The sequence below is a fragment of the Schistocerca serialis genome, chromosome 2 (genome assembly GCF_023864345.2).
Source record: "Schistocerca serialis cubense isolate TAMUIC-IGC-003099 chromosome 2, iqSchSeri2.2, whole genome shotgun sequence".
Classification (NCBI taxonomy): Eukaryota; Metazoa; Arthropoda; class Insecta; order Orthoptera; family Acrididae; genus Schistocerca; species Schistocerca serialis.
The window spans coordinates 802,169,103-802,313,281 of record NC_064639.1 but is presented as its reverse complement, the minus strand read 5'-3'; the positions used below and the strand labels follow the sequence as shown (position 1 = coordinate 802,313,281).

General features: G+C 40.5%; 1 protein-coding gene across 1 annotated transcript; it reads left to right on the top strand.

The window, feature by feature from the left end:
• Positions 1-29,821: 29,821 nt before the first annotated feature.
• On the top strand, positions 29,822-125,983 carry LOC126458045 (dynein axonemal assembly factor 5). The gene is made up of 12 exons (XM_050094839.1): positions 29,822-30,480; positions 32,541-32,724; positions 38,319-38,464; positions 46,355-46,587; positions 49,270-49,479; positions 57,091-57,241; positions 60,529-60,687; positions 89,735-89,917; positions 107,519-107,703; positions 110,249-110,354; positions 112,177-112,368; positions 125,594-125,983. The coding sequence occupies exons 1-12, from the start codon at positions 29,868-29,870 to the stop codon at positions 125,737-125,739; spliced, it is 2,508 nt and encodes an 835-aa protein (XP_049950796.1). The 5' UTR covers positions 29,822-29,867; the 3' UTR covers positions 125,740-125,983.
• Positions 125,984-144,179: the final 18,196 nt, after the last annotated feature.

Below are 144,179 nucleotides of genomic sequence, written 5' to 3'. Positions count from 1 at the left end.
CCGTTATTACGGCCAGAGGTGGTTGTTCTGGGTACTGATTTCTCAGGATTTATGGACCCAAATTGCGTGAAAATTTAATCACATGTCTGTTCTAGTATAATATATTTGTACAATTAATACCCGTTTATCATCTGCATTTCTTCTTGGTGTAGCAATTTTAATGGCCAGTAATGTATATGTTCTGTTAATGGAAGGCCATAACATTTTCTATTTTATATTGTTTGTTTAAGTCCATGACACATTTCGGCCTTCACATCCAGGCCATTTTAAATGGATTTGAGACTGACATTGTTAATGCATAATGTGATGGATATACAAATATTATTATTAAACCATATTATGTATTATATTATAATGCATTATGCATGTACACTGGCAATGGTAAGAACAGCGTTTCTTAAGAAAAGAAATCTGTTAAGATTGAATATAGATTTAAGTGTTAGCAACTATTTTCCGAAAGTATTTGCCTGGAGCACAGCTGTGTATGGAAATTAAATATGAAAGATAAACAGTTTCTACAAGAATGGAGGCTTTTGGAGTGTGGTGCTACAGAATAATGCTGTAGATTATATGTGTAAATTGCATAACTAATGAGGTACTGTGGCACTGAATAGGATTGAGAGGACAAGAAATTTGTGGTACAAATTGACAAAAAGAAGGTACTGGTTGATAGGACACATTCTGAGACATCAAGGGATCACCACTTTAATATTGGAGGGAAATGTTGGCTGTGAAAATCGTGGAGGGAGACCAAGAGATGGCTACAGTAAGTAGATTCAGGAGGACGTAGGCTGCAGCAGTTATTCGGATATGAAGAGGCTTCCATAGGATAGAGTAGATGGAGAGTTTCATCAAATCAGTCTTCAGACTGAAGACCACTACAACAACAACAACAATTTGCATTAACAGTGCCAGTTTCAGATTCACTTGAAAATGACCCAGGAGTGAAGGTCAAAATCGATGGTAAATAAAATAAAATACAGGCTATACAGTCGACTCTCGATGATTTGGCACTCGATAATTTGAAACTCGCAGTAATTTTAATTTTTTGTACCCTCTTGAAGAATATTTGATCAATTGAAAAAAAATCAATGTTTTCGTCCCCTGTGTGATCTGAATGAGTAGTGATGAGGGCATCTCGCCAACAGTTTATAATTTGAATTCAGGACTACCACACACTGTATAATTTGATGTCCCCTACTTCTGTGATTCCTAGTACAGCCTCAGGCCATCTGTCGTTTGTTTCTCCGATCTATATCCCTTTCAGTCTGCATTCTTCTTTCACAATGCATTGTAGTCAATCCATGTTTCTTAAAACTATGAAGGAACAAGCGTCTTTCAATTAATGAAAAAAAGCTTTGTTACTGAAGCAGGAGAGAGTCGAATTTCGAAAAGCATGTTGCAAAACAGGTCGCTATTTTATCATCTACATTCTAGATGATTTAAAAAAAAAAGAAAAAGATGGTATCACTGGAACTGTCTTAGGAACAGGAAAAAAATGGTCACATCAGGGCGAATTTTCTCATCTTGAGGAGTGCTTGCTCAAGTGGGTAGAATCAGTGTAGAAGACAAAACGTTCTTGTCTGTGTTTTCTTGTTGAATGAAAAAGTCAAGTTTTTGGCTCCCTCTTTCGGGATCGAACTATTTATGGCAAGTTAGGAGTGGTTCTCAAATATTAAAAAAACGTCACTCCATCTTGTTAAAGAAAAAAATATATGGAGAGAGTACCTGTATGGACAATTCCCTTTGTATTGAATGGATTGATGAACTGAAACAACTTTTGAAGGCTATGGCATATTCAACACAGATGAAACTGTTATATATATATATATATATATATATATATATATATATATATATATATATATATATATATATATATATATATATATGTGTGTGTGTGTGTGTGTGTGTGTGTATATATACAGGGTGTTTCAAAAATGACCGGTATATTTGAAACGGCAATAAAAACTAAACAAGCAGCGACAGAATTACACCGTTTGTTGCAATATGCTTGGGACAACAGTACATTTTCAGGCGGACAAACTTTCGAAATTACAGTAGTTACAATTGTCAACAACAGATGGCGCTGCAAGTGATGTGAAAGATATAGAAGACAACGCAGTCTGTGGGTGCGCCATTCTGTACGTCGTCTTTCTGCTGTAAGCGTGTGCTGTTCACAACGTGCAAGTGTGCTGTAGACAACATAGTTTATTCCTTAGAACAGAGGATTTTTCTGGTGTTGGAATTCCACCGCCTAGAACACAGTGTTGTTGCAACAAGACGAAGTTTTCAACGGAGGTTTAATGTAACCAAAGGACCGAAAAGCGATACAATAAAGGATCTGTTTGAAAAATTTCAACGGACTGGGAATGTGACGGATGAACGTGCTGGAAAGGTAGGGCGACCGCGTAAGGCAACCACAGAGGGCAACGCGCAGCTAGTGCAGCAGGTGATCCAACAGCGGCCTCGGGTTTCCGTTCGCCGTGTTGCAGCTGCGGTCCAAATGACGCCAACGTCCACGTATCGTCTCATGCGCCACAGTTTACACCTCTATCCATACAAAATTCAAACGCGGCAACCCCTCAGCGCCGCTACCATTGCTGCACGAGAGACATTTGCTAACGATATAGTGCACAGGATTGATGACGGCGATATGCATGCGGGCAGCATTTGGTTTACTGACGAAGCTTATTTTTACCTGGACGGCTTCGTCAATAAACAGAACTGGCGCATATGGGGAACCGAAAAGCCCCATGTTGCAGTCCCATCGTCCCTGTATCCTCAAAAAGTACTGGTCTGGGCCGCCATTTCTTCCAAAGGAATCATTGGCCCATTTTTCAGATCCGAAACGATTACTGCATCACGCTATCTGGACATTCTTCGTGAATTTGTGGCGGTACAAACTGCCTTAGACGACACTGCGAACACCTCGTGGTTTATGCAAGATGGTGCCCGGTCACATCGCACGGCCGACGTCTTTAATTTCCTGAATGAATATTTCGATGATTGTGTGATTGCTTTGGGCTATCCGAAACACACAGGAGGCGGCATGGATTGGCCTCCCTATTCGCCAGACATGAACCCCTGTGACCTCTTTCTGTGGAGACACTTGAAAGACCAGGTGTACCGCCAGAATCCAGAAACAATTGAACAGCTGAAGCAGTACATCTCACCTGCATGTGAAGCCATTCCACCAGACACGTTGTCAAAGGTTTCGGGTAATTTCATTCAGAGACTACGCCATATTATTGCTACGCATGGTGGATATGTGGAAAATATCGTACTATAGAGTTTCCCAGACTGCAGCGCCATCTGTTGTTGAAAATTGTAACTACTGTAATTTCGAAAGTTTGTCTGCCTGAAAATGTACTGTTGTCCCAAGCATATTGCAACAAACGGTGTATTTCTATCGCTGCTTGTTTAGTTTTTATTGCCGTTTCAAATATACCGGTCATTTTTGAAACACCCTGTATATATAGATAGATAGATATTAATGTCTTCCTGGTCACAACCTAGCATTCAAATATGAAAAGTATCATGGACGAAACCTGAGCTTTCTTCTAGGCTGATGGGCGGATCTGAAAAGTTGAAACCACTCATAGCAAGAAAATTTGTGAAACAACGCTGTTTTACAGGAATAACATCGATTCCCACACCTCATCTCTCAAACTGTCATGGATGACAACAGAATTTCTTAATGGATGGATGACTTCGGTTGATATGAAAACGGTAAACACAAAATTGTACTGTTTTTGGACGGTTGCACCCTATGTAACAACCACTACTGCTAGATCACATAAAATTGATTTTAACTGATTTTTTCACCACCCAACTTGACATCAAGATTGCGGGCCCCAGATGAGAGCATAATACAAAATTTTAAAATGGAGAATTTATTTCATTTGTGCCAGATAGCATTGTAAAAGGTAAGAAGCCGATTATAACAGTTTTGGCCGCTATAATCATGATAGATAAGTCCTGGAAAAATGTCAGCTCTACCACTCTTGATCAGTCTTTCAGAAAATTTGGGTTTGTAATGAAAATAGAAAATGCGAAACAGCCATCCATTCGCTAGAATTAACTAATTCGGCGCCGTCAGACTCAGGGTGGGAACTTCTATCCAGCTTTAATGAGTCAATCTTTCGGGATTTCGTTCATGTTGACGATGAAATCGGGGTCGATAGTGTTCTAACTGATGTTGGACTGTTAGTCAATCCATATGAAGATGAGGAATGTAACGAAGAACAGCTGTCAACTCCAGTCACACTGAATGAGGCAAGGTCCTCTATACATTCCGTAATCTCCTACACTTTCAGAATTGAAATGAGTGAAGATTTCTTGTAAGCCCTCATGACCATCGAAAATTCGCTTGACAGAGTGCTAGATAGAAGTTGCTCTCTCAAAAGAAAATAAAGGACTATTTCAAAATGATATCGTTGGTGTGTCCTTCATAACTGTATGTACAAGCCATATGTGTTTATGTATATATTAATTTGTGCATTATTAAAATAAAGATGAATGTACAGTCTTAGACATAAAAACTGGCCGCCGGCCGGCCGCCACAGAGACTAAGTCTGAGTCGTTCACTTAAGGTGGCCAATAAAACTGACCGCCCCTGTCAACTCTTAAGTCCGGCCATCTGCACAATCTGGCAACACTGTAAGATGCGGAAGTGTTAGGGGGAAGTGTTGTCTACTTCCTAGCTGCTATGGCTGGAGTGAGCCCGTGGTCTTGCGGTAATCGTTGTGTATTCCACACTTAGAATCGTATGTTCGCGTCCAACTGGTTTTTTTTTTTTTTTTTTTACCACATTTCGGTCTAAAATTATGAGTCTGATAGAACATCGAACACAATTCGCTTAACATTCTACCCACCCACAATAATAAGTATTCCAGAAACAATTCCGCAGGACAGTTCGTGGCTGCGTCGCGATCAAAACAGCTTACGCTCGGGCGTTTCCTCGCGCTGCAGCGGCTACCGGCCACCGGCCAGACGCCACCCGCCGCCTGAAATCCGGCGCCGCCCATGTGAAGGCGGCGCCACGCTGTCATTATATGTATCAATGCCATTTTCGAATTTGAAGGTCTAGTTATCATCTTGCAGTTAAGCATTGGATTTTGCATACTTGAAAATCATGAACTACAGTTAAGCATTGTAAAATTGAGTCGCAAGTGGAAAAAGGTGTAACATCTGCAACACAACATTTACTTTGGTATAACAGAGGGGTGAATGTAGAGGAGGCAGCTAGAAAGATTTGAACTGTGTTTGGAGCGAGTGCTTTTGGGAAAAATACGCCAGAAAAAGATATTCTTGTTTCAACAAAGATCGTTCTGGCATTAATGATTTTCCACATTAAGGAAGTCTCGACTGCTGATATATGTGACAGATTACCATTTTTCCATCATGCGACATTTGCATTCAACAGGCAAGATTCAGAAGTCTTGTGTAGGGGTACTGCATGCTCTAATTCGAAACAACAAAAATCAACGGAGTGACTATTATTGAACGTCATCAGGACGCTCATTGAGCATTCCTATGCAGTACTGTTACTGGTGACGTGTTATGATGCCTTTATCGATAACTTCCTAAGAAGAAATGAAAGGCTGAGCCCCACCAAAAGACGTAGACTAGAGCAAAGAGTAGTGTGAACATAATATTTTACATCTGATAGCTCCAAAAGTGTGTTTTGGGCTACGAATTCTGCCCCAAGGGGTGTGTGCAACACAGCTGGTATTTGTTGTCAACAACTGAGACACCTTTCGGTCGCAGTGTAAGAAAATCGAGTAACAAAACTACATCACCTTTGCTGCTGCATGATAACTCACTCTGTTGAATTGAGAAACAAAACTATCCAGGAGATTGATAGGAAAGTCGTCTCTCAGGCACTTGTATTGATAGGGAACTCCTCTCTCAAGCACTTGTCCCTCTCGTCATATATTTGTAAAATTTTACCTTTCCCGCTCTTGATCGATCAACCGTCAAGGCAATTCATTTCTAGACGAAAATACTCTTAAAACTACACTGGTTTCATGACATCGTTAGAACCAGTGGGTTTCTACAGGCGTAGAATTTGCAAACAACTTTAGCATTGTCAGATTGTTTTAGATATCGTGAAAGAAAATTGAGCTGCTGATTAATTTCTCTTTGATGATTACTGTTACGATTAGTAAACTAATGGAAAATGCAATTAAAATATTCACTATACTAATACAAATTAAATTCAGCTTACTACAGAAACATCACGACGGCACTCTATCTTAATAAAGCATTAAGTGTCTGTAAGACGATTGAGCCTATTTTAACACGAATTAGTAGCATATTACCGACGTTTGACTTCGAAAAGATCTGTATTTACTTCATTTCCTGTATCATTCGCAAGTATTATGAAAATGTGGCATTTCATAGATAAAATTATGTATTCACAACAACAAAAAATATGTCGGCAGAAAACAAAAGTGGCATTATGAAATTGGCAGTACCGTAAGGTTTTCGCTCTGACACTAAGGGTTACTGTAAGAAGCAAGACGAATTTTGCTCGAGCGTTATCTTACGATTCCCTTATTGAGTTTGTATCTGCCTGCTTGTAGCTCAGCTACGAAAGAATTAAAAATCTGGCTTTCAGTGAGTCTCGAAAGGCGAACGAAAGCAGCTTGCACCTGGTAGCCAATCATGTTACCTGGGAACTGGTTTTTTCCTAACGTGGGAAGACATCCTTTTGTGGTTGAATTGTTGGCAAAAGTCAGTCAGACGTGTGCCGTTGGTCTAAGCGTTTCGGTATGTTTTTCTACAGGTTTTGTCTGTTCCAAATAGAGAGTTGAAGTCTCCCATTAGTAATTTTGCTCATAGTATTTTCGAGTGTGTTCCAGAATTTTTAGACATTTTTGGGTTTTTTCTTATTTTCGATGTTGGTGGGAGCATGTGCATTGATGAGTGTATATTTTTTACTGGGGCTCTGAATGAGCGTAGTCATAAGTCGATTGTTGATGGGTGTGATTTCTTTGACAGAGTTGATGATAGATCTGTGTTCGAGAAAAGCAATGCCGAAGGTTGGTACGCCTTTGGCTACCTTTTGTTGTATTTTGTTCTTGAAGATGCAATGGTTTTCGTAATGCACGGTTTCACTGTCAGTTAGTGGTGGTTCGTGAAGACCAAGGATGAGAATTTTTTGTTGGTCGATTTCTTTTGTGAGATTATTTAGTTTTTGTGCTTGGATCAATGTATCGATGTTTAGTTATAAAAAAAAAGTTCTTGTGTGTGTGAAATCTTATGGGACTTAACTGCTAAGGTCATCAGTCCCTAAGCTTACACACTACTTAACCTAAATTATCCTAAGGACAAACATACACACACCCATGCCCGAGGGAGGACACGAACCTCCGCCGGGACCAGCCGAACAGTCCATGATTGCTGCGCCTAAGACCGGTCGGCTAATCCCGCGCGGCGTGTAGTTTACAAATGCATGTTTTCTGCTTGTAGGGAAATTTACAAGAGTTCTTCAATATTCTCTGCCGTGCTAACCTGGACTCCCCAGAATCCGAAATTCCAACTGCCGCCTGTCGACAGCCGGGTTGTGTGCCACCTGGGGTAAAGTTGACTTTGCTTACACAGTTCACGTTTGCTTGTGTTTCATTGGTTTGGCTGGGTGATTCCAGGACCGGACAGGACCAGAGGGTGTTGAAGCCTTTGGAAGCAAATATTTTCAGCCGAGCTCATTGAGCTAACAGACGGTGACCAGAGTAGCGGTAGTTTTCTCTCAGACGTGTCTGGATTTTGAGTTCAACGGATTGAGTAGCCGTTCAGGATTGTGTTATCAGCAAATCCGATATGGTGCATCTTCCCACCACTGAAATAGATGTGCATTGTTCGATTCAGTATTTCCATCATATAAATAGGGGTTATGATTACATTACATTGCTGCTAGTAGACAGATTTCTTACTTTTTCTTAGGCAGTTGCTACCTGTTACTCCATCATAGGAATTTATGTACGCAGCATTGTTGCAATACAGACGTTCAAATTATCCGATTTCTGTAATTTCATTTTGATACCAGACCGTTCTAATCGGATTCAGCAAGTCAGGCTTAATGTGGATATACAAATACGACTCTCATCATTTGATAGACTGGGTAAACCACATTCTTAACCGGACGGTTGAATCTAGATCACTTATTTATGACAGGGCCTGAATTCTTAAACACCGTGGAAAATAATAATACAATGTGCTTATTACTAATATGTTATTTAAATATAATTATATGAACGAACGAGATAGTTTATTTACAGGAGCAGAGCCCCATCCATCATAGCAGAGCAGTGCGAGATTGGTTTCAGGGCCAAGAGAGGATAAAGCTGTTACCGTTTGTTCCACGATCACCGAGCATCAACCAGATAGAGAATATGTGGGCAGAGGTAACAAGGCCATTGCCATGTGGACCTACAAATGCAAGCGACCTTTGGACGAATATAGAAAACGTATGGTGGGAACTAAACCATCACGCTACACTGTCGACGACTTAATGAAATCAATGCCCCTACGCCTTCGAGAAATCTTACGGAATGATCGTGGGTGGGTTGGTTACTAAAAGTATACTCGTCCACAAAACCCATGTGGACAATTATCTGACAGTCGGTCAAGCTTTGCTTAGTTGCAGCTCTTTAGATACAAGGCCATTTACTTTCAGTCTCCTCCTTACAATTCTTGCAATGCAAGGTAATTGAAAAATCTCATCCACTCGACGCCAACTCAGGAATTGACTGGTGCATGTGTTGTTCAACACACAGTAGTTGTCACCCTCACTGGAATCAATGACTGTTTGTGTGTGTGTGTGTGTGTGTGTGTGTGTGTTTTCGTGTTCACGCACAATGTGAATCAATACTATTAACATTAGAGAGACAACCAACAATAAATATTGCATCAAATATGACTGTAAAGTATTTTAATGCGATGGGAAGTTACAAACTGAATTTTTACCCAACCCACGACCTGCATATTAAGTTAAGTAAGATGTATTAATTCCATAGTATCGTTAGCAGAGACAGTGCGCTCTTGTCGAGGCTCGCGACAAGTGCAGCGATTAGCAGTGCCCAATGCCGCCGCGATTTGTTTATGTTGGCTGAGCGCGGACACTGCAGCAGACGCTTCGCCATAAACAGAAAGAATCACCTGGCTCAGACTGCAGTGAGCGGATATCACAGCCTGCGTGTTCTTACAGTAACCAACGTGAGACTCTACTCACAGGTGCCATGGAGCAATTGCAACGGGTATCATGTCATTAGTCATCAGATTATTCACCGGTGATGAAATGTCCACTCTATTTGAATCCCAAGAAAACAGGAACCTTCTCACAAAGGAATGTGAGGTGATATCAAAGTTTATCCAACATACAAAAATTAACTGCAGGGCTTTCATGTATGCAGTAGTAGCACACAAGGACATATTATGTCTTGGAAGCGTATACTTCATTTCCTCTTCTCATATTAACGCCCTTGTTTTAGTATGAAGTGAGAAAATTAACACGAAAAACTAAAGTTGTTGAGAAGCATATCAGTCATTACCTCTTCTCATATCATAACTTTTGTTTTAGTATGAAGTAAAAAAATAAACAGTTTAAGGTTGTGAAGCATAAGATAACACCAGATTCTTATCGTAGGCGCTATCGGAAACGCAAAAAGCATGGTTGGATGCCGTTGAAGTCCCCTTTACACTGATGGCAAGACAAATGTTCGCAAATCACCTCTATTGCCTCAAAAAACAATTGCATCTTAAATATCGGAGGACCTACGTCCACACTGTCACAGCGCGTTGAAATACAGTTAAGACGGCAGATTAATATTTGTGACCGACTGGGCTTCGAACCTGGACCTCCTGTTTACTAGACAGAACAGACATGCTGATCACTGCACTATTCTTTTTTTTAAAAAGTTTGAGAAGACTTTCAGCACCAGGTAGGCGGAGGCAAAGAGGGCAGAGGTCGAAGATACGAGGCCTGGCCTCGATGCCTCCCCCATACCTGTCACTGAGCAGCTGCATTATTCCCATGTATTCCATGTTTGCACCCATATATGCCTTTAAATTGTGGAACAAAACTGTAGTAGTAATGAAGGTAAAATAAATTACAGATTGCCGCCTCCAATGGCGTACGTTCCTTGTAGAACATAACTTATAACAGTGAAAAGGGTGACGGAAAAAATACATAACGAACATTCATTCAGAAATATATTCACAATTTAAGGTATTTTGCACTGGATGCATATGAGGTCTGTCAGGAAGCCCTATATTTTTCAACAAATGGAAAAAAATTCGGAGCCGGAGGGGTTTTGCCAAATCGGAACAGTTCTGATTTTAGAACCAACGTAAAAGAATATTCCAGGAATAAAAAGAAGTGAAATAATAGTGTTCTGCTTCTAATCAAGAAAACCGAGCGAGGTGGCGCAGTGGTTACACACTGGACTCGCATTCGGAAGGACGACGGTTCAATCCCGCGTCCGGCCATCCTGATTTAGGTTTTCCGTGATTTCCCTAAATCACTCCAGGCAAATGCCGGGATGGTTCCTCTGAAAGGGCACGGCCGACTTCCTTCCCCATCCTTCCCTAATCCGATGAGACCGATGACCACGCTGTCTGGTCTCCTTCCCCAAACCAACCAACCAACCAACCAACCTAATCAAGAAAACTGTCCACCTCTTCATATCCCACATAAAGCAATAGATAAAAAAAATTGAAATCATTCCTTATATTTGTTATTCTTTCTCAAAGAAAATGTTATTCTGCAATTTTAAACATGTACTCTTCTAGGTTCTGTTTGTTATGACGTAAAACACCAACTGTCCCAATAGCCACGAATAACTGCTATTTTTTGCGGACGGATAACATTTGCAGTCGGATTGTAAAGTTTCAGTTATCGGTGTATGACTTTCTGCGGTTCTGTTGATAGTGTGCCGGCCGAAGTGGCCGTGCGGTTAAAGGCGCTGCAGTCTTTAACCGCAAGACCGCTACGGTCGCAGGTTCGAATCCTGCCTCGGGCATGGATGTTTGTGATGTCCTTAGGTTAGTTAGGTTTAACTAGTTCTATGTTCTAGGGAACTAATAACCTCAGCAGTTGAGTCCCATAGTGCTCAGTGCCATTTTTTTTTTTATTTTTTATTTTTTTTTTTGATAGTGCTAATTTCTTCCTACTCCAGTTCCAAATTCTGATTCTATTTTCACATAAGAAGATGTGCGCTACAGTTTCTACAACCCGACATTTGTCGCAGTATGGAGATGGTCTCAATTTGATTTTCCATAGTCGTTCCGCTGAGGGTATGGTTTCGTTTACAACGTTATACCATACCGCACTGACTCTAGTTGGTAAAATTTTATTGTTGGAATTTTTCCAGACGTTCCTCCTGTTTTTTGTTGGTTAATTTACCGGAATTGGTTTGTGAAGACGATGTTCAAAAATGGTTCAAATGGCTCTGAGCACTATGGGCATCAGTCCCCTAGAACTTAGAACTACTTAAACCTAACTAACCTAAGGACAGCACACAACACCCAGTCATCACGAGGCAGAGAAAGTTCCTGATCCCGCCGGGAAGAAGACGATGTCTGGTAATATAATCATAGACGGTTCTAGTGTTGGTTTGCGCTGGTGGAACTCTTATACAGCTCCAATCGCCATAGTACTTTCGGACGTAATCTATGCTGGCACGCTACATTAACAGGAGCGTTCCTATCCCCAGGATCTAACGAGAGGAACAGAAATTTCGTGATGCCTGTCTTAGTGGCACGTATTAGTTTAAAAGCACGTCTTTAATTAACAGTCTTCCGTTTTGCCTCTGCAAAGTCGCCGTGTGGAGGGATACTTGAAGATATTTTGTTTCCACACATACCAAGAGGCTACAGCTAATATTTTATGTGCAGTGACATGCAGTATCGGTAAGACTGCTGCGACATGATATATTTTGCTAAGTATGTTTGTATTTATAAAGTGAACTTTCTGCAGTCGGTCTAACACTCGCATGTCATGGTCCTTCAACAAGGTTCCGATGACATTAAGTTTCCGCTCCCAATTGTTCGTGGCCATACTCTTGGGATTCGCCCTTAACCTCAAGCCGACTTGGAGTCTCTCTTCAGTTACATCTAACCAGTGCTCACCTGTTGCACTATTGTAAGAACCGAGATGCAGGTTCATTTGGCTACATGAATGCGTGTGTTCCTCCAGCATGACGAGGCTCCTGCACATTCTAGTGGTCAGGTGACACATTATCCAAACCTAACATTTCCCGGAAGGTGGATCATTAGATATGGGCACTTTTCTTGGCCTTCAAGGCCCTCGGACCTTATCTCTTTGGATTTTTGCCTGCGGGGATGGTTAAAGGCGAAGTCTACAAATAGAAAGTAAACCCAAGAGCCTATCTGATCGTTCGGGTTATGAACAGTGCAGCCCTCATAAAAGAACGCAAAGACGACCTCAGTAGAGCTACTCGTGGTGTTATCAAGAGAATTCAAATGTGCATTGAAGTTGGTTGGTGAATTTTTGAAAATCAACTTTGAATGTCCTCATTTGCCTTTGCTTTGAGTTTGTTAGCGTTACGTACTGACAGTTGTATCTCTGTACTCAATAGAAAGTGGACGCATTTATATGGAATTTTTTTCGTCTGTGCTACCACCTGCTAAAATATCTACTATTCCTCCTGAAACACCCTGTATATGGATATATGTGTGGTGTCTGTTCTTTCGGACATGTCCGAAAGAAAATGCTTCATGGCATTCTGCAACGACATTCGATCTAGTTGCAAGGCCTGTTACAGATTTCAGAGCTGCTTGGCTGTCTGAATAAAAGTAGATGCTACGATTTTTGTAGGGTCTACTCTAATTTTCCTCCGTGCACATGCTGACAGAAAAAAAAGTCTAATACTGTGGCCATCTTCCCTAAAGAGATTCTAGGCAGTACACCAGACCTGGTACTTTCATCTGTTTTCGACCTGTCAGTAAACCACTATATTATGTCTCCTGCACGGTGTTGTGGTTCGTTTTTCCACTGTTCCCTGCTTCCAACTGTTACATGGCTAAGTTTATTGAAACAGCTGCGAGTTATTGTGTAGTTAGTCGGCATTTCCCCAGCCATCGCCTTGCTGATTTGGGATTAAGTGTATTCTAACTATGTCCAGTTATTTCCAATTTTTAGACTTTATGTCCCTGCCGCTGCCTCCATTTTAAGCCACAGGTACAAGGCGGGCATGTCTAGCATAATATCCATTCCAAGAGTGGATGTCCTGCTAATTCCATCTGCTTGTGAAAGCAGGCCAGTCTCTGCACTTTGCCAGACTCCCTAGTAGCCACCTTCTGTTCGACTTTGTTCATATTATAGGCCAATAAATTATCATTGGTCTTTTTGCAGGGATGTATATCCAGTACGTACTGGGTTTACACCCTAGTTTACCCTACAGCAGCTTCTAGTGCTTATAAGATTATCTTTCGCAGTGAAAAATATTCTTAATGTGAGGTGTTCATAATAGTTTACCATCCAGGGCTACCTCTAGATACACTACAACCCTGTCTAAAGTTTCATCGAGAAACATAATTTTTCAGTATGTGTGCTGGACATGCTTCCCCATAAATAATACTACACCAATTTTCGTGGGGCTCGTCTTTAAATACTTTTTCACAATGTTCAGTGCACATAGGTTTAACAGTACTAGCAAATTTTCTAAGTCTTACTGTGAATAGATCGTCTACTTATTCAATTGAAGAGTAGTGTCCCGCATTCAGCTCATCTATGAGTTCATTCACCACTAGGTTCTTCATCTCTAACCATTTACTCCAAGGTCGTATTACTGGACATCCAGGAAGATACAGAGAGCATCCAGAAAGGGTAGTGCTTTTTCCACCTTCCCAACAAGTTGATGAAGTGTTACTTCACATGATTTGCTTCGCAAGTATTATGAAAATGTGGCAGAAAACAAAAACGTGGCATTATGAATTTGGCAGTACCTCAAGGTTCTCGCTTTGGCACTAAGGGTTACTAAAAGAAGCAAGACGAATTTTGCTAGAGCGTTGTCTTACGATTTCCTCATTGAATTTTTATCTGCTTGCTTGTAGCTCTGCTACAAAACAATCAAAAATCTGGCTTTCGGCAAGGCTCGAAAGGCGAACAGAGGCAACATGCACCTGACAGGTAAGCACGTTACCGCGAAGCTAGCGAATAGGGGCGGGGGCTGGCACTTACTTATTGACCCAGTAAGCCCTATGGCAGATAAACCGCAACGTAAGAGGAGACAGTAGTTGTATTTCCCATGTGGAACGACTTTCGTGGACACAAAAGGATTAACTGATATCCTTATGTCACATCTCAAGCGAAAATTACTCAGTATTAAATTGAAATAACACGATAATATCAAGTGAACTTAGCAGGATAGTTCTGTGTCATCAAGGAAGTAACTCGTCGATCACAGAGTTGCCAAACATATTCTGCGCTGTTGCCAAGTTTCAGTTATACCGCCAGGAAGGATACCAGCTGATGTGTTCCGTGAGTGACCTCGGAAGTGACTGTAGCTTCGTTTCGAAGTTGCGGGTGGCAAGGGCCGCAAGATCCTCATTATATGTCAATGAGTCTTATTCGCATTTCTGTAACTAGGTTTAGGGGCTAGAGTGCAATTACATGTAATACATCGATGCACTAGATGCAAACTAAATGTCATAAATTAATAACTGCGGCAATTATTTGTGTTTTACTGACTTAAGTCGGACCGAAACCTTGAAAGCGTATTCACCAGACGCGATTCACAGTTTTGGAGCTTCTCCAGTGGTAGAGTTCGCAATGTATATTTGCTGTACAATATTGTTACTGAGATCACTATCATTGGCACATCCACGAGAAGACAGGCATGGCCTGGCTTATTGTTGTCAGCTTTCCTGACGGATATTCTGCCTTTGTTCGAAACGTGAAGACTTAGGGTGAATTCGAACATTCCATATGGCGAAAATTTGATGTTTCTATTGTTCCAGCTCTAACATTCAAATAACAGTTACAATAAGCGGCAGAAAAGCGCCTGTGAATCAACAGTTAATAATGCAATCATAATTAGTGGAATCTGACAAATTCCATCTGTCATCTGATAATTGTGAAAAACTACTTTTTTCATCTTCACAGCACCACAGTATGAACTCAAGGGTTTCATAGGATACCTATACTTAATGTCGTTGTGATCGTTTTCAATGACAGTACGGGAGGAGCAAAACCAACTGACTTGAAACATACTTTTCCAGCGGTATTTGAATCTTTGGCTACAGTTGCAGTAGCACGTCCAGTGAGGTATCATCCAGTGAGGGATCAAGAATGTCAGCAATCACTGATTGTTATAGTATGGGCTAGGGCAGAGAGAAGCAGGTTTCTGACAGAGTAAACGATGAGAGACACTGTCGCTGTCACTTATTAAACAGGAATTGTTCATAAAATTACAACTATATCTAGTGAAATGAGTAGGTTGATGCAGCTCCAGTCCGGCACTATCACTGAGTTGCCAAACATTTTCCGAATAGCACTTAAGATAAAAGTGTGTGTGTGTGTGTGTGTGTGTGTGTTCTTTCGGACATTTCCGAAAGAACAGACACTACGAATCGAATAGACAGCCTTGTTAATAAATTAAAGATTGAAGGACAGATGTCCAGGCTGTCATGCGCATTAAAATACAACAACGGCGCCAGATGAAAATTTGTGCATGACCAGGTTCGAACCCAGATTCGTAGTGTCTTTTCTTTCGGACATTCCCGAAAGAACAGACACCACACATATATACATATACAGGGGGTTATATGGAATTTTTTCTGCAATTTGTCTATACCACCACCTCATACAATATTTACTATTCCTCCTCAAACATCCTGTATAATTATTTGGGTCTCGACGGGTCATCGAAAGTTTTCAGTGCTAGACGCACAACATCGTCCGAACCCTAGCGGGAATACAGTGTGGCCGCGAGCGAGTGGAAAATGGCCGTGGGAGGGCAGGAGGGTGGGGGGGGGGGGCAGGGGGCGGGGGGTACCGCGCATGTGGTATGCGGCAAAGATGCAAAGATGGGAATCCGCCGCTGACGAGGAGCATGTGTAGATAGGTGCTGAAGAGAGGTTGGGTGCTGTGTCCCGACAGTGCCAACCGTTGGAGGTTCGAGTCCTCCCTCCGGCATGGGTGTGTGTGTTGTCCATAGCGTAAGATAGTTTAAGTTAGATTAAGTAATGTGTAAGCTTAGGAACCGATGCCCTAAACAGCTTGGTCTCATAAGTTCTTACAACGAAGTTACAAAATTTTAAATTCAAAATACTGCATCTCGGTTCTTACAATAGTGCAGTAGGTGCGCACTGGTTAGCTGTAACTAAAGAGAAACTCCAACTCGGATTGTGGTTAAGAGCATAATAACTGAAATTGTGAATACATTACCGGACGAATGTTTGTTATGTATTTTTCCGTCACCCTTTTCACTGTTATAAGTTATGTTCTACAAGGATCGTACGCCATTGGAGGCGGCAATCAGTAATTTATTTTACCTTAATTACTACTTCAGTTTTGTTCCACAATTTAAAGGCATATATGGGTGCAAACATGGAATACATGGGAATAACGCAGCTGCTCAGTGACAGGTATGGGGGAGGCATTGAGGCCAGGCCACGTATCTTCGACCCCTGCCCCCTTTGCCTCCGCCTACCTGGTGCTGAAAGTCTTCTCAAACTTTTTTAAAAAAATACAGTGATCAGCATGTCTGTTCTGTCTAGTAAGCAGGAGGTCTAGGTTCGAAGCCCAGTCGGTCACAAATATTCGTCTGCCGTCTTAGCTGTATTTCAACGCGCTGTGACAGTGTGGGCGTCGGCCCTTCGATATTTAAGATGCAATTATTTTTTAGGCAATAGAGGTGATTTGCGAACATTTGTCTTGCCATCAGTGTAACGGGACTTCAACGGCATCCAACCCTCAGTCATTGCTTTGTGCCGGCACTAACCCGTGTCATATATACGCGAATCAGATTGTAGTTCATATTTAGTCAAATAACGAATGATCAGTTTAAAAGTATGCCGGCTGTGTTGGCCGAGCGGTTCTAGGCGCTACAGTCTGGAACCGCGCGACCGCTACGATCGCAGGTTCGAATCCTGTCTCGGGCATGGATGTGTCTGATGTCATTAGGTTAGTTAGGTTTAAGTAGTTCTAAGTTCTAGTGGACTGATGACCTCCGAAGTTTAAGTCCCATAGTGCTCAGAGCCATTTGAACCATTTATGAAGTATACAAGTATTTACGAACAGTAGAAGCAGGATTGCAGCAAACTGATCCCTCAACAAAGTGCAACATAGAGTACCTGTGTAATGAGTCGTTCCAGCTGCATAGCTGAGGGTAATATTTGTAAAGCAATTCATTGTCGAATCAATGTAATACCCGCACGATGATCTCTGTAGTCATACTGTATCATTAGCAGCCCGCGAATGGAGTACTATGTTCGTTAAATCGGACTACTCAAGCTGAGGCCAAATAAAGAGAAGCGACGACGCCACAACACTATCTTTACTTAAGTAGGTAGTCAGCGCTAAATTATGTGTGCCACCATTAACGTTACTGTAAGCAGTTTGACAGCATAACACCACCACAACTACTGACAACCTGAGCCATATCATCACGCATTTTTTTTTTTTAAGGATGGGGCCCCTCCACGCCCGCACCAACGTGGTGACCAACACAAAAGTTCTACTGTCACCTCCGTATGCATGTTAGTTTTGAATCAGGCGTCACAGGATGCAGGCTGAGATGTTATCCATGCGTCTGGGTAAGACTACTCATTAACATGGTCCATCAGGAGATAGAAGTGGTCGAAAACGATCGAAGGGTAGCGGTTGTAAGAGCAGAGGAAAAAAAGTGCCAAGGCCAGCGCCAAGGGAAAAAAACCTCTGCGACAGTAGGACGGGTAGTAAGAGCAGTAGCGGTTTGCTAGCTGCGACAAAGCATGCAAGGTGAGGGGGGTTAGCGTGAGGTATCGTGCAACGTTACCTATGTACTGCGTGGTCGTTCGCTGGGTCAGTCCGGTGCCGCGGCTGGGCTCCCTCGTTGTCTCCTGGGCCGGCCGCAGTGGCTTACTCCCTGTAACACAAAAGTTCGGCGCGGCAGCGCGGCGACGCTTGCGCGATGAAGACTGCCCTGGCGGTTTTCTTCTTTGCACCTTTCACCTGCGGTGCTGCTGGGGCAACCGCTGGGACAGGCGCGCGAACGTCCTTCTGCAAGGTCGCAGGAGTGTTCGCAGGTACGACTGCACTGAGGCCTTGGGCGAAGACTGCTCGCAGTTGCCTCAAGGCCTCTTCCTACTCTGCAGCCACGGCGGCTGCGAAGGCAGCCCTCTCCGCCGCCATGACGGCTTTTAGGGCTGCTGTGGCCTCCTTCACGGCGATGCCGAGCTCGAGGTCACATCTCTTCGCGGGAGGGCGAGCTGCGTCCTGGCTGCCCGTTTCCGAGCGGCCGTCCCCGCCCCTGGCAGGTGGATCTGCTGCTGCGCCGTCCCTCAGCTGCACCGGGCTGTTCTCCGCCCTACGCCGTTTCCGACGTCGTCTTCTCTTCTGCTGCTGCGTCGGTGCGACCGCGGCCGCTTCGCCGCCCCCGGCACGGTTGCGGCTAGAGAAAGCCACACAACCGCGCCAACTGGCGACGTGCGGGCCGCCACACCGGACACAAGTCGGCAGAGCGTTGCTGCCGCGGTCGCAGGCGCGGCTGTCGTGCTCACCTGAGCACTTGGCGCACCGCGCCGCGTTGCGGCAATACTTCGCAACATGGCCCTCGCCCTGGCACCTGAAGCACTGGGGCTGGGGGTCCACGGCGGTCGGGAGAGCCTCCGTCGTAACCGGGAAGCCCAGCAACTTCCGCAAGTCGAGGATGTCGCTCCCGCCGTCGACCGTTTGCACGGTCACGGCATAGAGCGGCGCCCTCTTCCTGTTGGTCCGGTTGTGCAACCTTGCGGCTGCATTACCAAACCCGGCTCGCAGCAGCCCTTCCCGGACCGCTGCCTCATCACAGCACCAAGGCAACCCCCTGAGGAGTGCCTTAGTCGTCTTCATCCTTCCTACGGAAGGTGCCTTCTCGCGCGCCGGCGGCACGTCGACGATGTGGTCGGCCACTGCGACCTTGATCGCCCTGTGGTCGGCCACGTTTGCGGCTCGAACGCAGATCAGCGAGTCTGTATCGACAGACTCGTAGACCACCTCGTTCCGAGCGCAGTTCGTCATGGTGTCGAACAGCGCTGTCCACCCGCCTTTGCACTTGACGTACAAAGGGGGGACAGGCCGCGACTCGTCTTCTCTGGAGTTCCTTGCACGGTCGGCAGACTCAGTGAGTTGCACAACCGAAGGACCCTTCGTAGCGGCAGGTTTCCTCTGCGCACCCTTCTTCCCCATGCTGCGAGGCGCGGAACACGACAATTTGCACGCGTTGTCAAAACAACGCACGACAAATTGCTATCCGCGGCGCCCACAGCACAGAAAACCTCTTCACGAGCTCTCAACGGCCGAGTAAGCGAAGCGCGCAACGGCAGCGATGCGCTCGCCTCGCTAGCTCAGGCCGCTCCTGCCGCCTATCATCACGCAGTTGTAACTCGCAGTGATTACGAGTTGCTGATGTTTGTCAAGAATAGCGGAAAGCGCCTCTGAAGTTCCATTTGCATTGCGTCTAGGACGGAGAGAATCCTAAATAACAGTAATGGGTCACCCAGCGAAGAGAAGAGTCCACGTTTTGTCTCAAGTTCTTGCAGTTTGATATTAATGCAGTTCCCGATAGTTTCACACTAACGGGTTCTTTTGGCTATCGGAATACTCATATGTGAATTACACAAGTGTAATTACTAGAATGCTCAATTACCTTATAACACTTCATTCTGGATTGAATACGACTCGGAAAGCGAGTTTCCATCCATCTCCTGACGTCTAACTGAATGAAGTCTGAAATGCACGCACAGTTGTGTTGCCTGCCGCATGGATTCTGTGATGTGTTGTGGCAGCTGGCAGTCATTGCTGAATACAGACATTTGCAAATATCCAGACTGCTTTAGGGGAAAGCGTCTTTGTTGCATTTTTTCCATACTGTAATTAGCACAATAACATAAGGCTTGATCTGCTGAAGAACGTGATGCCCACAACTCCTTAAATAAGAATCTCCTAGCGGGAGTAATGCGTGAGAGGAGACAGACTGTTGGACAAAAGAATGGACAGCTCCCTGCTTTTTGCGTTTCCGATAGCGCCTGCGATAAGAATCTGGTGTTATATTATGCTTCACAACCTTAAACTGTTTATTTTTTTTTTTTTTTACTGCATACTAAAACAAAAGTTATGATATGAGAAGAGGTAATGACTGATATGCTTCTCAGATACTTTAGTTTTTCGTGTTAATTTTCTCACTTCATACTAAAACAAGGGCGTTAATATGAGAAGAGGAAATGAAGTATACGCTTCCAAGACATAATATGTCCTTGTGTGCTACTACTGCATACATGAAAGCCCTGCAGTTAATTTTTGTATGTTGGATAAACTTTGATATCACCTCACATTCCTTTGTGAGAAGGTTCCTATTTTCTTGGGATTCAAATAGAGTGGACATTTCATCGCCGGTGAATAATTTGATGACTAATGACATGATACCCGTTGCAATTGCTCCATGGCACCTGTGAGTAGAGTCTCACGTTGGTTACTGTAAGAACACGCAGGCTGTGATATCCGCTCACTGCAGTCTGAGCCAGGTGATTTCTTTCTGTTTATGGCGAAGCGTCTGCTGCAGTGTCCGCGCTCAGCCAACATAAACAAATCGCGGCGGCATTGGGCACTGCTAATCGCTGCACTTGTCGCGAGCCTCGACAAGAGCGCACTGTCTCTGCTAACGATACTATGGAATTAATACATCTTACTTAACTTAATATGCAGGTCGTGGGTTGGGTAAAAATTCAGTTTGTAACTTCCCATCGCATTAAAATACTTTACAGTCATATTTGATGCAATATTTATTGTTGGTTGTCTCTCTAATGTTAATAGTATTGATTCACATTGTGCGTGAACACGAAAACACACACACACACAAACAGTCATTGATTCCAGTGAGGGTGACAACTACTGTGTGTTGAACAACACATGCACCAGTCAATTCCTGAGTTGGCGTCGAGTGGATGAGATTTTTCAATTACCTTGCATTGCAAGAATTGTAAGGAGGAGACTGAAAGTAAATGGCCTTGTATCTAAAGAGCTGCAACTAAGCAAAGCTTGACCGACTGTCAGATAATTGTCCACATGGGTTTTGTGGACGAGTATACTTTTAGTAACCAACCCACCCACGATCATTCCGTAAGATTTCTCGAAGGCGTAGGGGCATTGATTTCATTAAGTCGTCGACAGTGTAGCGTGATGGTTTACTTCCCACCATACGTTTTCTATATTCGTCCAAAGGTCGCTTGCATTTGTAGGTCCACATGGCAATGGCCTTGTTACCTCTGCCCACATATTCTCTATCTGGTTGATGCTCGGTGATCGTGGAACAAACGGCAACAGCTTTATCCTCTCTTGGCCCTGAAACCAATCTCGCACTGCTCTGCTATGATGGATGGGGCTCTGCTCCTGTAAATAAACTATCTCGTTCGTTCATATAATTATATTTAAATAACATATTAGTAATAAGCACATTGTATTATTATTTTCCACGGTGTTTAAGAATTCAGGCCCTGTCATAAATAAGTGATCTAGATTCAACCGTCCGGTTAAGAATGTGGTTTACCCAGTCTATCAAATGATGAGAGTCGTATTCGTATATCCACATTAAGCCTGACTTGCTGAATCCGATTAGAACGGTCTGGTATCGAAATGAAATTACAGAAATCGGATAATTTGAACGTCTGTATTGCAACAATGCTGCGTACATAAATTCCTATGATGGAGTAACAGGTAGCAACCGCCTAAGAAAAAGTAAGAAATCTGTCTACTAGCAGCAATGTAACGTAATCATAACCCATATTTATATGATGGAAATACTGAATCGAACAATGCACATCTATTTCAGTGGTGGGAAGATGCACCATATCGGATTTGCTGATAACACAATCCTGAACGGCTACTCAATCCGTTGAACTCAAAATCCAGACACGTCTGAGAGAAAACTACCGCTACTCTGGTCACCGTCTGTTAGCTCAATGAGCTCGGCTGAAAATATTTGCTTCCAAAGGCTTCAACACCCTCTGGTCCTGTCCGGTCCTGGAATCACCCAGCCAAACCAATGAAACACAAGCAAACGTGAACTGTGCAAGCGAAGTCAACTTTACCCCAGGTGGCACACAACCCGGCTGTCGACAGGCGGCAGTTGGAATTTCGGATTCTGGGGAGTCCAGGTTAGCACGGCAGAGAATATTGAAGAACTCTTGTAAATTTCCCTACAAGCAGAAAACATGCATTTGTAAACTACACGCCGCGCGGGATTAGCCGACCGGTCTTAGGCGCAGCAATCATGGACTGTTCGGCTGGTCCCGGCGGAGGTTCGTGTCCTCCCTCGGGCATGGGTGTGTGTATGTTTGTCCTTAGGATAATTTAGGTTAAGTAGTGTGTAAGCTTAGGGACTGATGACCTTAGCAGTTAAGTCCCATAAGATTTCACACACACAAGAACTTTTTTTTTATAACTAAACATCGATACATTGATCCAAGCACGAAAACTAAATAATCTCACAAAAGAAATCGACCAACAAAAAATTCTCATCCTTGGTCTTCACGAACCACCACTAACTGACAGTGAAACCGTGCATTACGAAAACCATTGCATCTTCAAGAACAAAATACAACAAAAGGTAGCCAAAGGCGTACCAACCTTCGGCATTGCTTTTCTCGAACACAGATCTATCATCAACTCTGTCAAAGAAATCACACCCATCAACAATCGACTTATGACTACGCTCATTCAGAGCCCCAGTAAAAAATATACACTCACCAATGCACATGCTCCCACCAACATCGAAAATAAGAAAAATACCAAAAATGTCTAAAAATTCTGGAACACACTCGAAAATACTATGAGCAAAATTACTAATGGGAGACTTCAACTCTCTATTTGGAACAGACAAAACCTGTAGAAAAACATACCGAAACGCTTAGACCAACGGCACACGTCTGACTGACTTTTGCCAACAATTCAACCACAAAAGGATGTCTTCCCACGTTAGGAAAAAACCAGTTCCCAGGTAACATGATTGGCTACCAGGTGCAAGCTGCTTTCGTTCGCCTTTCGAGACTCACTGAAAGCCAGATTTTTAATTCTTTCGTAGCTGAGCTACAAGCAGGCAGATACAAACTCAATAAGGGAATCGTAAGATAACGCTCGAGCAAAATTCGTCTTGCTTCTTACAGTAACCCTTAGTGTCAGAGCGAAAACCTTACGGTACTGCCAATTTCATAATGCCACTTTTGTTTTCTGCCGACATATTTTTTGTTGTTGTGAATACATAATTTTATCTATGAAATGCCACATTTTCATAATACTTGCGAATGATACAGGAAATGAAGTAAATACAGATCTTTTCGAAGTCAAACGTCGGTAATATGCTACTAATTCGTGTTAAAATAGGCTCAATCGTCTTACAGACACTTAATGCTTTATTAAGATAGAGTGCCGTAGTGATGTTTCTGTAGTAAGCTGAATTTAATTTGTATTAGTACAGTGAATATTTTAATTGCATTTTCCATTAGTTTACTAATCGTAACAGTAATCATCAAAGAGAAATTAATCAGCAGCTCAATTTTCTTTCACGATATCTAAAACAATCTGACAATGCTAAAGTTGTTTGCAAATTCTACGCCTGTAGAAACCCACTGGTTCTAACGATGTCATGAAACCAGTGTAGTTTTAAGAGTATTTTCGTCTAGAAATGAATTGCCTTGACGGTTGATCGATCAAGAGCGGGAAAGGTAAAATTTTACAAATATATGACGAGAGGGACAAGTGCTTGAGAGAGGAGTTCCCTATCAATACAAGTGCCTGAGAGACGACTTTCCTATCAATCTCCTGGATAGTTTTGTTTCTCAATTCAACAGAGTGAGTTATCATGCAGTAGCAAAGGTGATGTAGTTTTGTTACTCGATTTTCTTACACTGCGACCGAAAGGTGTCTCAGTTGTTGACAACAAATTCCAGCTGTGTTGCACACACCCCTTGGGGCAGAATTCGTAGCCCAAAACACACTTTTGGAGCTATCAGATGTAAAATATTATGTTCACACTACTCTTTGCTCTAGTCTACGTCTTTTGGTGGGGCTCAGCCTTTCATTTCTTCTTAGGAAGTTATCGATAAAGGCATCATAACACGTCACCAGTAACAGTACTGCATAGGAATGCTCAATGAGCGTCCTGATGACGTTCAATAATAGTCACTCCGTTGATTTTTGTTGTTTCGAATTAGAGCATGCAGTACCCCTACACAAGACTTCTGAATCTTGCCTGTTGAATGCAAATGTCGCATGATGGAAAAATGGTAATCTGTCACATATATCAGCAGTCGAGACTTCCTTAATGTGGAAAATCATTAATGCCAGAACGATCTTTGTTGAAACAAGAATATCTTTTTCTGGCGTATTTTTCCCAAAAGCACTCGCTCCAAACACAGTTCAAATCTTTCTAGCTGCCTCCTCTACATTCACCCCTCTGTTATACCAAAGTAAATGTTGTGTTGCAGATGTTACACCTTTTTCCACTTGCGACTCAATTTTACAATGCTTAACTGTAGTTCATGATTTTCAAGTATGCAAAATCCAATGCTTAACTGCAAGATGATAACTAGACCTTCAAATTCGAAAATGGCATTGATACATATAATGACAGCGTGGCGCCGCCTTCACATGGGCGGCGCCGGATTTCAGGCGGCGGGTGGCGTCTGGCCGGTGGCCGGTAGCCGCTGCAGCGCGAGGAAACGCCCGAGCGTAAGCTGTTATGATCGCGACGCAGCCGCGAACTGTCCTGCGGAATTGTTTCTGGAATACTTATTATTGTGGGTGGGTAGAATGTTAAGCGAATTGTCTTCGATGTTCAATCATACTCATAATTTTAGACCGAAATGTGGTAAAAAAAAAAAACACCAGTTGGACGCGAACATACGACTCTACGTTTGGAATACACGACGATTACCGCAAGACCACGGGCTCACTCCAGCCATAGCAGCTAGGAAGTAGACAACACTTCCCCCTAACACTTCCGCATCTTACAGTGTTGCCAGATTGTGCAGATGGCCGGACTTACGAGTTGACAGGGGCGGTCAGTTTTATTGGCCACCTTAAGTGAACGACTCAGACTTAGTCTCTGTGGCGGCCGGCCGGCGGTCAGTTTTTATGTCTAAGACTGTACATATGGATGTAATATGTATTTATTTTTATTTATTTATATCTGACATCAACTGTACAACTTTTTATAAAGTAAGTTGAGAGAATGTTACATATATGGACTATACATAAAACCAATTTGACATTGGAATACTCATCTACTGAATATACAGGATTGTTTAGGAGCCATAATTTTAATTTCTTTTTTGTTCTCTAATGGGCAATTTGAAGATATTAGGATGGAAGCAGTTGAGTAGTTTTATGCCTGCATAGTGAGGGCTTTTCTCATAAAGTGTTGTTCTACGAGAGATGCTGTGGGGTCTCTCTCTACCTGTAGTGTTGTGATCATGTATTTCTTTATTAAGTGTTTTGTTACTGTTTACTGCCCTAATGATTATCTTAAGTACATACAGGTTATGAGCAGTTAGTATTTTAAATTCTTTAAACAAATTTCTGCAGGACTCCCTGGCACATTTCTTTTCATAATTCTAAGTGTCTTCTTTTGTAGGCTAAGTGCACTTTGCATATTACTGCTGGATCCCCATAATTGTATCCCATATCTTAGATTGGATTTAAATAGTACAAAATATATTTGACTCAGAGTGGTAATGTTACAAAAAGGTGTCAATTTTCTTAGGGCATATGTGGTAACAGATAGCTTTTTGCAAATGTCATTTACCGGATCACACCAGTTTAACTCTGTATCAAGTGTCAGGCCAAGAAATTTGGTCGAGTATTCTCTTTTAATGTTTTCATCACCCATTAAAATTTGGTTTTCATCAGTTTTTTGCCTCTCAGGATCAAATTCAATAGAGAACGATTTATTTGTGTTTAATTAAGAAGAAATGAGCCAGAGAGTCCTGCAGAAATTTGTTTAAAGAATTTAAAATACTAACTGCTCATAACCTGTATATACTTAAGATAATCATTATGGCAGTAAACATTAACAAAACACTTAATAAAGAAATACATAATCACAACACTACAGGTAGAGAGAGACCCCACAACATCTCTCGTAGAACAATTAAAATGCTGCAGTATTGGATTCCACTTCGAGCTGAGAGTAGCTGGGATTGCGGCATATTAACGTGGTATCATCTACATATAAGACAGCTGTAGTGGGGTTTGTTATAAACTGAATATCATTAACATAAATAATAAAAAGAAGTTGATCTAATATTGACTCCTATGGAATACCAAAATTAATGTCAGTGGTGTTTGACTTGTATGCTCCCTCTGTAGTGCTAATAGACACAAACTGCTTCATATTTGTCAGGTAGGATCTAATCAGATTATGGGCCATGCCTCGAATGCCACAGTTCCGTAGTTTGTCCAGCAATAAGGTCATATCAACACAGTCAAATGCTTTTTTGTAAGTCTAGAAAGATGCCACATACAAGTTGTTTATTATCTATTGCTTGAGTGACATCTTCGATTAAGTTGGAAGCCACTATAATGGTGGATGACCCCTTGACAAACCTGTACTGCCCCTTAAGCCGGGTTCACACAGGCAACAAAAGTAACGCCACTGCTAATGGCGAACTGCAGTTGCTTTGTAGTTGCATGTGTGAACTCCTGGTTTTCGGTGGCGCCATTTAAGAAGCGCAACTTTTGTCACGCCACAAAAAGTTTAACTTGGTTCTACTTTGTTGCGCCATTTTGCCTTCTCCACAATCGAATAACGTCATTCGATTGCTACCTCGCGTCTGGATTCAAACCTTTCTAGTGCGTATTCGTTCGTAGATAGTGCTTTTGTTTGTGCGTTTGCTATTAATATGTCGAAAAAGTGGTCAACTGCGACAATGATGAGATTCTTAGAGGTGTATCAAGAACGAGAATGGCTTTGGAACCACAAAAGAGAATCATACAAAGACAGAAATTTGAGAGATGCTGCATTAATTGAGGTAGTAAACACTATGCGTGAATATGTACCTGGAATTGATGTAGTTACAACAAAATTAAAAATTCGAAATGCTTACATGAATGAACATTAAAAAGTACTGAAATCATTTAAGAGCGGTGCGTCTACAGACGGTGTTTATAAACCCAGTCTTGCTTAGCTTGAAGCTGCAGACCGGTTCTTAAAACAGGTAGTCGAGACAAGAGAGACGAGAAACACTTTGGTAAGTAATATTTTACATTTATTTTGTTTCCAAAACATCTTATTTAGTAATACGTACAGCCGTTTAATCTGTATAGGTAATCAGGTCATAGTGTGTGCAGGCCCGAATCATTTCAGCTGAGACAGGTGACGCCATTTTGCAAACTGCGCAATTACGAAGAATTTGTGGCGCCCTGTGCGAACGGTAGCTCAGAGCGCCACTCCAGAATGACTTGACTTGTGGCGATACTTTCGTTGCGTGTGTGAACCCGGCTTTAGAAATCCCTGTTTTGCATACCAGGATGTTCCAGATTCTTATGTATATTACTTTCTCATATATTTTGGATATTTAAAGATTAAAAGCAATCTTCATCACAACTTTATTTTTATTGGAGTGGCCGGTTTCGATTCTATTTGAGAACCATCTTCAAACTCTGAAAAAACATATTATCATATAGAGGGATCGTTATAATAGTAAGTATATATAACAAAATGTTGAACTAATAAATAAATATACCCAGAACGGTGGGTTATCTCCGTGGTGCAAGTTGCGTCGACCCTCGACGCTGGAATAACTGCTAGGGAACTAGTTTTTTTCCTCTTATTGAATTTCGATTCCCCCCTAGCCAATCAGAAAGACGCTTATGACTAGATAAGCACAAGAAGTAGATTAAAAAGTGCGTTATAGTTTATTTTTCATCGTAACATCATTATAAATGATATTTTGGATATTATTTGAAGAACAGCTATGGGTCGAAAGTTTTCTACTAGATTCCTGTTTCCTTTATGTATATACAACGGTTTACTTCAATGAACTCACTTTTAAGCCCGGTCCACACGCAACGATCTGTCTGCGCAGACATCGGCGCAGATGTCTGTACATGCAAAAGATCGCTGCAAATGTGGTGTGTTCACACGACACAAACCCCAATCTACTACTCGCCCGCCATCTGTCGGTGTAGAAAAGAAATATCAGTGGCAAGCGACTACGCTCCCCGAAAACGTCAAAATTTAATTCAGTTATTTTGAAAAATAGAAATGGAGGAAGTTCTGTTGTGGTCTGTGTTCGCAACTTGTGTTGCAAAAAACATTCAGACCAACCGCAGGAAACAGAGAAAGCGGTCAAAATGGTGCAGACAGTGGCTGCTAAAGCGAAAGCAGTTTTGTCACGTAAATTTACTGCGAGAGTTGCAGGGCGAACCTGTTTTGTTTTACATAACCTCGTGTTCCATTTCCTCGCACATTGGCACTCCAACTTCATCTTCAATTGTACTTCTGCTTGGTCTTGGCGTTTCTTGATCACTAAGAAAGCCAAGTAGATCAAAATACCATAACGTTGGCTGGTATACTTGATCTACACCTACACCAGATCTTCTAGATTTCTGAACTTTGGATAACTCTTTTCGGTAAACAGTTCGCTGACAGACTAATTTACTTGACTTGCCTTCATGAACTCATCTTTCAGGAAAGCGTAAATAGCTTCACATGTGTTGGGTATTATTTCACTCAATGCTTGTTTCGATATTGCAGATGAAAATTCCAAATCATTGTAGCTCCTTCCTGTTGCTAGGAATCTTAATGTTACTGCCAGGCGTTCATGAGGAGAAATTTCCCTTCTCATACAAGTATTTTTCTCATAATATGAGGGGTTACATGCTTTAAGAGATAATTATAAGTTTCGACATCCATCCGCAAATAATTTCGCCAGTTCGCAACGAAATTATTTTTTTATTACCGTTTCTCTGTTTGCCGAGGCGCCAACTGCCCGCAATTTTTCAATTAGAGCATTGTATGCTGCTGTCTTTTTGTCTCGGTCACTATATTCTTTACTTTTAATCTTCCACAAACATAGGTGGTTTCTGTATATTTCAATGAATTCACTTACAAACTCTCGAGAACACTGACGAGTATCAGCCATTTTAATGCCCTGTGCACACAAATACAAACACTAGACTGAGCAAACAGCTGTTTCGCGCCAGATTTGCGACGATCTCCTGTCCACACGCTCCAACTTGTCTGCGCAGATGTGGTTTGAACCGACAGATTTGAGAGGTTTCGCTCAAACCTTCAACTCCAACTTCCAGGTTTGCACACACCTCAGGTTGGTGCAAATCTTCTGTTCACACGCAACGATCTGTCTGCGCAGATGTGATGTGCGCAGACATTTGCGCAGACAGATCGTTGCGTGTGGACGGGCCTTTATTTGAATTTTTTCCTTCACCCTCTCGATCTTTTGAAGTCCTATTATTTTGAACTCTCTGCTCCCTTCAGTTTCAGATTACGAGGAGTCGACTGTACCAGCAACTTGAGCGGTCTATTCTTCGACCATAGATCTATGGTCGAAGGGTCTATTCTAAATGGCATGCGAATGTTGGCTGCTCTCGTGGTTGCCTTGGTGATACTCTGTTTACAAATGGAAGACGTAAATTTGACGGAATGGAAGTAGTAGATGAGCAGTGGAAAAGTGGTGTTGTGGGACGTCTTTCAAATGCATTGCAGAGCGATGACAAAAGACACAGGAAAAAGGCACTGGAAGAAATTTCGAAGGAGATGTTATGTGAGCGATCAGAAATTAGAAACAATCTTGTTCCAATATTGAAAATGTGTCTTCGATGTTTTTCTGACAAAGCAGAAGTTTGTCGGGAAGCAGCAGTCCGCATAGTTACCGAGGCAGTGCAGTTAATACCTAATGTCGATGAACATATTATATCCTATATATTACCGGTGTTACTGCAACGAATTGGGGATAAGGAAATAAATGAGCCGTCAGAAGAAGTGAGGTTAAGTTTAGTGATTTTGTTACGCAGTGTCATTGTTAAATGTTCTGACAAGTTAGTACCTTTCATCGAGGATGTAATAACTATTCTTTCTCGTACCATTCCTGATCCATATCCAAAAATCAAAAAAGAAAGTTGTGATTGTGCTACTGAGTTGTCAAAGTTGGTCCCACAACATGTTCACGAACACACGGAGCTTTTAATAAAGCCACTTCTCCAGAATTTCTTGTTTCAGCAATACCGGATTAGATCTGCTGCCATATTTACAGTAGGTAGGTGCAAGTGAGCAATCTTGAGTTCTAGTAAAACTAAAGCTGTATTTAGGACCATCCATGGTTTGCAGTGCTGTGTTTAGTTCTTTCAATATTGCGGTGTATATTCGCATCCAAGAAGATAACTGCTCAGGGTTTGATGTCAACGAGTGCAGTGCAGTTTTTAAAATGTGCCTCAGGTTTACACTTGTTAATAATATGACTGTGCTGATACAATATTTTTTATGTTCATATTCTTAAGTTGGATTTGAAGTTGCGAAGTATAAACACACAGCAGTGTTATTCATAATTGAGTTAATGATTTGCTTTTACAGAAAGACACTTGCATTTCATTTTGTGAATAATTGTTTGTTTACAACACTACTAAAGATGAAAATTACTGAGTGATGCTTAGGGTCAAGTTGTGTGACGTGATTTGGGTATAAAGGAACATCATTTATAAGGTTAATGGCTTATTATCATGGTACAGTTTTCCTGACAATTCTTCATGTGTTAGCAATGTGACTTAGAATGATTCTACTACATTTTCAAGTATGGTGATCCTTTCTTATCATAATAACAAAACTGAGTTTGAACTATACCCAAATTATCCCATGGATGGGGGGAATTTGTGTATAAGTATACTATTAAGTAAAACAGACTATTATGCTACGAATACCCCAAAAAAGAGTAGGTCCATGAAATCAACAATGTACAGATCTCAAAGTTTCCAAAAAGTTTGATGAAAATTAATAACATGAGTTACATGACAGGATAAACAGATAAGTCTACTTCATGTCATGCAAGAAAATTTGAAATATTTTCCAATAAAATAAGGTGCAAAAAACACATTGTCCTAAATCAATCCATTTGATGTCGGTTGTCTCTGGAAAAATGTAGCAGTGAACACCCCCTAGCATTTGGATAAAAGCTTCACTGATTATTTGTTTTGCTTGTGTGGTTTTTACACTGTTACCTTTGCCCCACACCCCTTCACTACCTTACCACATTCATTTTGGTAATGCACTGAAACCCTTGATCATATTATTATTTTTGAATTTGAGTTAATTCTTGTAATACAACCAAGGCTTCACATAACTAGGCCTAACAAAGACCACCTTAGTGTTTTGTATGGAACGTTGAATTTTTTTAGTAGCATTGTACATATTTTTATTACTTCTCTGGCATTATCAAGATCATTTGAGTCATATCAGGCTGTTCTTTTCTTGACATATACATGTGGCATGACCTGGATGGGAAAACCAAGAGCATTGTGCCACCCTCACCTACAGTTATACCCAAATTACTCTACATTCATAAACTATAATTTACTAACAAACTGTTTGTGATATATTACTAATTTTTATTAAAATTGTGTTGAAAACGTATGTAGACCTAGTTTGAATTAGGTTACTGTATCACAGCTGGTTTGTTAGCAAAATATCTTCAACTATAATTGTTGGTCTTCATTGCATTGTTAAGAAAAACATACATTTATTTCAAAAATGACATTATCACTGGGACCAACACAAAGCACTGACACCATATTATAGCCATCTGAGAAATCTAGAACATATATCAAATTTGAATATTTAGAAAGATTAAAATTACCCCATTAGGCTACCTCAACTGACCCTACAATGATTTGACTGTGCAGTTACCATTTGCTATTATGATCCAGACATTAAGAGTTCAGATGAGTAAAGTGCCTTTAATAGTCATTATCTTGGCATTTTTGTGGTTTACAGGACACGTATATGTAGATACAGAAAGGCTTACGCACTATAATAAAGGTTGTTAGTTTTTGCTGAAAATTTTTGCAACTTATCCATATCTATCAGCTAGGATATTTTATTTTTTTAGTGTGCTGTAAAGGCATTGTGATCACTGGTAACTACGAAGTTTGGTTAGAGTCTCATAGTGGCCAACTCACATTATCATTTGGATACAGGTCCATTCACCAACTTTTTAGATGCATTTTGAAAGTTAGAAACTAAAAAAAGAAAAAGAAATGAATGTCATTGAAGACATAGTTATATTATTTTCATAAAGTGTATTTATCTGACGATTATACGTTACAGGTACTGTGATTCGTTATGGCAAGAGTAAATGTATAGAGACTGTGGCTGTGCCACTGGCAGAGCGTCTCTTTGATTCAGTGCCAGCTGTACGCCGAGCTGTCACCCAGGTCGTGGCAGACTGGCTGTGCAACCTACCAGATCGTTATTCATTTTTTCATCGTTTGGTACCTCTAGTCTTAACAAGGTAAGGTTCACATACATACATACATACATACACACATAAAGTTAAGATTCCAGAATTAGTTTCAGTTGCCTATATCAAAGCTCCCTTTATAGCATCAGCTAAATAGAGAGAGGGGGGGAGGAGATAGTGTGTGTGTGTGTGTGTGTGTGTGTGAGAGAGAGAGAGAGAGAGAATCTGACATTTGTACATAATCAATACAGAAAAGAAGCTAAGAATTGAAAACTGTAGCTGGAACTTTCTGATTTCTGATTGCTTGTGCAAGTGGAGTAGTAGTTTGTTTTAGAGAAAGCTTTGAACATGTATGAATGCATTGTCTTATGGTGATATGGATTGCTAAAATCTTCTTGAGTTTTCAGCTGCATCAGGTGATTAAAATCTCATGAGCTTTCGACTGAGCTCTCCTCAGCCATTGTCAGATGCATGCAAAATGAATGCTTGTTGGTGTGGCCTCACTGTTATGTAGCGACTCTCCTGGCTGTGACATCATTGGTGCTCTCTTCCTTGCCAACTGCAGTGATGTTTTCATCCCTTGTCCACCACGTCCACTTCAACCTTGTGATGGCAGAGTCCCAGGCTGTGCTGAGCTGCAAACTGCCATCCTTGTTGATGGTGTTTTCAGATTTTTTTATTTCTGCCACTTCTTTTGTGATGCAACCCTGTAATCCTTGACATTTTCACTGGAAAATCAGTGGGCACCTCAGCCACAGTGTGTATAGGGAACCTACACACACACATCCGGCACAAAAATGTGTTGTTCTGAACACCCTCGTCCACTGTGCTGAAGTCGTCTCAGGCGGTGGAAATTTGCACTAGAACTAGAACTACGCCACATCCAGAAAGTCTTCCACGAAAACGTTTACGATCACCACAATGCATTACAGGCTCCTTCTGGTGAGACAGGCAGGAAAAACACCACCGAAGAAGAGAACAAGTGACTAGTATTTTCACCTATGTCAAGAAAGGTTAACCAGCTCCTGAAGAGGCACATCATCTCATCAGTGTTAAGGCCCCCAGCAAAAATATGACAGCTCTTGAGGCCTGTGAAGGACAATCTACGGCTTGGAATGCCTGGAGTTTACAAAATACCATGTCAGTGTGGCTACTACTACGTTGGCCAAACAGTATGCATTGCGGAGCAATGTCAGATGGAACACGAGAGGTGCTTACAACTGTGCTAGCTTGAAAAATCACCCATAGCAGAACACGCTTCAGAAAATCAACATCGAATTCTATTTGAAGAAACATCTGTCATTTTGAAGATGAAGGGATTTTGGGATAGCATCATAAAATAGCAGTAGAAATAAAAATATCTGAAAACATCATCAACAGGGATGGTCGTTTGCAGCATGGCATGGGCCCGGCCATCGTGAGATTGAAGCAGGCATAATGGACGCGTGACGAAAACATTACCACAGTTGGTGAGGAAGAGAGCACCAGTGACATCACAACCAGCAGCACTGCTGTATAATGGTGAGGCCGCAATGACATGGCAGTCGTTTACCATTTGACAATGGCCGAGTAAAGCTCGGTCGAAAGCTCGTGGAATTTTAACCGCCTGATGCAAATGGAAGGCTGAGAAGATTTTATTAAGCTTTAAGAACATTGTGCACAAATTTCCTTAGGATTACTTGGTAACAACATGCATCTTCATTTTTCCAGCTAGTGATTGTCAGAGCAGTGTCTTACAACTGGAGTGGAGATCAGTGTAATGTGTTTGTAAGAGTGTTGTAAGAATGGTGTTAGAAAATTGGTCCAAGAAACAAGTGAGTTGATCTACTTAAGGTGTTAGTCTCTCAAAGATCGCCTGTAACTATTCCTTTAATCCGTGAGCAATGATAACGTGCATCAGAAAGATGATAATTATCCTGCCAAGATGAAACTGGTAAGAGCTTGCATACATTAGCCACCTCTTTTATGTATCTGCGACATAGGGGTTGGAGCTAAAGTGGTGCACTTACACTGTGTCTTGATGTTGGTAATTAGTTGCTGCTGGTTATAGGCAATCAGGTAATAATACAGGGTAGTGAATGAAAATTCCTTAATCTAATGATATAATTAAAATTTTCCTCCCTTAATTATCTGAATAATTTCTTTTACCTCATCATACTGTGTTTTAATCTCTCCTTCATCTTCAAAGCAAGTTGGCATAAAAATTCATACTGTTGTGTTAGGGGTTGACTTCTTGTCTATCTTGTCTATGATAATGCATTCACAGTGCTATTCATAATATCTTATCATCTTCATATTTTCTTATTCATTATTAAACCTACTCTTGCATTACCCCTGTTGTGTAATTAACTTTCACTAATACTCACTATATCTATCTTTAACCGCTCCATTTCCTCTTTTTAAATTCTCTGGCCTACCTACCCAATTATGGAGTCTAACATTCCATGCTCTGAACAATAAAATATCAGCCACCACCCCCAGTGATAACATCCTCCTGAGCAGTCCCTACCCAGAGATCCAACTGTGGGGGACAACTTTACCTCCAGCATATTTTAGTGAAGAGGATGTCATTATCATTAAGCCATACAGTAGAGATATATGCCCTTGGGAAAAATAACATATATAATTTCCCCTTGTTTTTAGCTGTTAGCAGTACCAGCACAACAAGGCCATGTTGGCTAATGTTGCAAGGTCAGATCAGTCAGTCATACAGACTGTTGCTGCTGAAACAACCGAAAAAGCTGCTGCCACTCTTCAGGAACCACAAGATTGTGTGGCCTCTCCACAGATTCCCCTCTATTGTGGTCACACCTATGTTACAAATATCTGTATCGTTAAGGCACAGAAGCCTCCCTTTCTTGACATGGTCCAATGTTCATGAAGGGTGGGGGTTGAGGAGGGTGTTAAAATTATTTTGCTAAAGTGTATGACAGGAAGCAAATTGCAGATTATCTGAGGAAAAGTCAACTTGAAATACTCATGCCTGTAGACAAACATGTGGAACGTTAATGAATAAAATTAAAAAATACACACAAAATGCTTTAGACAGTAATTTGCCAGACATAGTGTTGAGGAATAGGAATGAGCCATTGTCATGCAGTAGCCATGTTGGAATTTGTTTTGAAATAAGAATTTCCTCACAGTTTAAACAAACTGAAAGCCATGTTGACAAACAATAGCGGAGCAAATCTGGAATTAGCTTAAGGAGAGCGATGCAAATAGTGTTTAATGAATTATATAGTAAAATTTTTCCTAACTGATTTTGGGAGGTAAAAATGAAGTTTCTGTGTTACCTGAAGTTATTAAACTGATCTATACAGTCACCCGGTGCTCATACTGGGACCAAAATGGAAAATGACGAGTTGAAGGCCAAAATGTTGAAGTTATACTCCTGCAGATGTTTATGCAGTTTTTCTTTTCATTCATCGTTCAAATGCCAAACTAACAGCCCTTGATTCAAGTGATCACAAATAGAAATTCAACTAAAACTGTTCAGTAGAAAAAGGGCTACTGTACCTGACGAGATACCTATACAACTATACACAGATTATGTGAAAGAACGTGTTTCCCTTCTGGGGGTAGTTGATTGTTGGTTGCTGGAGCAATAAAGTGTTACAAGCAATTGGAGAAAGATTTAGATCATTCCTGTTTTCAAGAAAAGTCATCACATATATGTACATAATTACAGGCTTATATTGCTGAGGTCAATCTGTTGTCTCCCCATGTTCTATGACTGTCTTGAAAAACAAAAATTACCTCTGTGGGAAACAACATTTATTCCACAACTGTGATTTTTGAAGTAGACCTAACTCTGTTCATCAGTGACACTCAAAAGGCAATCGATAATGATGCCTAGGTTGATGCCATGCTCCTCGAGTTACACAAGGCATTTGATACATTTTCACATTGTTATCTAGTGAACAAAATGAGAGCTTATGTGATACTGGACCAGCTCATTGTTGGTTTCTAGATTTCCTAGCAGACAGGAATCAACACATTGTTAAATGACTAAAATCATAAGATGGGAAATAGCTTTGGGAGTTTTCTAATGGAGTATTATAGGATTGTTACTATTCAGGATGTTTATAGTAGCTCATTTTGCCACAGATTCATTTAGTAAGTGAGAAAGTACCACAGAGGTGCTCAACAAACTTCAGTGGCAGACAGTACAAGAGGGGCTTTGTAAATCACAGAGAGATTATGTTCATGAAAGTCATTCTTCCCACACACCATTCATTAATTGAACTGGAAAGGGGAGAAAATGATAGTGATACCCCAAGTATTGAAAAACTTGCATCTCTCTCTTCATGAGACTCAGCGGGTAGTTAACAACAGTTCCTTGCCAACCAGAAGGCATTCAAAATGATTCCAACCTGTGAACTAGGAACAAAACACGAGCTTAAAGAATATTGGTCCAAACTTCTGGCAGATTAAAACTGTGTGCTAGACCAGGACGGTTCCAACCTAAGACCTTTGCCTTTCATGGGCAAGTGCTCCGCTAGCTCACAGATCTACTTCCACCAGTACCTCATCTCCAACCTTCCAAACTTCACAGAAGTTCTCCCACAAGACTTGTGGGACTAGCACTCCTGGAAGGAAGGATATAACAGTGGCAAGCTGTGAGGATGGGTCATAAGTCATTCTGGGTAGCTCAGTTGGTAGAGCACTTGCCCACAGATGTCAGAGATCCCAGGTTAGAGTTCTGGTCCGCCACACAGTTTTAATCTACAAGGAAGTTTCACATCAGCACACATTTTGCTAAAGAGTGAATATTCATTCTGGAATGTTGGACCAGCTTTGTGCTTGTACTGAAGACACAAATACAATGCAGCATGTAATTTTTACCAAGGGTAAATTGTCAGATGTGAAAATAGTTCTGGGCCTGCCCCAAGATGGTGATACAGGAACATTAACATTTACAGTACCAAAACATAGTAATGACACTCTGAAATACCAGCAGAGAGTTGGTGCCTGGAGCAGGAACTGGCATTTGCCTTCCAAAATTAACAAATGTATCAAATCATACACAAAAATAGAGAAAGACCAGTTATTGTTTTATTACATGATTAATGGTTAATCACCGGTTGCTGTCACCAGCTGTTAGATATGTAGGAATTAGTTTCTGAAGGGAATAAAATGGAATTATAATATAAAACTAGTTCTAGGAAAGGTAGATGCTGGGCTCGATTCTTTGGAAGAATTATAATGAAATATAATTAACTTACCAAGTCGATCATTTACAGTATCATCATATGAGATGGTCATCCAACACAGTGGCAGACACTCAAAGAAAGGCATTGTACTTCACCATGAGGTTTATGTTAACATTCTGAGTGTGTACATTCCAAGAAGAGAGAAGGAGTGTATTAATTTCTCCCATACATATTTTGCTAAGTGACTGTAGTGGTAAAATCAGAGGAAACTTGCTCATACATACGCTTACCTATACACTGTTGTGTTGGTAACAAGAAAGGAAGAAAATGGTAATGTTATATAGAGTAACCTGTACCACTCACTTTATTAAAGTGGGTTGCAAAATAGACATGTACAGTAAGTGTAAAATACCAATAGTAGTTTGTCTTTTATGGCTTTCTCACTACTGTGCAGTATTAATTCAGTGTGTACATTGCTCTTTCTTCTTGCAGCTTAAGTGATGAACTTGAAGAGATTCGTGTGGAAACATGGCAGCTTTGGGAGAATATTGGGCTACAGTATGCTAAAGAAAATGAAAATGACTTGAAAGACAAACTGGATTTCTTGGCAGAAAGCTGTGAAGATTATCCCACTGGTCGTGAGTATTATTATTATTTTAAGTATAATGAACCATGGACCTTGCCGTTGGTGGGGAGGCTTGCGTGCCTCAGCGATACAGATGGCCGTACCGTAGGTGCAACCACAACGGAGGGGTATCTGTTGAGAGGCCAGACAAACATGTGGTTCCTGTAGAGGGGCAGCAGCCTTTTCAGTAGTTGCAGGGGCAACAATCTGGATGATTGACTGATCTGGCCTTGTAACATTAACCAAAACGGCCTTGCTGTGCTGGTACTGTGAACGGCTGCAAGCAAGGGGAAACTACAGCCGTATTTTATCCCGAGGACATGCAGCTTTACTGTATGATTAAATGATGATGGCGTCCTCTTGGGTAAAATATTCCGGAGGTAAAATAGTCCCCCATTCGGATCTCCGGCCGGGGACTACTCAGGAGGACGTCGTTATCAGGAGAAAGAAAACTGACGTTCTACGGATTGGAGCGTGGAATGTCAGATCCCTTAATCGGGCAGGTAGGTTAGAAAATTTAAAAGGGAAATGGATAGGTTAAAGTTAGATATAGTGGGAATTAGTGAAGTTCGGTGGCAGGAAGAACAAGACTTTTGGTCTGGTGATTACAGGGTTATAAATACAAAATCAAATAGGGGTAATGCAGGAGTAGGTTTAATAATGAATAAAAAAATAGGAGTCCGGGTTAGCTACTACAAACAGCATAGTGAATGCATTATTGTGGCCAAGTTGGACACGAAGCCACGCCCACTACAGTAGTACAAGTTTATATGCCAACTAGCTCTGCAGATGATGAAGAAATAGATGAAATGTATGACGAGATAAAAGAAATTATTCAGGTAGTGAAGGGAGACGAAAATTTAATAGTCATGGGTGACTGGAATTCATCAGTAGGAAAAGGAAGAGAAGGAAACATAGTAGGAGAATATGGATTGGGGGGAAGAAATGAAAGAGGAAGCCGCCTTGTAGAATTTTGCACAGAGCATAACTTAATCATAACTAACACTTGGTTCAAAAATCGTGAAAGAAGGCTGTATACATGGAAGAATCCTGGAGATACTAAAAGGTATCAGATAGATTACATAATGGTAAGACAGAGATTTAGGAACCAGGTTTTAAATTGTAAGACATTTCCAGGGGCAGATGTGGATTCTGACCACAATCGTTATGAACTGCAGATTGAAACTGAAGAAACTGCAAAAAGGTGGGAATTTAAGGAGATGGGACCTGGATAAACTGAAAGAACCAGAGGTTGTAGAGAGTTTCAGGGAGAGCATAAGGGAACAATTGACAGGAATGGGGGAAAGAAATACAGTAGAAGAAGAATGGGTAGCTCTGAGGGATGAAGTAGTGAAGGCAGCAGACGATCAAGTAGGTAAAAAGACGAGGGCTGGTAGAAATCCTTGGCTAACAGAAGAAATATTGAATTTAATTGATGAAAGAAGAAAATATAAAAATGCAGTAAATGAAGCAGGCAAAAAGGAATACAGACGTCTCAAAAATGAGATCGACAGGAAGTGCAAAATGGCTAAGCAGGGATGGCTAGAGGACAAATGTAAGGATGTAGAGGCTTGTCTCGCTAAGGGTAAGATAGATACTGCCTACAGGAAAATTAAAGAGACCTTTGGAGAGAAGAGAACCACTTGTATGAATATCAAGAGCTCAGATGGAAACCCAGTTCTAAGCAAAGAAGGGAAGGCAGAAAGGTGGAAGGAGTATATAGAGGGTTTATACAAGGGCAATGTACTTGAGGACAATATTATGGAAATGGAAGAGGATGTAGATGAAGACGAAATGGGAGATAAGATACTGCGTGAAGAGTTTGACAGAGCACTGAAAGATCTTGAGTCGAAACAAGGCCCCAGGAGTAGACAACATTCCATTAGAACTACTGATGGTCTTGGGAGAGCCACTCATGGCAAAACTCTACCATCTGGTGAGCAAGATGTATGAGACAGGCGAAATACCCTCAGACTTCAAGAAGAATATAATAATTCCAATCCCAAAGAAAGCAGGTGTTCACAGATGTGAAAATTACCGAACTATCAGTTTAATAACTCACAGCTGCAAAATACTAACGCGAATTCTTTACAGACGAATGGAAAAACTGGTAGAAGCGGACCTCGGGGAAGATCAGTTTGGATTCCGTAGAAATGTTGGAACACGTGAGGCAATACTAACCTTATGACTTATCTTAGAAGAAAGATTAAGAAAAGGCAAACCTACGTTTCTAGCATTTGTAGACTTAGAGAAAGCTTTTGACAATGTTAACTAGAATACTCTCTTTCAAATTCTGAAGGTGGCAGAGGTAAAATACAGGGAGCGAAAGGCTATTTTCAATATGTACAAAAACCAGATGGCAGTTATAAGAGTTGAGGGACATGAAAGGGAAGCAGTGGTTGGGAAGGGAGTAAGGCAGGGTTGTAGCCTCTCCCCGATGTTGTTCAATCTGTATATTGAGCAAGCAGTAAAGGAAACAAAAGAAAAATTCGGAGTAGGTATTAAAATTCATGGAGAAGAAGTAAAAACTTTGAGGTTCGCCGATGGCATTGTAATTCTGTCAGAGACAGCAAAGGACTTGGAAGAGCAGTTGAACGGAATGGACAGTGTCTTGAAAGGAGGATATAAGATGAACATCAACAAAAGCAAAACGAGGATAATGGAATGTGGTCAAGTTAAATTGGGTGATGCTGAGGGAATTAGATTAGGAAATGAGACACTTAAAGTAGTAAAGGAGTTTTGCTATTTAGGGAGTAAAATAACTGATGATGGTCGAAGTAGAGAGGATATAAAATGTAGACTGGCAATGGCAAGGAAATCGTTTCTGAAGAAGAAAAATTTGTTAACATCGATTATAGATTTAAGTGTCAGGAAGTCATTTCTGAAAGTATTTGTATGGAGTGTAGCCATGTATGGAAGTGAAACATGGACGATAAATAGTTCGGACAGGAGGAGAATAGAAGCTTTCGAAATGTGGTGCTACAGAAGAATGCTGAAGATTAGATGGGTAGATCACATAACTAATGAGGAGGTATTGAATAGGATTGGGGGGGAAGAGAAGCTTGTGGCACAACTTGACCAGTAGAAGGGATCGGTTGGTAGGACATGTTCTGAGGCATCAAGGGATCACCAATTTAGTATTGGAGGGCAGTGTGGAGGGTAAAAATCGTAGGGGGAGACCAAGAGATGAATACACTAAGCAGATTCAGAAGGATGTAGGTTGCAGTAGGTACTGGGAGATGAAGAAGCTTGCACAGGATAAAGTAGCATGGAAAGCTGCATCAAACCAGTCTCAGGACTGAAGACCACAATAACAACAATAGCTAATTATAAAGTCAATAAGCTTTTCTCTTTTGTGCATCCAATAAAAGCTTACAAATAAAACTACAGACCTTTGCACTTCATTCTATAACTGTATGATGCTGATGTATATAAGTCACTGTAACATATTTAATACTATTTATCCATAAGCCTCACAGTAGGTTGATGTGTCTCAATCTGTTACAGTGTGGTCGAATTTTGGAGTGTCCTGCCAATTTTTTGTCCCCCTCCAATTATCCATCTAAATGAGTGTTTCTGGCTGTTCTTAATTTGTGAATAAAGGAGACCACTCACCAAATAGCAGAAGTATTAGTCATCAACTGACACACACACACACACACACACACACACACACACAGGATAGCACGTACATGGACTAGGCATGTGACATACGGCACCAGAGCTGGTGAGGTGTGGTGCGTGATGAAGGTAAAGGGAGGCGTGGACTGGGAAGGGTGAAAGGACAGTGGAGGAGGAAACTGTTGGGTAGCGGGTGTGTGACATTGGTTAGCAGAGACTGTATTACAGGAGCAAAGTGTGTGTTGCAAGTATAGCTCCCATCTAAGTAGTTCAGAAAAGCAGGTGCAGAGGGAAGGATCCAGATGGCATGGGTTGTGAAGCAGCCACTGAATTCTAACATGTTGTTCTCACTAACATTTTGGGCTGCTTGGTAGTCAACTCTGTTTTTGGCATAGTTCAGTGGTGACTATTCTAGTTGGTCAGCTGGTTGGTGGCTATGCCCACATAAAATTCTGTGCAGATACTGCTGCAGGGCTGGTATATGACACGACTGCTTTCACACGCATCCCTGCCTCTGAGGGGATAGGATAAACCTGTGATAGGACTGGAGTAGGATGTACTGGTGAGTGACTCAGGCAGTTCGTGTACCTGGGTTTTCCAGAGGAATAAGTGGGTATAGAATAGTGATGGACCAGAATGTTGTGTAATTTGGATGAGTGATGGAACCACTTTAGGAGGGCTGGGAAGGATAGTATGTAAGACGTTCTTCATATCTGGGTGTGATGGCAGTCAATGCGCTGGTGAAAGATACGGTTCAGTTGCTCCAATACAGAGATATTTGTGGCTGGGGGGAGGGGATAGTGCCTTTATGTGAAAGCCTTTGTGAGACCATCAGTATAACTGGGCAAGGGAATTCTTGTCACTACAAAGAGACCATTCTCACTCCCAACCCCTTGCTACCTTGCTGTAGAAGACACAGGTGAAAGACATGCCTCATTCACCAACCCTGCCCAGCATATCCTACTTGACTCCTGTCAAAGGCTTATCCTACTCCATCAGCTGCAGGGTCATCTATGAAAGCAATCATGTCATATACCAGCTCTTTTGAAATTTCTGCATGGCCTTCTGCCAGTTGAGGAGCTACTTGATTGAGAAGTAGCAACACCGCTCAGAAAAACTGATAAAGGCTGGGAGAGTGGTGTGCTGACAGCATGTCCCTCCGTATCTGCATCCGGTAATGCCTAAGAGCTGAGGATGACACAGTGGCCAGTCGGTACCATTGGGCCTTCAAGGTCTGTTCGGACAGTGCTTGTTTTTTTTTTTGTGTTTGTGACCACCTTTCTGTCATCCACAGACATTGCATCAACAGTGATGAGAATTATCTTGCCTAATAGATAACAGTAGCATGGTGGTGTCAATACAGTTCTGTCACCTTAAGACATACATAACGATAGCATGTAGACATAATCAGTGTTATAATCCTGGCCACTTACAACACTCACGGTTTCTACTCTTCCCATTACGTTTAGCACTTCAGATGTTATTCTAGCTTCGGTAATTGAAGCACTTAAACACAACTACCTCCTTAACAACCACTAGTGACCTCAGATGCCGCATAATGGATAAAGCTCGGCCAAATGTGAAGTTATCATATAGTCTTGGTTGCAGCTTTTCTATTCCATCAAACTACTGCTTGCGAGTGATAATAATACTGAAAAACGTGGTTGCCAGCTAAAATGATGAATCAGTTGACGTTATTCAACAAATTCACCAAATTTGGTCTTTACCATATTTTGGGTCTTATTAAAACTTTTTCTCTTTTAATAATTTCTATTACTGAAGGAACAGGCTAATGCACGTAGATAGCTGAATAATGACTGCTTTCAGAGTAGGTCACACGCACACACTTAGAAAGTTTTGGTCCATGAAAACAATGCTCAGACGACAATAATACCTACTTCCGTTTCTGAAGGTAAGACCAGCAACACTGACTCTGAAAACGTGTTATACACAAGAAATATTTTAGGATACTTTTGTAAGTATCAAATTGATTGCTAAAGGTTTTGTACTTGGTTTTTCTCAGTTTTATTGAAATAGTTGCTTTACGTAATTTCTTGGACAGAAGGTCCCATTAACCAAGTTCACACACTAGGTAGAATTATTTACTTTACTTACTTTCAAGGCAATCTAATATTCTCCACATTTGCTTTAATTGTTGCACTTGAGTGATAATTTAAATTTGCTTTGCAGGAAAACACTCAGTTGTGCAGTAATTGGATTCTCAGTTTCATTCTCTTTAGTATAGGAAAGGAACTGTACTTGGAACACTTTAGGTTAGATGAGTAGATCTGTGGATGATTAATTTCATTAGTGTTGTTGTGAGCACAGTTGCTGGGGATTTAGGTGTTTTGAAGGCAAGTACCGTTTTGCAGTGACGGAGATTATTACTTGTCTTCGTGGCATAGAATTATACGACTTATACCATCGCAAATTTGAGTTTGGCTTTCCTGGGGATCTGCGGCAGACTAAGTAATGGATGCCTTAGGCCATTTCACATCCAGGAACCAACACTCATTGCAGACGTAAGTTTGCATCTCCTCTAATGCATTGCAAACTTGTACCTTAGCACTTCCCCTTCACTCACATCTGTTAAGCAGTTAAACTTTGACTTTGTTTAAACAATACTGCGGAGTACAGCGCGCATCAGCTTTCATCGTCTGCCTCAACAGTGTCTTGCACCTGTCTGACTCACTCCACTTCTCCCCTCTCCTACCTGCTTCCGTTAGCAGCAAAAAATCTCTACCTTTTCCGACCTTCCAGAATGTTGGTAAATCCCTGCTGGTTTTCATCTATATTTAACTTTAGCCATGAGCTGGTGTTGACTTCACTTTACAAACAATTATACATAGTTAAATAAAATATACTTATTGTTACTTACATAACATTATAAACATTTGTTAATTACATACAAACATTGAACTTCACACCGTCAAAGAATATTGTCTTCTGTAGACCCTCTTATACACTGCATACTGTACAAATCTCATTCTTTGCTTCATTAGCGCAAAGTCTCTTGACTCTAAAAAGGTCGATAGTGTTACAAGTACGCTAAAGGTCTCACAAAGGTCTTCACAGATAGGCACTAACTACCCCCTAACCCTCCCCCCTCACGCCAGCTATTATTTCTCTTTGTACTCTCAACTAGTGTAGATTTTAGTTTGTGTAATGTTCAATATTATGTTTCATATTACAACAAAACTAGTTACATTAGAAAAGTCTGTAATTTTTTCTCTTTCTTAACTTTCAGAGAAAATTTAGTAGTCTATATTAACACTATTAGAACCTTAATTGTACTTATTGTTAGCTTTGTTACTACTCTGAATGCTACAGTTTTACCAAATTATAGTGTATAAGTCTGACACAAGTTACATAATGTTTGTTGAACTCTGTTATATAGTTTTATTATTACACCTTAATATTGTACCTTACCTTATTTCTCTCTCACATTTTTTTGTATTTTTAATGCGTACAACTTGTTCTATACCTTTCATACACTTTACAACATAAGATTCATGGGACCAGAATTAAGAAATAAATAAAAAGTAAAAATATGTTCTCTAAAAGGGGAAAAAAGTGCCAAAACTAGTGTGCAAGAATTCTGAGTTTCTGATGAATGACAGAATGATTCTATCTTTGTCTTCAATTATATGTCAGGAAACAGAAAAAACAGTTGCAGTATTCAAAACCACACTGTGTGACTTCTTCCTTATTAATAAATTACACAGAAATGGGAAGGATGAAACTTTTTAAGGAAGCACATATTACCGTATTGTTGATTACTTGTTACTTAGCATTTAGCTCTGAAATTTTTATGTAGACATATCCAATGTGAGAGAAATATGGCAACTGGAAAAATTTACAATTTTAGGCTCATAATTATTTTCTGTGAAGTAAATAGTGGATTATTCATGCTGTTAGTAGTAAATTTGTCTGTATTGTTCACTAGAGGTATAACTTGTTAGACATCAAAGGTGGGGCAGTAGTCTGTGATACACCATCTTATGTGGCCTACTGCTTTTACTGGGCTTTCGTGTATTCCTATTATAGAAGTTTAAATAAAGCCATGTGTTTGAAATGGCAGTACATTGTAAATACTCCCATTGTAGAACAATTGCCATAGTTGTGCTTATTGTGTTGTATAGGAACAGTATTTGCAATGTGTTGTAGGTTTATACTGCATCCTCCTATTACAATTGTTTGTTGCCAGTATTATAAATGTAAGCATTACAGAAAGTGCTGTATTTATTATAGAACTCATGCTTGTCATTTCTTACTTTAACAGTTAGACGCCCTAATCTGGGATGTCGTGAGCTGGTTCAAAGGCAGCTGATGAAAATAGTGGCTGCTGTCTGTGGAGACATTTGTGACTGGCGCGCAGATGTGCGGATACGAGCAGCACAGCTGGTTGTGGTACTGTTGCAACATGCAGAGCAGCATATCATGCAGCACTTGGCACGCCTACTTCCCACACTTGTGCGCACAGCTCGTGATGATGAAAGTGTGGTTGTTGAGAATGTTAGTAAGACTTGCAGATTTGTCACTATCTTAATTATGGATCTAACAGTGTGCCCCAAAAGTTTTTCCCCAAAAACAAACATGTATAAAATAGAAGACACATGTCTTTTACCTTGAAATGCAGGAGACATATTCAAGTTTTTGTGTACATATACACAATTAAAATAAATTTTGGCGTATGCTCCTTTTACTGCCTCTCATCTGAGAAGAGGACATATTTCAGATAGTCATCATCTTCCTCAGTCTCAGCCAGCATGGCATCAGGAAAGTCATAACAAATTCAGTAATCCATTGGTTGGAGGGATTGCACTATCTGGACTTTGTATGCCTAGGAAAGAAGTTGTTTATGTAGGATGCAATGCACTGATGTCTTTGGAATCTGAAATTCACAAGAGGCTCTGTAGTCTGACTTCTTGCGACTGCTCAAAAAGGTGTGTCTCACTGTCTGAATTATCTGCGCACTAGGTCCAGGTCTGCCAGTCCTAGGACACACCCTTGTTTCCTTAAACTTTGCGTACCACACCTTGGTGATTTTAACATCTGGTGGCTTTTTGTGGTGTGCCATCTGGATCTTTCTCTTGACTTTTTTTGGTGGTTGTCTCTCGTGATACTAGAGGACACATTGGGCTTTCCTCTGGTGTGAGTGCATGTTGCTTGCAAATGGTGTACCGATTCTGCTGCTGTTATGTTACTCGACCCTGTAACAATCAATGTAACAGGAAATATGTATGCACACAAAAACCTGAATATGTCACTAGCAAATTCAAGATAAGAAGTACTTGTCTATGATCGTATTTTATGCCTCATGAATGTTTGTAATTAGAGACATACTTCTGGGACACCCAGCATATTAATATGTCCTCACAAATGTTTGAATCACCCACAGTGTTTCCATGGTACTGATAAAAACTTTGAGGGATGGTGGTCAAAGGCAATTACATTAATTTGAGACAAAGAACTATGATGCAGAAACAACCAACTTCAAAAATTACAAAGTGAAGTAGATTTGTGATAACTGTGTCAGTGGAATGTTAGCACCTATGCAACCTAGGTTCTCTGTACTTTCTAATAAATTGGTTTATTATGTTCATCAGCAGGCCAACAGTAAAACTGAAATTTAATAATTTTTGTTTATAATGTTTCATTCAGTTGCTTCCACACCGGAGCTCCTCTTCTCAAGCTGGTAAAGTTTCCCATATCCATTATCTATAGAAGTTTATGCACTGAGTGGACAAAAGTCATGGGATAGTGATATGCACATATACTGATGGCAGTATTATCACATACCGAGGTAAAAAAAAAAGGGCAGTTCATTGGTGGGGCTGTTATTTGTATTCACGTGATTCATGTGAAAAGGTTCCTGATGTGATTATGGCCGCACAATGGGAATTAACAGACTTTGAATGTGGAACAGTAGTTGGAGCTATATGCTTGGGACATTCAGTTTTGGAAATCATTGGGGAATTCAGTATTCCAACATCCATAGTGTCAGAAGAACATGGTGAGAATTCCAAATTTCAGGCATTATCTCTCATCCCGAACAATGTAGTGGCCAACAGCATTTGCTTAACAGCTGAGAGCAGTAGCATTTACATGGCATTGTCAGTGCTAACAGATAAGTAATACTGTGTGAAATCAGTGTGGGACACATGACAAACATATTGGTTAGGACAGTGCGGCATAATTTGGCATTAATGGGCTGTGATAGCAGACAACTGACAGAATTGCATTTCCTAACAGCACGACATCACCCATAGTGCCTCTTCTTGGCTTGTGCCCATATCAGTTGGACCCTAGTGACTGGAAAACTATGGCCTGGTCAGATGGTCCGAGCTGATGGTTGAGTTCGAGTGTGACGCAGACCTTGCAAAGCCATGGACCCAAACTGCCAACAAGGTATTGTGCAAGCAGGTGATGGCTCCATAATAGTGTGAGTTGTGTTTACATGGAATGGACTGGGTGCTCAAGTCCAACTGAAACTGACTGGAAATGATTATGTTTGGATACTTAGAGACCATTTGCAGTCATTCATGGACTTCACGTTCCCAAACAGTGGTGGAATTTTTATGGATGGTGCACTGTGTCACTGGGCCACAGTTGTACATGACTGGTTTGAAGAACATTCTGGACAATTTGAGTGAATGATTGGCCACCCATATCGCCCAAAATGAATCCCATTGAACATTTATGGATCATAAACAAGAGGTCAGTTCATGCACAGAATCCTGCATCGACAACACTTTTGCAATTATGGATGGCTATAGAGGCAGCACTGATCAGTATTTCTGCAATGGATGTCCAGTGACTTGTTGAGTCCACGCCATGTAAAGCTGCTGCACTACATCAGGCAATAGGAGGTTTGACATGATGTTAGGAGGAATCCCATGATTTCTGTCACCTCAGTGTACTGTCATAATGAAAACATTAATGTGAGCCATCTGAAATAGTTTCTGATTTCTTCTCAATATTGGCATCCTTGTCTCAAAATATTGGTTAATTATAGCGGAAAGGTGTATACAGAAAGACAGAAATAGTGATACTTCTAAAAATGTTTCTATTCTTGAGCCTCATCAGAAGCTTGATATTCCTTGGTGTGCCTCCACTTTTGCTGTTAAAGAGTAAGTTAGGGCATGGAATTTTCTCAAGTTCTATAAATAATGTCAGTTGCTATCCGTATTGCAGGTGGAACGTGGATGTGAACTACTAGGACATTTTGTACCTGCTGAACTATGGATAAAACTGCTGTTACCACCACTAGAGGATTCTCCAAATGATGGTGCACTTCGTATTCTGGCAGCAACAGTTCGTGGAGCTCAGCCCTCTAATTTTAGAGAACACATACCTGTAATTGCCGAATTTCTTGCACACAAAAATATCTGCTGGTCGAGACAGGTACTATTACTCAAAATAGAATACCTAACTTTTTACAAGATTTTTGTTATGGATATTTTGTTTGGTGTAAGCAAAAAATACGATGATTGCGGTTGCCCGTGAAACCATGAACCCACGAGAGCACCTTTCTTTCAGATGTTGCCAAGGTTATTTTGACTACACTGCAGAAGTTTCACCAGGAAGCCCTTACACATCATTCATACAGTCCAAATCTCTCTCCATTTGATTTCCATATTTTTCGAGTCCAGAAGAAAGAAATTCTTTGCCATCAATTGGCTTCAGACAGAGATGTGCATGCTTGGATACAATCGTGGTTCTTCAAGCAACCACAAACATTTTTCATTGAAGACAATGACCATCTCGTCTTACAGTGGGATAATTTTTTTAACATTTACGACAAGTACTTTTGAAATAACAAACATTTCTCTTACTTTTTTGTCATCTGTCTCATTTTCATTTGACTACTTTTTATAGTCACAAATTCTGCCTCCTCCTCATTGGATCAAGCAAAAATACGATGTCACACAGATAGAAATTCTATATCAATGGTGGTACTTATCATGATGATAGTACGCAGAGTGTTGTGAAAATGAAGAAAGGCTGCACCAGTTTCACACAATTTCCCACAGCAAAACACTGTATTTTTCTTGATATAAATGTGGCCATCTGACAGCTGTCTGTCTTGCACAAATTTCACCTCAGCTGGTACGAGAAACCTACTCAAAGTAATGATATCAACATGTTTGGGAGCAACTAACCTTAGTTTGGTAATATACATTGATGAACCAAAACATTACAACCACTTGCTTAATAGCTTATTTGTAATCTTTCGACGAAATACATTACTGATTCTGCTTATCAGGGATCCAACAGCTTGTTGGTAGGTTTGTGGAGATATGCAATTCATATCAATAATGGGTCATTGATGTGTGTATGCGGTGATGGCACCCAAAAGCAACAAAGATGGGTTCCATAGGATTTACATCAGGCAAATTTGGTCACTGAGATGTCAGCTTGAGCTCACTTCAATGCTCCTTAAACTACTACAGCACGGTTCTGGCTCTGACACATGGCAGTCATACTGCTGAAAGATGACATCGCCATCAGAGAAGACATCAAGCATGAAGGGATTCAGAAGGTTCCCAGCTATCAGTGTGTCTTCAACTACTACCACAGGTCTCATGTAATGCAGGAGAATGTCTCCCATAGAATAATACTGCTCCAAACAGCTTATGTCCATGGCATGCTGCAGGTTTCGAACCACCATTCACCTCGATGACGGCATTTTTGGAGACAATCATTGACCTAGTGTAGCAAAAATGTGATTCGACTGAAGAGCCAACACATTTCCATTAATCCCGATGGTCCTGTGTACACTGTAGTTGTTTGTAATTGACAGTGTTGTTAGGTCAACATGTGAACACGTAGGGGTGGTTTGCTGTGGATCTCCATTTTCATCAATGTATGATGAACGGTGTACTCTGAAACACTTGTGCATGCACCAGCACTGTGCTCTTTTGGCACAGATGTCACAGATCACCATCTATCCTATTTTACAGAGCAAACAAGCCTCCAAGACCCAAACTCTCTGAAGAGTCATGGATGTCCAACACCTAGTGGTAGTTTCACTGTTCTCATACCTCTTTCTGTAGAAGCTCATGACAGTAGCACATGAGTATTTGACCAGCTTTGCCGTTTTTGAGATACTCGTTCACAGGCTTTGTGTAATAATAATCTGTCCTCTTGTCAGTCACTTATCTCAATGGATCTCTCCATTTGCTGCCTATATCTTCGTTAGGGAGATCTTCCATCTGTGTCTGCTCCACTTACATACTTTTGTTACCATGTCTAGTGCCCGCAATGCTGGAAGGCGACATCGAATGTCATAATGGGCAGTGATCATAATGTTTTGGCTTATCAGTTTATAGTAACCATTCTGCTGCTTTAAAGGGCTAAGTAACAGTCAACATCATATGTAAATGTATACGTAGACCATAATCAAACAATGGGAAATCCAGGATGGAATCTTGGGGGGGGGGGGGGGGGGGCAGACAGGGCGTGTATCCTCCAATTTTATTGGGTGTTCGTTTGTTGGCAGCTGGACTATGGGTGCATGGTGTTTGGCTCAGCGAGTCCCTCTTATTTGTGGATCATAGACGCTGTCCACCATGAGGAGATTCAGCTGGTCATGGGTGCTTATCGGACCAGTCCCTTACTCAGCCTCTGTGCTAAGATGGGGGAACCGCCACTTACCATGTGGCGCCAGCTCCTTATGGTGAGCCAGGCATGTAAGTTCCTTGCAGCTCCAACTTCACACACACACCATACTGTTGTTTGTCCACATCTGAAGCACCTTTTTTCCAACCGTACACGAGCCGTGATGCCATTTGGGATCCGTGTGCAGCATGTGCTGGAGTCACTTGGTGTGGCGCCAGTCCCACCCCCAATCCAGGGTTTTAACTGTCTGCCACCCTGGTTACTGAAGAGGTGCAGAGTGATTTTAGATTTGGTGCAGTACAGGAGAGATAGCACTTCGGCTTCCGTTTTTAATGTGGTGAAACTGCAGTTTTATCTGAGCACTACAACCATGTAGATGTTTCTATGGATGAGTGTAAGCAGGTTGACTCCGTTGGTTGCTCTGTTGTTTTCCTGGCTCGTGTCCTCAAGGTCAGACTGCCTTCCAAATTTACGTTCTTTGACGCAGAATTATATGTGATCTTGCGGGCACTAGAGCAGATGAGACATTCTCACAGTGTTAAATTTCTCATCTGTTCAGATTCTTTGAGTGCCCTTTACTTTTTGCAGTGTTTGTATCCAGCAGATAAAGTAATCACGACTATCCAGGATGCCCTCCTCCATCTACAGCAACTGGGGGGGGGAGGAAGTGTCTCTCTACTGGGTACCAGGGTACTTGGGAATTGCAGACAACAAAAGGGTGGATCGAGCAGCCAAGGAGGCATGTTGTGATCATCAGGTCTTTCGGTGTGCTTATCCCCCTGCATGCTGTCACCTCGCTGTTGAGGTATAAAGTCCTTTGTCAATGGGAAGATGAGTGGCAAGAAGTGACCAACAACAAGCTCCGTGTCATCAAGCCCACAACCCAGCCGTGGAGTACTTCCTTCCAGTCATGTCGACAGGATGAGGTCCTTCTTACTCATCTTTGCATAGGCCACAGCCCTCTGATGCATGGAGTTTTATTCTGGTGAGAGGACCCTCCAATGATTGGTGTTTGTGGCATGCAGATTGCGGTGCGCTACATTTTATTGGACTGCATTTTATTTGCCGACCAGCAGACTGCGATGGATTTGCTGGAGGATCTGCAGTTTATTTTATGTAATGATCAAATGAATGTGGTTCATGTTTTAGTTTTGTGAATTGTCCAATGTTCTAACAAGATTTCGGGGAGATGTTTTTAATGTGTCAACAGGGTGGCTGGCTCACTCATGTTTTTTGTAAGTGGTCAGCCAGTTACATTTCCCTGTGCTTTTCTTTTAGCTTTTCTGTGTTTTGTTTTCCCTCTGTTTTAATTTCTTGATTAGCTATCTTCCCTCTCATTGATTTTAGTGCATGTGAGATAGAGTGACTGTGTGGTCATTTTGAGTGCATGCGTGTATGATAATTTTAGTTCTTCTCCACATTCATTTGTTTTAATAAGTGTCAGGGCACTGAGAATCTCGCCATTGGGCACCCATAAGACCCTCATAAAACACCACATAGGGGAGATGCTGAGTCGCAAATAGGCACAACAAAAAGACTCTCACAATTACATCTTTTGGCCATTAAGGCCTTCATCAACAATAGACGCACACACATACACACACATACTCATGCAAATGCAATCCACACACATACTCATGCAAATGCAATCCACACACACGACTGCAATCTCAGGCAAATGAAACCACACTGCGAGCAGCAGCAGCAGCACCAGTGCATGATGGGAGTGGCAGCTTGGTGGGGGTAAGGAGGAGGCTGGGGCGAGGAGGGGGAGGGATAGTATGTTGGGGGTGGCGGATACAGAAGTTATCACTGTCCTCACCCATCCATCCCCTTCCCTGTTTCCATTCCAGCACTACACAGCCGTCATTCCGCCACCGCACCCAGTCTTTTTATCCCTCTCCTTTTCTGCTGCTTCTCCCCCTCCCCTCCTCTCCCCACCTTTCCCCTGCCCTCTGTCTGACCTGCAGCACTTCACTGTCTGCCACCCTCACCATACTATCCCTCCCACTCCCTGCCCCAGCCTCCTCCTTACCCCCACCAAGTCACTACTTCCATCATGCACTGATGCTGCTTCTTGCAGTGTGGTTTCAGTTGCCTGAGACTGCAGTCGTGTGTGTGAGTTGCATTTTCGTTTGTTTGTGTGTGTGTGTGTGTGTGTGTGTGTGTGTGTGTGTGTGTGTGTGTGTAAAGAATACTCTTATATGTCTAAATCTGATCTGGGTTATGTATGAAATATTAAACCACAAATATCATTAAAACCTTATGCTTCATTTTACTTTTTGACCTACGCCCGTGCCTTTTGCTGTGATGGGAGCAGCTAAAGTGGAATTTGAGGCATGAGATGTTGTGACACCATTCACATAGTGTTTGTTATTAAAAAACCTAAAGGCAGAATTCAAATTTGTAGCAGTATTGAAGCATCTGTTAATGTTTAGTCCAATACATATGTTTATATGATTCAGTGTGTGGAAGATTACCTGCCAAAGTTACTTGGGAGGCTAGTTTTCTTCTAATAAGGGGGGACCTTACAAACTATCCATCTATGATCTTCTTCATAATTATAGGATTTGCAATTTCTTAAAGCAGTATAATGTAATCTCCAAAAAACTAGAAAAATTTGTCATTAAGAGCTAGAAGATTTCCAAGCAGTGTTAAGTATTAAAATTGTAATTTTTTTAACAAATTTGTCGGTAGCTCAACACTAGCATAATTGGATTGTAATCATAAAGTCACTGGTTCAGACCTTGCTTGGAGCATACTTCTTTTTTGTACTTTTTCTTTAATTCCTTATTTATTAACAAATGGAAATGATAAATATGGAATTACTATTATTTAATGAAATTAACATACTTTTATTTTTAATTACTCGCCTATGAAATCAAATTAAAATGTATACAAGCATGCAAAATGCCTTTTTGTTAAATGAAAAAAAAAAAAAAATTGTGTACATCAGCAATAGTGTTAAGTCTCTAGAAATAAAAATCTTGAATTTTCTCTTCGTGTTTTGCATTTTTGTAAAAAGTTCTAATTTTGTTGAGGATATACTTGCAGATGTTATTTATGGTTACATATTTGTTGCTTGTGTATATGAAAGGTGTGTGTTTCTCTTTTGCTGATGAATGCTGTGGCCGAAAGCTTTGTGTGTCTTAATTGTGCCTGTCTGCATCTTAACGTATCTTGTTTACAGTAAGTAGCAATCTATCTTTTCCTACATTATCAATATTCCTAGCTGGAGTTTCTATTTTTTGGTTAAGATTTCATTTTTTAATAAATTTTGGAATTTAAAAAATTAAAATAAAGTATGCCTTTACCAAGAAACTATGATTACAATTCGATTATGCTATGTACTGAACTACCAATAAATTCATTAATAAACTACAATTGTTTTATACTTAACAATGCTCAGAAATCTTCCAACCTTCAAAGGCAATTTTTTTTAGTTCTTTTGGGAACTGAATCATAATGCTCTAAGAAATTGATATCTGGACACTGACCTACAAATCTTGGAAGTATGAAGAAAATTGACAAGATCTACTCCATAAGATCCACTTGTGAAATAGTTTTATCTGGCACTTACCTGCTATTACCATTAGGTGCACAATCAAAGTGTTGTGTGGTAACCGCTGTGATTCTCAGGTTATATCAGTACAATAGCTTACATTTTCGTGTTGCAAGTTCTCCCCCAATATTTAAAAAATTCTTATAGCAGCTTATACAGAGGGTTACCGCAAGCTGTGAATTATTTAGATGACGTTACACTCTCTTTGTCTACCAGGGAACAATAACTAAACAACTAGAAACATCTGTTTAATAGACTTAGTGAATGGGAATGCAAACCACACACTGCGTAATGATGATTGATTGTTCCCCGTATGCCAAAAAATTTGAAGGAGTTCCAGTCATTCTTAGACAACATAAATTTCTATGGCAAATTTATACTGAATGCTGCACAGTTATCACACTCTCTAAATCACCTTCATGTAAAGGGAATCAAATTTCAGTTGTTTGCCTCTAGACCGGCAGTGTACAGGAAGCTAAAAAAGTGATTGAATTCTGCTTCCTGCATGGCCTCACAAACCAGGAACACATTTCATCCTGGCAACAGATCCCTCTCAATTCGGGGTTGGGATTGTTCTGTCGCATAATTCTTCCAGTGGCACAGAACAATTGATGGCATATACTTCTAAAACAGTAACAGTGGCACAAGTAAACTTCAACCACAAAGCAAAGCAGGCACTGGACAATATTTACAGTATCAAAAAATCATGTTTCCTTACTCAGAATAAAATTCCACCTGCTCATGAACCATAAGTCATTAGTTTTGTAGGCCCCCAAGCAAATCTACCGGATATGACGCTGCTACAATTACAGTGTTTTTGTACATTGACTTGGTGCCAATCTTGCTTTCCACACTGTGTTGTCATGCCAGTTAGCTGCCTAGTTTGTGTCAGTATGTTTTAATAATCCTCACATATGATTTTCGATAAATGCTCCACTGACGCATATAACATTGTCAGTTCCACGATTACTGTCTCATCTCCTTCATTATCCCACTGTTTACAAAACAGGCACAGTGCCTTAGACAAATTCAGAACTCAAAATATAAACACAAGTTCGAGCTCTACATCAGTGTTTTGTTGTATCTGACCAGATACATTATTCCCTTCTATCTGTACCCACATATCATGCAAACACTAGCCATCCAGTAATAGCCAGAAACTTTCGATTTTTCGTAGTTGGAAACTTGTCACAAACTCAGTGTGTTCCTGGCTCTATATCGCTTGCTTTTTGTTCAGAGTTTGTTTTAAATGTAGAGATGAGTAAATGATCGCTATAATGTTCATATCCTTTGCTTTGTGTCTGTATAATGCTTTTTATATTCTGACATTTAAATATCTGTATAAAATAACTATTGCCAGAATTATAAGCAAAATTGTTGTTTTCTGCTTTGCTATTGAGGACATACAGTTATGGTTAAAACAATGGAGATCTGAGATGATCTTTTCTACTAATAGGCATTGTGGTAATGAGAACTACTTTAGAAAATGTACATTAGTTAGTAATCCTGATTTTGCAGGCAGTATGTAGCTATTCTAAACAACATACACTGTATGTGATTGGAAAAGACGTTTTTAGTGACCTTTAGCGAGGTAAAACAGGAGTCTAATTCTTCTCATGATACACACGAATGCATTTGGAATCATCCATGTTGATAAACCGATTGGTATTCTTTCAGTGTTCTCCCCAAGTTAAAATACTTTTATGTTATAGATGTACAAGTGAGTGTTAGTTTACTAATTGTTAGGCTGTCCTTCATAATCCAACTTATTTGTTTGGTCTTCAATTATTAAATTATGTAAGTACTTTCCTGAAAGGCTTGTGATGTTTCAGGCTCCATACCAGGAACAGCTGCTACGTTGTTGTACAGCCCTTATCAGTATAGATGCAGAGAGCAGTTCCACTGCACACCAACATCTCTTCTTTGTTATTATTTCAGCTCTTGGACTGACAAATGAGCAGAAAATTGCAGATGATGCTGTAGGTAATGTTTTTAACATTTTTATATGTAAGGTTGTTAAGTCACATTGAAACAATATTGTAAACAAATTAATAATGAGTTGTGGTATTCCAAACAAAATACAGTTTGTAACAAGTATCAAGGTAAAAATGTTTATAGGATAATAGAGATAAGGCAGAATGTGAAGAATTGAACTAACTGTGACTCAACAGGGAATATTTTTATATTCGTTAAATGGAATTTTTATGGCTAATGATGAATGAGTCTTTATTAGAGTGAAATCTAGTGTTGGTGCTATCTTTGATAAGAAAAACACAAGATTGTCATTGGATATAGTGGTTCAAAGAAAGCAGTGGTCTATGGGACTGGAGAAACCATCTCCACCTCCACCTCACTCCTACCATTCTATTCTCACTTGCTTTCTTAGACATACACTGTTTACATGAAAACCCAGGCCTAACATGCTGAGACAACACCCCATGAGCTGAATATAAAGTGACAGCTATACACTTTTTAAGTCTACTGCATGTAGTGTACCTCTCCTCTCATTCCTTACAAAAGGGATTGTACCCATGAAAGTCCAAATGTTGTGTTTCCTTTCATCTACATACTTTTGGCTCCCTCATTAATGTTGCATTTTAAAGAATATTTGCAGTTTTTTTAAAATTTTGTTATTTACTTATTTCTTTTCTTTACCCAGTAGCTTTTTCGTCTTATCCGTTCAACCTTCCCCTACTCCATTTTCTTCTTCTTATTTGTGTAAGCCATATGTTGCCTCAGCCCATTGTGAACAGTTATGTTGTATACTATATTCGAATTGTTGTTCTGAGAGCGCTGGAGAGAGATTTGTGCCACTTTCTGTTCCATGGCCATTGGCTTTGCAAATTAGAGTATATGTATGATATCTGAGTGTTTATCATAAAGTATATCTCATATTTTTCATTGTATTGTGATCATTTTGTGTAACTTCAATTGTAGTTATCAGCTGCTTTTAATCTGAACAGTGTGGCTTTCTTACAGTTTTGGAGATGAATGTTTCTTTGGAGAAATGGGAGACTATTAGAGACAATGTGAATTTTTCCACGCACAGAATTTATACGGGATAGGCAACTATTCTTCTAAGTACAATAGGAACAATTGAGCATTTGGAGGGATAGGAAGAAAAATGCTTCCATGAGGCAGACATAGATATGAAGCCAGTAGATGTAACAATATTATTAAAGGGATAATTGCTACTCACCAATAGCGGAGATGCTGAGTCGCAGATGGGCTTGTTGTGTGTATCTGTGACTCAGCATCTGCGTTACGTGGTGAGTAGTAACTATCTTCTTCATAATAAGTCATTAGATGTAGTTGTTAGCAGAGTTACTGTTTGGCAAAATAGAGAAACAAGGGGAGGAGGAGGAAGAAGAAGAAGAAGAAGAAGAAGAAGAAGAAGAAAATTGGAAGTAATGACTGGGAAATAGGAAAAATAATGCTTAGTCTGCGAAGAAAAAGAAATTGGAACATTATATGGAGGAGCTAGCACATATCTTCTTTTACTTCCTGTATCTTAGCACTGAATTATGATCATGAGCAACCTGTCGTCTGTATGAATGACCACACTCAAACAGTGGACAAGGCCAAGTTTTTTCTGCAAGTTGCAGAGCTTGCTGCTCAACTTAGTATTGTCAGCATCAACTGTTAGATTTAAACAACATGCTAGGTAGAATTCTGTCTTCATAGTAGATGGCTGTTGTTCACATGATATGTCACTAAAAATAGAAGAAACTGCCGAAAAACTAGAATGAGAGAGGGGTGAAAATGTGAGATAAAGAAGGAGGAAAATTGTATAATAATCAAAAATAGATTTCTTAATTCCTTGGGAAGTACATCTGTTTATTTTGGTACTCATTTTTCTTTCTAGTATTTTATCAGTTCATACTTTAAAAAAAATTCCGCTCCCCCACCTCTCTCCCCCTCTATTCTCCATACATCTACACTATTCACAAAACGGAGAATTGAGAATCTAGTCACACTGAACTTTATGTTTTATTAACAGCTTGTCACAATACCTGTAACATGGATAGTTAATTGTTTCTGATACCTTTGTTTATTTAACACTAAGTACAGGATGTCCGAAAAGTCTTTCCCTGATTACATAAATTGACAACTCAGGCTAGAAGTAAGATACAAATATGAAACTGGTGTCTAATTGTTTACAAACTATCAAAGTTTTTTTCACACATTAGTAAACTTCCACATGAGCACCCTTGGTAGCACGTAGCACATCTAGGCGATATTCAATTTCTGTCCACACATTAGCCACCATCACTGGAGGGACCGATTCATTGACTGTGGTTATCCGTTGCCGCAGGGTTTCAAGATCTGGTACACGTGTTCGGTAGACCTCGTCCTTGACATAACCCCGTAAAAAGACGTCTAATGGGGTTGTGTCAGGAGAGCGTGGAGGCCAAACCGTTGGCCCATCACGACCAATCCATTGCCCAGGAAAGGTCATATCGAGATAGGCACGGACGTCCAAACCCCTGTGAGACGGTGCACCGTCTTGCTGAAACAAGACGTCGGGGTGATACTGAAGCAGCTGAGGAACAGCATACAGTTGAAACATGTCCAGACACACTGCAGATGTGATGGTAGCCTCAGCGAAGAAGAATGGCCCGATAATTCAATCACGCAATAGCAGGCACCAAACATTCACCTTTGGACTGCCTCTGGTGCACTCCATGAGCTCGCCAGAGGGTTGTGAACCCCAAATGCGCACATTATGGAAATTCACTACTCCACTGACAAAAAAGGTCGCTTCGTCGGAAAAGGCAATTCGTCTGAGGTAACCATCATTGTCCTCAATACGTGATAGCATTTCGACCACAAAGTCATATCGACGTGTACTGTCATTGGGCAACAATGGAAGTGGAAGTTTACTGATGTGTGGAAGAAACTTTGATAGTTTGTTAACAATTAGACACCAGTTTCATATTTGTATCTTATTCTAGCCTGAGTTATCAATTTATGTAATCAGGGAAAGACTTTTTGGACACCCTGTATTTCACTTATTGTTTTCATACAGCTTTCATGTTTCTGTTTTCTTCTGGTAAAATCTTGACTTCTCTGTGTACCAATATCACTTTTTTATTGATAAAATACATTGTCCCCATCAATATCCTGTGTGCTTATTTCTTGAAATGTGTATTTTACTTTCAGAATTTATCAAATCAAAGTTTTCTCCTGTGTGTATTCTTTCTCAAAGTCATACAGTGACCAAAATTTAGAGATGTTCTGGTTAAAAATGGTCATTGTTTCTCATCTAGGTGTGCTGAAGCTGCTGGGCAATAATGAGAAATGTGATTTAGAGGGGCTATTTGAGAAATATGCATTGTCAGTGTTAGAAGATCTGCAGAGAACAGCAGAATCATGGTCTGTATGCAGTTCAGAGCGATTCATCTTTGAAGCCATATTGAGACACTCAGGTAAAGAATTTTGAATCTGAAATTTTATCACCACCATTAAAACAGCGTATTTTTGATACTGTTTCAGCATACTGTATGCAATAAACATGTGCATAAGTGATTCTCGACCTGGGGGTAATTATCTTCTGAGGGGTGGGTAAAAACAAAGAGGTTCAATTGTGTTTTGGTCACAAAACTAAATTATTTTTAAAACATCATTACTGTTTCATAAGACTGTAATACTGATTACATAAGTTACCAATAATTACATTTTTTTTCAGATATAGCATTAACATGTGATTCAATGTGGTAGAGGGTACAGCTTGTTGAATGTATAACATTTTCACATATTCCATGCACTTTGTACCATGCATCTTTGACAGTAAAACTGAGACATACTCATCACTTATGCTTATATGTCTCATGAAAACACCTCCAAGTTGTGCATGGACCAGAAAGTACTTCATTAAGCTAGGTATACACAAGGGTGTTTTTCATTCTGACATCTTTTGTGAGCAAAACGTGTTGTGTAAACAGTGCCGAGTTTCAGCTCACCAGCAGTGTTAGAGAGTGGGTCTAGATCTCGGGTAGTTGCACTCTGTGAGTTTAGACTTCTTGTGTAGGCGGCACCTCCATGTGTTGAGAGCTGTTTGGCATAGCTCCCAGACAAGAAAAACTGTACCAGCATTGTTGGGAAGGCTGAGAGTAATACTAGATGAGTGCTCGACAACCAGTTGCACCCAGGATTTGTGCTGTATTTCATAATTTTTATGCTACCGCTTGTTGACAATATACTCATATTTTGCCATTCTTGCGCTCACGATAAATGAAAACACTCGTGAAACTGCATATTTTGAGCCATAATTTGTGCCCATGGCATGTTTCTGAGTGAATAAATTACCCATTTTACCTCCTACATTTGAAAGTTGTAGATTTGCAACACAGCAAAGAATTTATGAAAACAACATGGACAAATTATGTAGAACCAATAAACAAAAAAATTGTCACCAAGGAGACTCGATCCTTCATTAATATGAGCAAGAGACTGGCGTATTAGCCATTGCGCTTCATAGACACTTCAACTAACTGCCCTATAAACATGTAGCGGCATTGTCAAGATAGTTGAAACTGCTGTCATGATGGATCCGCACTGTGAAGTGATTGTCAGCGATGTGTAGGCAAAAAAAGTGATGGAGATAGCTGACAGGAAGTGGACTCAGGATGAAGTTGTGAATTTAATTAGCTTGTACAAGAAATGCCAGCATTATGGAATGTACAGTTACTACACTATGGGAACCGACATGTGAAGCATAGTTTGTTGACTTAAATGGCTACAGCTTTTAATGCCTCCAAAGAAGATATATACCACATTAGTCACAATTTAAGAAATCAGGCAAAGTAGTTTTATAACATAGATTAATTGATTAAAGAAACAAGTGAAGCTATGTTTGAAAGTACAGTGTGGGGCAACTAAAAGTGGCCCAGAGAACAGAGTTCCAGGTTATAAAGGAACACAGCACAGGAAAGAAAATACAATTCTATCCTGACTATAGCAGAAGTTGAAAGTGACCACCGTTCATCTCCTGGCAAGTGACCACCATTCCTCTCCTGGCACTTTTGGGCCATGGTCAGAAAGTTGCTGAAGGTGGATCAAAGCTGAAGTGTTGAAACTGTTACAGTCTCATCAAAAATGTTCTGCTGTAGTTCTTGAACACTGAGTGTTGTTGCAGTACACCTTAGACTTGAAATCTCCCCACACAAAGTAGTCACACACTGATAGATAAGGTGACCTGGGTGTCCAGCTAGGGCCATAACCAGATTGACCTCTGCTAACTACTCTGTTAATCATGAAGATTGTGTGAATGTGCTTCAAGGTACAGCCAACTGTTTGGGCAGTTGCTCCATCCTGTTGGAAGTAACATGCCAAATTCAACACATCCAATAATGTGGCATACAGACACTGCACACCAATCTCCAATATTCTGATCATGCAACAGTGTTTCGTGGAAGCTATGCAGATTCTCTGTTGCCCAGAACCTGTGATTTTGTGAGTTGATGTAACCACTCAGGTGAAACCAGGCTTAATCAGATATAAATAACAGATCCATGTCCAAGCCATTCATTGTTATCTCGGTGAACAACCACTCACGAAATTGGAGGCACTGAGGAGCATCTACTGGTTTTAATGCAAGGACAACAGGCACTCTGTAGGGATGGATATGCAGTTCTAGGTGGAGTATTTGTCCTCACGATCGATGTGATATGCCAGTCTCTTGTGATAGGCATTAGGTTGATTTGGTAGATCTCTGGAGCATTTTCTGGTGAAATGCAGCCACATTTTCTGGTGTGCGAGCAAATTTCAGACTGGTTTTTTTGACTTGTTCAAAACAGACCTTGTCTTACACCATTTATGGTCTAAATGTTGCACGACACTCTTTCTTTGACACCACAACAGACCACACCATTTCCTCGACTCTGTAGTCACATAACTTTCCACATTGAACACCCGCTGCTCCACTGTGAGTACCATCATCCCCTTTGCACTGCTGCACTCACACTGACCAACCTGCACTACACTCTGAACCAGTCTGGATCACATGGTGGGCATTCACATGCTGTGTGCATCACGAGGTGTGGTTGTATGCACAATCACATCCAATCGTATCCACTCGTCTGGTAGGTCTGCATCAAAATTAAGTACCACACCCCTGTTATATTGCCACTTACCATCACAAGCAGGTTGTTCAATATTATGGTGCAGAACTAAGGATTTGACTGGTTCTTTTACATTTTTGAAGTGCTCTTTGAAGTACTGTTGAAGTAATTCACCAAATGTGTTTCTGGAAATTATGTCTTTTGTAAATATTGTGAAAACAGTCCTCAGTTTATGGACTCATCTGCTCTTTATTGTTGTTGACAATGAGATAAATATGGTACAAATTTAAAGGATATTTGAAATGTCTGACTTGCTCTCTAAAATGCTAGGCAGAAGTTTTTAATGTCATAATTGTGGCTGACTCATCCATGTATTTTGAAAGTATTCAGGGAGCCACACATCTCTGTCTTCTTTTTTTTTTTATAATCTGTGTTAAAAAAATTTTTAGAATGTTGTACAATAGTCAGTCTTTTACCATTTGAGTGATAGCGAGAATATGTGGATGTATGTGCATAAGGAATATAGAGAGTATGTTAAAGTTGTAGTCATTTTAATGAAACAATGGAAAATCCAGGATGGAATGCCACAATATTATGAAAACAATAGTTGCTACTCACCATGTAGCAAAGATGCTGAGTCACCATCTAGAGGAATCCTTCGTAAACACTCAGAATCCCAAATCCCTCACTGGTCAAGGGTGACGACACCCATCCACAATCCTGCAGACCATTAACACCTTCTCCCTCATTCGCTTCACCTGGTCCTATTCATCCCAACCAGCCACCTTCCTCAATGTTGACCTCCACCTCAAAGATGGCTACATCAGTACCTGCAGCCATATCAAACCTACCAACCACCAGCAATACCTCTACTTCAACAGCTGCCATCCATTTCATACCAAGAAGTCTTTTTACTTCTCTCCTTTTCCGCTACGACCCCCTCTCCACCCCACCCTCCGTCTAACCTCCCAACTGCACCTAGCTGCCCTACCCTCTCTCCACCTTGTCTTTGCATGCTCCCACTAGCAGCACTTTACTGGCCTCCACCCCTATGCTGTTATCCCTCCCCTTCCCCACCACAACTTCATCCCTACCCCACCCGATTGCTTCTCCCATCATGCGCTGCTACTTAGTCTGGCCTCAGCTGCTAGAGACTGTGGTCATGAATGTGTGAGTTGAGCTGCACGGACGTGTGTGTGTGTGTGTGTGTGTGTGTGTGTGTGTGTTGGTTTTTCAACAAAGTTCTTTGCCAAAAGTTCATTTTGTGACAGTCTTTTGTTGTGACTCAGACATTTTAATGACATTTTGAAATATAGTTGACCTCCTCTTGGTTATTTAATGAACATGTCTTATCAGTTTGAAGTTTAAAAAAAAATAAAACTTGCCTTGCACAAACCTTCCCAGATAATTTGTTTCTGCTCTTTAAGTACACCAAGAGAAAATACCAACCAAATTCTCAGTTCTGCTATGTAATATAGAATGACCTGCTTGTGTCAGTAAATGGCAATCTAATAGGGTTGCAGGAGTTAATTTTGAAACAGACCTATCTTCAGTTATTGCATCCCTGAAGTCTGATGACACATTCTTGACCTGATAAACATAACTTTCCCCACGTATGATGTAGTTTTGGCTACACTGTGTTCTCATCTGTGCACCTAAATGAACCTTGCACAACTATGGAGACATTCAGAAAGGGGTTGGTACACCATTACAGAAAGTACAGACTAATCTGGTAAAGTCATCTATATCATCAAGCTCCTTTGTCCTCCAGTTAAGGTGGCACACAGAATTTACAGCATTTATGAAAGTAGATGATAACATTTACCAGAATTCAAGGACCTTGTGAGACTGAAACTAATGCCAATTGATGCAACATTTCTGCCCTACCAAATTTTATCTACTTACACAAAAGATTATCATCATTTTACTGCTCTTCCACACAGGACTTAAACTGCAAATATACTTTTGGAATCTGCCAGCTGTAAGACACACAATTTCTCCAGGACACAAACTACGCTCACCTGTCCAGTCTCACCCTAACACCCATCATCAACGATCTATTGCAACACTGGCCAGAACCAAACTAAACTAAACTCTGTCTGAACAGGCCATGGAGGCCCAACAGTACCGACCAACCTCCATATCATCCCTAGCCCACAGGCCAATAGACAACTGAATAATTAACTTCTAAATGATTAGTGGAAAATCTCATATAAGATGTGAAACAAATATTAACAAAGAGATAGAGGGGCTGGCCAGTACTTACCTCAGCTCAGTACAGCCGATAGATACACATAAAACAGAACTGAAAATTTACATTCCTAGCTTTCGGAACTTTGTTCCTTCATCAGGGAGGAGAGAGGGGAAAAAAGGGAAGAAGGGAAAGTGGATTCAGCTACTCACAACCCAGGTTATGAAGCAACAGGGAAAGGTAAACAGGGAGGGTAGCAAGGATGGAGGCATGGTTGTCAGAGGGAAGCCAAAGATATTCTACTGTAAGTACTGTGCCAGCTTCAAACCAAAGAGGATGCATACAGAAGTAAAGAGGTATATAGTATAAAGATAAACACAACTATGTAGGATGAAAAGATGCGTGAATGGCTAAAGAGGAAAGGGAAAGAGGAGAAGACTGAAGAGTGAATGGGAGTGAGGTTGTTTAATGTAGGTTCAGTCCAGGGGGATGGCGGGATGAAAGGATGTGTTGGAGTGCAAGTTCCCATCTCCGCAGTTCAGAGGGACTGGTGTTGGGTGGGAGAAGCCAAATGGCACATACGGTGTAGCAGGTTCCTAGGTCCCTAGAATTATGCTGGAGGGCATGCTCTGCTACTGGGTATTGGGCATCTCCTAGGCGGACAGTTCGTCTGTGTCCGTTCATGCGCTCAGCCAGTTTGGTTGTTGTCATGCCGATGTAAAAGGCTGTGCAGTGCAGGCATGTCAGTTGATAAATGACATGTGTAGTTTCACACGTAGCCCTGCCTTGAATTGTCTATGTTTTACCAGTAGCGGGGCTGGAGTAGGTGGTTGTGGGGGGGATGCATGGGGCAGGTTTTGCAGTGGGGTCGGTTACAGGGGTAGGAACCGCTGGGTAGAGAAGGTAGTCTGGGAATATTGTAGGGTTTAACGAGGATGTTACGGAGGTTAGGGGGGCGACGAAAGGCAACTCTGGGTGGTGTGGGGAGAATTTTGTCAAGGGATGATCTCATTTCAGGGGTTGACTTGAGAAAGTCATATCCCTGGCGGAGTAATTTGTTGATGTTTTCAAGGCCAGGATAATATTGGGTGACAAGGGGGATGCTTCTGTGTGGTCTGGGGGTAGGAACATTGTTGTTGGACGGGGAGGAATGTATTGCTCGGGAAATCTGTTTGTGGACAAGGTCTGCAGGATAGTTGCGGGAGAGGAAAGCACTGGTCAGGTTATTGGTGTAGTTGTTGAGGGATTCGTCACTGGAGCAGATACGTTTGCCACGAATACCTAGGCTGTAGGGAAGGGAGCGTTTGATGTGGAAAGGATGGCAACTATCAAAGTGAAGGTACTGTTGTTTGTTTGTGGGTTTGATATGGACAGAGGTGTGGATGTGAGCTTCAACAAGATGAAGGTCAACATCCAGGAAGGTGGCTTGGGTTTTGGAGAAGGACCAGGTGAAATTCAGATTCGAAAAGGAGTTGAGGTTATGGAGGAAATTAAGGAGTGTTTCTTCACCATGAGTCCAGACCACAAAGATGTCATCTATAAACCTATACCAGGCCAGGGGAAGCAGCTGTTGGGTCTTCAGGAAAGCCTCCTCCATGCGGCCCATGAAGAGGTTGGCATAGGAGGGAGCCATCCTGGTTCCCATGGCCGTTCCCCTGATTTGTTTGTAGGTCTGGCCTTCAAAAGTGAAGTAATTGTGGGTGAGGATGAAGTTGGTAAGTGTGATAAGGAACGAGGTTTTTGGAAGATCTTCGAGTGGGCGTTGGGAGAGGTAGTGCTCAAGGGCAGAGAGACCATGGGTATGTGGGATGTTTGTGTAAAGGGATGTAGCATCTATGGTGACAAGAAAGGTTTCAGGTGGGAGAGGAGTGGGAATGGATTTGAGGCGTTCTAGGAAGTGGTTTGTGTCTTTGATGTAGGATGGGAGTCTGCGGGTGATAGGTTGTAGGTGCTGGTCTACCAGAGCTGAGATACGTTCGGTTGGGGATTTGAAGCCTGCTACAATGGGACGGCCAGGATGGTTCTCTTTGTGGATTTTGGGTAATAGGTAGAAGGTAGGGGTACGTGGCTCAGGTGGAGTGAGTAAGTCTATGGAAGCCGTTGTGAGGCCTTGTGAGGGACCTTGGATTTTTAGGATTTTTTGCAGCTCAGTCTGGATGGAGGGAATGGGATCCTGGGTAACAGCTTTGTAGGTTGAGGTGTCAGAGAGTTGACGCAGTCCTTCTGCCACATACTCCACACGGTCAAGTACGACAGTTGTGGAGCCTTTATCCACCGGGAGGATGACAATAGAGCGGTCTATTTTCAGCTCCTTAATGGCACGGGATTCAGCTGGGGTGATGTTGGAGGTTGTCGGGATGTTCTTCAAGAAGGACTGGGAGGCAACACTGGATGTGAGGAATTCCTGAAATGTCTGCAAGGGATGGTTTTGGGGAAGGGGAGGAGGATCCCTTTGAGAAGGCAGTCGGAACTGTTCTAGACAGGGTTCAACACTGGGTCTAGTACTTGGGGGCTGTGTTTGGGTAGTGAAGTGATATTTCCAGTTGAGGTTCCGGGTGAATGAGAGGAGATATTTAACCAGGGCAATGTGGTTGAATTTAGGTGTGGGGCTAAAGGTTAAGCTTTTTGATAGAACAGATGTCTCTGGAGGAGAGAGGGATCTGGATGAGAGGTTTAGGACTGAATTGGGACTGGTGATATGTGGCATTTGACTGTGGTTATAGTTGAGATTTGGTCTGTGTGGGGTATGTGCTGGGATGGGGAGATTGAGTAGGGTGGCTAGGCTAGGTTTGTTGGCTATGAGGGGGGTTTGTTGAAGGTTCTGTTGTGGTTGGTGTTTGTGAGGGATAGGGAGAGGGACCCCACTTCTTAGGTGTTGCACTAGCACTGTGGATAGTTTTTTCAGGTGGTGTGTGGCATGGAACTCAAGTTTGCAGCTGGCTTCTAGGATGATGTTCCTCAGTGTGTTCTCTGAGCAAGGGTTTGAGAGATGGAGGACTTTGAAGAGAGATAGGAGCTGTTGGGAGTGGTGGTTACATGAAGTAGTGTAGAGATTCAGGACAAGTTGGGTAAGGGCTAAGGATTGAAGGTTCTGGAAGTCCAGGAGAGACTGGTGGAAGGAGGAATTGCACCCGGAGATGGGAACTTTTAAGGTGAGCCCTTTAGGGGTAATTCCAAAGGTTAAGCAGGACTGGAGGAAAAGTATGTGGGGTTGCAGTTTGGCTACGGTGAATGCATGTTTTCGGAATGAATGTAAATAATGTGTTATAGGATTAGGGTACCAGTGCTTTCCTCTCTCGCAACTATCCTGCAGACCTTGTCCACAAACAGATTTCCCGAGCAATACATTCCTCCCCGTCCAACAACAATGTTCCTACCCCCAGACCACACAGAAGCATCCCCCTTGTCACCCAATATTATCCTGGCCTCAAAAACATCAACAAATTGCTCCGCCAGGGATATGACTTTCTCAAGTCAACCCCTGAAATGAGATCATCCCTTGACAAAATTCTCCCCAGACCACCCAGAGTTGCCTTTCGTCGCCCCCCTAACCTCCGTAACATCCTTGTTAAACCCTACAATATTCCCAGACTACCTTCTCTACCCAGCGGTTCCTACCCCTGTAACCGACCCCACTGCAAAACCTGCCCCATGCATCCCCCCACAACCACCTACTCCAGCCCCGCTACTGGTAAAACATAGACAATTCAAGGCAGGGCTACGTGTGAAACTACACATGTCATTTATCAACTGACATGCCTGCACTGCACAGCCTTTTACATCGGCATGACAACAACCAAACTGGCTGAGCGCATGAACGGACACAGACGAACTGTCCGCCTAGGAGATGCCCAATACCCAGTAGCGGAGCATGCCCTCCAGCATAATTCTAGGGACCTAGGAACCTGCTACACCGTATGTGCCATTTGGCTTCTCCCACCCAACACCAGTCCCTCTGAACTGCGGAGATGGGAACTTGCACTCCAACACATCCTTTCATCCCGCCATCCCCCTGGACTGAACCTACATTAAACAACCTCACTCCCATTCACTCTTCAGTCTTCTCCTCTTTCCCTTTCCTCTTTAGCCATTCACGCATCTTTTCATCCTACATAGTTGTGTTTATCTTTATACTATATACCTCTTTACTTCTGTATGCATCCTCTTTGGTTTGAAGCTGGCACAGTACTTACAGTAGAATATCTTTGGCTTCCCTCTGACAACCATGCCTCCATCCTTGCTACCCTCCCTGTTTACCTTTCCCTGTTGCTTCATAACCTGGGTTGTGAGTAACTGAATCCACTTTCCCTTCTTCCCTTTTTTCCCCTCTCTCCTCCCTGATGAAGGAACAAAGTTCCGAAAGCTAGGAATGTAAATTTTCAGTTCTGTTTTATGTGTATCTATCGGCTGTACTGAGCTGAGGTGAATAATTAACTTCATCCCACATACTGACGGTTGGATGATGATGTATGAAGCATCATGAGCTGTGTTCAGTTAAACTACTCTATCCAACTCTGTAGATATTGCCACCAGAAAATTATACTTCAAAACGTAAGTTAAAATCACCTCCTAAGTGACTGTATACATTGAAATGTATTTAACCTAAAATGACGAATATAAAGCATACAATGTAACTAAGGTGGACTGCCATCTAATATCTGCTTCCATAGCCCATTAATGCCAGATTTTGCCATGCTGTCCTAACGGATCCATTCGTCATATGTCCATATCGATTTCCTCGACTACTTCACGCAGTTTTGCTTGTCTGTGAGCACTGACAACTCTATGCAAACGCCACTGCTTTCAGCCGTCAAGTAAAGCCATCGGCAACTGCATTGTCCATGGTGAGAGGTAATGCCTGAAATGCGGTATTCTCAGGTCACTCGACACTAGCTCTCGAATATTGAATTACCTAACGATATCTGAAATGGAATTTCCCATGCGTCTAGCTGCAACAACCATTCTGCGTTCAAACTGTGTTATTCTCATCTTGCAGCCATAAACATGTCTGGAACCATTTCACACGAATAATCTGAGTACAAATGACAGTTCTGCCAATGTACTCCATATTTATACCTTCCACACGCAAAATTGCCGCCCTATGTATATGACTGCTTATTGCTATCCCGTGACTCTTGTCACGTCAGTGTATATGTTCTTACGTCATACCAATTAATCTGAACTGCAACTACATATTTGTAAATGAAATTGATAATAACTTTTATCAATAATATTCAGAATGGTTTTGTCACAAAAGCATCACACACATTGGTTAACTGTTACAAAACGAAAATTACATCCTGTTAGAAAAACGTATGTTAGATTTACACGAATTTTGCTAATGGTAACAGTTGCTAATATTCTCATAAATGCCTCAGTCAAGTCCCGACACTTTGTCCCCCACACAGTGGTCTGTCGATCCTACTTATAACTTGACTGTGCTGTGAAGTCAGACAAGCCACTTGTCAATTATTTTTCTGTCAAAATTGTAATGTCTTACATTGGTTCCTCCAGTGGAAACTCTTTAGGAACACTACAGGAAATAATTCTCACTTCATTCCCATCCTTATAAAATGGGTTTTTCTAATGAGCTGTTTTTTCTTTCTGCAGCCGTCCATTCCATGGACTCAACCTTTTGCTGGTTGCCAAGGAGTGTCTGCCCTCAGAAATTGCCCCCATACTTTTAGTTTGTGCCTTTTCATATCCTTACACCAGCCACCTGAAACTTTCCGTAAACATGGTCTCAAGTCTGCCACGATGACATGATGTCCTTGGCTGCACTGCAGCCCTACCAACACAAAAATGGTAGTTACTGGCCTTCACATGGTCCCAAGAAGTCTAATTTCAGTGCTTAATTAAAATTGAAATATCTCGTGATCTACCACTGATCACGACACTGGTTTCACCGAACTTACTGTAGTAAAATTTCACATATATGTGCATATCATTCCACATGATTATTTCTCCCGTACATTATTTTAATTTATTAACTTACTGATTGGGAGAGCAATGAGTTTCTTCTGTGGAATGCCTTATCACTGCCAAACTAACCCCACCCCCACTGTTTGTAAAATTTCCATTAGTTTTGAATAACAAAATGAAAAACACCTCTTTTCGTTATTTCTCCAACACATGGTTGTATTTCACTTTTGCCCCGTTTTCTTTTGCCCCTCACCCATTTTCCTATTACCGCAAATATTTGGCTATACTTTGCAGACTCTAGCAAGGGTGACAGCACCTCCCTCCACAGCAGCACCTCCATCCCCCAGCTACTCTCTCTCTCTCTCTCTCTCTCTCTCTCTCTCTCTCACACACACACACACACACACACACACACACACACACACACACTGTAACAAAAATTTTTCATAGTGAACAGTATATATTGGTAGCCTTTGCTTTAGTGCTATCATGTTACTGTGGTCAAGTGTCTTCATTCTGGAACAGGTATCAATGCAAGCTTTTGCTCCGTGTGGTTTATTTTGGAACTCAATACCAGATAACACATGTCAGGTTTCTGTCCACTAAAGACATTGGCTCTTGCAAGAGATTGTAATCCTGCTGCACAGGTTAGTGAAAAAAAAAACAAATCAGAAATATGTATTATTCTTTTGTAATACCTATAGACTTTTGGCCATTCAGGTGCCCTTTTACCAGTAAAATATGTATGGCTGTAGTTCATGCTGCAGTTAGGAAATCCAGTCACCTTACATCAGCACCAGTAAAAGATTTCCACTGGAGATTACCTCATCAATAGTCATAACAGATTATACTGTATATACATACATCCTTCCTCTTCTCATTCTTTATTTGCATTCTCCGTTGCAAGTGAAAAGTTAGAAGTCTTTGTTTGTGTGGTCATTATCCACAACAAACATCATTACAAATATTAGTTTTATAAAGGAAAACTCCTTTCCCTTGCTGCAGTCTATGTTCATTTGTATTCCAGATGTACTTTATATTTTAAATTAAGGTATCTAAGGTGAATTTAATATGGGATAATACATTATAGTTTTTATAAGTGGTACTTGTAGATGAAAACAGTTTACATCACAATTGTTATATTAATATTTTATTACTTACAGTTACTTGTTTTTTTCAGTCGAATTCTGCATTTCCTCTCATCTGGTCATAGGTTAGAGGTCGCACTGTCACTTCGTTTATGAAACATTGACACATCGTTGTAACTAGATGTTCATTTCATGTCTTTCTCTTATGTGTTTACATAATTGTTGTGAATCTAACAAGGTTATTAAACTAAAAAATGTTCATCCCCCCCCCCCCTTCTCCTCTCTCTCTCTCTCTCTCTCTCTCTCTCTCTCTCTCTCTCTCTCTCTCTGTGTGTGTGTGTGTGTGTGTGTGTGTGTGTGTGTGTGTGTGTGTATGTATGTATGTGTCCATCCATCCTCCTTCCTGTCTTCCCTCCCTTCCCCCTCTTCTCCCAGAGACAAGGCCTAGGATTTGAATTTAACTGCTGAAAGGAGAAAATATAAAAATGCAGCAAATGAAGCAGGGGAAAGGGAATACAAATGTCTAAAAAATAAGATTGACAGGAAGTCCAGAATAGCTAAGCAAGATTGGCTAGAGGACAAATGTAAGTCTTGAGAAACATATATAACTAGGGGAAAGATAGATTTTGGCTACAGGCAGGTTAAAGAGGCCATTGGAGAAAAGAGAGGCAGCTTTATGAATATCAAGAGCTTACATGGTAAACAATACTAAGCAAAAAAGGAAAGCTGAAAGGTGGAAGGAATATTGAGAGGGGCTATAGAAGAGAAATTGTAGTAAGAAAAGAGGAAGTAGATGAAGATAAGATGGGAGATATACGGTGAGAAGAATTGGATAGAGCGCAGAAAGACTTAAGATGAAACAAGGACCCTGAAGTAGATGACATTCCCTCAGAACTGCTGGTATCTATGGCTGAGCCAGCAGTGACTAAATAATTACATGTAGTGTGCAAAATACACTCCTGGAAATGGAAAAAGGAACACATTGACACCGGTGTGTCAGACCCACCATACTTGCTCCGGACACTGCGAGAGGGCTGTACAAGCAATGATCACACGCACGGCACAGCGGACACACCAGGAACCGCGGTGTTGGCCGTCGAATGGCGCTAGCTGCGCAGCATTTGTGCACCGCCGCCGTCAGTGGCAGCCAGTTTGCCGTGGCATTCGGAGCTCCATCGCAGTCTTTAACACTGGTAGCATGCCGCGACAGCGTGGACGTGAACCGTATGTGCAGTTGACGAACTTTGAGCGAGGGCGTATAGTGGGCATGCGGGAGGCCGGGTGGACGTACTGCCGAATTGCTCAACACGTGGGGCGTGAGGTCTCCACAGTACATCGATGTTGTCGCCAGTGGTCGGCGGAAGGTGCACGTGCCCGTCGACCTGGGACCGGACCGCAGCGACGCACGGATGCACGCCAAGACCGTAGGATCCTACGCAGTGCCGTAGGGGACCGCACCGCCACTTCCCAGCAAATTAGGGACACTGTTGCTCCTGGGGTATCGGCGAGGACCATTCGCAACCGTCTCCATGAAGCTGGGCTACGGTCCCGCACACCGTTAGGCCGTCTTTCGCTCACGCCCCAACATCGTGCAGCCCGCCTCCAGTGGTGTCGCGACAGGCGTGAATGGAGGGACGAATGGAGACGTGTCGTCTTCAGCGATGAGAGTCGCTTCTGCCTTGGTGCCAATGATGGTCGTATGCGTGTTTGGCGCCGTGCAGGTGAGCGCCACAATCAGGACTGCATACGACCGAGGCACACAGGGCCAACACCCGGAATCATGGTGTGGGGAGCGATCTCCTACACTGGCCGTACACCACTGGTGATCGTCGAGGGGACATTGAATAGTGCACGGTACATCCAAACCGTCATCGAACCCATCGTTTTACCATTCCTAGACCGGCAAGGGAACTTGCTGTTCCAACAGGACAATGCACGTCCGCATGTATCCCGTGCCACCCAACGTGCTCTAGAAGGTGTAAGTCAACTACCCTGGCCAGCAAGATCTCCGGATCTGTCCCCCATTGAGCATGTTTGGGACTGGATGAAGCGTCGTCTCACGCGGTCTGCACGTCCAGCACGAACGCTGGTCCAACTGAGGCGCCAGGTGGAAATGGCATGGCAAGCCGTTCCACAGGACTACATCCAGCATCTCTACGATCGTCTCCATGGGAGAATAGCAGCCTGCATTGCTGCGAAAGGTGGATATACACTGTACTAGTGCCGACATTGTGCATGCTCTGTTGCCTGTGTCTATGTGCCTGTGGTTCTGTCAGTGTGATCATGTGATGTATCTGACCCCAGGAATGTGTCAATAAAGTTTCCCCTTCCTGGGACAATGAATTCATGGTGTTCTTATTTCAATTTCCAGGAGTGTATATGAGACAGGGGAAATACCCTCTTACTTCAGGAACAATATAACAATTCCAATTGCAAGAAATCAGGTGCTGACAGGTATAAATTATCAGTTTAATAATTCATACTTGCAAAATACTTACACAAGTTATTTACAGAAGAATGAAAAACCAGTAGAAGCTTACCTCAGGGATGGTCAGTTTGGGTTTCAGAGAAATGTTAGAACACGCGAGGCAATACTGGCCTTATGATGTATTTTAGAAGATAGGTTAAGGAAGGACAAATCTATAGTATTTGTAGATTTGGGAAGGCTTCTGACAATATTAACTAGAATGTTGTTGTTGTTGTGGTCTTCAGTCCAGAGACTGGTTTGATGCAGCTCTCCATGCTACTCTACCCTGTGCAATCTTCTTCATCTCCCAGTACCTACTGCAACCTACATCCTTCTGAATCTGCTTAGTGTATTCATCTCTTGATCTCCCTCTACGATTTTTACCCTCCGCGCTGCCCTCCAATACTAAATTGGTGATCCCTTGATGCCTCAAAATATGTCCTACCAACTGATCCCTTCTTCTAATCAAGTTGTGCCACAAATTTCTCTTCTCCCCAATTCTAGTCAATACCTCCTCATTAGTTATGTGATCTACCCATCTAATCCTCAGCATTCTTCTGTAGCACCACATTTCGAAAGCTTTAAATTTCTGAAGGTAGCAGTGGTAAAATAGAGGGAGCAAATGTTATTTACAACTTCTATAGAAACCGGACAACAGTAAGTTTGGAAGGTAGGAGACGAGGTACTGGTAGAAGTAAAGCTGTGAGTACCGGGCGTGAGTCGTGCTTCGGTAGCTCAGATGGTAGAGCACTTGCCCGCGAAAGCCAAAGGTCCCGAGTTCGAGTCTCGGTCGGGCACACAGTTTTAATCTGCCAGGAAGTTTCAACAGTTATAAGAGTCTAGGGGAATGAAAGGGAAGCAGTGGTTGAGAAGGGAGTGAGACAGATTTGTAGCCTGTGCCCAGTGTTATATAATCTGTACATGGAGCAGTTTTTGGACCGAAGATAATGACAACAATGACAATAAAAACACCACCACCCGATTTACATACATGAGAAAAAGAAATAGTCCCAGTATCGATCCCTGTGGCACACCCTGCATTACAGTTTCTCATAGATGCAATATTGACTTTTGTCACCCTGTTTTGATAATTTATGTTTATGCATTGTTTATAGCTTTCTAGGTATGTGGACAGGAGTCCAAGAGATGTGTGCATAGTATTGTATGCCCTTGGTGGCTGCAAGAGAAGTAGGTACTAAACCAAGATCTAAAAATACGTCGACTGAGCAAGAGCTGGACTCACACCCTAGAGGACGATGGTTCAAACTCATATCCGGCCATCCTAATTTAGGTTTTCTGTGATTTCACTAAATCATTTCAGCCAAATGCTGGGATGGTTCCTTTGAAAGGGCATGGCCGACATCCTTCCCAGTGCTTCCCTAATCTGATGGGATTGATGGCCTCGCTGTTTGGTCACTTCCCCCAAATCAACCAAACTACCTTTCGAATAACAATATGCCCATGGCATTCTTTTCTTCATATAGGTAGGTGCAGACATTGTGCAAACATTCTGTAACAGCTGGTGGGGAGTTGAGATCTTTTTGAAATCGACATTGGGTTTCCGCGAGGAAACTGTTTTCATTGAAACAGGCATTGAGCTGTGCCAGCATCACTAACACAGATATCTTACTATTAGTGGGAATCAGTGATGGCTCTCTCAACTCACTGTGTCCTTTTAATTAAGTTTGCAGTTGGTCTCATTCTGGCCACATGCTTTAATGTTTGTGTCCATGCAGTCAACTTTGAACATAAGGCAAGGGTCAAACAATGCTCCCAAATTTTTGACAGCTTCACGGCAACTCTGCAAGATGTTGCCAAGTGGATCTTATTTATGTAATGTCTTCACAATTTCTTTAAAAAGCGATGTATGTAAAATGAATGAAAAGATGTATCCTGCATGTTGACTGAAAGTGTTGGTACCATAATTATATATATAAAATTAAGCCAAAATTGACTGACAGAAAAAATATCACAGCAACAAAAAATAATTAATGGAGAGTAATGAAATTTCGTGAATACATTTGTCTCATAACACATTTATGTGATTAACATTGCCAAGATCACAGGTTACATAAATGTGAGATAAACCATTGCAAATGTGAAATGCTGGTACAGTAATTGGTGTAATCACCAAAATGTTGAATGCAAACATACATGAATTGCGCTGTACAGATTCCAGACATCAGTTTGTGGATGGAGTTTCATGCTTGTTGCAGTTGGTCAGTACAGGGATAGTTAATGCTGCATGTGGATGACACTGCAGTTGTTGTCCGATGATGTTCTGTATGTGCTCGATTGGAGACAGATCTTGTGATTGAGCAGACCAAGGCAACATGTTGACACTCTGTAGAGCAGTTCGATTACAACAGCGATATGTGGCAAGTGTTATCCTGTTGGAAAACACCCCTGGACTGCTGTTAATAAATGGCAGCACAACTGGTTGAATCACCAGATTGACGTGCAGGTTTGCAATCAGGGTGCTTGGGATAATCATGAGAGTGTGACTGCTGTCAAATGAAATTGCAACTCAGACGATAATTCCAGGTGTAGGTCCAGTGTGTCTGTCATGCCAGTGTATCTATCATGCCAACAGATTGGTTGTTCACCCTCAACTGGCCGCCTCCTACCCAACACACAGCACTGAAGCAGAACCAGCTTTAACCAGAAAACACAACAGACACCTCCTTGCTCTCCAGCGAGCTCTCTCTTAACACCACTGAAATTGAAAGGGCGGTGGCTGGGCATCAGTCTTTATTTGATGTGGTACGTGTAATATGAACATGACTGGACTTGGCATAAGTGCTAAAGAGATGGAAAAAGGGGGGGCGGGGGGGGGGGGGGGTGCTAACAGATGGTTTAGTAACAATCAATATAAAATATCAAGAACTTCTGAAGAAATATCAGGAACTATGGTGTTTGCTGAACAATACAAGCAAGCAAGCACTGTGTCTAAGTACTTCTGATTAAGAATCAAAAAAGAAATTTCTGATGCCAAAATGCACCAAAGGGCTCCTTCCGCATGCCAGCAGTCCTGGAAAAGCCTGTCCACTCTCTTTCATAAAAATGTACATTCGAAGCCATTCTGTTTTTGTACTGCTTTAAATGCAGTGGTGGGGAATATTTCAACTGAGACAGTCATGTAAAAAGAGATGACCATTTGACTAGGGGAAATGTCAATGGCATGTATAAAAATGAAAGCAAGACAGCCCTGTGATATGTTTTCAATACTTATTGCCAAAGCTATTTCATATGAATATCGTCATAACAAGAGTGCCAGTGCCACAGTGGTCATTTGAAAATAAAGAAATTCAAGACTTCAACTCTGAGCTAAATAACTGTGTGAAAAGTTAAACTAAGTACATTTGCTAGACTGAAGTGGAATGAACCATGATGAACGTAAAAGCCATGGATTGCACACAAATAGAATGGAGAAGGACAAGCTAGTCTCCAATATAAGTTAACTGTGGCACATGGGTAGGAGGGGGTCCAGTTGCTTTGGACTACAACCATGAGACTTTTTTAGAATAAATGTCCTTCAGACCAGTGTCCAGAGATGTAGTTTGGATGTGCACGAGTCCCATTCACTTGAAGAAAAGCTAGATGTGAAATGAATTACACAGTTCTTCCATGAATCTTACTGTTCTGCTGGACCAGAGGACGCAGATTGCGGGTATATTTTTAGGTCTGATGAAAGCATTTGACATGTAAACCACAGTTAGGTTCTAAAAAACTGAGTTATGTCATGTTGGGGATCCATCCATGAGTCTTCTAGGCACATACTGTTGAATGCACACATACAAGCTACCCCTCCAGTCACATTCAGGTGATCACCACCTATATTCGATGTTAACGTGCAATGACCACTGACAAACAGCAGGTGGCAGCACTAGCAGTGGAGGGTATATAAAGCATGTGGAGGGGGGATGGGGAAAGCAGTGCTGTCATTGTCGCACTGTGGCAATGGAGCTATTCATCTGACATCCAAAAGGGCAGCATTATTGCCTTTCGGGCTACAGGTGGATGCATTTCTGGAAGGTTTAGTTTGTTAACTGTTTGCGTGCTGCCGTGCTTAATGTACACCATGCATGCCAAAGTGGGACTATCCACAACAGGCACTGAGGCAACTGTGGTGCACCATGGGCCACAGATGATGGATGAAGATAGCGGCAAGCCTGTGTAAGGGCGAATAGATGTACAACTGTGGAGCAACCAACTGCCCAGATGAACCAAGGGGCTACCAACAGTGTCTCCTCAACAACCGTTCAGCACACATTGCTTCATATGGGTCTCCCCAGCAGGCACCTGGTTCGTGCACCCATGCTGACTGCTATTCATCAGTGATGATGGCTGGAATGTGTATGCCAGTGCCACCACTGGACTTCTACTGATTGGTGGCAGGTGGCCTTTTGATATGGTCATTGGAGTGTAGAGTGAGAAACATCTGGAAGCAAACACCCTGCAACAGTCATTGGGAAGGTCCGGGTCAGAGGATGGAGCTCTATGGTGTGGGAAATGTTTTTGTGGCATTCCGTGGGTGATCTCATCACTCTGGAAGGCTAATGGATCAACACAAATATTTATCTCTCTGGTATTATACATATAGACTGAAGCGGTGAGTAAAAATTTGTACTAAGTCCAGGAATCGAACCCAGGTCTTGTGTTTACTAGGCAGCTGCGTTAACCACTAAGCCACCTTGGCATGGCAGCTCACACAATTGCACGGATTAGCCTAGCATGCCTCCCCCATCGATCCAAATTCTCACTGCTGCCACAGTCTACTTTAAATTCCCCCTTTCACACAAACAGAATTGCCAGGGCTCTCCATGTTCTGGAATAACACCTTGGCATCGAACATAAATGGGAATCCAGCATGAAACCCAGATGCAGGTACTTACACAAATGAAATATTACAATATCAAAGACATTTCTGATCTCATACAGATACACTATGTGATCAAAAGTATCCGGATACCTGGCTGAAAATAACTTAGAAGTTTGTGGTGCCCTTCATTGGTAATAGACCTGCAATACGGTGTTGGCCCACCCTTAGCCTTGATGACAGCTTCCACTCCCGTGGGCATGTGTTCAATCAGGTGCTGGAAGGTTTCTTGGGGAATGGCAGCCCATTCTTCGTGGAGTGCTGCACTGAGAAGAGGCATCGATGTCGGTGAGGCCTGGCACGAAGTCAGCATTCCAAAACATCCCAAAGATGTTCTATAGGATTGAGGTCATAACTCTGTACAGGCCAGTCAATTACAGGGATGTTATTGTTGTGTTACCACTCCGCCACAGGCCGTGCATTATGAACAGGTGCTCGATCATGTTGAAAAATGTAATCACCATCCCCAAATTGCTCTTAAACAGTGGGAAGCAAGAAGATGCTTAAAACATCAATGTAGGCCTGTGCTGTGATAGTGCCATGCAAAACAACAAGGGGTGCAAGCCACCTCCATGAAAAACATGGCCACACCATAACACCACGACCTCCGAATTTTACTGTTGGCACTACACACACTGGCAGATGTCATTCACCGGCCATTTGCCATAGCCACGCCTTGCCATCGGATTGCCACATTGTGTACTGTGATTCATCACTCCACGCAATATTTTTCCACTGTTCAATAGTCCAATGTTTATGCTTCTTACACCAAGCGAGACATTGTTTGACATTATGTGTGGCCCATGAGCAACCGCGCGGTCACGAAATCCAAGTTTTCTCACCTACTGCCAAACTGACATACTACTTGCAGTGGATCCTGATGCAGTTTGGAATTCCTGTGTGATGGTCTGGACAGATGTCTGCCTATTACACATTATGACCCTCTTCAACAGTCGGCGGTCTCTGTCAGTCAACAGACGAGGTTGGCCTGTATGCTTTTGTGCTGTATGTGTCCCTTCATGTTTCCACTTCACTATCACATCAGAACCAGTGGACCTAAGGATGTGTAGGAGTGTGGAAAACTCGTGTACAGACGTATGACACAAGTGACACCCAGTCACCTGACCATATGTTAATTCTCCTGCGCTTGCAACCCTGGTTAATCTCCTCCGTTGTCATACCGTACATGTCGGCAACAATTAAATTAAACTACACAAACTTTTAGTCCCATGTCCATTGTTTCTGTTTAGCTTCCTATTTACTTGTACACAGTTGAACATGTTTAAAACTGTATTGTGTAACAGGTTGTGCGCCATGTCGCCCGAAAAAAGAAATCTCGGTTCGTGGATAGCTGACCATCCTGGAACATTTACATATGACAGAATTGTTCTATATTGTTGAGTCAAGTCTTCATATGCAGAAGAAAGGACCAAGACAACAACTTCTGACAACAGCAAGTTGCAATAGCAGGGATGTGTCCAAAGGTAACCAAAAAAGTCGGTTACACAGGGATCTATATGAAGCATCCATTGAAAGCAATATTTGTCTTCACAAACTTATAAGCCCTATTCTCAAAGCCTTCATGCACAAATTTTGCTTAAATCAAAATCTACCAGATGGATCAACATTGTACCTAAAAATTACATACTGACAATTTACGTATATGTTCTGTGAGAAATATGCATTGGACTCAAGGACACCACTATCTGGATTTCAGTGATTGAAACTACAGACATTTGTGGCTGATACATTGTAATTTTAATTGTTGGTGCTTTAAAAGAAGGGCCTTCTTCTTGCTATTTAGTGGCCAGCAAAGAACTTGAAAAAGTAAGTGATTCTATGATCACCAGATTTGTGAATGAGGATATTAGAAAAATATTTCCAGAATGTTCTGCAAATGAAAGGGTGTTTGTGTTTATTTCAGATGCTGCTCCCTAGCAGGAAACTAATGAGGAGGTATTGAATAGAATTGGGGAGAAGAGGAGTTTGTGGCACAACTTGACAAGAAGAAGGGTTCGGTTGGTAGGACATGTTCTGAGGCATCAAGGGATCACAAATTTGCCATTGGAGGGCAGCGTGGAGGGTAAAAATCGTAGAGGGAGACCAAGAGATGAATACACTAAGCAGATTCAGAAGGATGTAGGTTGCAGTAAGTACTGGGAGATGAAGAAGCTTGCACAGGATAGAGTAGCGTGGAAAGCTGTATCAAACCAGTGTCAAGACTGAAGACAACAACAACAACAGGGAAAGCCCTCAAAGTATTTTATCCCAATTTGATTCATGTGACACACTTTGCTCATGGAGTACATCACCTTGCTGAAGAAGTACGTTCCACATTTGTGACTGTAAATAAGCTGATTTTACCCACAAAAAAACTGTTTCTAAAGGCTCTTGTTCACATCAAGATCTACAAAGAAAAACTACCAAATTGCCTTTACCTCCCAAACCAGTGGTAACTCATTGGGGTATGTGGATCGAAGCTGTGTTGTTTTACAATTAACATTTCGAGACCATTAGAGGGGTAGTAAATGACTTCAATAGTACAGAGGCTTTGGCAGTTTTCCAGTGCAAGGAAGCTTTTAATGATTCCGGTATTACAAAAGACAGTGCTGTGATTAGCACTTATTTTTCCGATATATCTGCGAGTACTAAAAAGCTTGAAACTCAAGGTTTGGCGTTGAATGAATCTATTCAGTTAATGAATAAAATTATTCTAGTGAACTCTTCATTGCCGGAGGTATTCCCAAGAAGACTTAAAGATAAGTTTGAAAACATTTTAAACAATAGCCCAGGCTTTGAACCCTTGTGCCAAATTGATAGTTTTATTAAGGGGATGGGTGAACTTTAACCAGAAACAATAAGTGCCAACATAGCACCCAAATTCAAATACTGCCCAGTTACCTCAGTTGATGTAGAATGGTTCTTTTCTGCTTATAAAAATGTTTTGAGAGATCAAAGACACAATCTTACTACCAAACATTTGGAACAGTACTTGGTCAGTTATGCTTAAAACAGCAAAAAAATGTAAAATAAATTGTAAATGATGCTTTGGTCCAATAGTATTAATTAAAAGTTAATGATGATCAAAAAATTCATGATTGTATGTTGTTTTTTAAATAAAATATTATGGAGCTTTTGAGTGTGCCCCTCTGCATGCGATATAGATCAAAGTTGGTCCTGTACATATCGACTGTTTTTCTGCGACTCACTCGCATCCCATCCGCTTGTTACTGACAACAACAGCAAAGAAGGAACAACTCTTGAAATGTGGTATGCTTCCCCATTTTGCAAATTTTTAGAAAATAGTCCCAGAAAGGTCCCCTTACTAACATCTACCAGAAAGTATTCAGAAAATGATATCAGCGTTCTAAATGTACTGATTTTTTCCATGGCCAGCACTCTTCCTCATAATTGATATTCACAGGTTCGACTTTGAGATATAATGCATGCAGTAACTATCATGTTTTTTTTATTATTTGGTCTTGCATTTTCAAGGTTTTTATAATGAATATGATCCAGTCTCTATTGATAATCATTATAAAATTATGGTAAATAACCCTTGTAACAAAATATTGAGCACAGTAGGCACAAAATCTAAAGCTTGTTGCTAACAGGGAGTTCACTCAGTTCAGGGAAGTCTTGGGTGAGAAAGAGAGCAGAAATTATCATGTTATGGAGCATCTTGAGGAGGAATTTTTTACGTCTGACATCAGGTGATGCCAACCTAAGACTGTGCGCCTAATAGTATGTCATGCAGAAGTAACAATGATTCCTGAAAGCCTATTATAGAAACATCCATCTTCAAAAGCAGTGTTTATGTTTTTAAATGACTGTGGAATTGAATTAAAGCTGTTGTAATAATGCAGTGAGCAGAAGGAAGGTTACTACTAGAGTCACTATCATCAGATCATGATTATCATTAAGACAGTGACTCGACATACTTTCCCACCCTGCCAAACACTGCAAACCTATCATACAAGTGGCTGTGACCCAACATGGCAAAAATGAAAATCGTACTTACCACCCTAGCACTATGTTACATGATCAGTAACATTGCTTATAGTGTGCATTTTCTGCTTTGTTCCAATCCTGACTCTGAACAGGAATATGATGCCCTTTTTGCAGAAAACTTTTGCTGTGCCTAAATGGTGGATCAGTTGTGTAGTAGTAGTAATCAGTGGTGCCAGTGCACAGCCATGGGAACACCATGTTTCTCCAACCTTTTTTTTTTCTCTCATTGTCACTAAAGGCCATTTATTTTGCAGCAAACACTGTTTTACCAGTGTTAAGTAGTAACTCAGTGGTAACTTCCTAACCATCTCCTTTTGGTGGAAATGATTATTTTTTGCTGTTAGACTAATGCAAGGCTTGCCTTCAGTGTGAGTTTGTTCAGATTGATATGCCTAGTCAGATGAAGAACCTGCTCAAGACATTACCTCCTTGGTTGGGAACTACCTAACTTCTATGTAAGAATATAATCAACATGTTCAGAGATAAAGTATCATATTTTACAAGGTTTCGTAATGGTGGCAAAGGGCTGAAACTGATCTGAGGCTTTTTGAATCTTAACAAGTGCATTCCAGGCTTTAATTAGGGTACAGCCATAACCATTAGAGAGGAGAATATGCTTGTGACTGTCAACTTTCTCGATCTATAAGTCAATGAGGCACATACCAAAACAACATATATAACAGTAATGGAGAGAAATTTTTTTCTACAACACTCTAATATAATGGTGGTAGCTTCTCTGGAAAATCAGAACTTCTCAGGGAAACTTAATTTACCAGAAAAGTCAGGAAATTCCAAAAATCCCAGGAATTTCTGGTATTCTAGCCCTGTGAGCTTGAAAGCCTGGTGGATGGCGTGGACCTCGATGACAGTTAGATGGCCCTGCTATAATCTGCAGGTCCTGCTGTCACTGCTGCAGCACTTCTCAACAGAGACACCCAATGTGTCTGCCTACCAGTACTCATGGCAGCCATTTAAAGCCAGCAGCACAGCCACTCTGTCCGTCAGTCATGATTTCACTGCACTGTGGTAGTGCTCTCTCTACACATAATTATTTGGTTCTAGTTTCACTATGCCTTAGATTTCTGATCTCAGTTTATTTGTTGGACTCGTTCTTCCACCACGTCGTCACCGTTGTTTGTCCTCCTCTGTTGTCTTCGTGTTTACTTTTGGTGACTCACTGTCCATGCCATCAACTGATTGGCCAGTCCCTGAAAGTTTGAGTTTCAACACCAATGACAGCAGCAGCAGCAGCAAACTGAATAGCTACATCAGGAAATTCAGCTTTTGAAGGTTCGGGGTATCCAACTGTACAGGCAATGTTCACTCCTCAAGCAGAGTGGTGCCCACCCATGTTTCCACCACTTAACAATGCCAAAGAGGATTGGGAAACATATTTGCAATGGTGGAAACAGCCCATTGCCACATTTCTGTTTTCTGATGACTTGCCATATTTCAACTCTCGCTCTTTCCAGAGATTGCTCTCTCCAGGGGTTGCATTTCCTCTCTTGGGCTTTCCTGTAGACATTTCTCTTACTAAAGAAGTTGGGTCCATTCTCAAATCCTGTCACACTCATATTTGAGGAGATGTGTTCCTTGCTTTCGAATTATTATTCACAGTGGTTACATGTGGTTGCTTCATGTCTTGAGTTCCACTGATACCAAAAATGACCCAAACTGTCATACTGATCATGGATGATGGACTTGCATGGATTGAGCCGGCATTGTGATTTCACTTGTTTGAACCGGGCATGCGAAACTTCACAGGTGGTTTCTTTGATTTGAGAGATCATGGTCCAATTGGCTTCCATTCTGGATGTACATACTGCAGCCCTTAAACTGGACAACTGTGCATTGCATGATGTTTTGAACATCATATGCTCTTTTGAGATCCTGCAAGCAGGAAATGAACACCTCATGGCTAGCTCCAAGTAACAATTGTCCAGCCACCACCTAGGGGATGGAATTCTCATAAGTCATTTTACTGATGGTATCATCATGATTCATCAATTTCAGATGTGTCCATGACCTCTGGACATCCAGTCACACACTGTCATTGTCAGCAGTGGTATCACGTGTCACATTGTGACTGTTTTGTAGCTGTCCAGATCACTTGGTTTGCTGCACCTGTTTTGGAAAGATGGGCATCTCCAAACTATCAAAAACTGTTGTGACAATGGGATCCCTCTCATCACATGTGTTAAGGGGCATTTCCCAAACTTCAGGCAGTTGTTCCCCCAGGCGGTCCTTACAGTACCAAGTTATCAACTTAACAATTCGGGATCAGGACGTCTGTTTCTAGGTGGACACAAGAGCTCAGTCTCCTTGGTAAACCTCCACATGTATGCTCATTTGGTTTCCCCTGTCTTGGCCCCACCCTGCCATACAATGGACACATACAGTGACAGATTCCTCTGTGGGATCAGTTTACAATCAGTGCCTCCTACAAAAAGGTCACATGGTGGATAATACTGTTTGTTGTCGACAATCACTTGCCCAGCAACATTTTCAGCTCGGATGCCTTCTCACTGTTTGGAGTCTCCATCACCAACAATGTTCACATTGTCTCTGGCACAATTACCTTCCAAGAACTCAATGACCTCAGCACCGCCTTCGCACCTCTATTTGAACGTGGCCTTGTGTGCACAATGGATTTTCTGGCTCATATATCCTTATGTACATCTACAGTGCCCCTTTTCTGCCAGGCACTTTCTGTTCCGTCTCCTTACAGATAGCCATTAATTAAAAACTCAGTCAGTTCCATGAACTCTGGGTGATTTAACTTGTTAAAACCAGTGTTTGAACCACACCCCTGGTAGTGGTCAAGAAACTCAGTGGCTCCTTCCGGGTATGAGGAGACTTTAAAATGACAATCAATGTCCAGGCACAAATGGATGCCTAGCTCATTCCATGTCCAGAGGATCTCCTCGCAAAACTTGTTGGAAGTGAATATTTTTGTAAGAAAAACGTTGTCGATGTATATTTGCTGATTCCGCTGATGAGCGATTGCAACATATGGTCATCACCATGCCTTTTGGCTTATACAAATACAAGTACATGCCCTTTGTGATCTCTTCACCTCCATCAATCTTCCAGATGTAACTGGAACAGTTAACTATATCCATCATTTCTTGTACTTGCAATCTCAATGACTTCAATTGCCACATACGCTACACAGCAGGAACACCTGTTTCACCTTTGTATCCTCTGCTACATTGCATGATGTGCGGCTCAAGTAACCAATTTCAAAAATGACAGTTTTTTCAGGAGCAAGTAGAAGACCTCGGACATTTGTTCAACAAAGAAGGAGTCCAGCTCACTGACCACAACATATGTGCTATTGATTCTTTTCCCCATTCTCAAGACTTACAGGAATTGCCAAATTTTTTTGGGAAAGGTGAATTATTATTTGAAGTTTTCCCACAAGCAGCCCACATCATGTGCCCACTCAACCAATCATGGAAGAAGGGCATTCAGTACAAGTGGACGGCTGCCTGTGAGCATACTTTCACACAGCTGAAGCATTTGCTGCACTCAGCACCCATCCTTAAACCCATTTTCTCACCACATCCACTCGATTTGGCCACTGATGCTTCTCACTGTGTTATTGGTGCAATGCTGGTGCATAGGAACAGTGATGGCACTGAGCAATTGATTGCCTTTGCGTCAAAAACACTGACACCCATTCAAAATAAATACTCGCAGGTTGAAAAAGAAGCTGTGATGATTGTCTTTCCCATCAAGAAGTTCATATTTACCTTTACATGACCAAATTTACCTAATTATGGACCCACAAAACACTGGTAGCTCTCTTTGGGTCAAACTTCCAGCTTCCCAAGTTGACGGCAAAATCACTTCAGTCTCATGCACTTTTCCTCAGTTCCTACAGTTATGTTATTAAACGTAAGCCCATGACACAACACACAGATGCAGCTGTCCTCTCTTGTGTAATCTTGGAACTTGACCAACAGATAATCTGTTTCCACATTGACATGGAATTACAGCCCACCTTGGACAGGTTTCCCATTACAGTTCCTTACATCAGTGTAGACGCACACTGTGACCCTGTCTTAAAGCATATCATGTACTATGTGCTCCATGGGGTCCCACTTATTTTTTGAGGTCTGCTGATCCAGAGCTCCAGACCTGGACTTGGGTCTCGCACCATTTGTCAGTCACCTCCGATGTTCCACCTGCTTGACATGGAGGCAGATACTCACCATGTTGTCATCCTGTCTATCCTATGACCTCAAAATTTGCAACTCCTACATCATGGACATTTGGGTATGTTACAGGTGAAAGCCCTTGCAAAGCGACATGCATGACCAAAAACTTGGAGGCCATGGTGCGCAGCTTTTCTACTTGTGCCTGGCACCAGGCTCCTCTGTCCCACTCTTTCAGCCCCTGGCCCACCCTCCATCACACCTGGGTCCACATTCATCTGGGCTTTGCTGGCCCCTTTCTAGACTGTACGTGGCACAGCTTATCCTAACTACCCCTATCTGCCCGCCCGGCTAGCTGTGCCATTTCCTTTGTAAATTTGCTTGCAGCAACTGTGTTACAAGGTGTTGTAACTGAACACTATTTCTTGAATAGTAAAATCATCAGTTTAGTATACATGTTGTTTTCAACTGTAGCTGAATTTGAGATAATCACTATTAAGTACAAGGCAAGTCTAAAAATTTTATTTGTGGCCACTGAAACTAGTAAAGTTAATCTTGCTCTTGCATATGACAAAAATTTCTTCAGGGAAATTTGGTATTCAGCCTGGAAATTTCAGGAAAATTGTTTGATGGAACTCAAACTGCCATCCTGAAAATGCTGTGGGTTATAGAAGAATAAAGGTAAATAATCTGCTGAAAGTAGGAAATATGAAATATATTTGATCCAAAATGTTGCCATGGCAATTGAATAGTATCATTATTTTCTCCCAAACTGGGTTAATAAAGTTGGTCCTCATCTTACAACCATGTATTACTCACATAATGAAACTTGCCAGTGTTGTCTCTTTCCTTGAGGTACACTTAATAATCTCTAGCTTTTATCACTAATTTTAATGTTAGTATTATAGTTAGTATTAAACATGTATTATTTTCATGTTCAGTAAATTGGAGGATCAAAAATAGTTAACATGAAACATAAAAACAAATTCACATAATAAGAGATTAAACACTGTGATAATTTATGAAAAGGATCTCAAAATTAAAAATGTAACACAGATGTTTTTGCATTGTATTTTTAAATAACACAAGAATTTTTAATGCAAGAAACAAACTTACTTGTGTAGTGTACTGACAAAAAGAAAAATCGCAAAGTTGTAAGATTTCTGAATGAAAGAACAATGTTAACCAAAACTTGTATTTTGTCAAAGGGAGAATGCATTTGATAAAACTGTAAAATTGCAGTGAGGCGTACTGAATTAGCACACATCTTCAGGAGGTAAAATTCCAGTAATGCTGATAGACACATTTAAATGTGAAAATACTACTGGTAGTTTTTGGGACAGTTAACTCTTTCCTCAGAATCAAAGATGTTTGGAATGGTTGAGATGGGGAGTATATTGCTCAGCCTCCAGATTGAGAGGGATCTACAAAATCTTTATCCCCCCCTTGCTTCATCACTGGTGAGTCCTTGACAACCTGGGGTCTGAGTGAACTACATCTCCTTCCCAAACCTATCCCTCTTTGTTCTGTGAGGAAGAAAATAGCAGTACTGAAATTTAGGAGTAGTATTTTCACTCTTAAATGTGTACTGGAATTTTGCCCCGTGATAGTCGTTGTTGGTCAACAATTCTGTCTCTTTGTAATTTTATAAAATTGGTGTTTTATTAAATCACATGACTTCCTTTTCAATTGCAGGGACTGTGTTTGGTCTTCATGCAGATACCATCCTCTCCATATTAAAAGCAACAATGAAACCAGACAATGATGCTGAAATGAGATTGAAGAGCTTCACCATTTTGTCAGACATCCTCAAGGAGAAAGAGAAGAACTTGGAACGAGCCCAGGATGCTGGTTTATTTCTAATATCCTTTCTTCAAGGTAATTTTGAGAGTCTTAGGTCGTGTATTTATATTACAGTATTACAAAAATATTAATATTGAGTTATTTGACAACTGTATGTATAATGAAACTAGTGGAACTGATGAAGAAAGTTTTTCTTTGTGCATTTGTGAAACATTTTAGGATAATTTCCTCACAGGGTCATCCACTGTGATGCCCTGTTTTTTTTATGCCCAAGATATCTGCCCTTTTTTCTACTACATGCTCTTACATTTCTTCATTGTTAGGAGGATATATTGTCAAAGTGATTGATGACAACGAGGATCATAGCTGATGTGTGTAGAAAATGTAATTGGCATTTCTTTTTTGTGGTACAGCTAATTTATTTAGTACATTCATAGTTTTCTGTGGTAAACAAAACTATTAGCATGTAAACAATGTATTATTTGTGCCTCATAATATGTATATCAGTGTAATTAGAAGTAGAGTCCTGTGTTTACAGTACATGGGATAAAGAATAGGTCAGTGCTGCTGCTGCTGCTGGTGCTGGTACTGCTACTACTACTACTACTACTACAGTTCAGTGCCTCAGCAGGTACCAAGTCAGAGTTGCCTGACAAGAAATTGGGGCAAATTTCTGATGCACACATTATCCTCTTACGTACTTTTGGTTTTCCTATATGCTATATAGTGCATGATTAATATCATTTATTACAGTGGAATCATGGATGGAAAACAGCAGTGATATGGTAAAGACAGTCACTCAACAAATACCATATACATTTACAGAAGGAGTTTAGGATTTAATATTTCATTCATTCGTTAAAGAAAGATCGCATGTGAACCGCTTGCTGCAGAAAGGCAACTAGTCTAAATTTAAACATTTCTATTTTTTGATGATTATGGTTCTGTGTGGATCCATGCATTGTACACTGCAAAAAAGAAACCTGTTTGCATGATAGACGTTGATCTGGAAACACTGTCAGTTTTCCATTTACTGCAGATAGTAACTAGTGCGGGACATGTTGGTTGACAGAGGAATGATACTACACAGTGGATGATGTTGAACCTATAATGAATTCCTCAGAAAACAACAAAAAGTTTTCCGTTGTTCATGTGAAGGTGGATTCTTTGATTGACTAAAATTCCTGGTGGCCTACATTCTATTAAAGAACCTGCCTGAACGATGGTTCGTATGGTAAATCAATTCCCAGACACCTGAAAAGAATTCTCACTATTTCAGTATACCATTAGATGACCTTTCCAGCTGAAAATCAGAATCTGCATAGTGTTACACACAGCTTGAATACTGCTGGCTTGACTATGGACACTTTTAGGCTGAGAAAGCTGTACAGTCTTTGGAACTCCCTATAAAGAAAGCATATGTATCTCTACTGCCTACACATAACAACAAAATAGATTAGATAAGGAATATTTGGTCTGTATCACTTAAGATAGATGCAATTTAGGAATTCATCATGGCCAGCAAAAATGGCATCTCATGATGTAGATGAAAATGACTGGATAATGCAACCATGCAAAACCTCAAATATTATTCAGAAATATGAAGCAGTGTTCATTACACTAAAAGACAGTTATATGTACAGTTCTATTTTAAAATGAGTAACTTACACCTAAAATTAATTTGAAAATCCAGTGTATTGCAGAGAGGGACCGTGTCCAACACTAACGAAGTCATCAGTCATCCTCTTTTCCCCTGACATCATACTTGATTTTTACACGTATATAATAAGCAATTATACCTTCACCAAGAAACCAGAAATACATGTCAGGATAAAAGTTGCACTGAACTGGTTTAATTCAGTGTGGAGCCCCCAGTTTATGCAGTGTCCGGCAATGAAGGCAGTGAGGGCAACAGTAGTGATGTGATGGGGATGTCCATCTCGGAAGGTTGTTGTGGCAGTGGCCACACTGGGAGGTTGACGTGGAACTCCTATAGGTGGTGTGGGCGGACAAGGCGTCGGCTCACACATGAGGATGGAGCGGTGTGGGGAGGGACTGTGTCCCCTGCATGATCAGCTGGCAGCATCCGAACTGTAACCCTCCCTAGGGGGGCCACCGTAACTCGAAGGAGCGTGTAGTCGACCCCTGGTGGGAGAGGGTGGGAGCTGGCAATCGACTGCTGAACCAGGTCCCCGGTCTGGTGGGTCGAGTTGTCTTGCAGCAGGAGGAAGATGTGGTTGTCGTTGATGAGGACAGTGATGTCCTCCACAAGTTCAGGTGGGATGTCAATTTGCAGAACCACTAGAGGGTGTAGCAGGGAGGAGGTAGAGAGAGAGAGGGGGCAAGAACTCGAGGAATGGCAAGCGCTTTTGGGTGAGGACTGCGGCGGCAGCTCTGAGAGGTCATAGCTTCAGTGCGAATCCTCGGGACTGGGAGGCTGCATAATGTCTTTGGGCGTGAAAGATGCTGAGTCAAGGTGTGCTGGTTTCATGTGATCGAGAGAAACAGTGAGTGCAAACCTTCAACTCGGATGTCCATCGTGTTAGCAGTGCAGTTTATGACCTCATATGGGCCTAAATATGGTGGGGAGAGTGGAGCTGGGACAGTGTCGTCATGGAGGAAAATTAACTTGCATGAAAGGAGATAGGATGGCACATAGGAGTGGGGGGGGGGGGGGAGTATGCCTCGAGGGGGGTGGTCAGGGAAATATTTGCAAAATGGATTCTGATCCGGCTTATGAAGTCAGGAATGGGGGTGGGAGCGGCAGGGAGGGGAGATTGTAACAGCTCCCCAGGGAGGACAGGGTTTTCACCGTAAACAAACTCACTTGAGGTGTCCTCGATATCTGGTTTGTACGATGACTGTTGGCCAAGGAGTACCCATGGGAAGCCCTCGGTCCAAAGATTGTCGTGACGCTGCAGTGCTGTCTTGAAAGTGCAATGCCAACATTCTACCAGTCTGTTTCCTTGGGGGGTGGTAGGCAGTGTTGTGACTTTTGCTTATACCACACAGCTGGCAGACTTGGGCGAAGAGTGCTGATTCAAACTGCGGCCCTGATCAGTGCTGATGGTACCGGGGCAGCAGGAAATGTAGGGGGAAACAAAAGCCGTAGTCACAGTTTTGGCGGTTATGTTGGTGAGAGGTACAGCCTCTACCCACAGAGATAAATCATGATGCAAGAAAGAACATAACAGAAGCCCTCTGAGGGGGGAAAGGGGCCGATGAGGTCCAGATACATACTGAAAGTGGCCAGATGGAATGTCAAATTTGCGGAGAGGTAGAACAGTGTGCCTGGTGACTTTGTTGCACTGCCAGGTGATGCAATTCTGGGCACAGGTCTAACACTCATGCTTCATGTCTTGTCACATGAATCGTTTGTACACAAGACATAACGATGACTTAATTCCTGGATGTGCCAGAGAATGTAGCGTGTCAAACACTGAATGGCAGAGGGAGGTGGGGACAAGGGGGCGGAGGGTGCGAGTGGAGGAGTCGCATCAGACCTCCTCTCAGACATTGGCAAATTTTGCTTTGGTGAAAAACATTGAAGCGGAGCTGCTGCCTATCCTTGTTCTGGTTCTGTAGGGACACAATGTCGGAAAGGTCAATGACTGTTGGGAAGGGGTTAATGTGGGAAAGGAAAACTGCAATGATGTTGAAGGTGGCTTTTATATGGTAGACGTCAATAGAGAACTGAGAAATGAAATCGAAATGCCGAAAGTGAGGGGGGGGGGGGGGGGGGGTCGACGAGAGGTAGCGTATGACGTCTGCTACTGGTTTATGGTTGGACAGGAAGTGGAAAGGTCAGCCCTCGATGTTGGGGTGGAAGTGTTTCACCACCTCATAAACTGCTAAGAGTTCACAGTCGAAGGCTGAGTATTTTTGTTAGGCACGTGAAAGCGTCTTCGAAAAGAACTGAAGTGGCATGACCATGTTGTTGTGGCATTGTTGTAGGACCGCACCTACTGTGGAGTCACTGGTATCCATGGTGATGAAGAGTTCAGCATCCGAGATTGGATGAGCGAGGCTGCCAGCTCATGTGAGAGAGTCTTTCAGGGTCTGGAAGGCTGCATGCAGTGGTTCGCTCCACAGAACATGGCGTGTCCCTGAAGTTTGCTTACCAGAGGGGTCAGCCTGGGTGTCAGCAGCTGCAGGCAAATGACGACGGTAGTAGTTTATCGTTCCCAGGAACTGCTGGAGCTCTTTATATGTGGTAGAGAGTGGCATGGATGAGATTGATTGCACCTTCAATTCAGGAGGGTGTATACTGTCAGCCGAGACTGTTTACCCCAAGGATTGGACAGATTGTTGACATAGTTGCAGTTGTCAGTGTTAATCTAGACTCTGTTAGATGAAAGAGTGTCCTTTACTACTACGACGTGGTGTTCGTGATCTTGTGTGGATTTGCTGAAGCTCAGGATATCGTCAAGATATACGAAACAGAAGTCGAACTGGAGCAAGAGAGAGTCAATAAAGTGTTGCCATATCTGTGAGGCATTTTTTTAACACGATTGTCATGAAATGGTACTCGTACAACTCGATGGGGATGATAATTTCGGAATGTCCTTGGGTGTGACTGGGATTTGGTGGTAAGCGCATTTGCAATCACGTACACTGAAAATTGTAGCACCTGCGAGAAGGTGAGTGAAGTCAGAAATGTTCGAACAGGATAATTGTCCATCACAGTTCTAGCGTTCAAGCATCTGTAGTCACCACGCATATGAAAGGAGCCGTCCTGTTTAGGGTTGAGGTATATGGGCAGTGACCAGTTACTATCGGAGGGCTGTAAAATTCCCGCCTCAAGAAGTTCCTGAATTTGTGGCGAGCCGAGCGCAACTTGAGTGGGTTGAGGCAGTGAGCCTTGAGGCGATAAGGTGGGCTCTCGGATGTGACGATGTGGTGAACAGTTCCATTCGTGACGGTGCAAACTAAATATTCAATGACTGCGTGCAGGCGGGCCAAGGTGTTGGTTGAATTTTTAGGGACACTTGGCTTGGAAGCAGCATAGTTGTCTGCTCAAAAGGGGGAATGGCAGTGGGAAAGTCACGTGTTTGTTATGTTTATGCCAGCGCAGATGGCAATTTGAGAGTGCAGAGCATGTGGTGGGCACCGCGAGTGGTGTGCATAGAGAATGTCTGTTGTATGTAGTGTGTGAGAGAGGCGCGCTCGGCAATGATGGCATTGCTGGCTTGCGTGGAGCTCTCAGGTATGATTAGATGTCAGCACTGGTGTCCACAAGGAAGTTGTGACTCATAGTCTTTGACATAAAGGCAGCCATTTGACAGAGCAGTGGCTTGTATGGAATTTAGTGTGGTTGGCACTTATCAGATGATTGGTGTTTCACATGCTTGCACAGAGGGTGGCACTTTTTTGCATCGTCACCGAATACGTTGTGATACCAACAGTGAGGGTATGTTGGGTGAGGAAGCAGCCGATCATCCTCAGTGTGTTCGGGTTCATACGCCGGGCATATGGAGCAGGTGCAATATGCAGTGGTTCGGTGGGTGGAGAGTGCATGCATTGTGTGCCAGGTGGCGCAGGAGTCTGAGAAGCGAAGCGTGGCCTTCCCCTGCCAGAGGCTGGGAGAACTACCAGTGCAGAAATGCCAACCTGTTGCATGAGCTCCTGCTGATGACGCTGGTGTGTGAGCAAATACTCCTGATCAGCCATCAGATCTGCACACATGAACCGATGGATTCCAGGGTGTGAGGGAGGAGATGAATCTGAAGATATGTAGGCAGTTTTGAAACAGGGTTTCATCCAACATCATCTGCTCTCTGACCAGGAGGCATTGCTGGTGCCAAAGCTGGGATGGGCTACAGTTGCCGAGATGTTCCTCGTACAGTTTTTGCAGAATAACCTCTTGTGGGGAGCGCGAGAGGCACTCAGTGATAGTCTGTTTTGCAAAATCGTACGTTGAAGTTATCGGCCGCATCAGAAGTAGATTGCAGATCAGGTCTATGTGCCTGTGCAGATGAGTCATGAGGCACAGGAATTTTGAATTGTCATCAGTCATGCAGTTCATGATATACAATGGGCATTGTCCACTTTGTAAAACAATGAAGCAGTAAAGCACTCGGGCATCACGGGAGCACGATCGGTACACGTGGTCCGTCCTAACAAAGGCGAGGTTGCACACGGCACTGTTGTAACAGTTGCTCAGGTGGCCGACGTCTGATACATAGTTTGTGTACGAAATGCAGAATCCACATTAGCATGATGAAATGCAGGAACTTTGCTCACGTCATTATCGTTTTTGTAATGCACATGTCAATGTATACTCGCTGGAGAGGTAAAACCTGAGTCTACAGTCACATGTTGCTCTGTTGAGTGGCAAACGTGTTGAGGCGATGAAACTGCAGGAAATGTGTTGTAGAATCCAGGTGGTAGTGAAGTGACAAAATGTCCCATTGTGCATGCAGGAGTTTTGATATCCACGTACTTTGTGGCAGTATACCTTGAACAAAGAAAAGTGTGAAGCTATTCACATGAATCCTAAAAGAAATCCACTGCTTTTTGATTACGCGATAAGTCACACAAATCTGAAGGCTGTAAATTCAACTAAATAATTAGAGATTACACTTACAAATAACCTAAATTGGAAAAATCACATAGATAATGTGGGTTGAGCAAACCAAAGACTGCGATTCATTGGCAGAACACTTAGACGGTGCAACAGGCCTACTAAATAGACTGCTTACACCACGCTTGTCTGCCCTAATTTGAAGTATTGCTGTGCGGTGTGGGATCCGTATCAGGTGGGACTGACAGATGACATCAAAAAAGTACAAAGAATGGCGGCTCATTTTGTATTATTGCGAAATAGTGGAGATAGTGCCACAGACATGATACGTGAAGTGGAGTGGCAATCGTTAAAACAAAGGCATTTTTAATTGCTATGGGATCTTCTCATGAAATTTCAATCACCAGTTTTCTCCTCCAATTGCGAAAACATTCTGTTGGCACCCACCTACACAGGGAGGAATGATCATCACGATAAAATAAGAGAAATCAGGGCTCACACAGAAAAATTTAACTGCTTGTTTTTCCCATGTGCCGTTCGAGAGTGGAACGGTAGAGAGACAGTTTGAAAGTGGTTCATTGAACCCTCTGCCAGGCACTTCTTTGTGAATAGCAGAGTAATCTTGTAGATATAGATGTAGGTACATGGCCAAGTGGAACGAAGGAAGGCGCAAACAAAGCCAACGTAGTAGGCAAGAAAATACTTGCACTAGAAGAAACGGCATGTGAATTCTTATTTGGGGTCACCATTTTGTGAATTATGTTGGGTTGTAGCCCAAGGAAAACACACTTAATACATTTTGTATCGGTAAGTACAAATGTCCACATTACAGAAAGTCATACAGTGAACAGAATAAGCAAGATGGCACGGGCCGTTAGGCTAGAGTCCAAGATCTTGCGATGGCGGAGATATGTTGTTTGTACTTGTCGACACCACACATTTAACACTGTGTGGACTTCTTACTATGGCCAGTCACAGAAATGATGTCTGTCACTGCTGATTTTGTTGAATTTAGAAGAAAACTTCTCAGAAGATAACTTTGTGATGAAATAGACTTCAGTAGTTATACGACGGTATGGTATGGAACTGGGGACCTAGAAATGATGGAGAGGCTTTGTCCCGCAACAGGCTACAGCAGTCCAATCACCCCACCGCCGCCCCACACTGAACCCAGGGTTATTGTGTGGTTCGGCTCCCACCGCCGCCCTCCCCCCTCTGGGAACGTCTCACACCGGATGAGTGTAACCCCAAATTTTTGCGTGGTAGAGTAATTATGGTGTACACGTATGTGGAGAAAGTGTTGTGCAGCAATTGCTGACATAGTGTAACTGAGGTGGAATAAGGGGAACCAGCCTGCATTTGCCGAGTCAGATGGAAAACCGCCTTAAAAACCATCCACAGACTGGTCGGCACACCGGACCTCGACGCAAATCTGTCAGGCCTTCCCACTCGGAAAGCAGCGCATTAGACCACACGGCTAACCGGGCGGGCAGTTATACCATACTCAGTCTTACAGATTTTGCAGAATATCATTTGTATCATTAACAGTAATATTTAGCCTCAAGCATAGAAACTAACAGAAAAGAATATTTCCCTGAATATTGTTTATTGTTTACCAAAAATGACTTCCAGCCATGTGGTTTTACCTTTTTGGTTTACTTAGTGGACTCAGTGACTAGGCACAAAACTCACATTTGAAGAGAGTGGAATTCAAATTTTCATCAATATTTTCCATAATTTTCATAAATCACATAAGATAAAAGCTTATGGTTGTAAATAACTTGTATGGCATGCTACCTGGGTGCTGAACTGTGGCTTGATAACATTTGTCATTTGTTCACATTGCATGTTGGCATGAAACAACATAGAGATATACTGCCACAGTGTCTCCTTACTTTTAATAGGCAGTAAATTAAACAGTTCGGATAGTCACCATGATCATGTTTGATAAAACAAGTGAGGCAAGAAGGAAGTGGATGGGAGAAGGCATATGCCAGTGGAGCCTGCTTCTGACGAGGTTTTGTTGAGGCAGGTTTACAGGTATGTTGCACTGCTGCTATTTCTGCCTCACTGAATGTGACAGAACACGAGCACTTATTGTGGTCACTGTTTACTGCTGCAACATCTTCTGAGGGCTCTTATCTGGTGGCCAGACACTTGCAAAACTTTAAATAACTGAGCAAGTGTTACGACTTCTTCATTAGTGGGGTCATAAAAATGTAAAGTCTGTTGGCAGACCTGTTTGTCTGGTGCCAAACAAATGATTGCAACCCTGACAATGATATCTGCGCATCACTCTTTGTAATTTATAGTGACAAATCTGCACCTCCTACTAGGCCCTTGTAATTCTGCTGCCGAAGCTTGTTATGTTTGGTTAGGTTGCTTCCCACATTAATAGAACTCTCTCCTCAAAGATATCACATGAGCAAGGTGGTGATTGGCACGGAAGTGACACATTGCCCCAAATTATAGCAATGTGGGTTCCATGACGAGAGCCAACCATCCATGATAGAAAGAGAGCTTTAATGCTGCCCTTGAGTGCTGTGAAGTGTTGCTTTTTATTACTCCCAATCTTTGGCTGATTTGTCAAAGGCTTGAAATTGTGGTGGATGGGCTGCCTTTTGTTGCATTTTGGCAAGTACTACTGTCAGCACCTTTTCCAAAATGTCCGTTTTTACTTGCTGTTTTGGTTCCAAGCATTTCTGACCCTCCAATTACTGCTGTAGCAGGCTTTGAAGTACTGTTACTAACAAAACAATTGTTGTCATCATAGTACTTGTTGTTGACACACGTGAAAATCTGAATGTCCACATTGCCTCTTGTGTGGTAACTAAGAACACTTAAAAGAACGTGCAGCAGTCTAACAGTTTTAATAATCACACAAATTTCACAGTACAGTGCAGACATTGTAATAAAAGTCTCAAAATCATAGCAAATTTAGTTTCACAAGAGGAGATTACAGCATAAGAGTTGTCACAGTGCCAACGAGAGAATGAAAGCAATTAGTGTGTGCTCTCGGTTATATGCTGTCAGTTTTGTAACTCTGTGAGACATGGCAGAACTGGCACTCGGATGCTACCTTGCTGCTGCACTGTCACCCTGCAGCTGTCAGCCACCATCTGCCAGCATGCTGTGGTAGCCAGGCTGCTGCTGCTGTCCACAGGAAATGCTTATATTGGCATGCCCGTGCCGGTGTGCTGGGGTCCGAGGATCACCTCCTGTCACCTCCAGTATGTCTGTTTTAGATGTGCTGAACTAGGCCTGTTCATGTTCACCTATAAAGTGTTCTATCAACTGATTGGCTGCCTTCTTCATTTACTCCATCACCAACCTCCACCAGAGAACCATTTGCCCACTCCTACCCAGCTGTAGATAGTATTGTATATAGGTGTGTTACCACATGATCCATGTATTTAGGAAGCTGATCTGCCATTGCCACAATCAAAGACCATTACTTTTCCATTGGTGGTTGTCATGTCGTCTGAGTCACCTCAAGGGCATCAGTTCATTACATGGGATATAAATGGTCTTATTAAGGTTATAGGTGAACTCAAGCTACTTGGAAAGTCAGGATTGAATTTCATCATTAAATAACTGACAGTTACAAATATTAGTAAACTGTTACCCACAAATTTACAGTATTGTTACATGAGAGCAGGAAAAGAGCCAAAATTTATAAAATGACATTAAAAAGTGCTGATTTCATGTCTGCTGTGTGCCGTGTTGCCAGAAGGCAAGTGCGTAAGTGTAGGGGTGTGTAATCATCAGCAATTGAAATATTCAGTGAATAACAGTATCCACAAGGGAAGTTTCAGCAAAGATTGGGAAGAATCAACTTATTCATTCTTTGTGTGTGCCTGGAGGCGTCATTGAAGAGTCTGCTTCAGAAGCCATTAAGAGAACATGTTGCAATAAACTGCAGATTTTTTTAAGGAAAATATTGTTCATTGTGGTCCATAAAATATTTCATTTGTTTCCTGCTATTGGCCAGTTTTGACTGTGCAGTCATTATCAAGCACTTACAAAAACATACCAACCATGGAAGAGTAAATCATATAAAAAATCCCAAAAGCTTAAAAATATAATAAATAGCAGAGTTATGGATTCAACATACGGTACTGTCTAGTACCTACATACGTAGTATCTTTCTACATCATGTTGTAGGAGATGTGACACACAAATTAATCTATCAGTCCACATGTGAAATGAGATCATTATTGGTATGATCTGTATCTAATGTTACGTATAACTTAATTTAGACATGCAGCTATGAAAGTAAACACTTGTTCCTTATTTTTCATCTCCTCTTTAGCTAGATTAAAATGAATTCATAGTTTTTTACCGTCACACACTGAATGCATATGCTATTCGTGTAATTGTCCACCACCAATGATGCTAAAAAGATTTATACATAGGTATTATTATTCTCACTATATAGAGATACAGTTATCACTCTTGTCTTAAGTTTCTATTGCCCTGACAATGTAGCTAATGTTGCATATCATATATTTTTGGCATGTAAAATCGAATTATCACCATTCTGTATGCCAGTGAACTATCTGCTATGCTTAGGTGCACAGTTTTGATATACATGTGTAATGTCTTTGATTGTATCTTTGGTATAGATTATATTAGACTTCAGTATGCATACGGATGTAACAAATGTATAAGTTGAGGTCATATGATGATAAAATGTGGTTCCTCAGTCAACAGATGTCAAGTTCATCTCTAATCTGTATTTTACAGGGTTCTTCCACAAATTTTACCATCTTTCTGTTCATATTCGATACAGATCATGCCAATGTTGATGTGTGGGTCCACTTGTGGACTAATAGATTAATTTATGAGACACATCTCCTATGGCATGACGTATAGAAATACCATATAAGTAAGTACTGGATGTTGCAATTTGTAAAATCCACAGCTCTGCTATTTATTATATTTTTAAGAGCTTTTGGGTTTGTTATACAAGTTGTGTGATTCACTGTTCCATGGTTAATATGTTTTTTGCAGCTGTTTGATAACAAAAATAAATGAAAAATTTTATGGCTTATGACAGAGATTGTTGTCTTTTGAAAAATATATTGAGGCAGTGGGCCCACATGCAAACAAGATTGTCAACTGCAGATTGTGGTGCGTGGTGCCAGTCACCTTGGGTCATTACTGTGACTGGTAAAGAGGGTTCAGAAGACCAGCCTTGCTTGTGAAGTTTGTTAAGCCTCATCTGCAGTGTTGTTCCCAGAGTGCGTTCTCTGGAAAGCTTGAGCCAAAGACATCAAAAGTTTTGTAACAGACTGAATTGTGATTTCGTAGCCTTATGAATAGGATTGCAAATTGTAAGGTCCATCAAAATGAGTCAGGGGTACACTACACATTGTGCTAGGTTCCTTTAACTTAGATGGCTGTCCGTCCATTCCAGATACTGACAGCTGTGAACTACTGGGTTAAGACCCAAAGAGACTGTCATCAAAGATAAAATGACTAAAGTCGTATTAATCAACTGCTGAAGTTTTCACAACAAAGTGCCAAAATCTGAAGCAGTTGTGAAAGGCAGTGGAGCTCAAATTGGATACATAAAGCTAGCTAGAAACCAAAATTGATATCAGTGAGATTTTGTTGGGTAATTCAAAGGTATATCGAAAGTATAGGCTAATGGGAAATGGAGGCGGTATATTTGTCTCTGTATACAAGAAACTCAAATCCACTGAAACAGAAATTGAAATTCCATGCCACATTGTTCGAGCAAGACTCACTATTAAGATTCAAGTATAAATTTATAACTGGATCTTCCTATCAATGACCAGTTTGACTCCCAGAGTCATCCAGAACCTTAGTTCACTAGTATACATGTTTCGTAATCAAAATGTCATAATTGAAGGAGACATTAATCATCCAACAAATGATTAGAGTAATTACAGTTTTGTAAGTGGCAATGTGAGAAGACATTCTGTGAAATATTACTAAATGCCTTTTTTGAAAACTGCCAAGATGAGATAGTTCGGAATTGTATCTAATGGTGGCAAAAATACCTGCCCTCTTTGAGGCTGTCCCCATTGAAACTGGTATCAGTTTGTGATCTCTCTCCCCCCCCCCCCTCCCTCCCTCCTTCCTTCTTCCATCTGTTGTCCACATCAAACAATGTCAAGTCCAAGTAGTTAATAAGCAAAGTCTTTTAAGAAGATTTGAGAGGAGCGAAGATTGCAGTAAACTTTCAGGTTTACTTAGATTGTGATGTTGAGATGGCTCCAGTTCTTCTTGTTTAGGGGTCTGATTCTTGAAGTTGAAAATCTAACTACTTGTCCTCATGGTTTGTCTGAACTAAATAAATTGGGATATTGTTGTTGCAGAATTTTTTACGTAAATATATTTTCCCCTGATTTTCTCACATTTTAATATATCATACAGTACTTTGATTTTTCACATTAACAAAGCCAAAATTACATTGTTCGCACCTATTATACAAAAACACATGTGATCACATCAGAGGCAAGCTTACTACTCTCACACTCTGTGGAAATAACAATTTTCCAAAGGGTTTACAATTTTTCTTAACAAATGAATTCCTACTAGTTTTCATTACATTATCAATTTTGATTATTATTGCATAAATGAATCCAGAAATAAACGTAGTAAACAGTACAGAATTGCATAATTAATAATAGAAATTTTAAATGTGCAAATAATTCATAATTTCAAATGTTCCTTAAAAAAATAATTTTAACTGTACATTCAGAACTAGTAATTATTGATTATAACATAGAATTAAATATTTATAAAGTAATTTCTTTTCATAAATTGTAGCTTGAAATATGGCATATTGCGTATAAAATTATATGAAAGTTTCCTGAAAAGCAATTGAGATAATATTAACTTGTCCAAAATTCAAAAAATAATACTGGTATCAACAACTACTGTTGAGGAAAAGTAGTGCTAGAAGAGAGTATCCTGTTACAAGTTATACCAATAATGATTACCAAAATACAAAAGGCAGCCAAAACAAGTTGGCAGTTTTAGTCCAGGCAACATTGGACTGAGACCACTGTTGTTTTTCTATCCCTTTGTCAGTCAAATCCAATCAAACCAATGGTGCCAAAGTGACCCTTTGAGGATGTCCATATTGAAACTGGCATCTATGACCATGAGGCAGTTGTTGCCCTGATAGCTGAGTGGTCAGTGTGACTGATTGCCGTCCTACGGGCCCAGGTTCGATTCCTGGCTGGGTTGGGGATTTTCTACGCTCAGGGACTGGGTGTTGTGCTGTCTTCATCATTATTTCATCCCCATCCGGCATGCGGGTTACCCAATGTGGCGTTGAATGTAATAAGACCTGCATCAAGGTGGCCAGACCTGCCCTGTAAGGGACCTCCTGGCCAATGATGCAAGACACTCTTTTCCATTTTCCATGAGGCAATTGTAGCAACAGTGATCACTCAAAAAGTAAGACAGCTAAAACAAGTAAGCAAGATAAAATTAAGTAGGAAGATTTGCATTTTCAATAAGCTAAACTAAGAGGTAGTTATGTCAAAGAACTGAAGACATTTACATCTGGGCAAGAACATGTAGAGAACTGCAGCTCAACTTTAGCTGGATAGATGCTCATGTACTGATTAGACATATACCTAGTAGAACATTTCATGATGGGAGGGACTCTCTAAGGCATGCAATCACTGTAAGGAAACAGTGACAAGTGCATAATAGCTGTAAACAAAGCATAGAGATGTAGATAAATGCAAAATGGAACACATTTGGCTGTCGAGAGAGCAGTGCATGAATCCTTCAGTGACTCCCACTGAAAAAGCTTCTCAAAATCCAAAGAAATTCTGTTCATATGTTGAGGTTGTGGCACCAAAGTTAGTGTCATGACACAGTGCCTAAGAGAAATGGAAAGTAGCAAAGCAAAAGCCAGAATTCTGATATCAGGGTTAAGTGTTCAGTTACTAAGGAAAGTGTAGATATTCTGGTGTTCAGTTATTGTAGGAAGCACAGTTCACACATCTACAAAAAGGGTAGCAGAAGTGATCCACAAAACTAATGTCCAATGTTATTGATGTGCATCTGCTGTAGATTTCTAGAACATATTCTAAGCTGAAACATAGTGAGATATCTCAAACAGAATAACCTCCTCTGTCCCGACTATCATGGGTTCAGAAAACATTGGTTATGGGAAACTCAAGTTGCACTTTTCTCACATGATATCCAGAAAGTCATAAATCAAGGCAATCAGATGAATGCAATATTTTTTGATGCCCAAAAACATTTAACTTTCCACCACACCAACATTTATTAACAAAAATAGTGATATATGGGGTATAAAACAAAATTTACGACAGGATGGAGTATTTCTTAGTTGAGAGGACACATCATGTTGTATTGGATGGAGAGCCTTTTACAGAAGTAAGAGTAACTTTACACACTCCTCAGGGATGTGCGTTGGAACATTAGCTGTACACATTAAATATTAATGGTCTGGCAGATGGTATTAATAGTAACCTTAGACTTTTTGCAGTGTATCTATAATGAAGTGCTATCTGGAAAAAAGCTACACAAATACGTAGTCAGATGTGGATGAAACTTCAAAGTAGTTCAGAGATTGGCAGCTCACTTTTAATGTTGAGAAGCATACTCTTGTTCATTTCTCAAAATGCTGAAGTACCCTATGACGACAGCATCAATGAGTCACAGTTGGAATCAGTCAACTCATACAAATATCTGGGTGCATCTATTTGTAGGGATATGAACTGGGATGTACTCAGTCATAGGTAAGGCAAGTGGCAGGCTTAGGTTCACTGGTAGAATACTGGGAAATTGCTGTCAGTATACAAAGGCTGCTCTTAATTCAGCCAATTATCTATTCATATCTAACCTATGCTCACTACTCAAAAGAAATAAAGCAAAAATCATAGTAAATTCCTATGTAACCCTGCCACTTTTTCTCCTGCTAAACAAAAACATAGTCCTTTTACCTCATCCAGCTGTTGCTTTCTACCTTGTATATAAATCTATCCCATTATTACCTTGCAATAGTTTACAGTGGCTCAAGCATCCACTTCAGTATCGGAGATTCAAAGCACTCTACTTTGCATACATTACTACATCATAAATCACAGTTTTAGCTCTGTCATATCACCATGATCGATGTGCTGGCTCAGGCAAGAACTACTTTCAATTCAACCATAATTACTAAAATGGAGAAAGGGACAATGCTTAGATTCTTTACTATGACAACCTCCAATTGTAGCAGCCAAAATACAGTGTTTTTTCTTGCAGTTGCTTTAACTGCAGCTATCACGTGGTAGTGTTATCGTGAGATAGCATCCATGGTCCATATTACTACCACCCTCACTAGTCATCTCTGCTCTCTCAACCATGCAGTGAGTGGCCAAAATTTTGATGGGTGAAAATGTGATGTCAGTCTGTAAAGGAGACTGCTTACGATCACTTGTGTGCCACATCTTAGAATATTCCTTAAGTGTTTGGGACCAACACCAAATAGAACTAATAGAAAATAGTGAACATACAGAAAGAAGGGCAGCACTGATGACCACAGGTTTGAGTGATTAACAGGAAAACATCATGGAAATGCTAAAATATTGTGACTGGCTGACACTTCAAGGTAAATGGCAGTCACATCACGAAAGCTTATTTCAAAATTTCAAGAGCCACTACTAAGTGAATAATTGAGATATATTCTTCAGGTACTATGTATTGTTCCCGTAGGGGTTGTGAAGACAAGATTAGACTAATTACAGCGTGCACAGAGAGACTTAAGCAGTCATTCTTCCCGCTCCATATGCAGGCAGAATGGGAGGAAAAACTAACATGTTATACCACGTTGTTTGCAGATTTTGTATGTGGATGATACTATATTCAAAATTTTAATGTCCTTATCTGTGAGGTATTACCATTGATAAAAAGAAAATCAATAGCTGTACCACAAAGCAGAATTTATGATACTACATTTATTTCTTATGATCTGTATGTCATTACTCACTTAAAAAAGGTGTTTAATGTTTTTGTTATGATCATTACTTTATTGTTTACTTGGACAAAGGTACATCTCTTTTTGTGTAGTTACCATAAAATATGTTTAATATCTATAAAGCTAATTTTTCTATCTCTGACACTAGTCCTCTTGCTGCTTAAGCTTTTCTGCCACATCACAGACTGTCTGATGGTGTGTCTCAAAGTAATTTGTCTGAGGAATTTCTATTAGTTTCAGAGGCTGCGATTTCCACAAACAGTGTCATACATTTCATCTCTTCATTCTGGACTTTTTGAAATCCAGTCTGCTAGTGTATCTTATTTCTGCGCAACTTTAATTATTACTACAGCAGTGTTGTAATACTTTATGATGTCTAAACATTTGGTGGTCCATTTTTAAACCATATTATGAATTGACTAGATTTTGTATGTTCTCTTACTGCTTGCAGTTGGTTGAATCTCTCATAGTCTCTTTAGTTGTACAGCTTATCCTTTAAACCTCTCCCGTGTTTCTCTTCAGTAGTCATTCTATCTTTCTACTGCAACTTGAGAGACACAGTACCCAATTTATCAAATAAATGAGAAAGTCAAGTGTTGGAGACAGAGAGGGAGGAAATATTAGGTGAAAAGTTAAGAAACTTCATATGGCTCAAAACTTTGGTTTTATATTCTGAAAGCTGCACTTCTAGGACATGATATTCCCAGTTCTGTATTTGGAACCTAAAGAGAAGTCAGAAGAGTGACAATGTGGAGGGGAAGATTATTCAACTCTAAATGTGGAATAAAGAAAGATCAAACAATGCTGGAGAAAAATGGTGATGTATGTATTGTTGGTTACCAATTATCTACAAAATTGTTATTGCAAAATGTATACAAGAGATTTGATTTTGTCCTCTTTATCAAAAAGATGATTTTTACCATTCGCAGTGTGTGCATTTATCATGCAGTTGTTAATTATTCATGCTCGTATAGTAGTGTCATTTATAAATTGGAGAACTGGTGACTAAGAAGAACCATCAGTTATAGTGAGGAGGATGAGAGAGACAAAGGAGACACAACAGTATATCTTAAATAATCATTATAGAGCCAGGCATGATTGATGAAAGTAAGGTTATATTATGTGTTTTGAGATTGTCCTTAGTAATTGTATATTTATTATGATACATTCACAGATGTGGCAGTTCTAAACATGGCATGGCGTGCAGGCCGGTCAGCAGAGGCTGTGCGTACTGCATGTGTGGCATGTGTATGGGCAGCAGTGAACCCTGGAGTCTGTGGTGTCCTTTCTGATCCACATGTTCTGGCACCAGTTGGCTCTGCTCTTTTCCCAGCCCTGCTTGCTTTAATTGAAGACCAGGTACGATATGTTGCGAAGCTGAATGCCATAGCAATAGATCAGTTAGCGGATACCAATGCTCTTTTCTCTATATCATGTATTTGATCAATTGTTTTGAAGAAATGTTATTGTTTCCTGATTAATCAACTTCTTCTTGTTGGTTTTAGTTGTGTTTGTGCCTTGTATAGATATGTTTCCTAGCAATCCCTATTAAGTTCAGTTAATGGACATTGCTAGATGTTGCTGTTTCTTACCTACAAGAAACAGGTTCCAGTATAATGAATCACTGTTAATACAAAACATGTTTTTAATTTACATTACATGGTAGAGAGAGTGTTGATCATGGTGGTAGGTTCATTTGTTCATGTAGTCAGGTAGTGGGCCTGTCCAACCATTTAAGAAGAGACATACCATTTAATGTTTAATGTGTGATCCAATCTGTGGTGTTTCTTATCATATTTCTCATGCACAAATATTTGCCAAGTGTAGAAACCATATAAATTTTAGTATATCTTTACACCAACCAAGTTGGTCACTTCACAGTGTAGTGGCTGGCATTGGTCATTACTAATGCACAGATTTCGGTCTCAGTTCCTGGTTCTGGAAAAGTCCTGAACGAAGTCTATTTGGCCCCATTCAACTAGATGTGTAGCTACTTGGATAAGCAGCAAAATTGATATGCAAACTGTCAAAATAGGACCAAAATAAAAGGCTTCAACTAGGCTTGGAGTCATACAACATTTATTTGTGTACCTGTCGGAAACTGAATTGGAGCTCTAGGTATGAACATAGATAAAGGTGACACAGTGATAAGGCAATTGACTGGTATTTGGGAGGACAGGGCTTAAATCCCTATTTGGCCATCCAGGGTTAGTTTCCCTGTCGTTTCCCTAAACACTTCAGACAAATGCCGGGATGGTTCCTTTTAAAGGACATGGTGTACATTCTTTCCTGTCTTCCTCAACTCAAGCTTGTGCTCAGTTTCACTTCATAGTTGACTGTACATTTAGCTCTAAACTTCCTTCCTCCTTGTGGTTATTGGTGTAATGCCATAACTAAGTCATTTCTTGAGTAACCGGTTTATTACTTTATTTTTCAGTTTCTTTACTTTATTCACCTGAAATAATTCTTAGACCTTACATTCATTCTGACACTGAAATACTGGATTTCTCTGAATAAGCCTTGACTGACTTTCTGGATTTGCAGGCCACATGTCTTGAATTCACCTATGTGTAGATTAACATATTCAGGTTTTGTTCTCAGGATTTCTGTTGTAAATTGGTCTGCTTAATTTTCTTATTTTGGTGCTCAAATACATTGGAAATCTTATCCCAGTTGTGTGCTGAAAATTGTGACATTTGTGTTGTGTTCTCCAGTTGAAATGTCTCTGAATGTTCTCTGTGCAAAAAAATTCAAATTTTTCTAGAGTTTTCTGTGTTATCCATATTTACCATCAATTCATATTTTCAGTTTGCTTGTTTACCATATTTACTTTCCTCAACCATACACAATTCAACAGTACACAACATTTCATTTGATTTAATCATAGCAATGATGTTTTGAAGAAATGTCGCTATTTTACTGTATACAAATGGCCAGGTACAACCCACTGTCTTAGAATTGCGTACATTTTATGCTGATCCAGTGTGCTGCCATTTATGAAGACTCAAGTCTGTATACAGATTTATAGTGGAGTACCTGTGTTGCATGTGATTTGAAAGATGATGAAGTGCTACATCCATATAAAGTTTACAGAGTCTTTAAAATATAAACTAAAGAGCAGTGTGTACTCTAGTCCTCAAAGTTTGTATGATTTTCTACAATTACTATGCACCTTTATTATAAGTTATGCAAATGAAGTGGCTTATGCTAATAATTCATAGTTAATCTTTGTAATTTGGCACCCATAAAACATATTGAACATTGTCTTTAGAAAAAGCAGTCACTTCTACAAGAGGGGGAAGTAGTAACAGACTAAAAGATGCACTAGGGCAGAAGGAACAACAAACTGATTCCCTGCACCTGCATGTATTTCTTGGCTGCAGGCTTCAAATAACTTCTCTTTACCAAAGCTACTTGTATGACTTTCCTTCATATTTACATTTTACTCACTGCCTTTTCCATCCTGCAGGAAAGTACTAATGCCTAAAAGCAAAATTTAACACATTATTCATTTGTGTTTATAGATACTTTGTTGTGATCATTCCTCTTTTTGACAACAGGTATTCTTCTCTTTCTGTTCGTAATTTTGTAATTGTAGCTAATGTGCCCAAAAATCTGCAATACTTGCCCTATGAACTGTGGCTTTCACATCACTGGAATACTAAGGAACATTCAGCCTACCTGAATTATTTGCTGTGATAGAAGGCAAATCTTATGAAAGACCTATCTTACATGTGATAATAGTTACATACTTAAATACCTTTGTATTTGTATGTGCAGCATTGTAATGTACTATTTTGTGTATATTTCCGTCATTCTATTTATTAAAAAATGCCTGTCAAAGTACTTCATACATTCAGTACAAAAATGAAAGATCAAAATGTAATTCTCTGTTGATTGATAGGCCCACCGAAGTCGCCTTCTTGCGTTGTATTCTCTTTGTCGGCTGATAGTGATTAGTAGATCTGCAGGGCTGTTCAATGCAGAACACATACGGCAGATATATCCAGGTTAGTATGAGTTATTTCCATTTATGTATTCATTACTGCAGAGAACTCCTCAGAAGGAGATGTCAGTTTTTTTTATAGCTTTCAATATGATAATATTAACTCACTTTAAGAGAAAGAAAGTCCTATTGCAGTTTATGGAAACTTGTTGTTTTTCATATTACACAAATGGAGTTATCACAATAAAAAAAAAATAAACAGTATTTTATAAAAGTGAAATTTTTAATACTGCCAAAAGAAACACTTCAACAAGTTGCAAAAAACTTTCAAGGCTTTATATTGAGAGGGACCCATAGGTTGTGAGGCCTCATAACAAGATTGCAGATTTAACTTGACACTGAGTGACCTTTACCGCCTTTCCACCCTTGCCCAACTAATTACTCTTTGCTCTCTGGTAAAGGAACAGAAAAGTTCTGAAACCATGGAAAGTTTTTCTGTTTTTAAGTGTTCCTCTTGGCAGTACTGGAAATTTTGGCTTCTGAAGATAGGTAAGTAATGGCAAGTATTGGCCAGCCATTTTATTTCCTTGTAATTAAAAGATTTTCTCAATTGAATTTTCTGGCGACATAACATAACATTTCACATTAAGCTTGTCTGTGTTCCTTCCTTTTTACTTCCCTCTCCATTTCTTGCTTTTCATATTATTATTAAAAACTAATTATTGGATTTTTCATCCAGTATAACATGTCTGATGGCTTGATAAAGTTAGTAATTAGTGCATGTAGAACTGGTTTAATCTGGTCGGAAATCCTACCACCAATGAAAGTATTCAAATTCATTTCAAGTCTTTGCTCTGTCAAAGCAGTGAGAACTCAAAAAGGTTCATAAACATTTCTAATTTTGAAAATACTCATTATTCAAATTATATATTTCCTTTCATTTAAGAGACAATGATTTATAACTCAATGTTATGTGCATTTGTCAGCTTACATCATATTTGTGAAGAACCTTCTACACAGAAACATACAAGTTCAACTATGACAAAGTAGTCTTTTGTCAAAATGGAGCATTTTGGAATGCAATTGACACTATAGTCATGTGATTGTGACCTATACCATGAAATGCCCTCTCCTTGGTCATCTGCTCAATCTCATCTTTATCCATTTTTGCTGTTGCTTAGGCAGAATACAAATTCTGTGAATGTGTACAGGATAACATGAACAAATTAAAAATAGTTTTTACTAAAAAATTCCATGATTTCGGATCTCTCAAGTACACTTCCCTTATTGACCGTTAGTTGGTGGTGGTATCTTAACAGGAATACATTGACATGGAGACAATCATCTGTAGATGGCCACTGATTCTATTCAAAGAACATGTTAGACATACTTGTGATGCAGGATGCTACTTGTCAGTCATTTTGCAAATGAAAGATGTCTTATCCATGGGAGCAACTGCTACTGGGCACTAGGTCCATTTACAACTTTCATGTAATTCCTTTCTCATTGCCCATGAATGAAGAACACAGCCCAACTGTTATATACAATCATTCAAGGCACAGATTGGCACTCCAGCATTGTGAATCCATTAAAAAATTAATTGCAGAGAAACATTCCCACTTCAGGGCCAATGTTGATAGATATTGAATAATGTGTGAAGCGTGTGAGGGAAGGCCTATCCATCTCTTTTAATCTTTAATATTGTTAACACATGGAAATTATGGCTTAGGCCAAATGTTGGAATTATGCCTTTCTTTGGTGCTTGACAAGAGACCAGAACCAGTCGTTCTAAAAACTTTCAGACTGCACTCACAATACATAAACTACAATACATGTATCAGAACTAATACTCATTTAACTTAAGTTCACTCTGGTCTTGATTTCAGTGGTGTTAAAGCGGCTAGATGATGTTAATGATGAGGTACGAACTTCAGCTGTGGAAGCACTTGTGCTGCTGTTTAATGACCTGCCAGCTGAGTATAGTGTGGAGACTTCCATTGCCCACATTGAGACACTGTACAGCACTATGCTCATTCACCTAGATGATCCAGATGAAGCATTCCGTGGCATCATGTTCCGTGAGTCATTTAGCTTACTTTTTTTACTTAAGTCGGGGTATTGAGTACTGGAGTCATATGTCTACCATTTGTAGATGTAAATAGAAATAGGAAAAAGAGTTTTATTCTATGGCCGATGTCAGTATAATTTTTTGCCAGTTTAGGTGTTATTTTTCACCAGTTTAGGTGTTATTTTTTGCCAATTTTAGTGCTAGTTCTTCATTTTTGGATTATTTCATTGTTTTTCAGTTACATCGAAGATGAAAGGATGTGTATCAATCATAAGGGGTGAAGGAAAAGTACTGTCGAGATTTAGGAAATGGGGAAAGTTATGGAAAAGTTGCTCAGAACCCTTTGTCAAGGGAGACTTACCTGACAGGATTAGAATGAAAGATGAATTGTTGGAGATTGCACTGGATGAGATTTGAAAACCTGAGAGCTTAACAGTGGAAGATAGGGTAATAAACAAGATAGTGAATACTGACAAAACATCATGCCAAGAGTTAATAAGAACAGAAAAGCTAAGTGCTTTATACATGGTAGATATGTGAGGCAGATTAACATAAATTATGGTCAGGTGAGAGGTGAGAACCAAGGAAATGTAATGCCAGTTTCCACATGCATAGTTCTGAGAAACCGTTCACCTACATGGCTGAGACCTGCCATTCCAGGAACACATAACAGACAGGTAATCATGCTGGGATTAACAGAGTTCCCCATTATCATCTTAAGTTTAAAACAAGTACCTTGGACAAATTCCTGTACAATGTCTACGCGATATGGTTTTGGTCAAAATTCAACAATTACAGATCAAAGTTCGCTGCTTCACGCTTCATACCCAAAAGAGTCAAAAAAATTGCTTGGTGTGAGCCAAACGATATGTCAATATCCTCAGCAACCTCCCTGATGGTGATACAGCAATTTTTCCAGAACCAGTTTCTTTACTTCTTCCACATTGTCATCAGTAATTAGTATGCTAGGGTGTCCATGGCGGTCGTCGTTGTGTTCAGTCTTCTCAACTTTCTTTGAAATGTGTATACCACTCATAAATTGCTTGCTTTACTCATAGTAAATTCACCAAAAGCCCCAGTCAATATTTCAAATGCAGTGCTGCACTTTATTCCATTTTTCAAGCAAAATTTAATGCAAAACCCTTGATCCATCTTTTTCGAAAATAAAAATTCACTGAGCACTCAAAAGTGCATTGAACCTTTTCAGCTGTCAACAATGAACCAAATATTTAAAACACAGAAATTTCAAATAGACATTAGGAACATGTGCAGATTTGAAAATGGGATGCATAAATTTAAAAAAAAAAATCCCTTTACTTTTTTATCACAATCCATGTTTGTTTCTCAACATAGTCTCCCTGGTGACCAACACATTTCTTCCAGTGGAAGACCAGTTTGTTCATACCGTCGCTGTAGAAGATTAGATTAGATTAGATTAGATTAATACTAGTTCCGTGGATCACGAATACGATATTTCGTAATTATGTGGAACGAGTCAAATTTTCCAATACATGACATAATTAAGTTAATTTAACAACATACTTAAGTTAATATAACAACTTTTTTTATTTTTTGTGTTTTTTATTTTTTATTTTACTTTATTTTTTTAATAATTTTTTTGTTTTTGTTTTTTCTTAATTTATATCTAAAAATTCCTTTATGGAGTAGAAGGAGTTGTCATTCAGAAATTCTTTTAATTTCTTCTTAAATACTTGTTGGTTATCTGTCAGACTTTTGATACTATTTGGTAAGTGACCAAAGACTTCAGTGGCAGTATAATTCACCCCTTTCTGTGCCAAAGTTAGATTTAATCTTAAATAGTGAAGATCATCCTTTCTCCTAGTGTTGTAGTTATGCATTATTCTTGAATTGGGTTTGGTTGTTAATAACAAATTTCATAAGAGAGTATATATACTGAGAAGCTACTGTGAATATCCCTAGACCCTTAAATAAATGTCTGCAGGATGATCTTGGGTGGACTCCAGCTATTATTCTGATTATACGCTTTTGTGCAATAAATACTTTATTCCTCAGTGATGAATTACCCCAAAATATGCCGCCATATGAAAGCAATGAGTGAAAATAGGCGTAGTAAGCTAATTTACTAAGATGTTTATCACCAAAATTTGCAATGACCCTTATTGCATAAGTAGCTGAACTCAAACGTTTCAGCAGATCATCAATGTGTTTCTTCCAATTTAATCTCTCATCAGTGGACACATCTAAAAATTTGGAGTATTCTACCTTAGCTATATGCTTCTGATTAAGGTCTATATTTATTAATGGCGTCATACCATTCACTGTACGGAACTGTATGTACTGTGTCTTATCAAATTCAGTGAGAGTCCGTTTACAAGGAACCACTTAGTAATTTTCTGAAAGACAGTATTGACAATTTCGTCAGTTAATTTTTGTTTGTCAGGTGTGATTACTATACTTGTATCATCAGCAAAGAGAACTAACTTTTCCTCTTCATGAATATAGAATGGCAAGTCATTAATATATATTAAGAACAACAGAGGACCCAAGACTGACCCTTGTGGAACCCCATTCTTGATAGTTCCCCAGTTTGAGGAATGTGCTGATCTTTGCATATTATGAGAACTGCTTATTTCAACTTTCTGCACTCTTCCAGTTAGGTACGAATTAAACCATTTGTACACTGTCCCACTCGTGCCACAATACTTGCGCTTGTCTAGCAGAATTTCATGATTTACACAATCAAAAGCCTTTGAGAGATCACAAAAAATCCCAATGGGTGGTGTTAGGTTATTCAGATCATTCAAAATTTGATTGGTGAAAGCATATATGGCATTTTCTGTTAAAAAACCTTTCTGGAAACCAAACTGACATTTTGTTAGTACTTCATTTTTACAGATATGTGAAGCTACTCTTGAATACATTACTTTCTCAAAAATTTTGGATAAAGCTGTTAGAAGGGAGATTGGACAGTAATTGTTGACATCAGATCTATCCCCCTTTTTATGCAAAGGTGTAATAATAGCATATTTCAGTCTATCACGGAAAATGCCCTGTTCCAGAGAGCTATTACACAGGTGGCTGAGAATCTTACTTATCTGTTGAGAACAAGCTTTTAGTATTTTGCTGGAAATGCCATCAATTCCATATGAGTTTTTGCTTTTAAGCAAGTTTATTATTTTCCTAATTTCAGAGGGAGAAGTGAGTGAGATTTCAATTGTATCAAATTGCATAGGTATGGCCTCTTCCATTAACAGCCTAGCATCTTCTAATGAGCACCTGGATCCTACTATATACACAACATTTAGAAAATGATTATTAAAAATATTTTCAACTTCTGACTTTTTGTTCATAATGTTTTCATTCAATTTGATGGTAATACTGTCTTCCTGTGCTCTTGGTTGACCTGTTTCTCTTTTAATAATATTCCAAATTGTTTTTATTATCAGAGTTGCTGATTTCAGACATGATACACATACATCTGGATTTTTTAATAACTTTTCTTAATATAACACAGTAGTTTTTATAATGTTTGATAGTTTCTGGGTCACTACTCTTTCTTGCTGTCAGATACATTTCCCTTTTCCGGTTACAAGATATTTTTATACCCTTAGTAAGCCATGGTTTGTTACAAGGTTTCTTACGAGTATATTTAACTATTTTCTTGGGGAAGCAGTTTTCAAATGCATTTACAAAAATGTCATGAAATAAATTATATTTTAAATTGGCATCAGGTTCACGGTACACCTCATCCCAGTCTAACTGCTGTAGGCTTTCCCTGAAATTTGCCATTGTTAAATTGTTGACCGAACGTACTACTTTGGAGGACTGTTTAGTATTGCTGAATGGAGCTATGTCATATATTGTAACTATCTGTGCACCATGATCAGAAAGACCATTCTCAACAGGCTGAGCATTTATCTGGTTAAACTTATCTTGGTTTATAAAGAAGTTATCTATCAGTGAGCTGCTATCCTTTACCACCCGAGTAGGAAAATCAATAACGGGTGTCAAATTGAAAGAACCGAGTAATACTTCAAGGTCATTTTTCCTATTACCCTTTTTCAGAGAATCTACATTGAAGTCCCCACAAATAATAATGTGCTTCCCCCTGTCTGACAGATAGCACAACAAGCAGTCCAAATTTTCCAGAAATAGATGAAAATTTCCCGATGGCGACCTATATACAGTTACAATTATAAATGTGCCTTTATTTAATTTAAGCTCACAGGCACATGCTTCTATATGTTTCTCTACACAAAACTTTTTTGTTTCTGTACTTTTTGCACAATGATAACTTTTGGCTTATATGGCAACTCCTCCTTTCTCCATATTTTCTCTCATTACATGTGCAGAGAGCTTATATCCACTTACATTTACCTTATCCATATCAGTAACAATGTGATGCTCAGACAGGCATAGTATACCTATTTCATCCTCAACTTCTAAATCTTCTAAACAAACCAGAAGCTCATCTATTTTATTCTTTAAACTCCCAATATTTTGATGAAATATACTTACATTATTTTTAATTATACTTTTATGAGAACCTTTCCTTATTCTAACATTTGCAGTACTCTCCTGTCTGAGCTTCTCGTTGTGCTTAGGCCTAGTTCCTATACCAGTGTTCAAATGGTGTTCAGAGAGGCAGATTATGTCAACTGGGTTGGGTGACTTTAATTCATCAATGCAATTACCTAGGACTGAGATACAACTTGGTGGAGATAAAATTTCTGGTGATTGGTGAAAATTTATAATTGACAGCTGTGATTGGTGATCCAATGTGCTAGAATTGTGCTGTTTAATTTTTTTCCTAAACTGAAGATTTGTTTCAATCCTGACCTCTCGTAGAACTTGACATCTTTCTGTCTTACCTATCCTAAAAAAGGTGTGCTCCAACACCTGTAACCACTGGTATTTTACCATTCATGGCAGTGCCTCCCCCCTTTAAATTTCCTGCTATTACCCCAGCCAGTTTCCCCTTCCCTTTCCTGTTGAGATGTAGGCCGTGCCTGGTATAGTCCCACCTACTGAGAGAATCAACAGGAACCACATCAATATGAGCCCCCGCACCCGACCCAAGCAGCCGTTCCAACTCCAAATTAACTCTCCCAACAGAAGAGTTCAAATGAGGCTGGTCATGGCATCTCAGGACAGATACAAATTTAACATTTGTGTGTCTCGATGCCGACGCAATCTTTACCAGGTCACACTCTATACTGTACCCAGGATCTCTGTCGATGCTGTTCCCTGGCCCTCCCACAATAACCACGGTGTCTTCCCTGGTAAATCCTTTACAGAGTGAACCTAAATCCTCTGTCACCTGATCCAGACTAGCACTTGGTTTGAAAAAATTTGTGACCTGGTATTCTGGTCCTAATTCCTCCTGCAGAAGTTGGCCTACACCTCTGGCATGAGAACTGCCTAACAACAAAACTTTCTTCCTTTTCAATGACTTTCCTACATTCTTTTTCAATTTCCTATTGAAAGTTTGTTGTGTCCTGTCTACACCTAACTCTGCTTGAGGCTCATCAGTTTCTAACTGAAGCAACAGGTCAAACTTATTTTTGACATTCACCACAAAACTTTCAGACTTAGTTCTAGGCCTGTTCCTTCTGTTACCTGTTGCCACTTCCCACCTCTCTTTGCCCTTCTCCCTCCTTCCCTAGCCTGATCTAGCTCAGCCTGAAGGGCAGCAATTTCCCCCTCCTGTTCCACTATCTTCCTATCTCTGCTGCAAATCCTACATAACCACTGATGAGCCTGATCCACTTTCCCGACATCCACGCCACTGCAGTCCCCCCAGTGAAAAAAACTACTGCATCCATCACACCAAACCCCGGAACTAACAATTCTACGGCAAGTCAGGCACTTCTCACTCATGGCAAAAATAATACTTTAGCTAGAATAAATCAATTAAATCCGAAAATAAAAAAAGACATTACAAGAATTAACCCTATTCACAAATGTATATAAGCAAGTTTCTGATTTAAAATTCCGCTGTTTTTCTGAGATCTGTATTAAAACAATGAAGGTATACGCTATTTATTGTATATTTCTTTCGATGGAATGAAAAAAAGGACAATTAAATGAGATACTTTAAGTTTGATTCTTCAAAAACATTCCGAGAATTAGGCTTATAAACATATGTATATAAGCAAGTTTCTGATATAAAGTTACGCTGTTTTTCTGAAATCTGTATTAAAACAATGAAGTTATACGCTATTTACGGTAGTTTACTTATTTGTTACCGAGAAACTAGTTAAATTACCGTGAAGCAAGAAACAAACACGTTTACAAAATTTAAGCCTAAGCGCGACTTTGCAAAGTTACGATCTTTCCGTGTTTTCTGAAAAAATACGCAAAGAAAAATGAAACCTTTAACGGCAAGACTAAACAATACACTAACGCACATATTAAATTTGTTGTCGGCGTTAAACTAAATTATATTCCTGTCTAAATTACTTAACTTTCTGGAAATAGTTTCTGGCGTCACTTACTCGGCGGCCATCTTGGAACTTGAATTCGTTAGCCACAATCTCACCTCTGTTTCATCACTATCAAAGTGAAGTCCTCAACGGTGTTCTTTAAGTATTGGAAACGGCTGAAAACCAGATGGGGCCAAATCGAGACTGTACAGAGAATGATCGATGACAGTAAATCCACGGCATTAGATCATTGCAGATGTTTCAGTGCTTGTGTGTGGTCTGGCATTGTCATGCTGAAGGAAAGGGTTCTCCACGGGTTGATGAACTCTTTGAATTCATGCTTTCAGATATTTAATTACAGCATGCTTTTTCTCACTCACCAACATAGTTACATTTCACACTACCATGTTATACGCTACAATTCAGAGTCCTCTAGCAGCAGAGGGTTGCAACTTGCTTCAGCAAAGCAGGAATGTCAGCCAGATAATACGCATGACATGTAATACCTCAATCGATATTGAGAACAGAATAAAAAATTCAGAGGCATTACTTTTCAGCAAGTCCTCATAGTAACGGAGAGAATGAAAAAGTAGTTACAGAGGAACACGAGTTTATGCCTGTGAGTTTTATGAATGCCATCTACTAGTGTAAAAGTGAACAGTAATTTAATGTTGGATTACAGCAATAACAATTTGGCACACATGTGGAGAACATGCGCATTGGAATGTTTCCAGGCTACAGCAATTTGTGCTATTAAAATTGTGACCTGCTACACTTATTTTTGATGGCTACACAAATGACAGTGACAGAAAGCTACAAACTGTTGTGGTACAGATCTACATATACATATATTCCACAAACGATTGTATGGTGTATGCCAGAGTGTACATTGTACCATTACCAGTCATTTCCTTTCCTGTTGCCAAAAGAGCAAGGGAAACATGATTGTCTAAAAGCCTCCATATGAGCCCTAATTTCTTGCATCTTATCTTCATGTTCATTAGCTGAAATGTAAGTTGTCAGCAGTAGAATCGTTCTGCAGTTGGCCTCAAATACCAGTTCTGTAAATTTTTGCAATAGTGCTTTGCAGGAAGAGTATCATCTTCCTTCCAGGGATTGCCATCTGAGCTTATGAGGCATCTCCTTAATCCTTCTAAGTTGATCAAATCTACCAGTAACAAATCTAGTGGTACTGAACAAACGGTCATGCTAGCATTCTGTATGCTGTCACCTTTAAGGATGAGCTATCCTTTCCCAAAATTCTCCCAATAAAATGAAGTCGAGCATTCGCCTTCCCCATGACCAACCTGATGTGCTCATTCCATTTCATATTGCCGTGCAACTTTAATGCTAGAATATTTAATGAAAGTGATTTCGGCGAGCTGCCCTAGTAATGCTGTATTTAAATGTCACAGAACTGCTTTTCCTACTCATCCACATTATCTTAAATTTTTCCACATTTAGAGCAAGCTGCCATTCATCACACCAGCTAGAAACAATGTCTATGTAAAGTCTTTGACCCACTCACATACCTGGGAGCCTAAACCATATGCTTGGATCTTCGTCAACAATATGCAGTGGGGCACCATGTCAAATGCCTGTTGCCATCCATCCATGGTTTGTAGGATATCAAGTGAAAAAAGGACAAGCTGACATTTGCATGAACAATGCTTTTTAATCTGTTTCAACTCCTTGAGTTGTTTCTCTACATAACGGATGCCAATTTCTGTTTCCTCCTTGCAGGAGTCTGTATGACAGTCAAATGATTGTGTGTTTGCATGATGCTCTTATATGATTGATGTCTTAAATGCGAAATTTAAAACTTCAGCTTCCCTTTTGCTGTCTTCTATTGCCATGACAGGCTACTCCACACATAAAATCATTCAACCTGCTTAGTGATTTTTACGTACGACCAGAATTTTCTCTGGTTCTTGGCAAGATCATTCACTAAGGTATGACAGCGGAAATTGTATCTGAGCACATTGTTCTTCTTATGGACACACAAATTTCTGCTAACTTTTGCCTGTTAACATTTGTATGCTCTTTTTTTGAACCAAGAGTGTGACACTCTTTGTTTCCTCAGCATTTTCCAAATTTGATTATTAAACCACGGAGGGTCCTTTCCATCCTTAATCCATTTAAGGTGCATTTACATTTGTGTGCTTTGTAGCCAGTCATTGTGCGGCTCTAGCTTTCCCCACAGGGAAGTAGAAGCGCATGTTGTGAAAATGGGTGTGAATGGAATCACTCACATGTACATATTGAGGAAGAGGCATACAATGTACCTGCATGTGGGGTAAGCACAGTCACACTTCAAATAGGCACATGACACACAGGTGTAACCGCATCATTACTTGGGACATACACCTACAGGTGCAATTTACAATCGGTTTAAACTTTGCCCATAATTCCTCTACATCCATCACAGGATGATTTTTCATTGTCTGAGTGGGGTGCCAACAACTGCTTATCTGCTTTTTCTAGCATAAATACTTTGCTAGCCTTCTTAACAGATTTATTAACTTAAGTAGTCATTGTCATTATGATGATGTTGTGATCACTAGTCCCTGTCTCTCTACTGATGCTGTCAATAAGATCAGGCCTGTGTGAAGCTTCTAGATCTAAAATATGTCCATTGTGTGTGGGTTGTCTAACTAGTTGTTTGAGGCAGTTTTCAGGAAACGTGTTCAAAAGTACATCACAAGACTATCTGTCTGTGCCACCTGCATTGAATCCATAGATGTTCCAGTCAATACTCAGTAGATTAGAACCACCTCCAACTAATATTGTGTGATCTGGGTATTTCCACACCATTGACCATAGACTTTCTTTGAATGACTCTAAAAACAACCAACAATTAACTTGAATTCAACTAGGTCTGTTATACGCGTCCAGATAACTTCACATACACACTAAAATTCAACCTCAGTAGAGACAGTGTTTTTGTCAATTGAACACTCTTCCTGCCTATACAATCTAATCTGTCTTTCCGATATACAGGGTGATTATAATTAAAGTTAAACTTTCAAACCTCTGTAGAAATAACACCACTGCTCAAAATGACGTCAATGTGCAATGAAATATTATCGGAGAAGGGGGAAAATGTATAATAAATAGTTAATGTAGCAATAGATGGTGCTGTAAGCATCATAATTTAATAGTGGTCAACTAAAAATGGCAAATTATTCACACAACAATGCCTAAGGTGTATGTCTGACATTAAACAAAATGTACTACTCAGAGTGCATGGGTGTAAAGACGTGATACTGTTAGTTACGTAACGTATTTACTCGAATCTAAGCCACACTTTTTTTCCGGTTTTTGTAATCCAAAAAACCGCCTGCGGCTTAGAATCGAGCGCAAAGCAAGCGGAAGTTCTGAAAAATGTTGGTAGGTGCCACCACAACTAACTTCTGCCGTCGAATATACGTAGCGCTACACAAGCATGCTTTGTAGGCACAAAGGTAAATATTGGCGCCAAAACCAATGCGTCAGTAAATAAATTTAAAAAAAAAAAGATGGAAGACGAGCTTTTTTTCTCCGCCCCGAGTTTCGACCACTGCATTTTCATACATTATCCAACGAAATAATACAAATTCCGAATTGTTCATCTTCGAATGTAGCAGAATTTCAATTTACTACGAAAATCCGACTGGCAAGACTGTTTGAGATGTTTGTCAATATGGCCAACTCTAAGTTCTGAATTTTATCCTACCTGTGAGAAGAGATGGTTGCTAATAGGAACCTGATGAAATGTGAATCACATGCAGTATTCTCTTCACCATAAGAGTAATACGGATATAAACATTTTACCATGTATTCTTTCGTGTTTCCTGCTATCTCATTTAAACCCTGTCTGCCTAATAAACTACGAAACTAGAGACAACAGCAAACGCGTAAGAGTATACGTATCGTTTCATGTTAATATATTATTCTTATGCCTAATAGTGATACAGTCAGAAATGAAGCACGGCAACTGACTAGATTTTTAAATCTAAGACAACTCTAATTTCTGTGCAGAATTTGACGTACTAAAGAAGCGGCCGCAAAGATTTTCAAACGGGGAAAAATTTTCGCCTAACTCTCGTTCAGGACATGTTCTATCATACGCAGTTTATTATTTGGTTCTTGTTGATCATTATCAAAGAAAGCAGCAGTGTAAGTAACAACAAATAGCAGTCTCTTGCCATTGTTTCGCTAATGAGACTATTCCTCTCTCTTGTTTTTAATTGTAAGCGGCGGTAGCGCGCACAAAAGTAAACCATGCCGAGAGCGGCAACAGGCCGTAAACACGCACTATCAGAATGACACAGCGCAGTAATGCATTTTCAGCTTAGAGTGACGTAAACACCTATAACAAAGAAAACGACACTTATAAGATCAAAGCAAAATAAGCAATTGATCCAAACCAGACGAAGCACGTGAAAAAGGAAGAGTACCCGTATAAATACGGACGGAGCGCCTGACGCATAGCAATGGCTACGTGGTAAAGCTTAACTGCTAAGCTTACGACTCGAACCAAACTACTGTAGCTGTATCGTCATTCATTATACCCAAATTGTGTCTCATATTAGAATGGACCAACTTTGTTTCGATTTGGAGGTGCGGCCTAAAACTTTTCTCTCCCCTTGAATTTTGAGTCTCAGATTTCAGGTGCGGCTTACAGGAAATTTTTTTTCCCTTTATTTCGAGTCTCATTTTTCAGGTGTGGCTTAGATTCGAGTAAATACGGTAAGCCCATCCAGCACAGCAAGGTCATATCACATCGGATGGGAAAAATCGGCTTTTAATTGTCCTGAGGCCAAAAACCACATAAAAAGCATCAATCAAAATCAAATCAGATTATTAATTTCTGTGTGACTGTCGCAAAACATGTTCAACATGCTGCCCACCGTTTTCTACAACAATTTCAAATCAGGAAACAGTATGTTTCACAACTGATCGAAGCGTTTCCGGGGTTACATTCAGAATGTGTTGCGCAATGTGTGCCTTCAGTGCAGCTAAGTTTGCAATTGGAACACTGAACACAATATCTTTCAGATAGTCCCACAGCCAGAAGTCACATGGATTAAGATCAGGTGACCGGGACAGCCAGGGTGTAGGGAAATGGCAGCTGATTAATTCTAGCATTTCCGAAATTGCGCTTTAGCTGCTGCTTAACTGGATTTGCAATGTGCAGAGGTGTGCCATCTTGCGTAAAAATGATACCATCCACACATCCACGCTGTTGGAGAGCTGGAATGATATGGTTTGCAGAAAAGGCACTCGTAGTGCTTACCAGCGACTTTACAGGTAACAGGACCAGAAGCACCTGTCTCTTCGAAAAAATATGGCCCTATGATAAATGATGCTGTAAACCTGCACCACACAGTGACCTTTTCAGGATGAAGTGGTACTGGTTGATTTGTGTGTGGATTTTTCGTGTATTTGACATATCCTGTCAGATAGAAGTGGATTTCACCTGTCCACAAAATCTTCCACAGCCAATCATTGACCACCTCCCTACAAGCAAGAAATTCTAAAGCAAAGGTCTCTCTTGCTGGCAGATAAACATGAAGCAACTTGTGCACATGGGTAATTTTGAATGGATAGCAAAAAAGGATGTTTCGTAGGTATTTGCGCACTGTGCTCACAGGTGTGTCCAACGTTTGGGTAGTTCTCTGTGCACTACACGTTTGCTCACTGCCACTCATCTCCTCCTGCATTCTATGGCCAATGCTTCCATTGGCATCAAATCAATTCATTTCCTCCCTCTACCAGGTTGCACACCAAAGGAACCCGTCTTTTCAAATTTCCAAATCGTTTTCTCCAGACCCAAGGCAGTCATCGGACCAACGCCTTTTTTCAAACCCTTAAGTGTCCAGAACTTCTGCAGAGTTACATGCCCAGAGTCATCATTCTTTTAATACAGCTTTACAAGCAGAGCACGATCCTGCATTGAGACAGTCACGGCAAATGTCACAGACGTGCCAATGTGTCGTGCGCATGACAGGTGTTTTCATGTACGTATTCTGACACATACAGCGCCATCCATTGATCAGTTTTCATTCTAGAAGCATCCCCCAGGCTATGGCTAAGCCATGTCTCCGCAATATCCTTTCTTTCAGGAGTGCTAGTTCTGCAGGTTCACAGGAGAGCTTCTGTAAAGTTTAGAAGGCTGGAGACGAGGTACTGGCAGAAGTAAAGCTGTGAGGACAGGGCGTGAGTCGTACTTGGGTAGCTCAGTTGGTATAGCACTTGCCCGCAAAAGGCAAAGGTCCCGAGTTCGAGTCTCGGTCCAGCACACAGTTTTAATCTGCCAGGAAGTTTCATATCAACACACACTCCACTGTAGAGTGAAAATTTCATTCTAGATGAGTTCATACTTGAATCTTTTTAAGGTCTTCATGAGATCTTAGACAGAAGTATGCTCTTTCTTTTTTTTGTTTTGCATCAACCCTGTCTCTACAGACATACATCTCCCAGCCAGTGAAAGATAGTGGATATATTTCTCAAAGAATTAACGCCTTGCTTTAATAGATGTAAGGATCTCTGTGTTCATGCTAACCTCATCTTAATATAATTATTCATTGTTAAAATCACTGCCTTAGCCTTAGCCTAAGTGCTATTGTTCTAATATGATTTTATATTCTTGTTCTTGTTTTACTTATCAGCATTTACACACACACACACACACACACACACACACACACACACACACACACACACACACACAATGGATTGCTCAAATGTGTCAGGCACTAATATGCAGGTATATATCTGTAAGGCACATGACCATAATTTTAATTTTTATGATGAATGACATACCACCCATTTCTGTGATTTCAGGGGCACTGAAGGACTTGTCACATTTGAGTCCGAGCACACTTCGGGGAAGATTAGAGTCCATGCTGCACAATTTCCGCAATGAGAAGGCTTGCAGACAGTTACTCGATCATTTGACTAACATACCTGTACTGGAAAGTACCAGTTGATGAATATTAAACAACAATGCTCGGTGTACATTAGTTCTAAAGCAGAATGCTGAAGTTATACACAGTGGAATCAATAATTATTTTATGTATTATATTATGTAGGTAACTCCTTTGTAAGAAATAATGTTTCAAAGTGAGGACTGTTTGCTTGTAATATCCATAAAAATATTTCCTTGTCTATTACCAGAACGAGGATTTTTTAAATTGTTAATAAAAAAAGTGAAGCAGAAGCAATACTGCATAAGTCAAACACAGGCAAAAATAGGTGAGAATACTGCATAACTGGAGTGTTGTGGCTGTGGTAAACAATTTCACATAAATGCAAAAGTACACACAGCCACAGAACATTGTTATTGCTTGCTATGTATATCTCCATGTTTGAAAGCAGTTGTTTACAGTTTTAATTCATGAAAATGGGTTGTGTTTCACCAGACAATCCTTACCGACGAAGAAATTGTTTCTCAACTTTCAGCAGATATTCCTTCCTGATAGTGGTTGACAGCAGTAAAACAATTTTTACATTATTACTCTCTCATGAACAGAGATCCACTACCACGACAAAACCTAGTAGTATCTCACCTGTTTTATTTTATTGCTTTGGCTGTTACTTATTATTATATAAAACCAAATGCCTTAGTCATTTCTGACAAAGATTTTTAGAATATTCACCTAACTGTGGGCTTTCCTGTCAATGCAGAGTGAACAGCGTGCGAGAACAGTAGTAAATACAGTGAAGTTCTTTACACAGAAGAAGAATTAATTTTGCATGTGGAGTTCTCAATCACTTTTTATGAATCATCCAATAACACATGTTAGTAGTGTTAGTGTAATCATTGTACAAGTAGGAACTTTGGCTTCGTTTCAGTCTTCTTAACCTGTTAAGTGGGTAGTTTGCGTGCGCGCGCCTCTTCCACAGTGGGTAATATACGCCAGCGCGCCTGTTCGCGGTGGTGCTGCACACTGTTCTCACGTTTTCCTTCACATTTTCATTGTTGAATTTAAATTGATATTGGGTGGAAATGAATAAAATATATTGCAGAAGTTAACAAAACTGTATTTTCACAATATTACATATCGTTTTCAGTGTGAAACATTTTAAAACAAGGTGCTGCACACAAAGAAACTTCGCATTCTGCACACCAGTATGAAGTCTCTTTGCGAAGGCCTTTTCTCATACACACCACACACCTCCTTGTTGGTCTTTTCTTCGTTGTGGGTGGCAGAAGGTCTGGAAAATGCCTGCCTGTAAGGCTTGTTTCTTTTGGTGTTCGAGGTGGGCGTCCTACTGATGTCCCTTGATGTGGTGAAGATATGGTCAACTGTTCACCAAGACTACTCAGGAAGCTCATTCTACTTTGTTCGCCACCATGCTTGTACAGAATGTATGCATTGTAGCGTGCAATGTCCAACAAGTGGCGGAAAAGCTTCTGATAGCATTTTTTCAGCCTCCTTCTGGCCATCTGGTAGTTTTGTAACTGAGAATCGCACCTATCCACCCCCCACCCGCCCATATTCTTGTTGTAGCCAACGACAGCTTGTGGCTTTTGAACGATTCCCTTCTTCGAGTTTACATGTACAAATGTATCGTCATGGAAGGTGCTGACCATAACAACGTCTCTTTTGTCTTTCCATTTAATTGCCATCTGCTTGCCTTTGTACCCTGTTATGTACTCACCTTTCTTCAGTTTTTCCTTTTTTACGAAGTCAGGGAATCCCTTCCTGTCTTGCCGCATTGTGCCGACAACATCGGTGTTATTGCTGTTTAGTTTGTCCACCAAATCTGTACTGGAGTACCAGTTGTCAAGATATATACAGTGGCCTTTCCCGAGTAGATCGTGTGCAAGCTCCAAACCAATTCGAGAGGTTATTTTTTTGTCTGAATAGTGGCTACCATAATTAGTGTCCTTTCCAGTGTAAACAATAAAGTCCCATACATACCCGGAACTGCTTTCACAGAGTTCGTACAACTTGATGCCAAATCTGCTACGCTTTGATGGAATATATTGCTTCCATCCAAGCCATCCTTTCCAGAGCAACAATGATTCGTCAACAATGGTGTTCCTTTCTGGCATGTACAGTGATCTGAATTTACGCCACAGATGCTCCATAATGGGGTGAATTTTGAATAGTTTTCTGCTGATAGTGCCTAGTGGATCATATGAGGTATTGTCAGCAAAGTGGAGGAATTTCAATAGAAGATGAAACTGCTTTTCACTCATCACTTTCCTGAAGAAAGGTGTGTCAACTGATTCCCTCTTTTAAAAGTACATTGTGTGGTCTGGTTTGTGAAGAATTCCTTGAAGTACAAGCACTCCAATAAGTGTTTTTACCTCGTAGCGTGTAGTATTCTCCCAACTGTGAACCCTGGAGTGTGCTGCTAAATTGGGATGAGAAGCTATGAACTGTTCTGCATATAAGTACGTCTGTTCAGCTATCATTGTGCACAAAGCGTCATCCACAAAACACATAAAACAACTCATCACATCATTTTGTTTTAGAGGCACAACTGTACCATTATTACCACTGAACAAATATTGAATACGAACTGAACTAGCACGTACAAATTCACTAGGTACCGTCTTCTGCAGTAGTGTCTCGTCGTCAGATGTTTCTGAATCGAAGTCACTTTCACTAGCCTCAACATCTGTATCTTGAAAACTTTCAGAACTGTCACTGAAATTATCGTCACTTTCTAAAAGCTGCTTCTCAATCTCCGAATTTGATAAACGACTTCTTTTCACCATTACCAAAGATCACTCACTAACGCTGCGGTAAATACAGGTGACAAAGGCGCGCTTTTGCGGCTGCTTCACAGGACGCATTTTCTCGATGCGCGCTCGGATGGACAATGTTATAACTAGCCTAGAACATGCTGTGTTGCGTGACAAGAGCTGCCGTCTAGTGGACGAAGCTCAACTAATACCACAGTGTCAACGGCAGGCCAATAACTCGTCATTCCCACTAGCTACTAGCCACGGAACGCAGTGGACGGGTATATCCGTCGAACCCACTGTGCAATAGCAGAGCATGGACGGATATATCCGTGATGCCCACTTAAAAGGTTAAGCTGATTTACAAGAAACTTCAGTGGCTTTATCCAAGAAACCCCAAAATGCTACTGCAGTCTCTGTTGCCACTGGATGTAGCAGTGATTCCTCACACTCATTTCTGATGCTGAATTATTATGAGAAAAATCTGGAGAACTCTTTGGAAGATGACAAAACTAAGGATGTTGAAAGTCAAGGCCAAACATTTTATGGCGACAAGCAGTGACCTTGAAAGGAAGTTCGAAGCCTTCCCCAAAGACAGAAAGTGAAACATCAATATAATGCTGTGAGATAAAGGCATCGTAGCATTACTCACAATACTTGCAGAAAGCCACAAAAATGAGGTCCGATGTGTACTTTGAAAGTGTGTCAAAAATATTTTCAAAAAAGTGTTATGAATTTTCTGCTGCTAATGGGCACACAGTGCTTAACACATTCTGGGCTTAGAGAAGTATTTGACTAATCAGCCATGTGAACATAATTCTAACCAAATCCAGAAGAAAAGGCAGAGTGATTTTACATTTTATAAATGAGATGGGAAAACAAATAATACAGAAAATGTATTTCAATACTCTTGCAGTTACATGATTGACTGCCCGATATTGGCTATATTGTTTCACATAGGGGATGAGCCCTGATTCAGGAAGTCGAATTATTGATTAAAATAAGTGAAGAAAAATGAAGAGAAAACATTTATGAAAGAATATCAGGACTTCCCTCCAAACCTGTCATTGCATTATTGCAAAAAATCCCCCTTCAAGCTGTACCTTGAACCTGTTGCCCTACCCATATTACAACTGTACAGACTGGCAAAAAGAAATATTAATCTTATCTTAACCCTGTAACTGCTCTGGATATGTTTACGCGCGTGCCTTTGTACGTGTCCCTGTGTACCAGGTAGAAGGACTGGTGGCGCGTGTAAACATGTTCAGAGCACACAGGGACAGGTACAAAGGCCCGCACATTAACACATTTAGAGCATTTAAAGGGTTAACCCATCCCTCCACCCCCCCACCCAAAAAAAAGGAAAAAGTCGATTTTTCTGACAATTATAAGTTTGTAAACTTGAGTAAAGGTGTCTGTAAGCAGCACATAGACCAGAAAATGCAGGAAAGACTGCAAAAAGATGAAGATCAGGAAGATGTACAGCAAAAGCTCTACTGAGTGTCCAACATGTACTTGCAGGCCATCAAATTAGCTCCATATTTACAGGCAAGAGGAACTTTTACTAAAAGTGAGTTACACATGAAACTAGAAGTAACTTGGCTCAATATATTTACAACAAGAAATAAATGCAGAATGCTCCTCAGAGAAAATGCAAGCTAACTTAAGTCTGTATTCCAAAGCAAAGCAGAGTAAAGTCCATTCCTCACCATATCAAAGTACCACCTATAACAGAGTCCACAGTATTAGCATAAGAGACATATTGGTAACACACTTGCCTCACATACCACAGATCGCATCACAGCTGACTGAGAACAACCCTTGACCAGCTTATATGCCAGATTCTGGTGTGGTCCCATCGGAGGCGACTCCAGATGACCCTCTGAGTAATAGTGCCAGAGTGGATGACAGTAATGTTCTGCCAGCTATTTGATGTCAGTAGTACATCAGGCAGTGCCATTACATCTCTTCCTTACCCTTTAACTCCCATCCTGTAATGGCCACTGGGTGAGAAGTTGCAGATGCCGCATGGTCCTGAGATACTACCACCAGAAAGGCAGTGAGTCAACATCAATAAGCATCACTGTGGAAGGCAGGCTCTATGGGGGATGCAAGATTCACTATGGGGCCAGAGAATCCACTAAGGGTGGAGAAACAGGCAGCTGCTGACCAGGATGGAAGAGGTAAACTTGATTTTGGTAGCAGCACATATGCTGCAGACAGAAACCACTGCATACATTATGGACACATAGTGGATGGAGATCATCTTGTTGATCTCATGGGTCCACACTGGGGTGCTCACCTTAAATGAAGAGACCTCACTGACAACATGTACCAACGATGGGAGCAACAATTGTGAAGGAGTGCGGTGAGGTTGGACATGTAGCCGATCCAGGTCAGCAACATGGTCACCCCGCTGCGGGGCTGTAGCCTACAGTCAGGCCCTGGCACTGCCGCCAACGTGGTTTATTGTTGCTAGTGTATTTTTATTAGGCTGTCAGGGCCCTGGAACACATAAGATGTTGAAAGCTGGCTGTCGCTATGTCTTCTTCCACCATAAACAAACTTTGGGCTGTGTGCACAGTTTCATAAACTTTAGCTATTCGCATTACTTCTGAGACGGATCTGACTCCCACAATGTGTTTCTCACTTCTGATTCAGTGGTAAGACACACTATAATGTCCCTTGTTAGAAAGTCTGTGTAATTCTGCCCAAACATACATCTGAAATTGCAATTCCTAGTTAATCTACGTAGGTTTATGGCCCAATCCACACAAGATTCATTGGGGCCCTTTTTCCGCTGGCAGTATTAACATGGCAGTGATAAGTAATCTCTTCACTGAAAAACATTCTTGCAGTAAAGATAATAATCTAGACAACTTGAAATCCTGCCAGATTCATTAACAACTCTGGTTTCTGTATTAGGTGTTACAGTACAGGATCTCCTGGCAAGAACATGACTTTTTATCTTTGTGTATCTGAAATTCAGCAAGCTATAAAATTTTACTGTAAGTATCCCATTCTTCACTTTGTTAATTGGTGGAAATGCCATAAGCTTGGGTGCATGGGAGACATACATGTTACACTCACTAAGGCTTGCACTGCCTGTAATATTTCTGCCGTTAGCCCATGATAGCATTGTGTAATTTGTGTTAGTAGTTGTTATAGTTCCTCCATGGCTGAAAAACCCACTGTCTTGTCTAATTACAAGACAAAGTGAACTAGTTGCATAAATTTTTGCCTTGACTGCAATGGCTCCCTTGTTCATAACAAATAAGGAAAATCGTGTCCAAGTCATTTTGTATTATGAAGGCTGCATTTGCCAGAATATAAACATGATATTACCAAAAGCTCTTTTAAGATTAGCATTTGACACAGGGGTATTGATTACACATAAGTTTTTGGAAAAAGGTCATGCTCATATGGAATGTGACTCCATTGAGTGCAAACTTATTCAGTATGGTACGATATTTAAAGAGGCGAGAAAAAGTCTGCAGCAAAGATTGTGGCTGTATGATTCAATTTGACTCGAAAGAGCAGTAAGAAAAAAATGAGCGTACCAGAACAGACCATGAAGGGATACGGTATTGTCTGGATGGCATTGTTATTAAAAGTGCACTTTCAACAAAGACTGGCAATAATCTCCAAAAAAAACTCTAGAAGAATTCTTGAAGAAGGTCATTTAGAGATGCTGAAAAAGACTGAAGATCAGGGAAGCTAAATTGGATCATTTAGAATGACTCAAAGCAGCTCTTCCTATGGATTGTCATGGCTATTATGACATTATTCTTAATGAATGAATCTCTTCTCGGAGGTCGCTGCATCAGCTGTGTCAGTGTAACATTGTGCTTTCCTACTGCCAAGGGAATTTGTTAGAACATGTGATCACAAAGTAACCTCTTTAACTTTGTTTTGAAGAAAAGGAAAAATCAACATATAGACAGTATCAGAACCACAATAATAGTGTCTGTATTTGAATTATGTTGTTTCTCTAAGTTCATTCAATAAAAACAATTAATCTGTCCAATGCAGTCTTGTTAGCTGATTTTTTCAGAGCCAAGAACATCACACACAGGTACATTGTAGAAGACACTTGACAAACAAAGACAGTGTAAGTAACATAACATATCATAGTTTTAATACCAAGACAGTACCATGTATCTGCCACTACCATAACTAAGCCTTTGAAAGAGTCTATTGTTTGTTTCACATTTTGATGTGATACAAAATTTCATTGTAGTGCTAAAATGCAATTTTTCCATTTACAAAATTTTTCCCATATTCTAAATAGCATTTTCCCGCATGTATAATTTGTGTTTTATTAATTACTTGAGACTGTTTTTTTGTGATGTTATACTCTGTACAGATTTAAAATCTACTAACTGCTTCCACATCCAAATGAATTGTTTCCATACATACATCTACAAAACAGTTATAACATAAATAAAAGAATATTTCTCCTATAAAGGCAGGAAGGTTGCCTGAACTTATCTGCTCAGTTGCCTCTTATGATGAACCCATTGACAGAGAGTGTGAGTGTGAGTATGAGTATGAGTATGAGTATGAGCATGTGTGTGTGTGTGTGTGTGTGTGTGTGTGTGTGTGTGTGTGTGTGTGTGTGTGTGTGTGTGTGCGCGTGTGAGTACATACATCAGATCTTGTACTGGCCTTCAGCAAAACAGTATATTGAAGGATGGGGCAATTTTTGTGATAGCATTGCTTTTGCCTATGGCTAGATCATGGTTGCACATTGCATGTCTGAGGTCATGGGTTTTCTGTGTGCCCCTATGTCTAGCTAGCTTGTTCCACAAGAATGATGTGGTTTACTGTTGATCAACAGGCAGGCCACAGTGCAAGAAATCAAATAATTGAAGTAACTGAACCTATTTTCTGGCAGCTATTCCACAATACAAGAATTTAGAAGAGCTAACTGGACAACTAAATAAATTAATGCCGTACAACCACCACAGTTGTTCAACCAGCCAGTGACAGAAGAACCAATTTGAAGAATGATATGCTTACTGAATTGTATAGAATGGTAATATTACTTTCATATCTGTACAGAATACTCATGGCAGTGCAAGAGAAATACACTACTACTAGAAATACAATTTGGATTCTTTAAAGGCAATGATATGATTGACATGGTCATGTACTTTTGACCTGGTCAAAAACGACAACAAACGTAACTGTTGAGACTTGAGAATAATAAGTACTTCCTTGTCGCATGCATAGATATTTAGAGAGTTTAAAGTAATGCATCATCTTAAAACAGTGTGTCATTAGTTGTCCTTGGACACAAAACGCAACTACATATTAGTCCAGAAAACTTCTATACTAGCCGGATAAAGTTAATATCTAAGATGTTAATTACTGAACATAAAGATATACTTTTTGGACTGTCAACTTCTGGTAAAACATTTTTTCTTTCCTTTACTGGCATTTGGCCATCGCCATAAAGCTATCCGTAACATTTGCAGAATGTCATTCTTGGTTATCTTACTATGCATTTCATTAAGTGCCATTTATAGAAAAACTAGTGAAGACATGAATAAATGAGTAAAATATGACACTACTAAAAATATTTATAAAGTAATTGTATCATTAATGAATTTAAAAAATAAAGTTGTACAAAACTTCATAAGCACAGAATCTCTAGGTGTCATATGACTAGGGCCTCCCGTTAAGTAGACCATTCGTCGGATGCAAGTCTTTCAATTTGACGCCACTTCGCCGACTTGCGCATCAGTGGGGATGAAATGGTGTTGATGAGGACAACACAACACCCAGTCCCTGAGCGGAGAAAATCTCCGACCCAGCCAGGAATTGAACCCGGGCCCTTAGGATTGACATTCTGTCGCGCTGACCACTCAGCTACCAGGGGCGGACAGTCTCTAGATAGTAAACAATTCAGATGATGATATTTTAGGCTCCACCTCACCATAATGCAACCCTTTCCAGATCTTAGTCAAATCTTGCTGTGTTTGCCAGTTGTTTCTTACTTTAGATTGTTTAAGCTCAACATTTATTGGTAAGGAGAAATATCATTTAGAATTTCACTGAAGTTCATTGGTCATTTAGCTAAGCTATCCCCTGTGTCATTATGAAAGATGCCACTGTGCGCTTGAATCCACAAAAAATTTATTACTATCCCTGCTTGCTTATCTGTAGCAATATCTTTAATAATTTCTATAATTACGGGCAAACATACTTCATTCCATGCTGGTTTATAAGGCTCTTCAGTACACTCAGGGTATTGGGTAAAATCATCATACTGCTTTGTATGCAAGATCTGCCATGTTTTACTGCTTCCCTAATTTTAGAAGCTTTCACAGAGTAGACTGTCACATAATTAGGTAGAGAATATAGCACATGAAAATTTTGTACAGGCTTGTATATTGTGCATCCTGCTTTGTCATCATCAACAGTCTTTGGTCCATCCATATAAATTTTGACTGAATTTTGGAAGATAGTATTGAGCAAAACTCTGATCTCATTCTTCAAGGTTTGAGAATCGTTATATTGAATCATATTATCGAAGAATAATATGTTTACATCTCAGGAAGTGACTGGAGCTGGTAAGATTTCATATTTCTGTAGTTTATTTTCATACAAAGCCCACCACTCCAGTGATTTCATAATTACTTTCTTTCCACATTTTCCAGTGCAGTATTTACATTTTTCAGTGTCTGTCAGATTCTTAAATAATCTCATGATGTCGAAAGGCTGTCCTGTCAGTGACATTCATTGCAACACGAATATATTCCTAAATTTTTCCTTCCTGATAATGGTTGTTCTCCTGCCTCAGCAAGGATAGTATTTGTAGGTGTGGATCACATGTCTCCACTGCAGATTCAAACACAGGTGTCTGAAGTCTGTCCAACTTGGATATCAAACTTCTTGTCTTTCACCATAAAATATGCCTACACAATCCAAGAATTATCTCAGTAGAGTCCTATACAAAGTGTGCAGCACTCAAGCACTCATTTGTGTTTCATTGTATAACCTACTTGGTATGGAAAGTGCCTCAGATTGTTTTGTAATGTATTCCATTGTTAGCTGTTGCTGTATTGGATAAATTTTAAAAGCATTAATCAATTATCACTCTGTCTAAGAGATACACAGTTCATGCTGTTTCAGTCCCATGAAAGTAAACATAGTTGTTATGAATCATGGCTGGTACAGCTGTTCATAAACAGCTCCAACCAATTGATTTTTAGTTCCTACTTCTGTAATATCTAATCTTTTGCCAGACCCCTGTCATTTTGGTACCTGGTGTATCGAAAGCCAGCTTTCCCTCATGTGTGCCTTAAAACTGTTTTTTATTTCTTTCTATTTGGGTTATAAAACATTTTCTGACATTGGTGTCTTTCTGTACTCCAGCTGTGCTAATCTTCTCTGTTCTATATCTCTGAAGCATTCTTTATGTTCCGCTAGACAACTGTCTGGTCTTTGTCTATATTGTTGTTTCATACGGGAGCTATTTTCAGCTTCTTTCAATACTGATATGAAATTTATATACCCTTGATTTCCTTGAGAATACAGAAATTTTCATTTATTTCCTTCTGACTATCCCATTTTGCAATTATGACATTCCATCCAACTGTGGGATATGTGTATTGATAGTGACTGTATTCACACCCAGTCTTCATTATTGTAGTACAATGATCCATTCCAAGGGTATCCTGAAATGCTTGCTACATAGACGTTACTGCAGTGTGAGGGGAATATAGGTTATTTTTGATACAGCTTTTCCTAATCACTTCTGGGAACTGTCAGACGCAGTCCTTCTGTTCCCTTTTCGAGGGGTCATCTACATCTACATACTTGCTCCAGAAGCCACCATTTGTTGCATGGCAGAAGGTATCTTGTGCCATTACTAGTGCTTTCCTTTCCTATTCTACCTGCAAATGGAGGGAGCACCAAACGACTGTCTGTACTACTCCATGCCAACCCAAATTGCTCTTATCTTGTCTGCACAGTCCTTTAGCAAAATGTGCATTGTTGGTAGTAGAATCATTCTGCAGTCAGCTGCAAATGCCAGTTCTCTAAATTGTCTAAATAGTGCCTTGTAAATAAAAAATAAAAAGATTGAAGCTTCTCTGTAATACTTATATGTTGATCGAACCTACTGTTAACAAGTCTAGCAGCACACCTCTGAATTGCTTCGATGTCTTCCTGACATGGTTGGGATCCCAAACACTAGCAATACTCAAAAATAGATCACACTAGTGTTCCATAAGTGGTCTCCTGTCTAGGTAAGCTATACCAAGGTTGACCATTTATCTTCTCTTCTGTTGCCCTTATGTGCTTATCCTATTCACATCACTCTATAATGTTACACCTAGATATTTAATTGATGTTACTGTGTCAAGCAGCACACTGTAATAAAGTTGCAGGATTGTTTTTCATGTCATCACAGCAAGTAGAAATTCTGTCTAAGTCATCTTGTATATTCCTGTATCCTCATACAGTCATTCAATGATGACATCTTTGTGTACACCACAGTGTAAACAGCAAACAGCTACAGATAGCTACTCACCCTGTCAGTCAGATAATTTATGTAGATAGAGAACAAGAACAGTTATCATGCTCCCATGGGGCACTCCTGACAATACCTGTACTTTGATTGCATTTATCGTAAGTCTCTTGCACACTCACTATCGAGGAACATGTACTGCGTTCTATATTTTTAAGAAGCCTTCGAGCCACTCGTGTATCTGGAAACCTATCCTCTGTGCTCTGGTCTTTGTTAACAGTCTGCAGCGTAGCACTGTGTCAAATGCTTTCTGGTAATCTAGTAGTATGGAATCTGCATGCTGCCCTTCAGACACAGTTCGCAAGAAATCATGAGAAAAGAGCAAGCTGATTTTTGCACAAGTGATACTTTCAAAATCCATACTGATTTGTGGACAGAAGCATTTCTGTCTCAAGGAAATTTGTTATATTCAGTTAGATATGTTCAACAATTCTGCAGAAAACTGATGTTAAACACATTGGTCTGTGATTTTGCTGGCCTATTATTTTACCCATGTTATATAAATGAGTCACCTTCACTTTTCTCCAGCCACTTGGGACTTCGCACTGTGCAAGAGATTTATGATAAATGCAACCAAAGTAAGGAGCCAATGCCATAGAGTTCTCTCTGTAAAACGGAATTTGGAATTCATCCAGATGTGCCAATGTGTTCGTTTTCAAGTCTTGCAGTTGTTTCCCTATGCCAGGGGTGCCTATTACTATGATCCATTGGTTGACACAGCCAAGTATTTTCCTTGTTTAGTTTTCATGGACTTTTTTTCCAAGAATGATTAGTCGAGTGCTTTTTTGTATTATCTATGTATCCAAGTTTTCATAGTAGTTTCCTGGAAATGATTCTTCATTTGTTGCACTTTCAGCAGCTTCCTGGTATTGACAGCCATTGGTACCGTTTCATAACTTACTTCCTCATAGTCTCCTAGTGCGTGTTTTTCTTCTTCTGTTGTCTATATAACTTCCAAGAGCACTCTGACACCGTATTCTATATGCAAGTACTCCCTGTCCACATCACTGTGAGAGTATAATACACGATGAATTTTCAGATGTTTTCTTATTCTCTTGTCCAGCTCAGCTTATCTTCTGTTCTCAATGCTGGTGGCGTATGTTATTACAGGTATGACCCAAGCATCCATAGCCTTTGTGATACTGCTCCCATTCACTTTGCTTTACAAGCTATTTCTGATGTGTATGTAGTCTTTGCTTATGCTTGATGTTGTCCATTTGCATAATGTCCAGGTTTTTAAAGGCTTCAAGCTGATGGCACTTAACAGCTTATCTATTCGGCACTGCCATGCTTTCCTTCAATTAAGTCTACTGTGGTGCATTTCTTCAAGTCGAATTTCATGTTACATCAGCACTGAAGATTGGAAATGTGTTGGTCAGTGATTGGATTGCAATTCCTGACTCTGCATATAGCTTGAAGTCACTCATGTATAGTCTGTGATAAACTTTCTGTGAACTTCTATCTTTTTGATAGCCCAGGTTTGTATTCTGTCAAGTTATCAATAATTGGACCGTTGCAATTATGAACACCAGAAAAGAGAGTGAGTCACTTGGAGAGATTCCTCACTTGATGTTGACCAGTCAGTTACCTATAGTTCCACAAAATATTCTGACTGCTGGTGCTCCATAACATTTTCTTTGAACTTCCTGATGATTTTGGTGACTATAAAAATTTCCAGGAACATCATGATCTACCTCGAGGCAGTAAATCAAAGGGCGTTTTCTTTTGTCAATCTGCATTATATGCAGTTTAGTTTTTCAGATTTTACATTTCTGCAGAATCATTTTGTCAGTCAGGAACTGATCTATTATACCATTTCTTCGTTTGTTGCCTTTTTGCTACGTTGACAGGAAGTTTTTTTTCTTTCAAGTGGAAGCTCTGTCAGCAGTTTAAACTCAGTGGGCTGACATGTTATTGGCCTGTAATTCTCTGGCATTGCTGCTTTTGTTCATCCTTTTGTATTAAGTCTTTTTCCTGTCAGTAGTCATTCACAGATGTTTCTTGTCCACAGCATTGTGTTGAAGAGGCTTTAGCAGGCTAGTCAGGTATTTGAACAAAATTTCATGCAATAGATCTTCTCGACTTTGTTGGCAGCTATTTCAGGTATTACTTGCAGCAGCAGTATTTTGTTCTTAGAAAATTTATTCTCAAAATAAGTTATCCATCTGGCAGTTTTATTATAATCCTTCTTACTCTCCCAGATATCTTTTCAGAATTGGGTTACTACTACTTTTTCTGGTTCTCAACTTTTGTGTCTATTTCCCATCAGATTCAATTGAAAAGTTTAGTTTTGCCTGTACTGGATGATCCTTGCTTCATACCTTTCATTGTTTCCAGCATTTGCTATTACTTGTTGCTTCACAGTTTTCTAATGCTTTCTCAATTTTCCTCATATTTAGCCAGTACTTTTTGACCAAGTTTTATTTGGTTTTCAAGAGTTTCTATTTCCGTTTTTCATGTTCTTTGGGTTATCTGCTTCTGATCTCAAGGTTTGGTTAAACTAACCCCAATTCTTGAGTTGCTGTGTCTGCTGTTCTCCAGGCAACCAGGTTCGTTTATTGGACTGACATAATCTAGGCAGTCACTAAGCCACAACTGGCATCCTGCATTAGCAGAGGCGGATTGTTTAGGCACAATTTTCAAGGTTGACAGTCATCTCCTTTCTGCATTTGATGAGACGTTTTGTCTTACAGTCCTTGTTGTCTTTGAGTCAACATGTCAGGCATTTCATAGTCCTCTGTCTTCTTGCCATATATCCAAATTTTCATCTGATAAACTGACACTGATTAAACACCCATGGTTATTTTTTATTTGAGTCTGGACATTTTTGTTTCAATAAGTGGCACATTTAGTCCTGGTAACCATGTTTTCCTGGTTGTGATTCGCAGTAGCACATCATAACATTGCATTTGTCTGACATACAGTATTGCTGCTCTTTCTAAATTCATTTTGTTTCTGTAGCCAACGTGTTGGATGTATGCCAATGCTCCTCGGCTCCCGGGATGGCCCTTTTATCCTGGCCAGTGGCCACATTATGGTAACATAGACTTACTTTTGGTTTATTGCTTCACTGGGGTACATTCATTTAGTGCATTCTGTCTTTCTTGCCTACTGCGACTTCTCTGTCGTTGTTGAAACTGTCAGTATCTACATCTATGTCTATACTCTGCAAACCACCATTATTAGGGGTTCTTCCCAATCCATTCACAAATGGAGCACAGGAGGAATGGTTGTTTGAATGCCTCTGTGCGTGCAGTAATTACTCTAATCTCATCCTCATTATCCCTGTGTGAGTGATACGTAGGGGACTGTAGTATATTTCTAGAGTAATCATTTAAAGCCGGTTCTCGAAACTTTATTAATAGACTTTCTCAGGATAGTTTACGTCTATCTTCAAGAGTCTTCCAGTTCAGTACCTTCAGTTGTTTGCTTTTTGCACAGTACAGCTCTCAACTTCAGTGAAGGAGTTAAGCTCTTAGTCATGATAATTTGAGGAATTCAAAAACCTGCACAAAAAATTTAAGAAATATCAAGTATGTTTCTAGACAACTTTTTTATTTCCAAAAAGCATTTTACAACATTCTTTTCTGTAGAATCAAAAGATAATTTGATTGAATGAACACTGACATTGAGAAGATTTAATAGCAGTTGAGCATTTTTTATGGTCTCCAGCAACAGTGTGTAAAACAAATAGTTCCTCAAATTTGTATTTTGTGAAAATGTTATTGTAGTTCTAAATGAATTTGACATCTATTTCTGAAACAACTACTTTTTGAATTGCACTTCTGTCATGAGAGTCATCTTCCCATGTTGAAGGGTCTTTGTGCAGATAAATGGTACTGATAGAAAACCTTGTGAAGAAAGTTTTTGTAATAGGTGTTACAAAAGGTGAAAGGTCAATAATTGTAAAAGAAGGAAGATCATTTTTGTGTATAATATACCTTTTCTTTCCTTTTATTCACCTTCTTCTAATTCCAAGATAACTTCAGCCATATTTACCTCGACCTTTGTTGGAACATTGTCATCAAACTAAGCTAAAGCCACAAATTCCTGGACCAAAGAACAGAGGTGATTTGAAAATTTGCAGCAGCCTTACTGATTACTGAATCAATATCCTGATAATTTATCAGTTCACTCATGAATAGGAAATAATGATGTGATGCCTTAATAGCATCTGTTAGCAGAAACTTAGGCTCGGACCTACATACATGCAAGAAAAATACATGTTCTTCTTAGTGAGTACTTCTCCACATCAGATAAGTGTAACTGATCTTGAAACATTACCTGAACGCTTATATGGCCTTTGTCAAATACCTAGAATGAGTTACAGGCCTGGGATGCAAAACGATATCTCATTCTTTGGAATACCACCAAGAAAGATCATCGTTAACTCCAGCAGTCTTTGGCAATCATCTCACGGTTTTTTCTGCATAGAAAGTTGCTGTTCAAGAAATCTGAGAATACTTGACCATAAGTCATCGGATACTTCAATGCTGTTGGTTAGGTAAGCTTTCTTGTCAAGTTTTGAGCAAGTTACTCTATATTTCTTGAAAAACTCCAGGTTCAGGTTGGAAGTTGCCCCAGCTAGTGAGTTGAAACAGGTCCTCAACACCAGCTCCAGAATGTAATGACAGCAAGGGAGGTGTAAAAAAGGTCACAACTGAACAATTATTCTAAATTTATACAACTGACATTCACTCAACCTGTACTGCTTGCTGTCATTCAAGCTAAGTGCCTGAAATTTATTAGCTATACCCCACTTTCTACTGCCTGGTAAACAGCCATGGCTTGAATCTTCTGCAGAAGATATTGGGATTTCAGTTGCTCCTTGCCTTCTGCTGGGTAAACAGCCATGTCTTGAATTTTCTCCAGAACATATTGGGATTTAAATTGCTCCTTGCCTTCAAAAGTTATTAATATTACTAGTCTATCTACCTTTTCAACACGTTTGAACACTGGAGCAACTTTCCGTCCAGTGCAACACAAAGAATAACATGGCAGACAATCACATGCCACTACCACCACAAAAATTGCTACCAGTACTACAGAAGTCTCTTTGTTTGGTTTTAAGTGTTCATCATTAGGCTGCAACACACTCTAAATCAATAAAAGGAAGAGGCCAGTTTTACTCCATCTGGCTGCTACCACTGTCTCTATTTATTAATGTTTTACTATCAAGCAAGGTGGTGCAGTGATTAGTACACTAGACTCGCATTCTGGAGTACGATGGTTCAAATCCAGGTCCAGCCATCCTCATTTAGGTTTTCTGTGATTTCCCTAAATAGCTTCAGACAATTGCTGTGACAGTTCCTTTGAAAGGGCACAGCAGCCAATTTCCTTCCCCATCCTTCCCTAATCCGAGCTTGTGCTTCGTCTCAAATGATCTCGTTGTCGATGGGATGTTAGAGACTAATCTCCTCCTCCCTTTTCCAATGTTTTTCTATTAATACAATTGATATTTATCATATATTACATTATTAGGATCAAATTCTTAAACAATGTTATTAGAAATAAGAATCTCTAATAATAAGACTTTATTTAATAATTCTAATAATAATAATAATAATAATCATAACAATATGAAAAACTGCAAAACAAAATTCACACAGCAAATTTCAGAACTTCATGGTCGATGAGGAACACCCTGCAGTTGTCAAATTCAGCTAAAAGTTGGCCATATCCTTTTTTTATTGATTGAAAGTTGAGAAATAAGGGTCACCCTCCCGTGCAGTGTATCTTTTGATTATGATAGTGTGTTCTATTGGCAGACACTGCTTTTTTAGTCTTATTGGTATAAAGTAATGGGACCATTTCCACATAATATTTCAAATATTATTTTCTCTTCCAGTTGCCCGTAAGATAAACCGGAAAACTGACTCCATGTAACATAGTGTTGTACAGGTAGGTCAGGCAATGATTTCTTCTAGCCAATTTTTGCACTTTTGAGTTTATACTGGTGACAAGTGTGAAGAGGAATTACAGCAGTTTGGGTTGACATTCTGAACTTTGTTAGTCTTTACAAAACTCAGTTTCATTTTTCTACTTATTCCAGATGATGTGATCAATAGGTTATGATTTATTGTGTGTGAAAAGTTAAAACATTCAGCCAACATAGTTTACACTAAATGAAAATGAAAAGCATATACATTTTCCTAAAGCTGGTGACTGCACGACATCATTGGAGAGCTTTAGCATACTTGGGTGTATTGAACAAAACAACACTGCTTGCTAAAGACTGATTTTTCAGCTATAATGTAGACTGCAGACTTAATTTCTCACAGTTTGGTGGCTATTGGATGTCAGACTATAAATCCAGAAGCCTAACGTTCCATCCCATTTAATGTTTTTTTCCTGTTAGTTATGAGTTCTTTCATCCTTGCCAGTGATTTATTAATGTTGAAATTGTCATGTTCTACCCTGTTTCTTAGACTACATCAAACTGTAAGTCTCCCCTAAATGGCTGGGTAAGTCATTCCAAAAGGTTAGAGGAATGTAAGGACACATACACTACCAAAGGGCTATGCATAAAAAAATACTTGTGCCTTCAGACCAATGTTCTGGTTGAGAACAGCTTTTACCTTTGCCTGTGCAATCATTACTGTATAGGTGCCTACTCTGTAAAGAGTATAAAACTAATTAATCTCAAGATATAATGACTTCCTCCCCACTTCAGTGCTCTTGATTGTCTTCACTGTTTGTAAGTCCTTAGCTGAGAAAATAAATTTCAGGAAACTCACCTAGCATTGGCTACTTCACATTTTGACTGAACGTTTATATCCTGCTAATGTTTGTCATGCTATAGATTCCAGTTCATTCCTTCATTCCATAGATTCCATTAAGAATGGGGACCCTCTGGGATGTGGGAGGAGTCAAGACACAAATTAAAGACTACAAAATCATAGAAACTTAATCTGCATACTATATTAACAGTAAACTCTCACTACATTGCTTAGTGCTATTCGTGCTTATGCCAGCTAAAGTTAATCAAATAAATTAGAAATAAATCTGGTATTTGCAAAAAGAATCTGCCTCATACTAAATAGTTGCTGTCTATCTTCCATTGGTAGCTTAATGTTTACTTGATTACAGCGGTATTTTTCAGTGAAAGTAGTTATCAACATCTGTAAAAACTGTGTCTTGCGTACAGTACATTACTGCTTGTGTTGCAGCTTAACAGCATATAGTGATAC

Bases quoted from the DNA above. Each gene is read 5' to 3' on its own strand.
- LOC126458045 (XM_050094839.1), top strand. From the start codon at position 29,868: ATGGAAGTAGTAGATGAGCAGTGGAAAAGTGGTGTTGTGGGACGTCTT. The intron at 30,481-32,540 runs GTAGGTGCAAGT...TATACGTTACAG, and splicing joins TGCTGCCATATTTACAGTAG to GTACTGTGATTCGTTATGGC. The intron at 38,465-46,354 runs GTGAGTATTATT...TTACTTTAACAG, and splicing joins TGAAGATTATCCCACTGGTC to TTAGACGCCCTAATCTGGGA.